The 120,156-nt window shown below is 37.7% G+C and overlaps 1 long non-coding RNA gene across 1 annotated transcript; it reads right to left on the bottom strand.

Moving 5' to 3' along the window:
* Positions 1–11,576: 11,576 nt before the first annotated feature.
* Positions 11,577–90,068, bottom strand: LOC146312134 (uncharacterized). The gene is made up of 4 exons (XR_014772240.1): positions 89,922–90,068; positions 23,479–23,573; positions 14,995–15,200; positions 11,577–11,853 (listed from the first exon to the last, which is right to left on the bottom strand). It is a non-coding gene; the product is annotated as an uncharacterized LOC146312134 (long non-coding RNA).
* Between the last annotated feature and the right edge of the window lie 30,088 nt (positions 90,069–120,156).

Here is a 120,156-nt window from a genome sequence, read left to right as displayed (position 1 = left end):
TGCTTGAAGGTAGACCAAGCACCACTCCAGCTTGTACGTGTTGCTCAGCATTACATCACGTTTCATTGGATGAGTCCTCTTGTGCCCACAGTCGTGTTGTTAAGCAAACAATCTCTGAATGGTCGTTCAGTTTTGGTGAGTCCACCGATTCACGTCTGGGATTTAGTCTGGCGATGCAAGGCTAACCTTTGCCAGTGTAATTGTACCAAAAACAGGAACAGTACATTAGCTAACAGGAACATTTGCACAAGTGGTTCACTATAACTGAAAGAGCATTCATGGGTTATTTGCTCAACAACACTACAAACTGAAGCCAAAAATGACCACAGATGAATCAACACCTCCCTGATAGTCACAAGACTATGAGTCTACAGCCATGCTAGTAGCTCTGTGAGGCTCAGATAGTGGTGCTTCAGCGTATCAGCATGATCACAGTATCAATACTAACGTGATGATGTTTAGCAGGTATGATGTTAACACCATGGTTATTCAGTCAAAAAACAAAGTATTGGATTAAATTAAATTTTGACCTTTGAAAGTGATCAAGTTAGAATTTATCCTGAGGGGAACATGAAATGTGGGCAACAAATTTCATGGCAGTTCATGTGATAAGCTGTCTGCCACAAGGGGCAGCTGTTGCTCAGTGGTAGAGTGGGGTCATCCACTAATCAGAAGGTTGGCGGTTTGATCACTGGCTCCCTCAAGTCTGCATCCCGATGTACTCTTGGGCAAGACACCGAACCCCAAATTGCCCCCGAAGGTGTGCGAGTATGTGTGTCTGAATGGTTAGCCTCTGCCATTAGCGCAGTCGTTCCCAGACTGGGGGCGCCTCCCTGGAGGGACATAGAACCCCAGCATCGACGATGAGGATAAATATATAGTGAAACAAAGTTGAATGAATATGATTTATGTAGTAGAAATAAACAAACAAGACTTTACTGATGCTCTCATGCTGACCTTTACTTCACTAAAATTCAACTTGAATCCTTTTCTATCAGTTGCTTCCCCAACTGTTGTTAATAATTGCTAATAACTGTGGGGTTTGGGGGATGTGAACTTTTTTCAGCTTGTGAAAGGGGGGCTCAACTCAAAAAGTTGGGGAACCACTGTCATAGTGTATGAATGTGTGTGAATAGGTGAACGTGGTGTGCGCTTTGATTGGTTGGAAGACAAGAAACTACATGGTGTGGCTTGACTCAACTCTACTCGCTTTTGATACTCCTACTTTGTAGGACTACTTTGTTGTCTTTACTTTGAGACTGTACCCCCTTAACACAGGCAGAGCTGATCATCATAGCAATGCTATTCCAACAGTTGGGAGACAACACACAAATGGGTGCTTTGGTCTTGACAAGCTGCAGCATTTATTCACTAACAAACTGTGCCCACACTGGACATTTACTGCCAGAATGACAGATTGACTGCTCACCTTTTCCTCTGCTGCTTTCACTCTCGCCGACAACCACACACTCACTACGCACACAAAAAGGAGCCACTCTTGTAAGAGAGGAGGATATAAAAGGACGGAGTTCTTGATACGTCTGCACTTCATCAACTATGTCTTGGTTTTGTGGGCTGTAATTTTTGAGTGAATAAAAAGCTTTGTGGTCACTATTGATGGTAGCTTGGCTATTTAAAAATCCAGAGTTTGTGCAGCATGTCCAGTGCAGCGTGACCAATCAGTGATCTGCAGTGTTTTCATGTCAATTTTTAGTATTGGCTCAGCTCGTTTCGAACCTTTACCGAGGTGATACAAAAAAAGTAAAACTGAGTTGAGCTGTACCATCCAGTAGAAATATGACTATAGCTGTAGATAAAGGGGGATCAGAAATTAATTAAGATTCATTCTTGGGCAATATGGATGTCTGTACCCAACTTGGACCAACACAACAAGATCCCTAAGACCACTCTTGTCTATTGTAAACCCAAATCATCTAGCAGGACTCAAAAAATTGAGGGAATCGTTTGGCTCGATTTTTCTGAGTTCATATGCTTAAAAACAGCTGGAGGTCATCTGAACTTAAATATTTGGAGTACGTGTTACATGTTACTTAAAATTTTTGATTAAGCCAACTCAAATATTTCCAGTAAATGCAACTTTCATTCACACCTTTCATTGCACTGCATTGTTAACAGAACTGAATAATTTTAAGTATATAAAACCATTATTTCATATTCAATAAAGTTCACATTAATAAAAAAAAAGAGTTTAATAAACACAAAAGAAAGACTATTCTACTGGTGCAAAAGAAAGAAGTGTTTTTGGTATGTATTGTTAAATAGTTGCACAATATGACCATGAATGTGATCTAAAAGGAAAAAAATGACATTTTCTCATTACATCTCAATTTTAAGCTATTTCTGTTGCTGGTTCACATTTATTTGTGTTCAAATAAGCATTTGTTGAGCTGTTTTGTGCTTTGTGAAAAAAGAAATCTATAAAAGAAACATTCAAAGTTCATTTCACTGTTCCATTTGTGAAACACAACCACTCAGTGATTTCCAAACCTCTTTACTCTTTGTTTGTGTGGTTAATTGAAGAGTCCCTGCCTTTTTTTGGGTCTTACCTAAACCAAATGTTTAAGCTGTCTGCACACCGAGTAGTTTGTCTCTGAGGAGGCAAGAGGGAAAGATACTGTAGAGGCTGCCTTGACTTTCAGTGTGTTTACCACTGTGGGCCTAGCTATTTAAATCTGCAAACCTAGTAATTACCTCAACTTTACATATAATGTGGTCCAAGTCATTTTGGTCCACCTGACCCCACCCGCTTTCAGAAATGCTGGAAGGCTGTCCTTTATAGTCTTTCTCTCTGCCTCAGTCACTCTCTTTTACACAAAAAGTAACTTTTTTTGCTTAAATATTTATTAATTCACTCATCTGAGTTCCCACACGCTGCTAAGCAAAACCACTTCAGTGCGCTTGAAGTACTTCACTCATATCAACAGATCATTATCTGGTTAGTTTGGGCTGGGTGTTCTATTTTAATCAAAAGTGTTTCCAGGTCTGCAGCGTCTGAGTCTAATGAGGAGAGATTCAGCATTCATAAACTCTTATATTGGAGTGGCTTTATGTGGGACGTGTGGAGGGTGGAGTAACTGTATGGTTGAAGCAAATATAGAATGACCACTTTCCACTGAATTAAAGCCTTCCCACCCCCCCACCCCCCCTGCAGTAAAATGAGGGCATTTAGGTAACCCCACCCTCCCGCTCTGTTATATGGTGCGCCTCCCCATCAACCATGAGGGGTTTGAAATATGCAAAACAGGCTGAGGATCCAAATGCTACCGTGCTGTAAGATCGGTGATAAACAGACACAAAATTGAGTTAATCCAGACGTGTCTCAGAGCTACGCATAAAACTGGTACTGTTGCAAGCGATAATGATGGTTGAGGAGGAGACATAAATCTAAATACACTGTAAATTATATCACGCAGAGGAATGCAATTCATAAAACTCAGGTTGTTGCATGTGATAATGAGTGACTGCGAGGAGTGGGCGCAGAATATCAATGCACAAAGCTCACTGTACGCAACTGATGAGTGATGAGGAGAGAAATTAAGCAGTTTTCATCTGTCATATAAAACCAGTGCATTGGAAACATCACTTTTATCGAGTTTTCTCTCATCTTTGACCATTTCCCAACTATACATAAAATCCATATGGGCTGTTTTCCAGTGTATCAGCAGAAGCTGCATGTAGCTCTGTGACAAACTTTGCATAGGAAGCACTTCTTGCATGGCCAATATCATGCTGCTTCACATAAAATGCTCGCAATAAAACCTGTTTTTCGCAGGCATTTATTGACATAGGATCAAATGTCACGTGAGCTGTCTCGCTGTTATTAAAGCCAGACATTTTTCTAAATTTAAGCTCAAATGGGATATGGTAACCTGGGGATTTATGAGTGCTTTTTTCTTCATATATACAACCATAGACAGACATCAAAGATCTGATGTGGTTGAGTTTCCTCGCCGCAGCTGCGCTGATGTGTTTGCTGTCAACATGGCTAAAAGCACTGTAGAAATTAGTATGAACACGGGTTTTTCTCATGCACAAATGATTATAAAAGCACAAGTGTATTTTGTCTACAGACATCCCTCACTGTCTTTTTAACCTTATCTATGTGTCCATCTTTTAACAGGAAGTCGGCAACATTTTCAACATGCTGTTACAGAAAACATTTGAACTCACAACTCTGTGCTTATGATATTAATGCATTTTTATCATAAGTCACTGAACTAACATTTTTGTATAACATGACACACAACTCAATGATTTGTTTTGTTTTTTTTGAGTACTCCCTTGTGGCTGACCACGCCATAAAAACCTTGGACAGAACGGAAATGGATGACCATTTCCTCTGGATTTAGATTCATCAAAACAAGTGAGAATTTCCCCTGAGACACGGATCAAGTTGTCTGACCAGTGCAGCCACCAAAATGTTTAAAGACACAAAAAGGCAGTAATTGTAATGACTGTGGTAGCTTAAAAATGCAGTAACCCATCTTCATCCTAACAATAAAGTGTTTTCTATAAAGTGTTTGCCAAAAATGTGCTGTTAAAAACTAAAAAAAAGCCTACTTATTTAGAATAATGTCAACTCTTACAAAGATTAAAGTGGAAAGTCAATTTGCATTTATGTTTCAGCAATTTTTAGGCCTTTTCTTTGGTTGAACCATCCCAAGAAAAGACCTTCTATCTTACTCGGGGGCATGTGACATGTGATAAACACCAGGGATTTTCCAACCAAATCCAGTGTAATCTTTGACTTCCCTAGTTGGTTTTCTCTTGGTTGCACTTGTTTTCTCTGGAACACCCTTTATCATTTTTGATTATGAGCTCAGTGTTTATGCACAGCACTGCCAACCCCTCTACCCAGTCCCACAAGAAAACATAAAACATTACTCCCAATCTAAATTTAGATATCCATTCTGGTTTGAAACATCATGGCCTTTTCTTGGTTTACGCCATTCAGCATGACATTCAGTTTAAGTCATCCCCCTGCAGAACAAACAATGACTTTGTGGGTGAGGGGAGAGTTTAAGTAAATACTTGGGGTTAGGTCAGCAGGTGGTGCAAAGAAAACAAGACAACAATGCACCACTCTGATTCTCAGTGAATAGGTGTCATTCCTGCATTTACTTACTGCTTCTTCTTCTTCTTCTTTCTATGTGGAAACACACTCATATTTCAAACCAAGACTCACATTCCTCACTGAGACAATTCAAAGCCACAACATTAATATCTGTCATGACAGAAAAACACAGAAGATTTCAGATTTTCTACCTTTTGCTTTTGTTTCTTCAGATCTCTGCTAATAACTAGTATTTTGAACAGGGTTCGTACAGCTTTTTAAGGTACCTGAACTGACAATTTCCAGACCATCAAAGTTTTATCGTCACATCTAAACTGCTACTGTAAAGGCAATTGTGAAAAATGAAGTTAATAGAATTCCTTTATACCCAAAGCAGTCAGGGTATATTGTACTTTGACTGACAATGGGACTGTTTCAGATTAAATAATAAAGATCCAGTGTGGATTACGTTAAGGATTACAAGGAGAATATGGCAGGGATGGAATATAATATGTTTAGTGTATAATCACCTGAAAATAAGAATTGGCGTTTTTTCCTTATCTTAGAATGAGCCTGTCATATCTACAGAAGGCACAGTTCGGTGAATATGTTTACCGATATTTGATACAGTTTTTACAGAACATACAATGCAGAAAATGATACTTGGAGGTGATTTAGATTAAGCACAGTGGGGAACATTTTTGTGGAGAAGAGGAGCTCCCTGGTAGATGTACGTACTGAGAAACTTCTTGTTTTACAACCAGCCCCTGACTGACTGACAGTATTAAAATGTTTGGCAAATGACTGATATTATTCCCACTGTTCCATATGACAGCTGAATACCTTTGTGCAATCATATTGGTACACAATCACATTGAAAAGGTCTATTTTTATTCCAGCTCAAAAATTCACTATATCGACCACCATATCGTTAAATTTTTCCACTCTGCAATTGTTAACAAAAATCAAGCATTTTTTGAGGAGTATATCTGAATTCAACCATGTTCTTATCCTTGAAAACACAACTGTTAAAATTATACGTTTGCCAAACTTTTTAAAACTGTAAAAACCTGTAAAAAGAAAAACAAGCGAAATTTATATTTTGCATTCTTCAAGTGTTTGCTTATGTCACACACAAAACAGCCTAATTTCATGACATTCCAGGGTGTAACTAAAGTCCTGCATAGTTCAAATACACTAGGCTTACTGTAGGTTTCTTGAGTACAAAATGAGCCACCATTTGCATTTTGAATTAAGGTCTGTGAAAGAACCGTTTCCTCAGCCAGTTCTAGTGGGCATAACACAAAGCTTCAGTCTTCCCTTACATCAATACCTCCTTTTGTGTCAGCACCGAGCCAGAGCGAAGAGGTCTTTAAAAAAAATTTAGAAGTACTGAACGGGTCGCTCCATTTGTCCCACTCTGCTGGCTTCACTCCAAATACAGAGTAAGTGCCTTTCTACTGCCACTATTAGTCACAATAAAACAGGCATTACAGTTTAGGGCTAAAAGCAGCAGAAGGAGCATTTACCAAACTGATGCTGATGCATTTACCAATTATAGATTAATCTCCAGCCTCAGCTGTGTAATAACAGGCCTTCTCCCTTTTTGACGTAACAGATGCCATGAGAGCGGCAACCATGTGATGCTGTTGCGTGGTTGCAACAGATTAAAGGATCCCATAAAGATGCTGAAAATCGTTTGTACAGCAGACCAGCATGACCACCGGAAGTATCCATTTTTACATGCAGGAAATGATGGTGGAGAAGCTGAACCACAACCATTCAAAAAATCAAAATTGTGGGCTTTTATTCCCACCTTTTCCCGCACTTTAAAGCTACAGAAACAAAGAATCATTTATGTTAGTCATGGCATATCATGCACCACTAAACCAAGAGACGGAGACCATTTATTTTGAGTTGAACAATAATTACAGACTGTGGCGCCCTATTGTGGGATTCAGAATTTGGAGTTGTCATAGCAAACATTATTATACTGAGATAATTTTAATATGGGTCAGTGACAAAAATAGAGCTATGTGCTGTATTAATGACATGCCACATTTGACCAAAAACCACAGTGCTAAAAATAATAATGAATGCACTCCTGTCCAGTGCCACGCCACAGCAGAGCAGCATGTAGCTCATAAAAAAGAACAAAATGAGGATCATATGGTCATTTGTCAAGTTTAATATTACCAACATTCACTTAATATGATATTTAAAAGGGACAGTTCACCCCCACAGACCCAGTTGTGAGTAGTTTCATGTAAGTACTATTTTCTTTTTACCAAATGACACCTGCAAACTGTCTCACTGTGCTAGCTAGCTTAGTGTTGCTAATGTTACAGCTCAGCCAAGGACACCATGAATGTTTACATCCCATGCTGTCACGAGTATAAGTTTCTCATTCATGAGTAGATGATCCTTTTAGGGATGTCCCAAGAAATTATAATTCACTCCCAAATTGATCTAAATATTCAAAAAACTCGATGGCACAGTAGGTAGGTATTGTAGCGGGGATGCAATTTTTCCAGACATGACAGGTGCAGCATATAAGCCTACAATTATTCTAATCACGCACTGAAGATGGTGACAAGTGCAGCTCTTCAGCACCGCTGAGCTAACTAGCACACTGATTATGTTGGAGGTTGCAGAAAGTAGTTCCTGCATGAAACTGTTCTCTGTGGATTATCTTGAGTAACCGGGTCATGATTTGTGGACACTACTCCAAAACTCGGCAACTCAATTTTAATTATGGAGGTGAACTTTCCCTTTAAATAGTTATAAAGGACACTGACAAGAACTCAACCCACCTGTACAGCAGCGTCCTAAAATCTGGGCTGGTATTTTCAAGACATCCAATCAAATTCAACCCTACCAGTCAATCTTTAAATAGAGATACACAACAGACAGCCAGTGAAACCATTCATGGTTTCCTCCTCCTTCTGCCTTTTGTCCTGTTCTAACTCTGCCCCCTCTAAATATACACAACCATGGGATGAGTCCACACAGCAGAAAACAAGTCAGCCTTTTCCACAGTGGTCACTCACTCTCTCTGACTCGGGTAGCAGGAAGGGAACATTTTCATACCTTTGCTCCCCGGGCATTTCTCGTACACAAAGCTGCTCTATTTCCACCGCACAAGGCTGTGGTCTTATTTGGATGGAGGGTGCAGATAAAGTACGGGTAAAATTCCCCTCGGAGAAAAACAGGTTATATAAAGAGGCCAATGCGTCTAACAAGCTAACATTTACCTTCTCTTATTGCAAGATTCTTATCAAAAAAATGAGGTCCACTCCCATAAGGGCACCTAGAATTCTGTCTTTGTCTGTGTATAAACCAAGCTGGTTTACAGTAACAATACAATAGAAATGCTCATAGGATCCGTTACATAGCAAGATATAAGGCCAGAGACCTCAAGGCATCGGGGAGCCCCTCTGCGTGAAGTCGCTGTTATTAACTTTTGCATTTTTGACGCATAATCAAAGGACTTACTCAATCATGTGAGTCACAAACATCCGACTGAGAAACTGAAGGAATAGCCAAAACATTCACTTTGAAGATGTCACAAGAAAGAAAGCATCATGGTACATTTTAAATGAGTGTTTATCCCATCATTTTATAGGGTTTTGGAGGGGCTGAGTTCTCCATGCAGTCTGGGCCCTTCAGCTCTCTGGACAGAAATCAGATACGCTGAGTTCATGCCCAGGGGCCTATTGTGTCTTAATCTGCCTATGCTTTCTACTACCAAAGAGCTCTACGAAGACAAAGAATTTAGTTAAGACCCGATTCAGATTTCAGGACAACTATAATGTCTGTGACGCAACCATTTTTTTTAAATTAGCAGTAACTATAAGCTAAAAACAAGCTTAACCAGAGTGACAGCATTCTGGCGATGTAGTTAGCTCAGTCTGTGTCAGTACAGAGTGTGGACTGGTAGCTGGAGAGGCGCCAGTTCACCATATGGGAACTGCTGAGGTGCCCTTGAGCACAGCACTGATACCCTAACTACTCAAGGTGCCTGACAATGTGGCAGCCCCCTCGCTCTGACGTCTCTCCATCATGATGGGTAACAACAGTCCATTTTTATACATGTGTGTATGTCAGGCCTCTGTCTGTAAAATAACAACAAAGCGAAAAAGCTGTTTTCCTCAGAGGGATTACTAAAGTATGCTTTCTTCTTCTTCTTACTGCATTATGGCTTTGTATCGCTGCCTAAGCAGCAGTAAATTACCAGTCACTTTTCTGCTTTGAGTTTTGTTCAAAGTGTTTAAAGAAACTATGCAGTTTGTTCACTTCAATCTGTTGCTGGTTCAAGCTGCTAAATTCACTTTTGTACAAAACTAGCCCGTACAACCACTGTTTATGAGGTTAATAGCTCAGCAGCCACTTATTTATACTTACTACAAATTAGATATTTGCTCATACATGTACTGAACATCTCTACTCCAGAGTTGTGACAGTTTCTCTTGTGACATAACCACAGCTAGCCTTAGCCAAAGCTAAAGCCGAATTTACTGACTGATTTAGAGTCTGATTTTTCCCTGGTTGAAATTTACAGAGCTCCGTAGAGGCCGTATGGAAATATGGCCAAGTCGTGCACACAAGAAACAATTCGTTACCATGTTTTTTTCAGTCAGCCTCATTGGCTGTTTGTTTTTCAATCTAACAGCGAGAAAAACAGACACAACCAGAGCTCTGCATAATGCAACCTCTGACTCAAACTGTTAACTCAAAGGCCTTGAGAATGAACATTTCCCATTACTCAACAGTCTGATAAACAGGGCTGGTCTGTTGGTATATACACTTATCTCATGTGCACAAATTAATCAAAGTGTGGGAACGAACACTATAGCGTTTCAAGCACTCGATGTAAAACGTGCCCGCCATATATATTGTTTTCTCTCAATGGCCACTCTGGAGCTCCGGAGATACTTGATATTGGAATTTGTAAAAAATATCCATTTTGCTGAACTGATATCTTGATATTTCAGTTAATTATTACATGATGTATAAATCTAATTAAATTCCTACCAAGTTCAACTAGCTTAGCAGATCTTGTGTGATTTGGTGATTAAGTTCCTTTTAAATTACATTTTTAAACGTAATCAATTGTAAAGTAATTTATTATATTCAATAAGCAAATTAGATGGACAGAGAGAAGCTGAAAGAAAACTGAAAGAAGGCGTTTTGTTTGTGGTTTCCCCAAGCATTTCAAGTGAATTATACACTTTTAAGGTATTGTGTGGGTTCTATGTTTATGGTGTTTTTGGTTACAATAATCAACCTAAAAAGAAAAATAAAATTCAAGCATTACAAAAGTTTCCCAGACGGCCTGATAACCGTCAACCTTCTCTATCAACTTCACTACTTCCGTATTTCCTGCTTTCTGCCTTTGTAGGGCAGTACGAGAAGCTGTTTTCTGTCACTGTGCACCTGCGTGTCCTGGCAAGGACACATTCAGGTGTGCATACTTCTCAACAAAGAACAGAGAAGACTTATATTATTATTTTTACTCAGGGCAAACTGGACAGGTGCTGCACATACCTGCACAGGACAGCCACCGCTGGCCTCACAGCAGCATCGCCTGCAGCTACACAAACATCTGTGTGGCACTAGGATATGCAGAACAGGTGGCGAGGCCAAGACCCTTCATTAATGCCTGGTGACAGATGAGCAGCTGATTGGACTGAAAGTGCTTCTCGTCTTATGCCTCACAATGTATAGGTTTGTGTTAAAGTAAGTATGAACTTTAAAGGTTTTGGATTTAAGAGGAAGCCAGGTTATTTGTTCACCTGAGAATAATTTAAATTTTGAAATTATATCAGTTAGATTCATACATATGTTTCAACACAGCCTAACCAGAGCAAGTATTTTCCTGAATAATGACTTTGTATCTCAAAATATCAAATAAATATCATTAAGTTTAAGAAAGTTTATCTAGAGGATCTTTTTTTATCCTTACAATGGCAGAAATGGACTTCCATAGTTTTACATTAAACTCATTTGGCTTTTATCTTAGCTTACACTTACAGCTTGCATTTTTCCCTCATGCATACACACTCATGTGGACGTCCATTTCTTGTTGAGGGATAATTCAAACTCTGGACAGAAGGAGCCAGAGATCAAACCACCAACCTGATAAATGACTAACTCACTGTACTGGCAGAGCTGCCGCCACTGCTCCCCTTTACCCTCTGTCAGCAGCCACCTTGCTGCTTTTAGTTTGTGCAGGAAAGAGGCCCCTTTGAGGGGAGAGACACACCTCTCTTTACTTTTCCAGGGGCAGGAGCTGAGCTTTGAAGACGATGGAACACCTAGTTTCTTGTATTCAGCATTTGGGAATTTGGTACAGGTATGAGACACTGAGAGACACTTTTATCTGGGTTTTACGTCATGAGGATTAGTCTGAAATGCACCGCAAAGACTGGGATCACAACACGTCAGATTTGTCAAATAATAATCGTCTAGTTCTTAAAAAAAATAATTAAATTTGCTGTGACATTAATAAATGTAATTAATTCAATAAATAAGGAAATTTGTGGTTAAATGGGATAATACAAAATCAAAGCAAAGCGTCAGTCAGTACCCCACAGGCGACAGGGCCTCTCACATGGCTCGTAAATGACCAGTTGCTCACACAGATGCTGCTAATCAAGTCTCTGGCAGACCGACGTGTAACCCAGTACCCGATAGTCTGGTGGCAGCAGCACAGGGAGCTGTGACTGTGGTTTTTGGACGTCCCTCCAGCTGGGTCACAAACTGGAGCTGATGTTTGGCTAAAAGAAAGATAACATGACATGTGATTGTAGTGACTGAATCAATGCAAACACAGAATCACTTACAGACCTGAAATCTTTGCTGTTATGTAACAGACCACAGATGGTTTATGTGTTCTAATTTACACGGAATTTAAGTGTTAGATAGACTGGATATTATTTTTCATACAATTTTTTCTTAAAATCAGTCTACCTAGGTGTACAGGAAAGTAAATAAATAGGGGAATTAATGCAATGATAAACACACACAGAAGCAAATTAAAAGTGAAATATCAATTTATGTCACATTCAATTAATTAATTCATAACTACATTGAATTTTAATTATAATTTTGGTGCATTTAGGGATATTTATTATTGACTTTGGCAGCCGTGGTCCTCCATTCAGAGCTAATGTGGTTTATCACTACAGGACGCTGACATGTAATTTGTTTTTTCTTAGTTTCATAGTTCTTAAATGCTTATGACACACATTAAAAAAATCAGCAATGCATATGACTAGCCAAAGTATACTCTAACACTTACCAAATAGACATACAATTATAAAACATTTGTATTTTTGATTTTATTGCACAGATGCTGGGATCCATCACAAACATCGAATATTGTTTTCTGACCTAAATATTGTTCATTGTGTTCTAAATCTAGATTATAAATCTAGATTATATACTGTATAATGTAATAGATAAAATATCTAGTAAGTACGGACAAGGAAAAAGACCATTTGTGATGGTTTCTATATGCAAACAAGTTATCAGTAAAACAGCTAATAACACTTATAACTAAACATCTTCTGCTGTATATGCTTTTAATATCCTTTCTCTTGTTTGTTTTGGTTTGTTTTTTGTAGAGTTTTGTCTTGGCTTCATCACTTTCAAAGTTTAAACTTTATTGGGATTAAGTTTTAGCTTTTGGGAGTAACACTGCTGAGAAACCACCAGAAAATACAAAGACTGATGAAATACTAATTGACAATGCAGTTGGTTTGAAATAATCTAAACAATCTTTAAAGTGGCGTGATCAAAAGAAAGATTAAACATATATAACACTAGACAAGCAACTGCCTTTATAGACTCCCTGCTGGGAGAAACCAAAGTGAACTCTGTAAAGGCAGAATTGTACCTCATAAAAGAGATAATTCATATGTTTGTGTTTTGACTTACACGTCAAACTGAACAGAGTAAACACCCACTGAGCCCCACAGTGCAACTGCAGCCCTTAAAACAGCCTCAAAACTCTCAGTTTACGTGCAAACTTTAAATACAAGTGCAATCTCCAACCTTCAATTTAGCTTCGCAAGTAAAAACCAAGTGGCCCCTGGTTTTACAAAGTCAGTGATTTGAGAGCAAAAATACAGAAAGAGTGACAAACCCCCAGAGCTATATACAACACTGTCTGGTTGGCCTGGACGACATGCCAACAGTTTACCAGAGAGACCACCGAAGGAAACCAGAGACGCATGTAAAACCTGCTGCTGCACAGGACACACTAAACATTTCTAAAAGTGTTTTCACTTGGGAGTCACTGTGAAAAATCTTGTAAAATTCAAATACAGAACACAGAAAACTGTCCCAAAAGCCCTGAGGCCAAGTGAGAACTGAAATCTGGTCATCAATGTTCTAAGTCAATTAACTGATAAATATTATTACTATTTTGATAATTGATTAAACATTTTGAGTTTTCTTTTTTTGTTTTCTTGGTTTTTTTAAATCTCTTATTTAAACCTTTTCATATATGATTTTTTTTTCTGGTTTCTTTTGTTCTTCATGCCAGTAAACTAAACAAGATATTTGAGTATATCATCTTAGGCTTTGGGAAACATTGATCAACATTTTTCACCATTTTCTGTGAGTTTATGGACCAAACAACTACTCGAGTGATCAGGAAAATGCTTCTGATCTTACATACATTTGCAACATCTGATTATGTATCGATATTGGAAAAAATCTTTATATTGAGATATTCATTCAAGGATTTTAGAACAGGTGAAAAAAGGTTTTGCCAAAACCACTTAGTTTTATTTATTTATTTCATGTGTGAAAACAGGTGAAAAAATAAAGTTTTTGTGATGTTTCTTTTTGTTACGCTATTTTTTTCTTTTACAGTGTTTATTGTTTTAATGCTCATTTTGGCCACAAGAGGTCAAAGTGCAACACTACCCCATGTTTTTAAAAAGACTAAAAACATTAATGTTTTCTTCCAGGTGAGTTTTAATTTCTCTCTGCCCTCTAAACACAAGGTGCATATATTGTGTATTAGCAAATTATGCAGCACTGCTGTTAAGTCTGTGTTTTGGCAGTGCTAATCTGGAGACTTTGGCCAATCACGGCATGGCGGTAAGAGAGTTGATTGTCGAGTCTCATTCCCAAAACATCCGTATTTAATGATCAACAATCAACCATCTTTCTCTAGAATCACCAACCGCATCTTTAAACCATAATGCTGGGAAAGAAAACAAGTTATATCAGATTTATAAAATGAGTCACTAGATTTTTTTTTTCCATCACTGGCCTCTTCCATACTTTCCTCTGTTTGAAAGTAAATGTCAGCGGAGCCTCGGGCTCCCAGTGGAGATATTTGTCTATCACCTTTTGTCCCTGTAGAGGTCAGTGTGCTCCAACTTACAGCACTAATAACTTTCTTTTATTTCCAGTAGCGGTAGTACAATGATTCATACCCGCTCATCACTCTCACTAACATATATTCTTAAATCTTTTAAGCCTTCCTGCGCGACATCATGTTGATCTCCCCTCCGGCATCTTTTATAGTCTCACAGGCTCACTCGTGCTCAGATATATTGTGCTGACAGATATATGGGAAACTGTGAGGTGACGATGCTGAGTTACAGTGACTCCACAAGCTTGTAAACATTTTTACAATTACAAACAAAAGAGGAAACATTTGATCTCTCTCCCTTTCAGTTTAAAGCATGATTGCGTGACGGGCCAGGGGCATTTCCTGCTAATTCTGATGTCCCGTTGAATTTTCTGATGTGCTAAGTTTTCACAATGGCAGCGGCTCCTCCAAGTCTTAATTGTGACTAAAGGAAAAATGGTCACGGGCTTCCCTGTCCGGACCATCTGCATGGTTTCTCCTATGATTGCTTCCTGATTTTCTATAGCAAGGAAGTGTGAGGAATTACCTCTTCAAAGGGATGTGTGCCCCACCAGCACTAATCCCCAGTTAATGGCCAGTAGAAGCAACAGACCCCAACAACCTCACATCCTGCAGAGGTTTCATGTACATAATTCCTTTGCCAGGTCCCAAATTGTGAAAATACATCAGCAATCATGACTGCAGGAAGACCAGATCTGTATCAGGGTCAAATGAGGAGGGTCACATCATCATCTGAAAAACAAAAAGAAAATTTGAGAGCTGCAAATTTGCTTTTCAGTCCGGATGTTTGGTGAAAATAACCCCTTTTACTGCGCAGTAGTAATTAGTGATAACTTTCCTCATGGCGGGGCTGAGGCTGCTGGAGTGGTTTGTTCCAGTGACTCTGAGAAACAAGCACAGCTCTCCCTGGTGGCCTCGAGCTGAACCATCAGACCGTAATTGGACTCACAGCCCTCCAATTTACAGAATTAGGGAGAGACATCAGCCTGTCTTATTCTGCTGATTTGTGCTCAGGACAAACGGTCTGACTCCAAGGCTGCCGTCTGAATTGTAGGCTTGCTGTTTCAAGTTCAAAATCATTGATATTTAATACACACTTTCTTGGTTACACTTTCTATGATGTCTATATTTACAATGCAATACTGAAATGGCATCATGACATTTTTTTATGTCAGTGTTTTTACACATGATGCTGCTATACCTGAGTCTGGAAGCACAATAAACAAAAACGGTTTTAATAATTGAAACACTAGTACTAATCCTCAGGAATTTTATCATGGTTTTTTATGAAACCAGGGATCATTTCATCCCTAATAAACATTTTTAGACCGTGTTATAATCTGCTTATAGCACTGCATGATTATAGTTATAAGCTGAATATTCATTATAAAAATAATCCTAACACATTATAAGGCATTTTATAATAACAGGTCAACCTCACGATTGCTGGTCACTCGCTGACATTTTTGAAAGGATCATAGTGTATTATACTTCTACCATATTATAAACAATGTATAATGCATTATAATCCCTGACATAATGCATTATAGTGCGTTTACAAGTCACTCTTAGCGGTCAATGGGTGCTTGAAGTGAAGTAATGAAATTCCCTGATGAATTAAGCCAAACCTTGCCCTTGGTGTTTCTCACTGACGGAAAAAGTTATTGTTAAATCAAATAAACTGTATATTTAGAAACTACATAAAATCAACCAGGGCTGCAAGATGTGATAAAAAATTTAAAATAATAATCATATTATGATTATTTTGACAGATATTGTGATTGTCATATAACTCAAATGGTGGGAATGATCATTTTCGCATCACATTTTTCATTTTCAGTTAAAAAAAACAACATAAAACGATTAAAATCATGATGATATGACATGTTGGGGTCTGTTCTAGTCTAGTCTCCGACATCTCTGCAGCACTACAATACTTCATTATAATGCTGTTTTGTCACACATTATTCCTTTATCAATAAATTGCAGCTTCCGTGATTTGGATGTTGCACTTGGCAATACTGTGATTCGATCATATTTTGATAAATTGCGCAGCCCTATAATCAGTTAACATTACCTTTGTAAACATACTCCTGCTATTTATCTTTTCTTTCCATTTAACCATTTTTAAGTGTTAGTGTATTATAATACTTTATAATCCTTTAAAAAAAGCCAGTGAGTGACCAGAAATTATGAAGTATTGTGATACTTGAGTTTCTAAGTCATTATGAAATGTTTTATACTGTGTTGTGTTTATTGTTTTAAAGCATTATGAATATTTATGAGTGCTTTTAACTGTATTTATACAGCGCTATAAGCAGATTATAATGCATATATGTGTGGTTATGATCCATTAAAGACATGGGCATCAAAGAAAGTGTTAGTAAAATGGTCCACAGATGATTTAAGAGGTTTCCGATTAAATAACTCACATTTTGGAATGTGAATATAGACACATAGATTTCTTTGCAGAGAAAGACCCCAATTAACGCTTTAGCGCTTCAAAGTCAAATATTTACTCTAATACAAGCACAATTAATTGGTGAAACATGGATGTTGTTGCTGCACACATGTAGAACAGATGCCACTGAGCCTTGGGGAAGCGCAAACACTTCACTTTCACGTCGCTGATCTCTCTGGCTGCTTTGCAATGATTTAGCATTTGTTCAAATTATTCAGACATCACAGTTTGTGCCATGTGACCTGTCAGCGCTCGTTACACAGCCGGTAAGGCTGAAAGAGTCTGACATGCCGAGGCCAATGTAGGTGTTTGGAAACGCAACTAGTTTTGTGCAAATTCAAGATAATGCAAAGAAAATGCTTGTTAATGTTCCTAATTGTGGTTTGAAAATGTTTATCAAAAGCAGCTTTGAGTTGCATTAAATATTTCCACCATTCCATGAAAAATAATTTAAATTCCTCATGAAGCAATGCTTTCCAATGTGTGATTTATTTATTATTGTATATAGATGAAGATTGTGGTGTTGATTTTTTTTATACTGCACATAGTAATTTCTCTCTGAGGTTACAAACACTTTGATTGGTAATTTCTGGATTATTTGTTCTCCTCCTCCAATATTTATGCCCTCTGTAATGGATATCAAGACAGTTTTCAGCTAATGGTCGAAGATATCCCACCCGAGCTCAACGAGGAGGCTGTCCATTGGTCGAACCGCAGAATGTTGAATCTTTAATCGCCTCACCTTTTGGCTAATTCATAATTTAGTGAAGTGGGAGTGAGGCGTTTAGCTTTTCCTGGCTATGGCCCGCTAAGTGAAATGGTGTGGAAAGTGTGAGGTCATTAACCTGTTACAGGTATGTTCTCTCCTAATATTGGGGATAATGTATTCCAGCCAAGTGTGACAAAGAAGAGGGAGAAGTCGTTCACACAGGTAGGCGCCAGGCAGCCATTCGTTTTTGCAAAACTTCATTTTAGAACATTAGGTTATGAAAAGTTAATATCGTTTTAATCAGGAGAGATATCCCTTCATATCTGGGTGAGATTTCCACTCTGCTGCCTGTGGACCGATGGAGGAAGAATACAAGATAATTTCCCATCATCCTCCTGTGCATATCACACTGTGTTCATTTATAGCACTGAATTCTTAACCCAACCATCACGTCTTTGTCATTCATCACTTAAATATTCAGCTAAATATAAGACTGCATTCAAGCACCTTTGTAAAACTGTTCCTTCAGTACTTACATGTACAAAACATGTTTTTGGGTGCAGGGAGATAATTTTATATTCGCTTGTTGACTTTTTTTGTAAGGAGGGCTGCAGCTAATGATTATTTTTGTGATTGATTACTATGTTGATCATTCTCTATTACTGTTTGCAAAGCCCAAAGTGACGCCCTCAAATGACTTGTTTTGTCCTCAACCCAAAGATATTCAGTTTACTGTCATCGAAACCAGGAAGTATTCACATTTTGTCTTTTAGCTTAAAAAAAACCCCTTCAAAATAATAAACCGAATGTCAAATTAACTGACGATTAATTTAACAGTTGACAACTAATCGATTAATCAACTAATAGTTGCAGCTTCAGTTGTAACTGTTTTGTTCTAAACGTTCAAAGAGATTTGTCAGATGTAGTGAAAAACAGTAGAGCTGCAACAATTAATTGATTAGTTGTCAACTATTAAAACTCACTGGCAACTATTTTGATAACTCATTAAGTTCTGAGTTATTTTTTAAAGAAAAAAAAAAGTCAAAATTCTCTGATTTCAGCATCTAAAATGTGGAGGACTCCTCTATAACAGCGGTTATCAACCTAGAGGTCAGACCTCTCGAGGGGTTTGTGAGATAGTTTCTTAGGGTCACCAGATGGTTTTGGAGAATAAAATAAAACAGCATATTGTTGCAAGCAGGATGGAATGAGAGTCAGGAAGCAGCTCTTAGTGACGTCAACGCCATAAAGACATTCAGCTTGTGGGAAGAGGACAAAATATAGCAACAATGAGAAATGGAACAGCCACCTCGCTAATGGTTAAAACTACAAACCAGCACAAAAATGACAATTACCAACATGAACCAACACGTTCTGAACATGCATTTTGTAAACTAAATTAGAATATTTAACAAACTACTCAGTCCAACAAACATGATGGTAAATGAGAGACATATTTTAGACCAGGCAAAGGTTTGGTCTACATCGCTTTGCCTGATTTTAGAATTTATTGAGTGCGTTTTGAGGTGTGGGTTGAAAACACGATCATCTTCTGCCTGTGGACAAAACGAGACGTTACATTACACTGTACATTTTTCACCACTTTCTGAAATTTTATGGACCAAACAACTAATTAATTAAATAATTAATTAATTAATCAAGAAAATGATCGATAGATAATTGATAATAAAAAATAAAGGTTAGTTGCAGCCCTACAAAAACAGTTTAACAGAAGTTTGATTATTTTATATGTGATTCTGCATATATCTGCCACATCTGATTATATTTTGACATTGGAAAAAATCTTCTTTTTGGGATATTAAACTTAACCTTTTTTAGATCTGTAAGTCATTCATCAATTTTCCGTTTTATTATGCATGAAACAGATCAATACCTGAACACTGATACTGTCTATGTCTTAACCTCTTGCACATGAAAAATTAAAAAAATAAAACTAAATGTCCAAATACAGCAACTCTGAAACATCTTGACATTATCATTGTGTAAAGTACAAATTCAACATGTCTGAATAACGTTTTTTATTTATTCTGTATTATTAGACTCTGTAACTGTATTTTGGTCCTTCTAGGGCTGAACAGCTGATGGAAAATATGATCACAACCGCATTATCGCCACATGCAATATCTGAATCACAGAAGATGCAACTTGTTTTGATAAAGGTAAAGTAAGAAAACAGCATAATAATGAAGCACTGTAGTGATGCAGAGATGCCCTGGCCTACAAATCTTGTTCTTCCGTTTGTTTGGTATAGACGGATTAATGTTTAGTGTTTTTTAGTAAAAAAAATAATTTTTGATGCAAAAATTATCTTTCCCACTAATCATGAATCATATTTCAGTCATGCTATCTGTCAAAATAAATTCAAAATGATATTTTTTTACCATATTGTGCAGCCCTAGTTCTTGCCTGCCCTGATTTGTGTTTGTAATTTATGTGACCTGGCTGCTATAACACCAAATTTCCCTTAATGATTACTGAATTACCCTATTTATCTAGATTAATCATTGTTTTATACGTATCAGATAATGCAGATATTTTTATATTCTATTTTATTTTGCATCTGTTCTTTGACTCGACCCCTGCATACATCTCAATGCACTTAATGTTTCCTGACGCTCTGTTTGACTCGGTACAGACGAGGCCATAACTCCTGATGTTTATCGATCCTTCAGCCTCTGTTGAATTTATTTCTACAAGTCTATACAAATCTGTTTCTGTGCAGCCTATTGTACCAGATGGGTTAATGTATTATACAAAGTGTTCAGATCAGGGATTAGATTTTCCCCCAATTCCATCAGTCAATTCTCGGTGCTCTCCAGGGCATTCATCATTTTGACAGTTGCAGATAAGGCAATTATTTTCCTCGAGCAACTACAAAATGTAGACAAGTGCTTCTGTGACAGTGTGTCTGTTTGAGGGGGGAACACAAATATTATTCCAGCAGTCACTGATGGCACATATTGCTCGCTACAAAGCGATATCCTCTGTAACACAAAGGAAACAGATGTTATGAGCATTTCTGCGTCCTAATGCACTTCAGCGTTTCATCTTTTTACAGTGAATTGAAGCTCCATACTGCGATTCAATAAGACGTCTTTACAAATGGTTTGTTGTTAAGGCCTTGTTTTCTGCAGCTGGAGTAAATATTTGCTCAGTGATAGAGGCCATGATTGTTTTTATGGTATTACACAGATGTGCTAATTGTCATTTAAACACAGATTTGATTTATTTTTCCTCACTCTCTTCTGAAAATCAGCATCAGCGCAGCCGCAAGAGAGCACAATCAGTGTTAGACTAATGTATAATGTGCATTATTTCTCATTGTAACATAACATAAATGGAAATTAAAATATATAGAAATGTAAATATGAAATCTGTGCAGCCTAAACAGCCACAGTCTGATGAAATAATATATACTTTTACAGATACTGAAAGAAAAAAAAAGTACTCGCAGCTAATTTCACACTATTTTGAGCATGCCATTCATATAGACCCACACAATGCCCACCCTACTGTCCTGAAATTTGTTCCCTCAGCATGACCGTACACACATACTTAAGCTGTATCACCTCAAACGAGTCCTGTGTGAAGCACAGGGAGCTGCTGTGGCGTAGGACTGCCTGCGATCTCCACTATAAGCCCCTGGGGGGCAGCAGAAGACCTTCATTTCTGCACTGGCGAGGCTGCTTACGGCTGACTTACACCAACTGTCACCTACAGCTGAGGCTCAAGTCAGGACACGATTCAGGCTGCTGATAAATCCTTCCAGAAGAAACAATAAAGTTTGCTCTTACAAACAAACAAGCAAAGATTTCATAGAAACTTCTGTCTTGCTTATTCTGCCTCCATCTGTCTTTGTCAGATGTCAAACAAGGACTTTAACATTACTCACAAATGCAATTGCAACTAAAGGCACAAGATTGTTTAAGTGAATATTCAGAATTATATGCTTATGATCAAAATCTTATTATAAATCAGTTTTATTTATTTATACAAACCTGATAAATAAGCTAAAAAGAAGATAAGAGGTCACGGTGAGATTGGGAAGAATATCGGTCTGTTGGCGTTCATTGCATAGTCAGACATTAATGAGTGTGATTGTTAGATCTCTAATGCTAAATAAAACCATCTTAATGGATAATGACACTATTAAAATTCAAATAAATAAATAAAAACAATCAAATCTTAATATCTTGCTTTCTACGTTGCTAATCTGTGACCCAAACAATTTTTCTGGGAAGCAAAACAAAGCAGCACAGTTTTTAAGTGCACTCTGGGTGGATTACGCTCCTCATACGTTATAATTCCTCTCATATGAGCATTATAAGTGCGTATTTGCCAGATTTTGAGTGTGCGGCGTTTGTTGTCTGAACCTCGGAGTTAATAAAAGTGAGAGGGCGCGGAGGCAGAGCGGGAGGATGACGTTAGGCTGAGCTCAGGTCTGTCATCGGATCAAAGTGGGAACTTGTTCTCCCATCGCTGTCAGCACGTTTTAATGATCGTTGAGCCGGGCCGAGCTGTTCCTCCCTAAAACTTTCCCATACCGAGTGTCTGATAGATTCATAGCTTAATCATTAACTCGCACTTAATTCGTCTGGAGCAACATTATAAGCTCAAATTACAAGGGGATTTTGGCAAAAGGTTGGTTTCATAAAGTGCTCACTTCTAGACCTTTCTGTTGCTAAGAATAAAGAAATAAACACTGTAAAAAGTTATTAAATAGTTAAATAATTACAAAGAAAATGCAATTTCATAAAATTTCTGTTGCTCTTGACTTTAAACAAGTGAAATGTTTTAACACATATTCACCTTAAATCTGCTAATTTTGACTAATTATTCCAACCAGACAAACATATTTTACGGTAATGAAACATTTAAAAGTACAAAGAGCAGATGTTGAAGACTAAAGGAAGGATGTGTAGGATGTGTTTAAGTACCGCACCCTTGAACATGAGTCACTGACAGTAATTAGATAGTTAAAATAAAAATATTACTGCCCATGTCTTCAAGATTATGGGTTAAATTATATCCAGCTGTATGTGTGACGAATGGTTTCATCCTGTACACTGAACTTAATGACAGTTTCAAAGACATTATTGCTCACTGGAATCAAAAAACAGGAATAATTCTTAAGCAGTTCCTTTAAAGTCAGAGACCGCCTTCAACCAAACTTACTTTGTGATTTTAAATAATTATAAAATATAGAATAAAAGCAAAGATACCATTTATGCACTTATTTTGAATGTACAGCTCTGTCTCTTAAACTAAAAAATATTGTATTTCTGTCTATATAAGTATAAACAGTGACTATTTTGGTGCAGGAATATGGAGCAAAACAGTTTAGGTATGATGACAAGAGACCAAAATGACTGAAATAACAGAAACAGTGTCATTAGTGGACTGACAAAGGTTTCATGAGGCCGTCTGAGCCGAGCTGCTGTGACAATAAATCAAACACAGAAAGAAGGCCGAGGCCTTTATGGGGTGTGCCACCCATATATTGACTGCACATCATAGCAGCCCTCCTGTTGTAGGCTGGATTATAAATCCCATTTCTAAAAGATATATGGGACTTTAGATGTGTCAGACCTGCCTTTTTTTCAGCCTAACCATACGTTTGATTTTTTTTTTTTAGCCTATTTACAATCACATTATTCCCAAGAATTCCAAAGTTGAGTGAAAAGTACTTTAAATGTTCGGTAATTAGACATTTGATCCAATTATTCCACACAAAGCCAATAACGTAGCTACTATTTGGTTAAGTACAGTGTTAGTAAGCTAGTAGAGCTATAAAATCTTTGTACTTTAAATGAGCTTACCCCTTTTTGTGTGAAAGTGTCCAGCCCGCCTGTACGTCTGACAGGACGCACGGTGCATGTAATGAATGAGACGGCTGCTGTAGGCCTCTATAGGGCTGAAAAGTAGTTTCAAAGAGAGAAAGAAAGGGAGAGAGAAAAAGATCAGCCAACAGATGAGAGAAGAGAATCCAAGCTGAACCGCGGATCAGCCCCTTCAAACTGTCCCAAAACAGACCTCTGTCCCAGCAGAAAGTCTCATCTCTCAGCCTGCCAGGGACGTACATCTACCACGTTAAGGGTCTCTGAGTACAGACCAAATGTGTCTATAGCAGAGGTTCTCAATTTTTTTTTCTCAGCTGAGGACCCCTTACAAGATAGAAAATATACTTGGGACCCCCTCATGTATGTCTCTTAGATTAAAGCAGGGGTGTAAAACAGTCCAGGGGCCAAAGGGTCCAATCTGGCTCAGTGGATGACTCTGCAAAGTCATTAATTCTTGACCTGAACACAGTTCTACAAAAAATAATAAATACTTATTGTGGTCTTATTTAAATTGTGCAAAATATTGCCGCTTCAGCACAAACTCATCTGTATCAAGCTTCTATCTTGAAACAATATTGGTGGAACCCTGTTGCTAACTCCATTACTACACAGGAAGTCACTCAAATCATAAAGAAGTAAAATACTACAACTGTATATTATTGTTCAGTTCCAGCATACGAAAATGTTTTGTGGATTTGTAGATCCACTGTGATCTGTATATTGTAATAAGGACAGCAGACTGATCAAATCTGACTGCTGAAACTGGACTTAATTTTCTAAAGACATTTCAGGCTGTTCATGTTTTTTTAATTGTGAAAGTTTTCAGGATGTTTTTGTATTTATTTACACTAAAAAGGGAAAATGAAGGTGCTGTTATTTATAGGTTATTATGCAATGGTTTTACTGGTCGGACCCACTTGAGATCGGATTGGTCCGTACGTCGCCCGTGAACTAAAATGAGTTTGACACTCCTGGATCAGAGAGAGAGACAGTTTTGACCTTTAATAGGTGACATACAGTATTTAAGATTTATAGATTGCTATTTTAGATTTAAATTTCAAAATGTTATCGGTTGAACTCTGAAGCATTTTGTTACAATGAAAATAGGTAACTGCAAACTTTTCACAGACGCCCTGGCAGAGTGCCACAGACCCCTGTTTGAGAACCAGTCAAGTGCTAGAAGTTGGTATCAAACATTTTGTCAGATTCTTAGTTTTATGTGACTTTTATTCTGTTACTCTTACTTAGAGAACATGCCTGTCCAGCTACTACAATACAAAAGTATTGAGTTCTCTGCCAGAAGAAAAATAGAAACTAAGATACTTTGTTTGGCGATGCTACTGAAAATGTGAAACCCGTGAGTCCTGAGGACAGAAGCTCAGGTTTTGTCCTTAGTATTTCTTTCTTAAAAAAAAAAACAAAAAAAAAAAAAAAACTCAAGGACTTAGTAATTCTACAACTGAAAGCTGAAAGTCTACTTTTTGGTTAAGTTTGTGTTTGTCGATACACGTTGGTCATTTTTAACTCTTTTTGTCAAGTAAAATAAAGTCATTTTAATTTTACACAAACCTCACAGTGTGCCTTGGAGTGTTTTTGAAGGAGACTTGTGTTTTTGATTTTTTTACTGACACTGTTTCACCAATGCAACAAGCCCTTCACCTGAAAAATAGTGACTATTTTGAGGCTATGGATGAGAAATTAAATCACCAATTCAGTCAAGTAGTGCTGCAAATTAGTCAATTAGCTGATTAATCGATCAGTTGATCCAAAGAAAACAATTTGCCGACTATTTATATATTTGATTAATTATTGCAGTTATTTTTCAAGCAAAAATATGAAACATTTGCTTGTCCCAGCTTCTCAAATGTCTCATGGCTTTTCCTTGTCATTTATGATAGTGTGACTGTTGACTGGCCCGAAACGTGCAAATTAAAGACATCACTTCTCTGAGATATTGTGATGAGCATTTTTCAGTTTTTCAACATTTTATAGATTTTATTTCTGCCAGTGTTTAGATGACTCTGAAAACACCATTTAGACCATCAGTAGATGTTTGGTGTAGAGATCTGTGATAAAAAGTAAATAATGACTGAATCAATTAAATGTGAAAAAAAAAAATCCAAATTAACATTCTGTTTTTTGGTGTTTTATCAAAACTTCCTACTATTCTTGTGGTGGATGACCTCAGTAAATCCTGCAGCCTGCAATTCTTCCTCTAACTTCTCACCACTAAACTCTTGGGCGGCAGACCACATTCATTCTTTCACACTGTAACACTCTGTGACACTTAACGCCTCTACATTGTCTTTGCACCGGGAAAAATATTTACATTTCCACTGCATGGATTTAGCTGAAACTATTACTGTGTCTGGAGTGACTTATGGTGAGTTTACAGTCAGCGCTTTAGAGCACAAACAGATATGCACACACATACAGTCAGTATAGAGATAAACACAAACATATGCATGCACCCACATGACAACGCACACACACACACACACACACAAACACACACCATCCTTCAGAAGCATTGATTCTGTTTTGAATAGTGTGTTTTCTCCTCAGTCTAGATAGTCTTGCTACTGCCCATGCTGTTAGTGCGCCAGGCATTTTCAAACTCTTTACATCCATTACATTCCACTAGGTAAATACCTAATGCTGGAAACATTTGTCAATGTGTGCGCCTGGCTGAACAGAATAGATTATTGGGGGCTGAGTAAAATACACTGCATTTCCAAACAGCACTATGCCTGTGACATATTAAAAACTTCACACAAGACTCGCTGCAGTTTCCCCCTCTGCACCCAGGATATGTAATATTTCAAGGAAATAAAGCTCGCAAACAATAGTAAACATTCTTGGTAAAGAATAGGAATGTCAGTGTTTCCGATAACACGGGCAGAAAGGCTTTTTCTGTCCTTTTAGCAGCATTATACAGTATATACTATTCTTAAACCCCCTTCATGGTTACTTTAAATGAGAGGGATAATTAGAAATACCCAATTTACTCAGAGGCAACCACTGTTTAGTGTGAGATCAGCTGCAACTGCAGCAATGATTATAGGAGTAGTAGCAGTCATAGCAATCGATTAGTTGTAAACTATTAAATTAATCGCCAGCTATTTTGATAATTGATTAATCAGTTTGAGCAGTTTTTCAAGTAAAAAAGTCTAAATTATGATCATCATTATCAATTAATCTGCTTAATATTTTCATGATTAAGCAATTAATCATTTAGAAAAATGCTCATCACAATTTCCCAGAGCCCAACGTCACGTCTTCAGATGTCCAAAGCCTGAAGACTTTTCATTTATTATCATATATAACAAAGAAAAGCAGCAAATACTTACATTTAAGAAGTTGCAAGCAGCAAATGTTTGAACATTGAACATTTTTGCTTGAAAACTATTTTAATTATCAAAATAGTTGGCAGCTAATTTTCTTTTGACTGACTAATTCATTAATTCTTGCAGCTGTACTGAATATCTTTGGGTTGTGGACAACACAATATATCTGAGGATGTCACCTTGGGCTTTAGTCAACTTTCTTCACCATTGTCTGACATTTTATGGACCAAACAACTAATTGATTAATTGAGAACATAATCAATGATCATATAGGCTAATGCTTAAGACTTTTTGGTTTGCCACTTTGGGACTATTCATGCATATCTTGTCCTGCACTGTGGCTGCATAAATGTTTGTTCTCCTGTTTATTCTGACTTATTCTATTTTAGTCCTATTTATGTGTCTTCTTATATTGTTTTGTGTTCCTTTGATGTTTTAGGTAGGGATGAAATAGTCACCGGTCTCATGATAAACCACGATAAAATTCAGAATGGTTAGTATGACCACTTCAAAGTTTAATTATCATTAAAGCTATGTTTGATTACTGTCCTTCAGTGTTTTTCTAAATAAAAGCTGGTGACATAATTTCAGTGTGTGTGTCAGTACTTTTTATGCATATTTTACCAATACCGCATTAATACTGATAACGACGATAACTGGTCATTTTGGTCACTATCATAGTGATATTAAATTTTCATACTGTTTCATCCCTAGTGGTATCTACTCTTTATACTTTACACTTTGGGAACAGTATGACCAAAAAGTCAGGTGATTTCTTCATTTAAAATTAGGTCGAAGCAGAATTAGACCATTTTGTAGAGAAAAACACTGCACCCCTATCTTCTATTGTAATGGGACTTGCTGCAGAAACATTTGAAGCTTATTTCTTGAATTACCACAACATTCAAACAGGGATAACAGACTCATCTCGGAGCCTGAACACACCTAAATAGTAATGAGGAAAGGACCAGTTTGAGTCTCATTAATTGGATTAGCACCTCTCTGAAATGGCTGGTATGAATATGCATGGAGTTGTGGGAAGTCTTTAAAATGTGAGTTACAGAAAACAATGTTTATTTTATTTTTAACTCCAAGTAGTTATGCTCTCATGCCTAAATATAGAAAAGTGCTGCACATTAAAGCAACAAAGTAAAGAATTGCCTCTTGTCGGGTAGAAACATATCAGTTATAAGGCAAGGTAATGCACCATATAAAAAGAGAAGAAGAAGACTTTCTGACATGATTGCAATGGTGTACAAGCAATTCAATTTGTTTCTGGTGCAGGTCAAGTCAGTGTACAAAATATTTTTAAGATTGCATGATGCCAATATTATGGCTCAGACAAAGGGCAAAAACATCAATCACTGTTTCCCAAACCCCAAACTAAGATGATGTCCTGATTATGTTTTGTTTTATCTACAACCCAAAGAGTTTTCTGTCAAAGAGGAATAAAGAAACCAGAAAATATTCAAATTTAAGAAGCTGGAATCAAAAAAATTGTTCAAACCAATTAATCGATTATCAAAATAAGTGGCGAATACTGTAACAGTTGACAAATAATCAATAGATGGTTAATCTTTGTAGCTCTGACAGAGATACAGACCAAGATGCAGAGTAAAAAAAAACAAACTGGGTCACAGGGTGAGCCCCTACTGTCACAACCTGGCAAAATATAAAGACGACATATGACTCTTTAAAGTAAAATAAATGCATTTAAGAAAACTATCAGGGTTTCTACTGCTATTGTAAAAATAGCAGGTTTGTACAGCCTTTAAAAAAGCACTAAGTGGAACTAGGCAGTTCTTATTTGTGCATGACTAAACATACTTTCATAGAAAAGTAGTCTCAGATGATATAAAAACTCAATAACACATTTCTTTACATGCCTTGTCTCTATGCCTCTTTGATCTTTAGTAATTGATAGAGAATGGGACTCCTGTGGCAGACCCTCTTCAACAAAGATACACAATAAAGAGCGGGGACTGTGAGTGGACAGGGGTGATGTCGGGTCTCTTATTTGGGTGCGTTTCCATTCATTCCTCCAATATTCCATTCCTGGTTCTGCTTCACGAGTTTGTCTATTGTGGAGCGCTGAATAGGGGGGCTCAGGAGCGTCTCTGCTTCCGTTAATTAGAGCTTTTTGCAGCTTCCGCTCCTTGAGGAGTCAAAGTTTAAGCAGTGGAGAAAAAAGAAACCCTCAGTCCTCCATTGTGGCTTCAAAGACATGAAAAGGTATAGTTTACCACTAGTTGTGGTGTAGGTAGCTGCGATGTTGGAGTGTCTAGGGCGAGGATAAACAGTCAAAAGTGAGATTTTTCACCCCAGCAGACATTAAGACACTATTTTAGTAGTTTTAAAAGTATTGCTGGAGATAACTAGTTAGGTGCAGAGGTGGGAATGAATGAAGTACAAGTACAAATAAGTAGAATTTTCAGGAATCTGTACTTTTATTTTTTTTGGCAACTTTTTACTTTTACTCCCTACATTTTAACACAAATATCTGTACTTTCTACTCCTTACATTTTCAAAACAGGCTCAAGACTTTAAATGACTAATTATTTGCATTTTGCATCATTGTGCACCACCTTCCCAAGATCAAGACCAATTTCAACCTAAATGGACGGTGTAAACGGCGTCTAAATGGTGTATTCATCTGTGCATATCATGCACCACAGACATAAGACAAAAACAACATAACAAGACATAAGACAAAAACTATGTAAATGACGTAACAGGACAAAAACAACGCAAAAGACATAATAGATACAATGTAAATGATGTAATCAGATTAAAACATAAGACGAAAATAACGTAAAAGACAAAACAAGACAAAGAATGTAACAAGATGTACTGGGATGAAAACAACATAACAAAACGTAACAAGACTAAATTGATAGAAGAGACAAGTATAACATAACAAGATGAAAACAATGAACCAAGACGTAATAAATGACATAAAAGATGTGACAAGACAAAAATGCTTTGAGTGTATTTCAGAGCCTGTATTTTTTCACTTTTTCTTCAAAGAAGTTGAATCAGTAATTCTACTTTTACCTGAGTCTTTTCTTATAAAAGTATCTGTCCATCTACTTGAGTACAGAATGTGTGTACTTGTGCCGCCTCTGGTTAGGTGTCACATGTTGAGTTCAGAGTATTTCTCAAAGTGCTGTACATCTGATCCTGAAGTTCATATGGAGTTAAAAGCGAAGGGACATTCCAAGGACTATTATATGCATACTGATTGTGCAGGAACCCCGACTTGTCTTTACACATGAAATGACCAATTGTTCGTGCAGGCTTAAGTGATGCACGAGGCAAAAGAGAAAAAAAAAAGTCCTGGGGTCTGTAATGACATGTGGCTATGGGTGTCCTTTTATACCTTGAGATTCCCTTTGCCTCATTAGTTAACACACTTTCTTAGTTTTGAACAATACCTTAGCTTGAGTTCTCCCAGCAGAAATCCCCCCGCTCAGTCGATATTTCCAGGGCCTGCAGCAGAGTTTCAGAGAGAGGGCCCTTTCCCCCCTGTCCTAACAGCTTTAATACTTGTAATTATCTCTTGCTGGGGGAGGCTGGAAATTGGATTAGGGTGGTGAGTCTCAGCTGAATGAATTACCTCCATCTCCCCACTTGGTGGGCCACACACTGATAAAGTGCGGAAAAACGGATTTGGATTCAGCCTTAGCATTCATGGCTTCCTTGTGGAAAAATGAAATTTTCCAACAGAAGGGGCCAGTGTGCCAGCAGTATCTGTCCACAGCATGTTTCATCTGCTCCTGCTCTTCTGGAAATGCAATTACCTGCGTTATCGGGGCCTAAATGGTGACAGTTTGGCAGGGGAGCAGTTCCACCTGCCAAAGGCATCATTCGACAGTGTTTTTGTTGCTTCCAGTATTCTTTCAGTTTGAAATTATTCCCCCTTATTTCCACCTGTCAGGAGTAAAACAATCTGCTGATTTGTTTACAGGTAGAATGATACTGCTGGTGATGGAAAGGAGAAGAAAAATGAGATTTACAACCTTAACTTTAGTATTAGATTATGTTTATATGATCAATTTTGTCACGATTTGGCTTGCCTTCATTTCATTTAAAAGCCACATTTCTTCCACGCTTTCTAGATTGTTTTTCAGCTTGGGATTCGAATGGTGAGCTTTTAATTTCATCAACTCGCTGCACCCTAAAGGGCAAAAATGCATCAGTTATATGGCATAAAAGGTGATTCACCAAAGAAAATGTGTTTCACATTGTTACTGCCTCTTCTCTGTCTTACTGTGATATCTTTCTGACAAATTGCAGTGGTGTGAGGTTGAGCAAGGAACAAGTAATTTTCTTTTAGTGCACATCCAGGCATTGTTTGAAGTATTTCTAAAACTGAGAGATGAAACTTTTTGGCTATTTTCTCAAGTTCAACTACTTAATTGAATGAATAAAAATGAATTCAATTAATAAAATCTTGAAAAATACAGTCTTTTCATCTGTTGATAATTTTCTCGATTAATCAATTTGCTGTTTGCTCCATAAAATGTCGCAGAATGGTGAAAAATGTGAATCAGTGTTTCCAAAAGTCCAAGATGGCTTCCTCAAATGTCTTGTTTTGTCCACAAACCAAGGATATTCAGTTTACTGTCATAGAGGAGTAAAGAAATCAGAAAATATTCACAATTGAAAGGCTGGAATCAGAGAATTGTGACTTTTTTTCTTAAAAAATTACTCAATCAATTGATGATCAAAACTGGTGATTAATTAAATAGTTGACAACTAATCAGTTAAAGATTTATTGCACCACACAACTCTTTAAAGCAAAATAGACTTATTTAAGAAAACTAATAGGGTTTCTACTGCTACTGTAAGAATAAGTGATACATGATACATAAAAAGTAGAGTTGCAGATTTTGTGCATTTGCATTAACCAATTGTGGAAAATGTTAACAATCAATTAATCATTAATAATTAATAAGATACAAAAATCATGTTTTTTTCTTCATTTTTTTAAAGTTTCAAGTTTTCTTATCCAACAAATGGCTCCACCAGACAAAACAATGTAAAATGAGTCACAATTACTGCTACAATCGATTAATACATTTTTAATCTGTTAATTTCTTAATGACGATTAATCGATAACCAAAATAAAAAACACTTACAAGAGACATTTTTCTGCATTACGAGTCCTTTTACTTTTAATACTTTTAAGTACTTTTAGACGATAATGCTTCTGTACTTTTACTTAAGTTTTTGAATGCAGGCAGTGTATTTTTCCGTTGTGGTAGTTCTACTTTTATTTAAGGAAAAGGATCCGAATACTTCTTCCTCTGAAACTCTGGAACGACCAGATGTTTTAGATGGCTGCAATATTTTCTAAAGAGCAGCAATCTAAAGCTGAGAGTAACAGAAGTAAAGAACAATGAACCTGAGAAAAGAAACAAACCGAACAGCCAATAACGATGTTTTATTTCTGTACTGTACCTCAGCCTTCACTTGAATGACTGCACATACAGTATAGGTTGATACTAAATTATTTAACAACGTCAATTCAGCTAATGTTCTACATGTGTTGTTTCTCTCAGAGGAGAGAAGCAAAGCTCTTTCGGAAGGTCTATTAAATCAATATGTGGGAAGGCTTGCCACTGTGGATAACTCACCTCCAATACATCAAACAAAAAATGAAGTAAGTAATTAAACTGCTGGATTTTACACTTCAAACCATCAAACGTTGGCGTGGATTTCATGTTCTGTGCACTGTTTAGAGATATATTTGCAAGATAAATGGTCTGAAATTGGGATTTTATTACAAATCATCAAACACTTCCCTAAATGTTGCGTCTAAATGAAGCGAAAATTACCTCAGACTAAGCCGAACTAAAGAGATAATACTCCGAGGAGAAGTTAAGACTTGCGCTTAATTTGGAACAGAGCCAACTTTGTTTCCCCGTTGTTCATTAAGTAGTGGTTTTAATTCGGTTTCATATTTAATTTCCCGCTGTGTCATTGTAAGGAATCAGATCAAACAGAGGACAAACTAGCCCTACATACCCGGCGCTCGCTATCAGACACCCCCCTCGTCTTTTCCACTTCCCATTCTTTTAACCCCCCACTGAGGACAATCCTTGAAGGTAGATAAAAAGAACAACAAAAGATAATTAAATCTAAAAAAGGAGGGAAAAATCTCTGCTTTCTCACTCAAACAGTTGGGGATAGATTTCAGCACAGTAAGGGTTTGGCTAATTTATACAAAGGCCTGATGGGAGTCCTTCAACATTTACACTCTGCCTGGGACATGGATGGGTAAAGAGAAATTATATTCGCCTCTAATTGTTATATGTTCCTATTTTTACTGTCTCACCTTATCACACTTGCCAGCACAAATAAAACACACTTTATTTGCATTTGTCCGATTGCAAGACCACCAAAAGTCATAATAATTCATGATAAGATTATCAATTTACAGCTGTGCCGTTATCAGAGGGGTAAAGATTGCTCTGACGGGCCTTGTTGTTCCAACTCAAACCTGCATCCCATCGGTGACAAATCTAAAATTATAATACAGTAATGCTTCACATAGACCCAGCTATTTAGGCGTGAATTTAATATTCATTGCTTTTGCAGCTTGGTTGGTTTTAAGGTGCTATCACCCTTATCCACCCTCCTCCCAACCCCACCCACTCCCCAACATCGCTGCCACCTACACTCCTATATCCACCAAACAGGGGCAAATGGCAGTCACTGGGACAGACAGACGCACACACACACACACACGTCTCTTTGTCCCTCCCTCCTTCACTCATTTCCCCCATTCTCTTTCTCCGGCTGCCTCTCTCTGTCCCCCATCACTCTCCCTGTCCTTGTTTTTGATCTTCAAACGCTGGTAGGGATAATGACTACAAATCAGGGATGAAGGTGAGTGATCACAATGTGGCCCACCCATCCCAGCTGGCCTTTTTACTCCCCTCGTATGATGCATCTTCCTGACTCTTTCTGAGAACCCGCTGAACTGCACCGCGAGGGTTTCATATGGAGTTCACAGGGGGCTCAATACAGTCCGATGGACTCGGTGTTAAAGGCTTTCAAGCTGGTTTGAGTCTCCATCAGCAGCTTGGAAACAATTAACTGCAACATGCATGAAAATAAATATTTACGTATGGTTTGTGAATAAATGTTAGAGCATTGTTCTATTCTCTCTCTCTTTTTTTTTTTTAACAAACTGAGTCTTACTGTCACAGTGTCGGCCATTGCTTTATGCTACTTACCAACTTTTTTGCGGAATTTGGAAGCAGTACAGCACCACTACACACTAAACCTGAGGTCAAATGTATTGATATTGCGATACATGTTTAAAACATTACTATCTCCACATGCAAGAGTATCAAAAAAATACCAAAACGGTCACAAAGAAAGGCTCATTCAAGCCTGGAACTTGGCTTGAAACCTAGCAAAACCAGACAGTGTTGAGAGACTTTTTCTGCATCATTGCTGTGTGCAGGTTGTTAATTTTCTTTAAAGAGAAAAACATTATTACATTTTGTGTGCTGAATACTGTTTTTTTTTCTTTTTGCTGCGGTATCGAAAGAAGTATAGAGTATTTATACCAGAAGTTTAAAATTATTGTGACAACTTTACACAACAGTGAATGTAAATGCAAACATCACCGCCCAAACTGTGTGATTTCCACTGACCCGTGGTTTAGTTATCAACTTTGATCTAATGTAGTTAGTTGTGTATGTGCAATTGTTTAAAAAGCAATGGTCAATTACAACATAACAGACATTTCAAAGTCACCTTTGTTTTTAACTCTCAACTCTTTTATGCATGTTTTCAATTTGCCAAATGCAGAAAAGTTGGAGAAAACACTTGAAATATTGCCATTGTAACATTTTTACACATGGCTGAGGTGAAAACGTTGTTGTATCAATGATAGCAAAATGCAACAAAACTTAAAAATTTAAATCACAATCTGCATGAAGCGTGTGACTTAAACTTCTACTGAAGCTTTGGCTCCAATAAAGAGACTAAAAATAGCAGCAGAAGAAATCATCAGATCTGTGTAGAGTGATGTGAAGACTATCGTTTCTTGAAATAATACTAATACTCTACATTACTGAGATTGAGGTTTGTCTCATGCTCCTTCTATTCCACCATCTCATTGCGCCCTCTTCTTCTGCGATAGTTTAACAATGCCCATGTGGAGAAATAGCACCACCTAGTGTTTATCGCGATGAACCTAATGGTAATATTTGCACAACGGTTATGGCAACAGTTTAAATTAGCATTAGCATTTAAAGTAGCATCTTCATTTGCAGTGTTTCCCCTAGATTTTTTCTCAGGCCTGGTAGTGCGCGAAGAAAAAAAGCCTAAACAGATGAGGCATGCAGGGTGGCATAATGACATGGTTGGCTTTGGTCAGATGGCACAGCAAGGAATCTCCAATTGCGTTTGCATTCAAATTTGTCTACGCTCAGTATATTTAAGACTTCAAACAAAGTGAACACAAGGAGAGGATGGCTACATAAGCTGCATTCATTGCATACAAGTAAGCTGTTTAAGCTTATGATCTTTGTAAAACATAAGCACATCATGAACACCAAAGGCAGATCAAATGCAAATCACTGATTTCCGAACGAATGGATATCAAGTTTAGTTTTGGCATTTAAAGTTAAAAAATGTTATTACAGCACATATAAATAATAGTGAAACTTTGTAAATTCAGTCCCAGGAAAGTGCCTATAAATGTACTTAAAAATTCAACAAACACAAAACAAAAAACATGTTGTTTGCCAACATATTTGTCACATACTTGTCTAGTTCTTGCCCAAACAGCTGCAGTGACACTGGCCATCCAACCATCGTAGTCTAATTAAATATGCAGCAACTTCAAGATCGCCTTCCTGTTTGGACGTCAAATTAAAAAGTGTCCTAGCACCAGGAGTCCTATCCTTTCACATCATAAGTTTCTAATGGGCAGTTTAGATGATTCATGCCAATCAAACATCTGTTCTGCATTCCCCTTGTCAAGAGGAGCACCTGTTGACCTCTACCTGACCTCCGCCGGTAAGCAATGTGGTGGGAGAGAGGGACTATGGTTTCCTGTTTCAGGCAGGAGGGCAGAAAAGGACCAGGAAGAGGTAGTTTTATGACCACTGTTTACCTTGGTGGAGGCCTGCCTCTTTTCCTCTTTTTTTTTTTTTTCTCTTAATGTGCCCGGCAAAAAAATGTTTCACTAGGGAGCAGGAGGTGAAATTTTTCTCATCCAAATGGATGGCAATTTCCCACCATTTAGCACCTGAAGGTAATTAGCTTGAAGAGATTGCGGAGTGAGAAACACGTTCATGGAACATTAACTCTCGTACATTCTCCAGTTGCAGGGAATTAATAGGAAAGATTAAAGTTTAAAGAGAGCAAATGCCATTACCACACAAACCACCTCTCTGTGGCACCATCTTGGGCTAACTTTTCCCCCTTTTTATAATAAGTCTGTATTTCACGATGGCATCGAGGTCTGGATTACAATAGCAGGTAATAAGTGGTGGAAATGACACAGTTCTGCGGGTTTGCGATGCGGTTGTATATGAGACAATGAAGAGCCTCAATAGCCTGCAGCTTCATTTTTCTCCATAACAGCTTCCTGCCTGCTTTCTCTACCCTCTGATGCGATATGCTAATAACCAGCTCTGCATCCTTTCTCTCAACAGCATGTTAACCAAATGTAAATGCAAACCTCAATTTAATGAAGGTCTTAATAATAAGTTATTACCTCAAATAAGGCATGTCTTGTTAATTACACTGCTCTTAGACTGTGTTGCACCAACAAAGAATAATTTAATCTAAGATTAGTTCTAATCAGAGTTTAGCAAAACTGGGTTTAAAATGAGTAAACCCAAATCTAACTAGCTAAATTAAATAGAGTTTAATCAATATGGAGATACTTGCTTACCCAAAATTATAAAATAAAATAAAATACATTTTGCTGTTGAGACTGAGTAAATATAAAAGAGGGGAGAACCCATTAACTTTTGGCTGCTCTGTATTCATTGTTTGTTTGGTGGCTAAAAACAAACAAAAAAATGTAATTTTGTCCACTAGCTACCCAAAAAGTTTGTAAAAAGTTTGGTAGCTAGTTAAAAAAATAAAAAAAAATGTTAGATTGTCTGCTAGCTAACTGAAACATTAAAATGTTATATTGTTTGCTAACTTGCTAAGAAGCTGGTTAGCCTAGCAAACCTACATATTTTAAATTTGAGTTTTGGTACACCAGAATTTAAATGAATCCAAGTTTAGAGTAAAAACTCAACTCAGGTTTAAAGAGGGGTTTAAAATTAATCTTTCTTAATTTTAAGTTAGTCTAAAAGTTTGGGGCAACATAATTTAAAGTTAAACCATGATTTAATCAGGTTTAAAAATGAATCTTTGTTGAACCCAGCCTTAATGTAGCACTATAAGGTTGTATGTCTGAAAACAAGCTGTTCTATGTTCTCATTGTATATAGAGTTGTACATGTAAATGCACACTTGTGTTGGAAATAGCAAAGTTGGCCATAGTGTGAAGAGTGTATTTTAAAGATGATCAAAACCACACGATAAATCATACCTTCAGATTTAAGAGCTGAAAGAAATTAAATTGAGACATGGTGGAATTTATTGCCCAGAAAATCCCATTCTACTATCTGATTTGAAAAGTCCAGTCCTCCAAGCTCTCGAAAATCTATTTTCCACATTTTAATACCCTGCATAACAGTCCTCATAATTCATCCGAGTGTGTTAAGCACAGTTTTATTAGATCTGAAACAAATTTTGGTGGGGGATCCTATAGGCCATTAACCATGGAGTAATTTTATCCTTGTTTCCTTAATGATGCCATAATGGCGAGTGAATTTCTTAACTAAAGACCAAAGAACATTTTGAAGGTCAGCTTCATCTGCAGACTCCTTCATGCGCTTCTCTGAGAGATTGGAAAAGTCGGAGATCTTTGAAGAGTCATTAATAACGCTAAAGCTGAAGGCCTATTTGCGTTCTCGCTTTCTACCTTTTAATGTTACAATTTCTCCCTGCTCTTTCTCTCTTTTTCCCTGCCTTCCCTCTGTTTTGCAGCCTCTCTCATGCAGAGAGAATGGAGTGCTGAATGAGAGGGTAAAAATGGCAGCGCAGTGACATACAGATCCCAGATGTGGTGCCTCAATAATTTAAATTTTATGCCTTTGTTATCACTTTAATCATTTTCTTTATTCGTTTTGTTTCAGCGAGAGGAGAAACAGTTGATAGGCCAAAATGCCATGGGAACAATTTTTATTTGGTGTGTGGTGCAAAGTCTAATTAGAATTAGAATTTTGCTGAGCCTTGAAATGGTTGGTACTTTATCCTGATCGCCTTAGATATTGTTCGAAGTCAGTCATTTGTCATAGCAGAGCATGCTGGGAAGGCTGCTGCTAATCAAGGCTCCATCTCCTCCACTCTTTTTCTGCTGCCATTGCACCTCTGTCCAAATAAATGCTGCTGGGTAAGGATGAATGCAGTCTTGGCTCTGACACTGAATCTGATGGGAGCTCCGCGATGCAGCTCTCACGCCATGTTAAACCAGACTACAACTGTCAAAGATAAGAGTCAACTTAAAATTCACTTTGATTAACCGTTTTGAGTAATTTGATTAACTTTTCTGATGAGAAACTCCTGTAGATGATGGATGGGAGGGGAATTAAGTGCTCCAATGCAACTTTTTGGGACTGTTTTGGGAGGTGTCCCTTGATAATCCTTGTTTACGCAATTGCAAGCTAAGACAGATCCTGTGCGCTAATTGAAATGAATCACGCAAAATGTCTCTGCAAGGTCACTGATCCTTCCGGTGGGTCCCCCTGTAAAATGACACACCTCTGAGCATGGCCGCTCCACCCCCTGAAGATTAGCCACATAAATAAATTAGACCCAGGGACAAAGGAGCACTCGCTCCCATGTGAAACCTCAGCGCTAGTGGCGGAGGCCACAAGCGGTGGCGTTTTTTGTCATTGTCTGTCAGGGACGGAGGAGTTTTTCCCCCAGAGCAGCACGGGCGTTTTATCCCCCTGGTGAGCAGAGGGTCTTTAAAGAAAGTGAAGCTGACAAGCGTTAACATTTAGAAATGTACCAATAAATGGCTTTTATGCAGACATATCCCAGCGCCTTGGTGGCGCACAGTGTCGGGGCCGAAGCCACTGTTCAGGAGTGTCAGGTTGAGTGAAGCTGTCAGAGCGGGGAAGCCCTCTCCAAAATAAGCCCCTCTTGAGACCTAAAGCATCCATCAGTCCTTTGGTGAAACCACGCTGCTGCCTCACTGTGTGTAGCAGAGCTGAAACAACGGGTCGATCCAAAGAAAATTCGGCAACTATTTTGATTGGTCAATCATTTCAGTAATTTTTCAAGCAAAAATGTAATATGTTTGCTGGTTTCAGCTTCTCAAGTGTAAGGATTTACTGCTTTTCTTTGTCATTTATGACAGTAAATGAAGGGTCCTTGGGTTTTGGACTGTTGGTTGGTCAATTGTCACTTTGGGCTCTGGGAAATTGTGATGAGCATTTTTCACAATTTTGACATTTTATACACAAAACCAGTACCAATTTGGGAAATATTAGGCTGTCCATGTATCACCACGACAACCAATGTTAAAATCCAGTAGGCCTACCCTATTCAGCTACAGACAGTTCACGTAAGATGCAGGTTTATTCCTAATAAGTTGTAAGCCACAGCCCCACTGCCTTCATGGTGAGACAGTGGCTTACTGCCATCACAGTTTAGCTTGTAAAAGAGACTGTTACTTTGCTCATAACTAATCATGGATGATGTATGTATACACGTACTACATGCATGAACATGACTATGTAGAAGGCTGATATCGAAACAAAAGCGTTACGGGACAGAAAGAAAATATTTTAAAAATTAAATTATATTATTTCAATTTAATTTTTTTTTTATTTTAGCAGGTTCTTCAGTGTACCACTAGAGGGAGCTCAAGTACCACCAGTGTAAGTAGTACCATAGCTTGAGAATCTAAACAGTAAACAATTATTCAATTAATGGTGAAAATAAGTGGTGGATTAATTGATAATTAAAATAGTCATTAGTCGCAGCCCTAGTGTGTAGACAAGTAAAATGGAGTCATATTAAAAAAAAACTTGCAGACGCTTCCTGATGAACAAAGTTACATTTGTTGGATGCTAATAACTAATAATAATGACTGAAATGCTGTTTATTGTTTTCACTATCTGAAAACAGAGAAACTGAAACTACTTCATGGGGATCTATTTTAAGATCTTATATGTTGCATGTAACTACAAACGTAACAACTATGACCATGACATTGTCCAAGTGTTGTAGTTTAGTCCTCAGCCTCCTACAGAAATTACGTTTGTAAACTAATTTGCAAAAGCAAACACGCTTTTAGGGAAATACAATACAGTGAAATACTATTAACATAACGAAGAAATGTTAATTAACATACCTCGCAAATCGCAAATATGTTGATACTGAGTGTATGAGGAAAATGTTCACTGACAATGTATTTCATTTGTTTTGCATCAAAATAGGCAACCTTGCACTACACTATCCTGTCATAGTAACTATTATCATTCAAAATTTAATATTGACTTGAGAGGAGAGATTTTTTTTTTATTAAAATAAAGCGAAATGACTAACCTTGGGTTTTTTATTGGCTAAACCTAGCCAAAATATTTTCTTACCCAAACGGAAGCGGTTTTGTTGCAGCACACCAACCCCTCACTCAGTCCTGTACTTTGTACATCCGAAACCCACAGAAATGACCTTCTTGCGAATTCAGCATGATGTATAAATGTATCCTTACAAAGACACATTGTCTGTGAACATAATCCTGGCAGGAATTACACTGTCATCATGACATAATCATGAAAACAATTTTGTAATGTAACGTAATTTCTAGGAGACCAGGTTCTAATAAACCAATGCTAGCATTTTTCTGCTGTTCAAATGTCAGTTTAGAATATCTAAACACATTATTTAATAATGATAATACTATGCACATACATTAAACAGACGTCCAATGCCAACCTCAAAAGGTCTGCTTTGTTCAGATCAGCTCTACATGAAGAATTGCCTGGAAGCCACAGACTCCCTTGGGCTCCTTTCTTCCAAATGTTCAGAAATTACCTTTGGTGGAAAAAGACCTAACATGGCAAAATGTGCCTTTAATAGCCAGAGACATTTTCTTTTTCAGCAACAAGTTTAATTGGAAAGAAGTAGAATTCACTTTGAACGGGCAGAAAAAAATAAATCGGTGTGACAAGATGATCGATTACCTGTAACTCTACCTGACACAGAAATTAGGGTTTTTTAATGATGGGCTGCCTCTTCTTGGACATGAAATTCAAATGCTCTCCCAAAGTCTACCTTCAGCCATCACTTGTCTCTTGCGCTTGTACGCTCCAAACGCAGGCACTTTGTCTTTGTCACTGGAGAAAGGACATTGTTATTACGGACATGCCTTTGTATTAACCAATTTCATTCCTCCTACAAGTAACATCTCATTGGTTTTACCCATGCTGCCGGCTCACATTTATTCCCAGCACACATGTGGAGGATTACATTTTTTATGAATTTTGCTAAAAAAATTATTTTTACATCCATGTTTTTTATTCCTTGGCTGGTGATCCTGAAATATTCTGTAGAAGAAATGCATCTGATATGATTTTGCAAAGTAAATGAAACTATAACAAGATAAACAGCTAACTACAGTGCAGTGCTGACTGTATGGAATCAGTGATCAGGTACTGCCTTTCCTTCCTATGTATTTAATATATTTTGACACTAAAATAACCATCCATGAAGGGGCACTCATTTACAGATCATAAAATCCACATATTTCTCATTTATGACCGTAAGATCTGCTTAATGTGACACTTTTCTTGATCAAATTATAAGATGAAGTGTGTCAGAGGAGTTGTGAAGCTCACAGTCTCAGTAGCGGTGGGGGGGAGGAGGGGGGGGGTTGGTAGTGGAGGGGGTGGGTGAGGTGTTTGCAACTCGGTCGCCTGTGAGGGTAGTGATGCAGCTCCCAGCCGTCTGTCCACATGGCTGGAGGTATTGATCCAGTTATCATTGCTAGATCATCACTATATAGACTCAGCAGCAGCACAGAGAGACAGGACACTGACTGGCTGAACTGATGGCATCCAGGCCAGGGCCGCTCCCAGATTTTTTAGGGGCCCTAAACAGGATAGAACCGCACCACCACCCCTGTCCTTAATTATAATCCCTGATTTTGTTTCATTATTCCCAAATCACAAGATTTAATAGATCATCTGAAAAATATGTTAGTTGTTATAATCACAAAATTCAGTATATTACCCCACAAACTTGGTACTTCTTATAATCTTTTTTTTTTTTTTTTTTTGCAGGCTATAGAGCCCCACAATATTCATTTGCTTTAGTTGCAAAACTAGTTATAGGACCCTGGAAATCTGCAAAATCTGTATGTTGTTATAATCTATTCGTTTGTTGAGGTACAAAAGTCAGTATGACTTCTCTGAAATGTGTTGTCATATTTTTTTTAAACATGTTTTAGCTAATTTTAGCATCTGCAAAATGTAAAATTTTGTTACACTCCATAAATTTGTTAGAATGCCTCCAAATCTCTATATTTAGCATTGCACCCATCAACATGAACATACATGTATCATGTGTAATATTATGTTTAATATTGTGCAATATTACATTCATGATCATGTGCAACATTCATTATTATTATCAGGTTCAATATTAAGTCTGATATCATGTGCAACATGTCAGTAATTATCAGGTGCAACATTACTTTTTATTACTTAATCACTGTCAATATTACATTCAATGTCATTGCCAATAACATTTTTCTATTTTAGTTTATTTTAACTTAACTTGTGTTACATCTGTTGTTTTTCTATTAGGCACAGTTTGCATTTATTCCTCATGCACTTCATATTTTATATTTCACTTTATATTTAATACTCTGTTGTTTTCTATTGTTTTACTCTATGTAACTGTAATGTTGGAGCAATCTCTGGCACAAGAGTTTACTTTGGGAATAATAAAGTTCTATTTTATCTTAATAAGAGCTGCAACAATCAGTCAAATAATCGATTAGTCAGTCAAAAGAAAATTAGTTGCCAACTATTTTGATAAGCAATTAATAATTTCAGTCATTTGCTGGTTCCAGCCTCTTAAATGTAAGGATTTGCAGCTTTTCTTTGTCATTAATGATAGTAAATGAAGGGTCTTTGGGTTTTGGATTATTTGTTGGACAAAAGAGGGAATCTGAAGACGTTACTTTGGGCTGTGGGAGCAATTTTTTGACAGAATCGATAATGAAAATGATCATTAGTTGTCCCAGTAATAATTCCCAAAGCGTGTTGTAGAAATCCAAAAGCTAGACCTACAATTATTAATCTATTAGCTGTCAAGTATTAACTTAATCACCGACAAGTAATTTTATTTTTCTAAGACAAAAACATTAAAAAATTTCTGATTTGAACTTATTAATTGTGAATATTTTCTGGTTTCTTTAGCCCTCTGTGACAGTAAACTGAACATTTTTGTGTTGTGGACAAAACAAGATATTTGAGGACGTCACCATGGGCTTTGGGAAACACTGATCGATATCTTTACACCTATTTCTGACATTTTACGAACCAAACAAGTAACAAATGCTAATCGAGAAAATAATTAACAAATTAATCAACAATGAAAATAATCCTAAAATGCAGCCCTAGCAGAGTCCTACTTAGGAGCTATACTCTACATGACAATACAGCAAATTCAGGAGGTAAATCTTTAAAATACTTATATTACAATACAAAAAATACATAAAGGAACACAATTTTCATTCCCTAATCAGCTGATTATTGCTCAACCAGCTAAAAAACTTTATATTCCAGCTCTCCAGTTCAGGTGAAAAAATGTTTTCAAAGTTTTAGAATATGTGTGACTTTTTACACTATAGGAGGTAAGATTGCATCCAGCTCCATAAACCTATAAACAAATTAATCCCATCTTTATTCCTATCGTCTTCAAGTACCCAAACAACAACGTTAGCAAGCTCTCAAACATGCAACGCTCACGTTGCCAAACCCTCTTAGAGTAAAGACAGAACATGCAATAAGAGAAGCAAATTGCCCAGGACATGCAAGGTATGGCTCCCCTAGAGCAAGGGCTATAAAGCTCACCTCACCTCACTGAGTTATATGCTAAAGCCCAGATATTTCATTTGCTTGATCACTTTGCCTCATCATAATCACTTTCATACAGATTTATTGCAGCGTGGGTCACAGTGCAGTGGAGGTGCAGCATTCTCCAGCTGTTTATGCCTCCTAAGAGCTTTCTGCTCACATGGTCTTTGTCTTATTTAGAACGAAGAAAATGTGAAATATGACAGGCGATAGTGCCCTCATTTGTTCTGTAGATTGCCTCACACACACCTCCCCACATGTCGGTGCCAGTCTCGGTCTACCAGTAACTCCTATTTCTCCCCCCCACCCCCCCTTCCACCCCCACGCACCACTACCCCCACAGCTCCCTTACTCTCCCCAGTGTTGTGTGTTGTCCCTGGCCTCCACGGCGAGGAGGAGGTGGGCACGGGGCTGTGGAGCACAGCCGCCACCACCAGCATCGCCTCTGAAGGATAATGCTGTTTATTGCATTTGTCAGGCGAGCGCCGCAATACTTTGTAAGTCTATTGCCCACTTACTGCCATGTACTTTAAGCCGGTACTGATGTGCCTCCTTTGTGTGGTTCTGCTTGTGTTATTTGGCAAATTGACTCATGGCTGAAGGTTGGGAACAGTCCTCAAAGAATTATAACGTGTTACATTCTCCAGCTCTTTGTCCCTCTCTGCTTCTGTTTCACCCTTTTTCTTTCTTTAATCCCAACAAATGTTTTCCCTCTTTCCATTTATACACCACTTTCTCCCTTTTTCACCCGAATAGCTAAAGACCGACTAGGACTGATGATTCAAAATAAGTAATTCCATTAAATGTTTTTTTTTTAAGCCACAGGAGCCCTGGTATATGAGCCCCTGTGTACCATTATTGATGATATCATTATTATGTATAGGATCCCTCAGTGAATAATAACCCATTATCTTTCATTTTTCCTGTTTTTGTCACTGGATGTTGGAAAGGTTAGGCAATTTATTTTAATGTTAAAACTGTCAGGCACTTACACAGCCATGTCTTGGTTCCCAATACATTCGGCACTTGGGGCCATGATTGGTTTTAAACTAGGCTACATCTTTGAACAAGCTATTCCCACAAATCTCAATGCAATTCCTTTTTGCCTAGTTTTTTTTTCACTGAATTGACTTCACGTCACATTGAGTATTCCAGCCCTAATGGTTAAGCTAATTTTAAATAATTTGAATACGACCTGTGCTAAATACAACAAGAACATTATGCCGTTGAAGTCTTCATATTTAATTCTGTAGTGTTAGAAAAAATAAGGCAGCTTGATAGTGATACACATGTACTCCCACCCATAGACAAAGGAAGAGGAGGAAAAAAAAATGCTCTGAACGCTTCAGTGCATTTAAATTTATACAAACTCTGTCCTTGACAGTGATGAATGTTACACTGTATTCTACAATATGTTTAATGCATAGGTCTGTTAAGTTAAGTTTTCTATTCCAGTGCTGTGCAGTGGAGTCACCTCCATAGTGTACAATATTACCAGTGCCACAACAAGAATACATCAGTCAATATCTGCACGGCTGTTTTCATCTTGTAGATTATGTATTTTTTTTATGTTTTAAATGTCCACCAAATGACAGAGATTACTGAGCCGAAGACGCACTGTTAACATGAACTATGAGAATAATTATGATGCAGTTGTTATGATATGTAGGATTACAATGTAAAGTAACATCATCCTAGATGTACTTCATTTTTCTTTACTAGTTACTTATATAAGCATGCCTGTTGTCTGCTATCAGCTTCACTGCGTTCTAATGAAAATATATTTTGTTGAAACCATGTTCCAAACCTTCACTGTTAGTCATGACCTGGACTGCAGCCTACATTTTAACTACACTAAATCTGCAACAATCAGGTGATTAATTGACAGATCCATCACCAGAAAAATAATCAGCAGCAACTTTAAAAATTGATTGTAATTTTTTAAAAATGGCAACAAAAACTGAGCAATTTGAAGACATCACCTTGAGTTCTGGAAACCTGTGATGGATATTTTTCACTATATTCTGACATTTTGTTCACAATTTGATTAATCCATTCATTGACAGAGTACTTGTCAGATAAGTAAATAATGGAAATATTTGTTAGTTCCATGTTTTTGGTACTGATATTTGGATAGTTACCATGAGTTGACATCAGTTGTTACCTTTGCAACAACTACAGTATTCTTCATATTGATATGCCAATTAGATTAATTGATTATCTGACATTCTGAGATCATCTGCACTGGCTAAAGTGTAAATATAAACAATTTCTGCAGACACAGCGGTGGGAAGCCGCCCAGCCGCCCTGCTCTCTAAATATCGTCATCAGCCAATGAAAGACTCATATTGGTTCACCTCTAATTCTTTATGGGGTGCAGACAACTATATAATGTTTTTTTTTTTTTCTTATACAAATCCTAACAGATTAACTATATATTTTTACTGTGCTTGGATATGTTCATTTTATGTGACTTTACCATTCAGCTCCACCACATTTCAGAAGCAAATATTGTATACTACGTTTATTTAACAGGTACAGTCTCTACATATTTTGTTTTTACATGGAAAAACATATGATCAGCTTATAACAGTTGCTGCATTACTTCACTGGAGATTTAACAACCCAATACTACAGAAAGCTTTTAAACTCATAACTACCCTGGGAACCTTAAAATGTTGCTTACTCAGTAGTATTCATGGTCCAATAACAAATCTGATAATTATGACACTGTGTATGCTCCCTTTTGTACAATGAGCACATTTACTTCTGATATTTTAAGTAACCTCTCTGCAGATAACACTGAGTAAATAGTAAAATTGTGAATTAGTTGTGATAGAATAATTCCCTACTGTTGTGTTTCTACTTTTACACATATAAAATACAAAATATTGGCCGGTAAAATGTAAATCAAAGAACATTTACCTTGTCTATTTTGCAAAAATAACCTTTTCAGTGGCATTTTAAAGCCTCTTTTACTGGCTTCTTGAGATATAAAGGCAGGTTAGGGTCAGGCAGACTATTCCAACAAGATATGACTCTAATTACTGCTACTATGACTCTAACTACAGTTAGCGTAATGTGACCTCTCCTCACCAGCCTTGTTTGCTACAAAATCCACCATGGCTTTATTATCTTTGTATATGTGCTGTATTTCTTTACGTTAAAGCAAAAAGTGAGAACAGAAATCACTGGCAGTTTAACACAAATGGCTCTGTGGGTTTAGATGAATGATAACGCAATTCTTTAATGCAAGAGAACAAATTGTGAGAGATTTTGACAGTTCATCTGCATCACAGCGGCAATGTGGCAAAACTGAAATGTAGTTGTTGTAACACGTTGTTGGTGTGTTTGCTCAGGTACCATGCATGCACCATCAGCAATGAATGTTTGTATAGAGGAGAGGGATAGAGTGAGGGAGTTATCTGTTCACACAATACATAGTCACTCAGGCAAGGCTTATAGATTCAGGGAAATGGATTCCATGTCAGGATATCACACTTACCAAACCTTTAGAGTGTGGCACCTTGTATCCAGGCCTGACTTGATGTTGACACAAATACTCTGTGGCCCATATAAAATCACCTCCAAAGACAGTGTTTTACAGACGACCCACCCGTGACAACAAAAGAGCATAAGAGAGGTCAATTAATTAGATCCTGCGTAATAAAATCAGCTGGATGAGAGATCGTGAGCAACATGTCTGGAAGTCCAAGTTAACAACCAAGTTTTATGACCTTGATAGTGATCCAATATAACTCCACATTGGTAGTGTAAATACAATTAAGTATGGATGTGCAATTAAGTAAAACCTTTAAAAGTGTTTTGATTTGGATGTTGTGAATACACTGCAAAGTTTTTGTGAAGGTGACAGCAATAAGTCACGCTTTACAAGATCACACAGATGTGATTTATTGCGTTTTGAAATGAGCAGGCTATCGTAAATACAAGAGGCCAGGTGTGCTGTGAGCTCTTGATGAGTGGATGGAGGGGTAACAGTAACAAACAAAGCCTGATTTGTATTTTTTCTGCAGTGTCTTATCACAGCTGAGTGTGGTAATTTGCCAAGGCACTGCTTTAAATTGCACCCCAGTAACAGCCTTTAAATGGTTACCCATTGAGATACAGTAGTGCTCCGTGCTATAATGTAATTCAGACACAGTGATCTGAGTGCAAAGGTAGGATGTACCGCTGCTCTCTGCCCATGAGTTTACCTGCTTGGTTTAATGCAGGTGACTGTGAGAAGTAATTCTTGTAGAATCTTTTTTAATGAGTGTGTCTGTGTACAACAGCACACACCAGAGTTCAATAAAAAAAGGAATCCTGTATATTAACCTCTCGAGATAAAATGTGAAGTGGTGGATATTTTTTTTTTTCTTCTTCAGGTTACGCAGGTGTTCTTAAAGAGGAGCAACAACTTTCTATTGAACACTACAGATCACATTTCAGTCTGTTTGTAGCAGCACTAGGACTGGGTCTCGTTGAAAAAATTACAATACCAGTACCAATACCAGCGCCCTTAAAGTGAGTCCACAACAATATAGTGCTTTATTTGGTACCTTTTTTGTACCTTATTTGATACCCAAGCATTTACAGAATTAAACCTTATGGATTTTATGCATTTATTTTTATCAGAAGCTAGGGTTGGGTGAAATAGATCAGCCATAGGTGAGTCCAGAGGTGAGCGAGTTGTGTCTTTTTAAGACTAAAGCCTAACCCAGACAGTTTTGGTGAGTTTTACATCTGTTGAACTTACATGAAGTGTGTTTTATGGAATTAAAAAGGCAATTAAATCTCATCTTAGTTCATCAAAAGAGATTATGTAGAGTTTGGAAGTGAGCCAGTCACACATCGCAGTGAATTGTAGAACTCTTGCGTTGACTGACTGCAAGAAAAAACATACAAATAGTATTTTTTTTCCAAATTTGGGTACAAAAGATCAATTCTTGGTATCATTTGAGTGGAGAAGTTTCAATATGACTGGTTGCACAGGCTGCAACTAATTACTATTTTCAATTATTTATTCATCTGCAGATTATTTTCATGATTATTCGATCAATTGTTTAGTCTATAATGTCAAAACATTGCAAATAATACTCATCAGAATTTCCTAAAGCCCAAACTGACATCTTCAATTTGCTTCTTTTGTCCAACTAACAGTCCAAAACCCTGTGACTCTTCATTTACTGCTGATTAGTCACACATTTTTCTTTCCTTTCCTTTCCTTTTCCATATTGCGATTTTGATAATATTTCAATAAACTGTGCAGCCCAACTTAAAGGTGTTGGACACCAATATCTAGCCCCAAGCAGTACGATCTCCTAAATCTGTTCTGAAACTTCTTTGTTTCTTTGCTTTGATGTGATATATAATCCAACATATCTTTTGATGTTTCCACATGTGCTGCTCTGACACTGACAATGATGCCACAACACACCGTTGAAGGAGCTAAACCGCACCAGCGTTATATTCCTTCTTTAGTTTTATGAGCCATACACAGAGGCCGGGTGATATAAGGGCTGCTGAACCCTTCAGACTAGAGTAAAGAGTGTAATATGTAAACAAAGCTGCTCATAGGCACACTGATTTACAGTGCTCCCTCCCTACCTAAGAGCACAAGTCGTGCTCCCTGCTGAATTGGTTGCGCCGCTTTAGTGACAGTATGAGCTCCGATGCATTTTACCCCTCACCAGTTTTTATGGCAACTTCACAACTTCTGACTCGCTGCAAAATATGCCAAAAAATTCTTGCCACACACATACACACAAACACAGAACCTGCTCCCCCCCTCCCCAACAGGAAAAAAACACTTCTGTTGTCAGAGATCAAGCATATCCTCAGACTCTTGATATGCCATCTGTATCTTCACCCCTTCTTGAGATTAAGTAAGGTGGGGTAACCAAGCCGCGAAAGGTTTTTAACATCTGTGCTGGGCTGCTGTAAGTGATACTGAGGAGTTATAATTAAAGGTTCCGACTGAGGGAACAGTGTTTAATGTGGAGCACCCCTCTGCTATCCATCTGAAGTAATGGGGTGCAATGCAAGCACCCGACTGCCACTCCCCAGGCCCTGTCTCACTCTCTCATCTTTACCCCACCTCTGATGGATGGGGAGGACCGGGGGCCAACTCGACAACGACTTCGACTGATAGCGTACCCTCTCCTTCTCTCTTGCTTTTGGCTTTCTTCTCATTTATGCATTGTGCGGAGTGCACTGCTATGTGAACGATAGCTGGAGGAATGACTGATTCCAGATTGCAGTTGTGACTTAATTGAGAGCACGTGCAGGCGACGAGGACGATCTTAAAAAGCGCACGAATGACAAATATCGCAGGAGCCGTCTTTCAGCAGCTTGACCTTTTCCGATGATAGCGGGAGAAAAATAAACGTCATAATGCTGGATAAATCAAGCGCAGATCATTTGCGTTAACATAAAGACGTGCTCTTGGGTTTGATGGAGCCTGGAGATGAAGCCTGTGATAAACATGAGCTCCTTATATGAACATAATGCACTCCAATGATGCACATACTAACCTGCGTGCTATGGTAATAAGGCTGATGTGTGATTACAATGAAGCATTCACTGGCGTTACAACACATGCAGCGTTCAGGCTTTGTTTAAAAAGCCTGTACAGCCTGACACATCAAATAACTGACAGAAAATTCAACTTTTTTGAAACTTAAGTGTTTATTAGACACTTTCAAAAAAGTAAAAAAAAAAATCTATATCATTTATGATGATATTTGTTTGTATCATATTTGATAAGCCAGGCATTTATAAAAAGTAATTGATCCTAATAATTTTTATTTTAAAAACAAAAATAAATATTGTTCATAGCTTTTGAAAAATTTAGCACATTTCAACTTTTTTTTTTTTTTTTTCCCCACACAGGACAACTCGGTCAGCATAATCAGCATTGGTGAAAAGAACATACAGGTTATGTTAGCCAATGACTTGTTTAGTGATAATCAATTAAAAAGACAATTATTAGCAACTGATCACCGCTAAAAATTGTTGTCAACATCCAAGTGATAATAATGAAAGCGTATACAAAAAGTGGAAATTTAAATGTAAATTTATCTAATATGACATTTCAATTTTTAAATAATTTAATTGCCAGTTTGTGTTTGTGGTAAGCATCATGCAGACTGCATTATGAAATTCAATGACTGATGGATATTTTCTAAACTTGCTGTATTATATTTGAAACATATTTTCGAGATGATTTTACTATGAAATAGGGTACAAAATATTATACATAAACATTAGGGCTGGGACGATACCTTTACTTCTCAATTCGATACCATCAAGATACTTTGATGTGTATTGTGATTCTACATGCAGTCCTGTTTCCAAAAACAGTGCACATCACCTGTCAGTCTTTCTGGGTTTTATTTCAGCAGCATCATTGCTATATTTCTTATAAAAGTAGTAAATAAAATACTTTTTGTTGTAAACTTCATCTGCTCCTGCTCATCAAGCTAGTGCTGTAAGACCATAATAAATAAAGCAAGATGTTTCACCAAAATGAGTATGAAATTAAACTTTGAAACTGTGAGTTTTGACCCTTTGAGGTTGCCATAGTTGGTCAGTGTGGAGGGTTGAAGCCAGAGCAAGAGACTGAGTTAGCTGCATCAAGTCAGCAGCTGTTAGTTTCTCTCACAGACCAGAGGAGATATATACCTGAAAGTATGAACACAGATGTCGTTTTATGTTATGTTATGTTTATGTTAATATTACTATGGTTTCCACGTCAATGGGAATTCCTAAATGATTCATCATATTGATGTTATTGTAGAGATCTTAGAAACTCATATAACAACTATTTTTTTTAAACCAAACAACTATTAAAATAAAGCTGAAGACATTTTACATCTTTCATCTGTTTCTGCTCTTAATCTCTGGCTGTGAACAGGGTGAGTTCCTTCAATAGCTTCAAACATTGTCCCTCATTTTTCATGTCTGTGCCAGAAAATCAGTTGTGACAGGTAAATTCTGACAGTACAGAAAATCTAGCCTCAGTCATTAGAGTTAATATTATGTTTCTTTGGCAATCCCTCATCATTTTTGGGCCTCATTGACTATTTTTCTTTATAAGATATTAAGTATTCAAACCTCATTTACATCCTTATTTTTCAATTTGCTGCCGCAGTAGTTTAATTTATTCCATATAATTTCTTTTTCTGAGAGGGACATTAATCATTGCCTGTTCCTTTTAGTGCCTCTGGGATTTTTTTTTTAAATCAATAAAATAAAGGCTCTTCCTTTGCTGAATATGATAAAACATTTTGCCAAGGGATATCAGTGTCCTAGCCAGGCTGCTTCCTCCTTCTTGTTTTATTCATTTTATATTCCGGGCTTGTTTATTTATCTCTCGGTCCTAATGCATGTGCTTGTCATACACACATACAGTACACAGAGGGAGAGGTCGGTCCATTCAGCAAAAAAAAAAGGGGTGAAAGTGCAGCCAGTCGTTTTATCATTCCCAGCAAGTGGCCTTCCCCTTGATCATCTTCATAAGACGCCACGTGATTTTTTTTTTTTTCTTTTCATTTTTAATAGCTGATGTGGGATAGTCAAGTGTGAAGAAGGGGGAGGTTGTTATAGAAATTTAACTATCCTTTACAAATTGATTCACACTTCACCAGCGCACAAGGTCCAGTAGGTAAATTACCAGGAGGACACAATCTTAATTCTCTGCCTCCATGGCATTACGGCTCTGTCCAGAGATGATCACGGCATTAGTGGATGTAGATAGTTGTAGGAATATACTTGCCGGGGATATTCAGAAAATGTGTGTGACTCTAACTCTGAGAAGGAAACTGCATGTGTGTTAGTGTCCTCTTTGAAAACCTGAATCGGTGTTACATCAGACCCCGTTATGTTTTGTTTACTCTCAGATCAGACTGACATTTCACCGTCACTCAACAAAAAAAACTTTAACGAGTGAGAACTTGAGTGATGGATCATAAAAACCAAAGTTTTCAAAGTGTACAGCCAAATGAATGGTGGGGTCTTACTTTAAATGGTTGCCCCCCTCATAGCCAAAACTGCTCATTACTATGGGGCGTTAATCTATATTAAATCATTATAAAAATGGTCGTCCAAAAGAGTTCAAGTCAGCGTTTTCCAAACATCCACTCCTAATGACATCATTCTTCTGCTGTCATTAAGGATATTAAAAATTCATTAAGAAGAAAAGTACTGCTGAGTGGTAACAAATCAGTGAGCATTCCCCCTTCAAGACTAAAGACTAAAGAGTGTGGCAAAGTTTGAAGTATATTTTTAAATTACATCATGTGCCTGAGTTTTTAAGTGCCGCCGAGGTTGTCAAACATGGTTGTCAAACGGACCATAATTCCACTTGTTAAAGCAAAAACATAAGTCACATGTTGCTAATAGTCATCATATATGCCTGACTGTCACACTGTATAGCACAAAAAGATGTGTCAAGCAGAGGCTTTGAAGCAAAGCATAGATTCATTTTACATGATAAAAGAAAATCACAAAGACCAGTAGCATGATGAATGTTAAAGTCTGTTTAAATTGATCATCATTTCATTCAAAGATTGGAAAAATCCTGACTTCCTATTAGAGAAGGAATTCCCAAAAGCATGGCGGCGTCCTATCAGACCTTGTATCCTATCTTAACTTAAGAAATCCTAACCAGAACTGTAAACTCACCAGGAGTGCTGACAGGGAGCAAAGTCGTTGTTCTGCCAGAATTGGAGTGGACAAAAGTAGCTGGATAAGAGTAAATGTTGGACTGGCTTTTACTTGTTGGTGAAAGCTTCGTTAAATAAGACAGTAAGAGCTGGGCTTCCTGCTGCTGGACCAGAAAGTAATATTTGCTGCATGCTACGTCTTGTGTTGTTGCACTTGCTTGATGTTTGGCTGTGTTCGCCACCATCCCAAGGGCCCACCCCCCCATTTAGGGAACCACTGTCCTAAACTGAGATAACATAGGATTTCTACTAAAACTATGCTATTAAAATATGTTTGCATCATATGTAATTTGCTGAATATGTTTCCGTATGAGATGAAAATGTAGAAAATATTACTTTAGAGGTCTGAAATATGTTAACATTTACAGGATAAATAAAAAAAGAAAAGAAATGGGGCTGCTCTACAATGCATGAAGCAGAACCCTATGCTTACTCTTTTATGTCATGACATGATATCGGATTTTTTTTTTTTACTTTTTTCTTTTTTTTTAAACAGAGTGAGCTCCAACAGTGCAGGGACTGCTCACATTCTTCTCTGCTTTGCAGTGTTTTATAAGCTAATACCTGCCCATAATGTGTTTGTACTTTACATCTCGCAGTACTTAACATTTGCACTCCATTTTGTCGGTCAGGGCCCAGTGAGTATGTACAACAATTTCATTTATGCTATAGGGTTCTCTCAGCATTTTAATGGTTTCAACTGAATACACATCTCGTTGGATATATACTGTATACACAGTACGCTGCATTTTATCGATGTAAGCCTATGTTCAGTGCCACCACGGCCCATTGCTCTATCAAGTTTGCTATCAAGATGCTGAAGCCTCTACGCTTCTAGTAGCCTGTCCAATTCGTCTGAGTAAAACAAGTGAAGTCTTCGACCCCCTCAGTCTCTCAGCCAATACCAAACACATTACACCAAACCACAGTCCTTATGGTTTCTACAGTGAAATCTCCACACAGGGTTTCCACTGAAAAACACAGTTGCTCTGCATGACACTGAACTATTAATTGGAAAAAGCTTCAACAAGATTGTTGTTTTATTTAGCATGCACATTTCACACGTGTACGAACAACTGATTTCAGTGGCCAGTGTTCTAGACTGCATGTCATTACTGCCCTAGATAGGACTAAAAATGTTACGACTGAGAAGAGAAAACACTCTTATATCACATCAACGCATGTTTGACACCACCATGGACTGTATAGCATTACATTTAACCTCACAGTGATATTCTGCAGACCTCCACTTTTCCTAAAATTATGTTTTATTAGCAAATGGGCTGCAACTTACAATTATTCTATTGTTTTCTCAATTAAAGGCCTAACTATTTTTGAAGATAACAGTTTAAAATTCCCTGAATATTTTCCCAAACTCCAAGGAGAAATCTTCAAATGTCTTGCAAACATTGTTCACTAATCAAAGATATTCAGTATAGCATGATGAAAAGAAGTAAATACTCACGTTTGAGGAACCTGGAACCAGCAAATGTTTGGGAGTTTTGCTTGAAAAATGACTCAGAAGATTTATCAATTATTATTATAATTTGTTGTTTCAGCATTTATCTCAACGTCCAGCTCTGATCAACTGTGTCAAATTTGATGATACTGCGCCTATAGGTGGCACTACATCAACATTACTCACTTGAGACGAGCTTTTGTTGTTCAAAGGAGGATTATGGGAGTTGTTTTCTTAAAAAAAAACATATCTGATGAAAATCTATCCGACAAGACTCAGGCAGCAATCATCTTCATGGGTGAGGTAATATTAAAGATGCACTCAGGTTACGTTTAGTCACATGCATCAACTTCCTTCCGCACTGTCTGATGTCAGCTAACATGAAATACCCCGTTACATTGAATAAATTGAGGATTTCTCTGCATTTGAACATTGCTGGAAACATTTGGGAACATATGCCTGATGTTTTCAGACATTTTAATGTAGAAATGTTATATATTATAACTTTAAAACAAATCTATATACATCATTTGCTAGTTTATTTAGTACACCTAGCTAAAACTAATGCAGTCCACTACAAGACCTCTAAACCCCACCTGAAAGGCATTTTAGAGAGATGTTAATTCAGCTGCGTGGTTGTTTTGAAGGCTGCAGTTTGCGTTAGATTAGGTTTGTTTTAGCTAGCTGTACATAATAAACTGGCATCTGAGTGTATATCTTCTACCTCCTTCTGTGGGTTTTTCTGGTCATGAAGTTCTATATTCTATATAATTCTATGAAAGTGGCACTCTTTTATTTGCCTGCCATGGTGGGTATTTATTTTCAAACACGCCACTGGAAACATAAAACTGATCACTTCCTGGTGTAAACCAAGATGCCAGCTGTTTTAAAATTTAATAAAATAGGGAGGACAATACCATGAAACAGATTTAGGTTCCATCTGCGTAAGAATTACAAAAAGTACAAAGGGTTTGTGAAACTGATCAACATTAGTTTAGGCCGTATAAAATGAAACAGGGAGTGGTAATGACAGAGTGTGATGGCAGAGGCCTGCCTTGCTCTGTAGGACACACACGGACAGTGAAGAAGGAAGTGGCCGGGCACCGGGGTAATAACGCTGATGAGATCTTAGCAGGACGATCTGATTCCAGTGTGAATTAGAGTTAAAGAGAGCTCCCTGCCGGGCTCATACTTAGGACAATCTCCCTCTCTACCAGACATTCATTGTTAATATGACATTCCCCGGGATCCTGGCTAATAACAATCTCAGAGGGTGGGGTCTTTTATGACTGTAAGAAAAAAAAACACTGCCATTCTGCCTTTTGCTTAATGTTTATCTCTCGGGAATTGCACAGTGGCATGGCACACAGCGACACAATCTCTTTTAATTCTCTTTCTGGTCTGTTTACACTCAGAGGAAGAGCTAAGAAATCAGGAGGGCGGGGGGGCTCTTCAGCAGACACACTCAGCCACATCTACCCTACAGCAGCTAATGCGGCTTCAAGGCCATTATATTCTGATTGGAAATCTAATAAACAAATCATCGATCTTAATGTGAGTCTACACCAAACATTAGGGGGCTGAGAGCCACTTGTGTTTCAAATCTGACACAACTACACATACAGTAGATAGACAATAACCAGCCCTGACTTACTGGAGTCTATGCTGTGATCTTGTGGCATCCTTTCTAGTCCTAATTAAGGCCTTAGCCTCAGAGATTTTCCCATTTCTTTCTCTTCACAAATTCAGTAAATATATTATTGAATCACATTATCTGTTTTTGCTTCGCTCCCATTACTCACAGAGAACAATCTGTAATGATAGTCTATCATCAACGTGGTGGGTCGTGTTGCACCATTGATTATAATCCTCCAAACAGCTTTTATGTTTATGAGAAATCGCCCTAAGAGCGGTCTGCATCGTATTTCCCCTATCTGCTCCATGCAATTATACATTCTGGTCCGATTGCAGATAAAAATTTACTATTGATCAAAGGTGTGCTGCCCACACAGACAGACAGACAGACAGACCCTGCATGCCTGTCTCCTTAGCTTTCTATTGTCTGTAGTGGGACAAACAATACGGCAGAGTTGAAAATCCATCAGAGTTGACAGGTCCATTACACACCGACATCAAACTGCTTTTGGTGGTCTGAACCCTTTTGTCCACTATGTCCCACTTGAGGTATTACAAGCAACTTGAAATATTACAGGGAACAATTTGTCTGTAGCAAACAGAGCAGTGTGAATTCCTGATCTCAATTTTGTTTGTGTTGATGAGAGTGTTGATTTCAGGAATTAAGACTTAAATTATTTGGTTTTAGTCATTTGTTTTAGGTTTAGATTTAGTCTACTAAAACCTAATTTAGGTTTAGTTTAATTATTCAAACATTTCACTAGAATTTACAAACTCATTATACATCTATTAACCTGTTATTAACAATACCATTAAGTAACTACATTTCTGCTCCTTTATCCCATCATATATCTCACATTAAGGGGATAGTTCAGATTTTTTTTTGTCTTTGAAGTAGGGTTATATTAGGGACTTATGCATAAACATTTTCACTGTTTTATCTTGCCATCAGACAGCCTTTACCAACAGGAAGCTGAAGTTACATCGCTCATTAAAGCACTCTCTTCCTGCAATCAAACTCCTTTTAGAAAAACAGTAAATTTATCTTACAAAACACAGGAGTTGTTGGTCTACTGCTGCCTCACCGGGTTAGTCTGTTTGTGTTATTCTGTGACTTCAGTGTTTTAAAGTGTTAGTTCAGATTCAAAGACACACGATAATATAAACTAACTGACTGGCTGAGGCAGTGGTAGACCAGGATCTACCGTGTTCTGCAAAGTAAAATTAGTGTTTTTGCCAAATGAGTCCAGTTGAGCGAGAGAGAGAAACACTGCTTCTACAAACTGGGAACATGTCAACTGCTATCTACTGTAGGTAATACACCAAATATGGATAAGTACCTTATATATCCACACTTCAAAAAATCTTAACTATCCCCTTAGGGAAACTACATTTCTTCAAACCAACATTATTCCCTTTGTTACATATTTGTTTCAATTTGGCGACACTGAAACTTTAAATTTATTATCTTACATAACGTGTCAATCAATCTTTTAATTAATGATCTGGGATCAGCTGCTCTGGGTCTCTCACTTCTGTAATCAGGACAGGGAAGTGGTGGTTTCTTTTTAACTTGTACTGTATTGCAAGTTTAGCATAAACACACCACCTCAGGTAAGCTGATTAAATAGTGTTGGCTTGAAAAACAAAAACATTCAAGCCTGTGCATCTATGCATGGATTTGGGGAGGGCTCGCCTGCAAATGTTACCTCAAGTTTGTTTGTGTTTTTACCAGTGTTTCTTCCAAATGTTGATATTTCTTTACAGTTTATGAGACATGCAGAAACAGGATGCTAGTTCTAGTTTAGTTCTTCCAAACTTGTTCCTTCCTAACATTTTCATCTCATTTTTATTTATTTATATACAATTTTTTGTCATCAGAAATTAGTTTTTAATTTATTTATTGTCTCATTTTTATCACTGAAAAAACCCAGAAATGATTCATTAATGAAACTGACACTAGTGTTGGTGTGAAATTATTAGTAGCAACAAGAAATAACAGCAACTGCAATGGATTAAAAGTTTTTAAAATGATGTATTCAGTTATTAATGAATGGTATTAAGTGCCCTTCATTACAAATACTGTAAAGTTAAAGTGCTGAATTTGAATTTACAATGAGGAATACCCAGGGCATTCATTATGAGAGACTGTTTGTTATTGTTGCATAAGGGAGAGAGCCACTAAATCAGCTCCCACAGGACCACTGCTTCACCAGGTTGCACACTGCTCTGCTTACCCTTTGATATGTCTGGCTATAAATTCTGAGTGCCGCTCATCTGCTCGTGGTGAGACAGTCTGCTTAAATACAGGATTGGACATTTAAATGATTTCACTTGTGACAGGCCTGCTGTGACAGAATAACAGATTCTGCTGAACAAATAGGCCGTGGAGGCTGCCGGGGTCCCAGGAGTCAGCCCCGTGCCCTCGGGCTCTGTTTTGTAAAAGGACTTGTTTCAGTATGGCAGCACTTCTGGAAACATATTGGGCCTTGTTACATTGAATGAAATGCTAATTCTCACAGACTGTCTGGATTGTGGGTCTTTGTGTGTGTGTGTGTGTGTGTGTGTGTGGTCACACACGTTGCACATGTGCATAGGGATAGACTGTTCTCCTTAAAAATCACAACCACAAATGAAAGAAAAGAAAAAATACTTTAAATACAGGGACGACCTGCCTCTCTAGGAACGTTTAATGTGATAAATAATTAAGATTTCTTTGTCTGAACTCTATTTTTATTCATTCATGTCATGCTGGCCTTGGATTAAAATTACTCACGCCTTAGTTTAAGAGTGTGAGTGGTGCTGCTTGTCCTTTGACAGCCTGCATAGGTGGGAGTCCCTGAAGGCATTATAAGTTTATGATGGCATGATGAGGAGAAGGCCAGCCAGCATCTGCTTAAAAAAGCCAACCCAAGCTCTTTCTGAACTTACCTTTCTTTGTGTGGGGAATTGGACAAAAGCCATAGTTCCCTCTGGTCTGTCAAAGCTATTCTATAATCAACCAACCGTGGCCCTCCCCTTAAAGAATAGGAAGACATTATTCAGCTTCCTCCTTCTGATCTTGGGGCCACAACAAACCATGTAAGCCATGGCTGACTGGTTAAAGCGAAAAAAAGAGAGGAACACAATGTCCTCCTGTCAGCGACTGCAGATACAGAGGCCTATGAGCCAGGCACCACGTGACCCTTCGACCACCGCCTCAACCATGGTGGCCGCGCCACTGAGCGCCGCCACACAGAGAGAGGCCTTGAACCTAAACGCTCTCAGTCCTCCATGAGGTCAGATGTCAAAAAAGAAGGAGTCTGGTTATTTCAAACTGCGGCTACAAGTGAAAGATGCTTCTTAATCAAAGCTGTTACCCCATATTCAAGAGTCAAATGAATGAACTGAACACATCAGCGCTATCAACATGCTGAGTAATGAGAAGTTGAGCTATTATTGGTCCAGTATCGGTCTATCACCACTATATCAGTCCATATTAGCTTATATGTTATCCAGTATGTGCCAATTGAATATATACAGTGTTTTGTTTATTGTTGTTTGTTTTTTTAGTTTAGTTTTTTTTAATTACTTGTTGTTTAGAATTGTTAAACTTACAGGTGAAAATTTACTGTTTCAGTGTCAAGCCCAAGATGATGTCTTCAAATGACTTGTTTTGGCCACAACCCAAACATATTCAGGCTACTTTCATAAAGTAGTAAGGAAAGCAGAAAATATTCACATTCAATAAGCCGGAATCTTGGAGAGTTTTGACTTTTTTTTTCTTAAAAAATTACTCAAACTGATTAATCGTTTATCAAAATAGTTGGCGATGAATCGATGCAGCTAGTTGCTGGTTCCATCTTCTTGTATGAAGGAATTTGCTGCTTTTCTTAATAATTTATGAGTCTTTGGGTTTTGGACTGTGGGATGGACAAAAAAAGCAATCTTGAGGTATTTCTCACATTTTGTGTTTCAAATCCACAATTGAGAGAACACTGTAAAAAATGTGTGTTTATGTATATTTTCTAGATTATATTCTCTAAGAATATCAGCTGATTTATCAACATTAAAATTTTAAATGGTACATCAGCATCAGCCAGAAAAATCCAGCACTGGCCAGACTCTAATGAAGTACTCAGCTATTCTACCTACCAGTCGTCATTTAAGGAAGAATTTTCACTGCGAGAAGCCTGAAAAGGTAAAATGAAGGGCTTATTTTTTTTGTGTGAAGCTACCACAACACCAGGAGCTGTGCTTGAGCTCATTTCCACGACTGACTGAAATGTAGAGACTTAACACTCACCCAGAACATTTACTGGCTGGATGGTCTCAGTTTGCCAAACTGCATAAGGGGATTTAAAATTAAAGAGGAGGCAAAGTCTCAACGCTGCTATTCTCATGGGGGACTGTCATATCGAGAGAGGAAAAAAGGAGCAAATGGATGTGAATTTTATAATATTTTCACTTAGCAGTAGATAATCCAGCACAGGCACATTATAAAGACCTCACTTGAAAAACATGGGAGAAAGAAGTATTTCTCTTGAATAAGACAAGTGTTTTTTTATGCAGAAAAGTCAAATGACAAGGTATGATAAGAATAGAGCTGCGATCGTTTAGTTGTCAACTATTAAATTAATCGCCAACTAATTTTGCTAATAAATTAATCAGTTTGAGCAAATAAGAAAAAACAGTCAAAGTTCTCTGATTCCAGTCTTTTAAAAGTGAATATTTCCTGGTTTCTGTACTGAGAGTAAACTGAATATCTTCGGGTTGTAGACAAAACAAAAGGATGTTACTAATCAATTAATTGAGAAAATAATCAACAATGCAAATAACTGTTAGTTGCCGCCCTAATTTTTATAAAATATGCGACAGATTATTTTTGACTGTATGATCCGCAAAAATTCCCATTGCAGTTTCCAAATGCTTGTTTTATCCAACCAATAATCCAAAACAACAAAGACGGTCAGTTTCTTGTCATTGTTTCCTAAACAAAACAGAAAATATTCACATTTGGTAGCTAGAACCATAGAATTTGTCACGTTTTTGCATCAAAAATTAGTTAAATTGATAATTGGAGAATATAATTGACAACTTAATCAACAAGGAAAGTAATCATAAGTTGTAGCCCTACTGCAATGTGTGCTATACAACTGATATACACATTTTCTCTAAAATAACATACAATAAATTCTCAACATTAGAGCTGGGCGAGATCAAATATCACAATATTTTTGGAAAATACGTTGAAACAATGAGACTACTGATAAAAAACAATCAGTTACATAGAAAAATCTGGTAATCTGGTAAACTCCGAAAATTACATCAGTTCTCTGTAATGGAGCCTTTAAAGCCAGAGAAAGACGACACTCATCCCACCACAGCGCAATGTCAATATAATATCATATCGTTTTTCAATTCTACCAAACAAAATCACAATTTCTGTCGTATCTACTAGCTTAACTGAAGCCACTTCAAAAACCGTTATTATTCCACTGAGCAACGTTGATTTTATAAGTGTACTGCCAATGATCATGGAGAGAGGCGCTGAATGTTAAATAGGTAAAGAGCCCTGTGGCAGAGGCATTGGCCCCCTGTTACCACTTAGCCCTATTTGGCTGGCCTCACTCACACTCATAATTAAGACCCCCTACTGTGAATATAAATGGCCCCTCAATCAATAGTGATAGAGAGAAATAAAGAGACAGAGACGTGAAGACCATGGGCATATCTCAGGGGCAAACATGATAGCATTATGAAAGGAGCAGCTTGAAAGCGGCTTTTACTCTGACAAGGGAGCTAACGTTGTAATTGTCCCTCGGGGGACCAGAAGCTCTTGTTATTAGAAAACAATTTCTCCCTCCAGGCCTCTTCTTCTTCAGCCTGAGGGCACCACTGACTGCACGTTTCACTCCTCCGTCCTGTTATCCAGCCACAATCTCGTGTGCGATGAATAAATGATGCTAAAAAGTTGGAAAGTTGTGGTTCTCTGCTCTCTCTCAGATTTCAAAGTGGTAATCAGTAGATCAGGTTCCACAAAAATGTTTCTTTATACTGTGTTTGAATCCTAGTTACAGTATGTCTAAAACTGTGACTGTATAGTAGTATTTAAGGAGAAGTATTGCAGTAAACAGCCTGGTTGAGAAATGAGTGAAACTGTACTGCTGTCTTTTGTCAGTGTCTTTCTGTCTTCCTTTGTTCTGGTTGCACCTTTATGTAATTTACACTGTCCTGCGCTAAACATATATCATTTCAAATATTTACCTCATTCCCTGGCTAATTTCAAAGGTTTATTTCCTAAAATGAATCCCCTTTGTCAAATCCATTGATCCCTGCAAATCTAGAGCAACATTACTGTTTGTATAATAAATTGACCTGTAATGTAGATTAAGTTAAGGGGGGGAGAAAAGAACGAAGAGGAGGGAAAAAAAAAAGTGAAAAATGCCCATTAACATTTTGCCTTGTGAGTTTGTGTGGTTAATTTAAAACATTTAAGGCTGGAAATGAGCTTCTCCATCAAATGTCCCACTTCCATTTACATTTCTTGCATACAAGTCAATTTGTGGCTGCCCCACACCATAAATCATTGCCACCGGAATGCTGTGTCGGTACCTCTAGACATTACCCTGGCGCATGGTACTTAAAAAAAGCAATTTAGAACTCCATTTGCTCAAAAAACAGTGTGCTTTCAGCAGACTCACACTTCTCCCAGCAAAATGAAGATTAAACAGCATTGCCTAAAAGAGTTTTATTGTGTATGAATGTCTTGCAATTGTTCTAGTTGTGTCTTTTCTTCTTTTGTGTGATGTATGTGTGTAGAAATCAGTTGAATAAACATATATTAGCGTGTTATTTCTGCAACTCGAGTCATTTTCTTACATAAATCAAGATATTTTAGCATTTTATTAAGGGATACAATTAATTAATATTTTAATTATCCATTTTCTGCTGATTTTTCTTTCTCAATTGATAATTAATTTGTCATTTTGTCAATAAAATATGAGAAAATAGTGAGAGATGCCTATACTGTAGCAAATTTTGTCTGACCACCAGAGCCAAACCCAAAGACATTTTAAAAATGTCTGTGATTTCAGCTTCTCGAATGTGAATATTTTATTTTTTTCACATTTGAGAATGTCACCTGGAGCTTTGGAGAACACTGATCAACATTTTTCACCATTTTCTGACATTTTACAGACCAAACAACTAAGCTTTTCTCACTAATTGAGAAAATAATAGTCAAATTACAGGATAATGAAAACAATCGTTAGCTGCATCCCTAGTTTACTGTCAGCTTACTGTGAACAGCTGCAAATTCCTTTAATTTGAAAAGCTGGAACAAGGGATTGACCGATATATTTTTTTTTCAGGGCTGATACCAATACTGATTATTAGTTATCAAGGAGACTGATAACCAATAGTTGGAAAATTGGAACCTGACCAATATAATCATCCCAATACTGGCCTATCACAGCTATATCATTCTATGTCAGTGTTGTCAGATGTTGTCAGATATATGCCGATACAAAAACTTGAACATAATGCAGATTTTCATTTTTTTGATTTTTGTAAACAGCATTTATGTCTATCTGACCCATTTTTTAATAGTGTTTTTTATGTATAGTTCTTTAAAAAAGAGAGAGTTTACTGTTTCAGTTCCCTGATGTCATTTTAGACAATAAAGTTCATTGTTAAATTAGAAAATATCCTGCCTCCATTAATATATCTTTGTAACAAGTGTCTGATAAATACATTTGTGGGATCACTGTGTGTTTATGTAAATAAATATTCTATATTCTGAATAAAGAATATCATCCGATATATATTGATATCACCATTTTTTTACTCCCTAATATCAGTATTACCATTGGCCCCAAAATTCCAGTATCAGTATGACTAGTAAAAATTAAATCTTAACTATTTTCTTCTACTTTATACTTCAACGCAGCTACAAAGACAAATATTGTACTTTTGACTCCACAAGGCTAAATTTATTTTATAACACTATTTAATTACAGTTTCAAATTACTGACATAAAATATAGAGCTGTGGGTAGGACACTGAGCGAGACCACAGAGAGGGAGCTGCATCAGAGCCAAAGAAGAGTTTTTTTTAATTGAATTTATTTTATCGAGAAACTTTTTTTTTAAAATAATGATTCGGTGGATAATCATTCGACCACTAGCTGGAATTAGTGAAGTTTTGCTTGAAAAATGCCTGAAACAACTGATTTTTGTCAATAATCAACTAATCGTCTCAATTCTGAAAGTATTTGTGAAATAGGACAAATAAATTATTACATTTATACGAGATGACAACATTGCTTTTGTGATTTTGGTATCTTTTTCATCCTCTGTGTTACTGACCTGCCTCCTCACCCTGCAGCACTGAGGCACCCTGGCAGAGAGAAAGTAGAAATAAACCCACAGGTCTGTTTACTGTGCTTCCATTCACCATCAATAATGGCCTGATAAAAGAGATGCTATCTGACCAACCAGAAAGCAGTGGTCAGTAAAATAGGTACAATATTGTGTCACGTATCAGGAAATAATTGATGACCCCCTTCACAGGGATCTCAAACAGGGCATTGGGAAATCATTTTCAATCTATGGCTTAGCAGATGAAACAAATGCTCCCGGCTTGCTTTGTCAATTCTCACTCCTTAGGGTCAAACAAACAGCTTTTCCAGGGCCAGCTCAAAGGCTAGTGTACGGGCAGCCAAGCTTAAAATGTCCCTTGTCCTCCACAAAATGATACAACGGAGCATTTCATATACCAACAGTTTGTTATTTGTCATTGACAAAGTTATAATAAGAGGGGCCTTCATATTCATTGACCAGGTGACCCTTACACTCCCAAAGCCTCCAGCTTCAGACGCACAGACTCCCTGGTCCATGTCTCCTCTGTGATCTCATTAATGTCCCGGCCAACTGTTTATTAAGACACGAAGGAGGAAGGACGGAAAAAAGAAAAACAAGAGGACAAATATAAAAAGGAGAAGGCTTGTGGTCAACATGATATCATTAGCTTTGCATGTATTGTATTATGCACATATTACATGGGGCATATGCACAAATAACTTTTATATAACCTGCAAACATACATTCATACAATGGTGGAATGTAACTAAATACATGTACTCAAGTACTGTACTTAATTTTGCAGTGCCTTTACTTTAGTAAACACATTTTATGCTCATTTAAGCTTCTATTACCGTACAAATTAGGGTTTTGTGCATTTTCCTTATCTGATAGTTGAGAACATCAGCAATCAATTAATCATTAATAATCAAAGATACAAAAGACACTTTTTCTCATTTTTTTCCCAACTTTTTTTTCTTGTTTTTTCTTATTTTTTCCTCATTTTAAGTTCAGGTTGCCTTGTTCAACAAATGGTTCCATCAGACAAACCAATGTCAAATGAGGTGCAATTTCTTCAGTCTCTAGACTATCGATTAATTAACAATTATTACATTTTTAAGCAATCATAATGGCAATTAATGATTAATCATTAACATCCTTGGAGCAAATACTTTTATTTGCCAAGTAACTAGCTACTTGTACTTAGTCAGAGTATGAATAAAAACAAATATATCAACTAATAAATTGATACCTGTGAGTATATAAACCAATTAAAATTAGCTTCATCTTTAGCAGGTGCAACATTAGTGATGCTTACACATTAATGCACCAATAATAATATTTAAATTATAAATGTTACTCAGAAATGGACCATTCTGCATAATGAGTACTTCTCCTTTTGGTACTTTATATTTTTGATGCTAAAACATATGTACTTTTGCTGTAGTAAGTAGTTTTACTTTCACCACTGCATGTACATACAACTGAATGATTAAGCGATTAATTAGTATTTGGTCAACAGAAAATTGATCTGCAATTATTCTGATAACTGATAAAACCATGAAATGCCACGCTTACTGTCTGGTGCTTCAGTTTTTATTACAAATATGAGTGTACAAGTATGAGTCTTTTATAATAATAAACTGAATATCTGAGTTTTGTACTGGTTGGACTAAAGAAGACATCTGAAAATGAAAGCTGTGAGAAACTCGACACTGCTCTTTTTCATATTTTCTTTCTTATTATTATCATTGTCAAATAGTATATATGTTTATTGCAGTTCTGCATGTGGCCCGCCAAGCATATGTTGAAAAAAGCAGCTAAAATGTGACAGCACTCTGGTAAGGCCAGTTAGTGTTTTAATGGTCTGTTTTTGTTTTTAGCACGACTGTGCTTGTTGTCTACTCAGCAACTCCTTGACTGATTAGTTTAGCTTCAGTGCTACCAGGGGCCAGACAATGGAAGCTATGGAGGGAATATTCACACAGCCAACACAAAGCGTGCAGCTACAGTACTGCTCTGCTGCTGTGCCAATAGCTAATGAATCAATAAATTAAAATATTTACAATTATTTGTTGATGGAGGTTGCTGTAATTATTTGTTGATGGAGTGTGTCTAAAAGCACAAATCAAAAATGATGTTTTAAATTAATCTAAATAGATACAGAGCTGACACGTTGCTCTGCTTTATTTTTACATCGTTATCGATGTGAAAATCACAACCGCCTTAATTGATTGACACTGAATTTTAAAATTGGATCTGAAATTTGTGTGACAGGGAGTGAGTCATTAGTTGGTACTTCAAAAACAAGTGATAATATAAAGGAAGACAAATATAATCCATCCAAAACAGCACCAACAGGCAGTTAACTACATTCAGTCCCTGTTTCTAATCACAAGCTGAGAAAATACCTCTGACAAACTTTTCAAACACATCTCCTGCTGTGGTGCAGAATTCCTCCTCCACTGCTCAGAGAACGCTCCCCATTTCTCCAGCTGGCTTGTCACTGGCCGTGGGGTGGAATTGACCGGCCACGCGCATGGGAGCCCCACATCTTACACACTTCTGTGTCCACGGGCCTCCTGCTCGCCTCTGTGAAACCAACAGTTTATTCTCTACCAGCAGGGCTAGGAGCACGCTCTGGAGGGGGCGCATTGTACGGCATTACCAAGACAATGGGGCCATATGGGGAACAGAAGGATCTCCCGCTCGCCTTTTCAGCACACAACAAACGGTGCAGCATATTATGCGTGGCAGCGGTCACTTTAGGGTTACAGTTTTTAGCATAACAACTGATGAAAAAGGGAAAGTCATTTTATTCCCATTTAAGGCTATTATTGGCACGACGTAAGGGGGTGAGATTTATGGGTTTTGAACAAAGCCCCTCTCGGTCAACATACTGACGAAGGCTCGGGGAGAGATAATGGTACCACATCATGTTCATCAAATCAACATCATGTCAAAGGCGGCTGCTCTGTTGATTTGTGTATGTTGACTCCTGGGCCACGTGACGCCTGATTTTTTCTTTCTTTCTACTTCTTTAAATGTACATTTGGTATACAATAAACGCCTAAAATACAGTGGCAACCTCGTGTGTCCAGGTTAAATTTATCACTATAAGTGGATAATTATCATAGCTGATTTCTTTTTTCCTTTCTATGTATTTCTCATGCAGTAGCTAATTGACATTTGTGTATTCATTTCATGAATATAAAGTAAAAAACAGACAGCTTCACTATGCATGGAATTTTTTATTTAAAGTTGGCTGTTTCAAATGCTTTTTCAAATTACTCTACAAATTACTTTGCTGAACTCTGTAGAATTCAAATACATGATAACACAGTACAGTTATAGTACCGTAGATAAAAGACTACAACTACCCATGTTTCACTGCTGCATCTCATTGGCTTACTTTTGTAAGTTTTATAAGTGGACAGTTTATATCGATTTTAAAGGGGGGGAATCACAGATTACAGATATGGTGGCTGATATAGTGGTTTTTAGAGCTGGAATGAAAATAAACCTTTACTCAGTGGATTGTACACTGATTCTGCACAGATATGCAAAGGTACTTAAAGGGACAGGTCACTCCAAGATCAAAAATACATATTTTTCCTCTTACCTTGACTGCTATCTATCTAGATCATTTTGGTGAGAGAGGCTGAGTTTTAGAGATATCGGCTGTGGAAATGTTGCATAAAATGGAACTAAATGGCACTCAGCTTGTGGTGCAAAAAAATACATTTGAAAAAAACTCAACAGCAGTGTTAAGTAGAAATGAAATAATTCTGGCAGATTTTACCATAGAAATAAAATAGTTCTTACATGAGACTGCTCACAACAAGATCTGTGCATTATACTGAGGAATTTTTAAAATGCATTTTATAGCCCCTCTGAGCATCACAATCGAGTGCTATTTAGGCCTGTTATATTCGAGAGAAGGCCCTGAATTTTGGGGTGAACTGTCTCTTTAAAAGGCTGCTTTCTTAGACAAATAACTTTATTGAACTATTACAGGATATTTAAGCAAAAAATGGCCGACCATTTAAATAACACAAAAACAGAAATTAAATAAATTGCAAAATTAACGTCAGTATTGTTCAATATCTGTCAATTGCTTATTATTTTAATACTGTCAGTCAATTGGGAGCAGGTAGTAAAACAAGAACCATAGCTTGTCAGCGTAAACTCGTTTTCAGCATTATATGTTCATGTGCATAACAGAAGACATTTATACCGATACCAATATATCTGTGACAGGTTCAATTCAGGCCCATATCGGCCGATAATACTGGCCAATTGATACATCGGCCAGGCGCTATTGATTATTATAAACAAATGATTTAAACAGCATTTTTAGCGGAATTATTCTGTCCCAAACTTTATGCTCCATATAAGTGGTTGATCGCTGTTTCCACTATAACCCGAGCAACAAAACACACGTTTGTGTCAATTTATCTCTTCGACAAATCCAAGAGACACAAAATGTGAGCAAACACAAACGAGGCGGCCGTGACGTCACGTGCAGGGTGCTGCAAAAATGATGCAATTGTAAAATGTCTGAACATCTTGTGTGTTGATTGGAGCATCGCAGATCTTGTGATGGTAGACTGCAGATCCAATCCATTCCCGGTGTATGGCATCTTCACACACAGTCAGCAAAGCAGGAAAAATCATATGGTGAAGTGTTGCTTGATCTACGACAAGTGCATCAATGCCAAGAGACTCTTTTTTTTTCTCTCTCTCTCTCTTCTGAGAGGATGCTTTAAATATCCTCTTCAGTGAGCGGCTGGATTCTCCTGAGATTGTGTGAAAACTTTAATGAATTCAACTGAAGATGTTAAGTCATTTTCATTTATTCCAAACAGTAACCTGTGCTTGTCTTTTGGTTTTTAAAGAAAATTTAAATTTTGCAAAAGGTATGCACTTGAAATTATTACTGGTACCTATGGTATCAATAATTATTGGCCTATCTGCATGTAATGAATTGACTATCCTCATAATCTGCCTCATAATGGATTTAGGACACCAAAGGGTCCTCTAAAGAAGATGAGAGCCTATTGATCCACAAGATAAATGCTCTTTAGGATGTTAATAGTCTAATTTGCTTTAATGATTTCTCCTAGCACTTCCCCAGTCAAGGACAGGATAATATACACTTAAAAAGGCATTCCAAGCAGAAGCACAGCAACTAGACGCTTCCTGCATAAAAATGTAGGGCATTTGAGTCGAATGTTTGAAATTGATGATCAACCCCGCCATTAGTTTGTCTTTATTTGCTTCCTTCCGAGGTAATTATCATGGATTAATGCTTTTCTGGAGTGTCATGCGAAATAACATTAGCGGTATCCATTCCCAGAATAACCTGCCCAGGTCTAATAAGCAGAATAATAATGCTTTGAGGTTTTTCTTTCATGTGGCACTAAAGCGCACATTGAACACATGGTCTGCGGGACGGCTGGTTGATGCATTATTTAATTAATTAGCTGTCAATTATCAAACACAAATTATACTAAAGATGTTAGTGACATGTTTTGTAATTGTTAATTATTTGTGTGAGGGGATAACACCTTTAACAGCTCTTTAGTTAAGCTAATTTTAAATATTTAACCAAGTTCATTTGAATGTTTCTTTTTTTATTTCAACATATTCTGGTTACATCTGTTTGGAAATCTTTGCTCCATGCTATAAGTGACATTTTAGGATTTTTGTCCATGGTGCCGGAGCAAATTTTAATCTCAGACAAAGGCAGTGTAGTATGACACACCAGAGACAAGATGAGCTATTGCTTTAGCAGTTTCAGGCATAAATGACATTGACTTCTGGGAGATGGAACTCTTTAACATGCTCTGCACCAACTGAGTCACATCTGCCGTTGACAAACAGCTAAGGAGTAACCTGAGTCTATGTTCTCTTTACTGGCAATTTTTACATTTTATCATTGAAGTCAATGAGCCAATCTGCAATTTACGCCGTGGAGAGCGGGATGAGTGTATTCAGAACCCGGTCACACACCCAATCTCCTACTAAAGAGCAGCGATAATGTAATAATGCCTCACTGATGTGCCAGGCAGTAATGGTGCTGAACATCTCCCATTCATCCAACACTACCTGATCATTGCTTTAACGGAATAATACATTACGGCTGGAAATAGCTGTAAACCTCCAACTTTATCTTGGGAATGTGCACTCTTTTTTACCTCAGGAAACGTTCCTGTCCCTCGGTAATAAAAGGCAGAGCTATCAGGATGAAATGAAAAAGAGATTGAAACCCCTCTGTCTCTGACAGGCAATGTAGAGATACACAGAGTATGGCCTTCTTCTTATTTTGTAGCCTACAGGCTGTTTGTATTATTATGAAAATAGGTATTATGATCTTACGCTTCCTCCCAGAAGAAAATGAAACGCTGGAGATGTCCGCTTTTTTTTCCCCCCTTATGACTGTAAAGTAGGTCTGATTGACCGTTACTTCACTCTGTTTCTTAGCCCTGTCAATTCTTCCTGCCTTGACAAATGACACTTAGCCGTCTGTCAATAATGGCCCACGTAAATGTGCTTAAATGGGCCAGGGCACACCAATGTTATGGCTGTTCATCCTATTTAAATTACTTTCTGCCTTACATAATTACAGAAACCTGGTATAAGAGGGTGGTTCAAGCACAGAGGCAGAGTAATGTATAGAGGTGAAGGCAGAGATGCATACAGTGGAAGGCCACATTACTTAAGCATATAGAAACACAAATGACACACTGAACAAAGCTTAGAGTGATAATTGAGAAAAGACAGAGGCGCAAGAAGGTGACATCAGCCATTAACCTTATATCAGGCCATTTTGTAAATCAATGTCACTCACATTTAATAACAAGTGTAATCAAAGGAATTATGCAAATTTAATTTGATGCCTCTTGCATTATGCAAATCTCAGCCAAATATAATGAATCCTGACACCTGACCAGTGCAGTATACAGCATGGGTGGCTTTCATTGTTAAGGACTGACTGCTGACAGTATTTGGGGGAAAAGACTGAGGTGAAATGCACTGCAGATCATCAATTATATTATTGCTGCTGACTATAATGAGTCACCGATGTGTGTTTCTGTTTTGTGTTCGGCATTTGGTTGCTGTAATAAAGACATTTAGATTGCTATGATTCCATATCCAAGCTACACTGGATGTTATTAAAAGGTCTTTGTGTAAATTTGTCTAGCGATTCAGATTATGTTTCTGTAATGGATTGAACACAGTGAAATGCGAGAATGAAAACAAATGTCTGCCGCAGAAGCAATTTTCTGTGTATTGTATTAGTGACCAACATGTCTGCATGACCCACCGACTCTGACAACAACCCCACAGACACACACCGTTACAAGTGGTTCATAATAACAAGGGGACTCCTCGCCATCGGATGCAGTCAGCTGGTTCACTACAACCAAATGTTACGGAGTAAAACAGCATGTCATGCTGCCATTTGACATGGTGAAATAAGATTAGATGAGATCCATTTCAAAGTGCAGAGGCTGGCCTATTCCAGCATACAGCACAATCTGCAATATACAAATACCAAGCAAGAGGAGGCGTACTGAGGCATGAACGTTGACACACTTTCAGAATAATCCTGCTGTCTGCTTGTGAAGGATGCTGCAGCGTTTTTGATATTTATCCTCCTGTCAACTGGGAGTCAGCATTGCATATTAAAATATTTATACATTTAGTTACTGCACTGCTTTAATTTATTCATCCTGTTAAGACAGCTGCTGATAATCAGTCAGATATTCAGTGATAAAATAATGGTCTACATTTATTAAATAAATATGCCTGAATGTTGAATGAATAGATTAAGATTCATTGGTATATTCTGGATCAATGAATTGATCGAGAGTAAGACCAATAATAGAAATGAAATTATTAATTGATTAATATATGAGTTGATCAGCATAAAAAAGTAAGTGGTGATACTCTGCACCTATTTAACAATATATGCCTTCAAAAAACATTAAAAAATCCAATGTTTTCTTTCTTTAAAACAAAATATAATGTGTGCTTATGTAGGCTTGAACCAACCACTGTCACTCAAAAATATCATGACATCCAATCATCAATCAATCTTCAACTTTTAGTGGCACAGAGCTACAATTTATTAGTCAGCTAGCAAGTAACTGAATGGTACATTAAGCCACAGCCACTTTTTAACAATCAAATAAAATTCCTCTAAATGTTATGTCCTACCTGCCTATACTGTTTCACTCGCAAAATTACATCACAATACAGAAGCTAGATACTCTTGAAATGCTGTTTAATTTGAGCTTTACTCACCAACATTTCTGATAATCATTCAGTCATGTTGAATGCACGAATGTCAAAAATGATCTGGTTCCAGCTACTCAAATGTGACTATTTTATGTTTTTCTTAGTAAACAGTGACAAAAAACTACATATCCTTGGTGCTTTAGATTGTAGTTTGGCTACAACACGCAATTTAAATCAGTCAACTTGGGCTTTGAGGAACTGCTAATGGTAATTTTTTTTTTTACAAATTTTGGACATTTTACAAATCATGTTATCAACCACAACAATAGCTGACTATGTACAGTATTCTATAGTACACAGACAAATTAGAGATCAAGCGGTGTGGCTTAATCTGCACCAAAAGGACATTTTACCAACTACAGGTACTGGTCAAATATGGCTCCAATAGTGGCCAATGGCTGTGCAGCCTCTACTAGTCATGCGTGGATGTACATCACTGTTTTGCGTGTAGGGAAAATATTGGCTAAAAACAATAAAAATGGCTCCCACCTTGAATTTTTATGTATAGTTTGATATTCAGCTCCAGATTCGGTTAAACAGTTTCTGATAAAATCAAAGATTGTTCCAACAGTATCAACATTTTTCAGTCAATTAATCAGCTACCAGCTTTTTCCTGCTCCAAAATTTTGTTATTGCACTGACGTCATTAGTGGCAGCACTAATTAATAAATAAAAAAGAAACAGTTTCAACTTAAGTAATTATCATTTTAGATAAAAGCACTAATCATGGCTTATTTTACTCAAGAGCATTTTTACACTGTCAGTTGTTTCTCTCAGAGGCTCTACAGCAGGATTTGTGTGCCTCAGATGGTGTGTGTTACTAAGTCCTTTAGTGTGCACCACTCTAGGAGTAAAATGAGCTTCGATCTGTCCCAGAGGTAGCCCATCAAGAGGTGGGGAGGTTAGTTGGTCGTCACGGCCATCTAGACCCTGGCCTGTGAAAGCCTGCCAGAATCAATGCTAATTATGCTGCCATCTGCGAGGTGCCTGTGCTAGGTTGACACCTGTTCACTTCCAAGTGACGCACAGAAACTTCAATCAAGCCGGGAAACAAGACGCTAACACTGCTGAGAAGGGAAATGATTGGTAAAAGTATTGACAGTGATGATAACAACTGGAGGAGATATAGTTGTCATGCCTGAAGCTGGCTGGACAACATGTGAAACCGGAGGTGGCAAAACTACACACAATCTTTACTCAAACAGAAGTACAGATACTTTTGTAAAAAAAAAAAATACTCTGGTAAAAGTAGAAGAACTGATTCAACTTCTTTACTCAAGTAAAAGTGACAAAGTACAGGCTCTAAAATGTTTTAAAGTAGCCCTCAGAGGGACACTTCTACCAGCCGTTTCTGTGCAAATCTAAGAGAACGTCAACTTTTCTCCAGGTCGAGTCTCCCTCTCATCTGTTTCATCTTATTACATCTTTACATTGTTTTCGTTTTACATTGTTTTTGTTGTGTTATATCTTGTATGTTGTTTTTTCGTCTTGTTGTGTATGTTTTTTCTTCTTGTTACATCTTGTGTATCATTTGTCATGTCTTTTAGGTTGTTTTTGTTTTTTTACGTCTTCTGTGTCTTTTATATCAGTTTTGTCTTTTGACATTGTTTGTCGTTCTCATTTTGTTACTTCTTGTTATGTTTTCGTCTTTTTACATCTTTTATGTCATTTTCATCTTGTTATGTCTTGTGCAATGTTTTTGTTTTGTTATGTCTTTTGTCTTTTGTGATACACACTGACGGAAACACCAAGGAATCGTCCTTTCTATGTGTTATTGCCCCTTCCATTTTGGTTGTAATTGGTCTTGATGGGGGAGACACAGTGAGTGATGAATAAAAACAATCAGTAATTCAAATCAACTCAAATGCATTAAAACTAAAATAATCTTGTTTTGAAAATTCAAGGGGTGGAAACATATTTTATATATTAAAATGTAGGGAGTAAAAGTAGATATTGCAGAGAAAAATAACACTCAAGTGAAGTACAGATAATTAAAAAATCTACTAAAGAATTTATACTGCGTTACTTCCCATCTCTGCGTGAAATCTTGGTGTTAAAGATTCTAGCTCAAATAAAATGTAGTCTAAAACATCTTTCCAGCGTTTCTGAGATGCTATATACAGTACATCCCTGCTGAAAATGTCTAATTGACCCTTCCACTCTGTCAGCACAGTCGTTTCTCTCCTGGAATCCCAACTCAGCCTATGTGTGTGATAAATGTCCCTGGGCTATAGCAACACTGTCCCTTTCCAGATAATTTATCATGCAAAGACAATCAGTCAGAGGGCTTGATTAATATTTTCTGGGGGATCTTTTCAACTTTGGAGGCTGATCTAGCCAGCCACATTAGGCAGAGTGTTTGCAAGAGGAAACCAATAAACTAGGTTTGGCTGTTTGCTCACTGAGACCGGGGGCCTGTCAATTCTTTGCCCCTTGAAAGAGATCTGCCATTAAGGTGACATGAGAAACAAATGAGGCCAATTTCTCCTCCAATGTCCCATCTGATATGTCAATAAAGGCCCAGCAGCCGCAGGATGCTCCGAGATGGATTTTTCCTTGCAGCTAGACAATCAGTGGAATACATCTAACTTTCCTCCGATAGGTGAATCACTCAGACAAAACCAATGGACTAGCGTTAAGTAGCAACTGCAGATCTGGTTTCAGACAAATGTATGAATGAGATTTACTTCTGAGGGTTTTGTTTTCCATCTTACAAGATAAGATAAGCCAGGCAATGCATTTGAATTATGTTTGTCTTTTGCTGGGTGTAAAACTGGAGCTTGACCAGACATCAACATCTCCCTCACAGCGAGGTGATTTCATCTGTGCAGGTATTTTTGTTCAGTCATAGCTCGTATCAGGCTCAAGCTGTATATATAGGAGGTTGATAAAAAAAAAAAATGCATTCCTATCTGGCAGAGGCAGCTTCTCTTCATGGCACGTGGCAGGTGTCACAGCTGACTGATATTAGAAGCTACATTTCATGTCATTGAAACAAAAATTAGTTAAGTAATGTGATAAACAAGTACTTGTTTCAGTCATTTTCAAAGCAAAAATGTCAAAAAATTTGCTGCTTCTCTTTGTCATTTATGAGAGTAAATAAAGAAAAAGAGAAGATTACTCACTAATTAATATTTCCAGATTTCCTCTGTTTATACAAGAAATTTAAAGAGCACACTAGTTTCTGAAAAAGGAGGATGGACTTTTTTTTCATTATTTCCTATGTTTTATGAACATTGCAGCCCTAGCCACTAAGAAATAAAACAATTTGTACAGGGGCAAGGAAATTTGACTTTGGGCAAGTAGATTTCTGACCCACTCAACTGGGCAAGGGAAAAAAAACATTAACACTGAATGCTGAATAATAATTAGCTGCAGTCTTCCTTTTATTGTACAAGAAAAAAATCGGATTAGGACAGAAAAAGAAAATGTTAACCTCAAGAGGGAACAAAATGACTGTACAGCCAATATATCTTGCTAAAATAGCTGGCAAATTAACAATGTAAATGGTGGTCTTTTACCCAGCCTCAGTCCAGGACTGACAAACTAGAAATTAGAATAGATCACAATTAGAAACAACATTACAGACCCACGTGTGATTGCGATACTTATATGTAGAATTATAGCCTCATCTGCCGAGCTGCAGCATCGATAGGCATTCATTAAGTATGCAGCTCATAAAGTCAAATGTTTTTCAATAAATATCATGGGAACGAGGCTCGAGATACTCCACATTCAGAGACTTACAATGGCAGCATATGTTGAGGTGGATTGAGTCCTCAGGCTCCAATCTGGCTCTCTCTCCCTCGGACTTAGAAGATAAATTATGTGGGCTATTTTTCCATTATGTTAATCAAAACACTCGCCATATGCATTACTATTATTAGATTGGTAACAGAAGACATCCTGTTTTCAATGTGAAATTGTGAGACTGAGCCTTAATTGATCACAACACACAGTTTTAGGATAGTCAAAGATAATTCAACAGCTGGCCTTGTTTATATCTCTTGTTAACACGTTATATATGTTTTATGGGGTGTCAATTGATGTTGTTTCATATTACAGCAGCAGCCTATTTACAAGGATGCCTCAGTGTGTAATGAGAAGCATAAATGACAAATAAGGTAATCTAACTTGATTTTTGAAACAACAACACAATATCCATTCCACGTGCTTTTCCAGAGACGTTTATGTGCTATTGTTGCGAGTGGAGGATGTGGTTTATGTGACTTTAAGTAAAACAAACAAAACAAGCGCCGCGGTTCTGGCACTTAAAAGGGTCTGAGAATGCGTGCTGGCCCACCTGAGCTGGGCTAATTGTTTTCGAGATACACATAAGGTCTCCGGCACCATCTTTAAATTCCAAGGTTGCACTTACAGGCTGCTGGACGTCCTTGACTGGAGCCAGACGCCGGTCTAGAGAGGGCCGTTTGGCCAACAATGTCATTGTTATGGCCTTTGTCATCTCAATTAGCAGGCGGGTGCTAAAACACAGAGCTCTAAATGGTGGCATCAGTGTTAACCTGGGACACAACACACTGCCCATAAACCCCAGCACTTATGCCTACTGCTGACCGTGCTGTTTGTCTCTCATTACCTTCCGGCTGCAAAACGGGGCCCAGAGGTTACACTAATGACCCACTCTTTCACAAAGTTACTGCAACTACTCTTGTTGTCAGATGGAAGTATGAAATGAAACAAATAAGTTACACAAGCCCGACTCAGCTAGATCTGTCAGCAGAGGTTGGGGAATAACAAAGCACAAATACTTCTGTTAAACCTACTACAAGGAGTTTTTAACTGCTTATGAAACCATCTCGATTTGATACTGATACCTCTGTATGACCTACGTAAAACAAACAAGACCATAAGCAAGATGTGGTTGATGTTAATGCCTGCCACCAGGTCTGATTCTCTGTGAAATGAGATGAAACAAGCCTGTGTTTACATTTTCACAGCCAAAGTTACAGTGAGTAGTACATTAGCCAGCTAAAAGCAGCAGGAGGAGAGTTTTCTTTAGATAATTTTATTTTTGATGTTATATTTTGTGGTTACGGCAAAGGAAACACCACTGCCTTTGTCCACAGGGGCATCCAAAATAAAAAAAAAATATATGAAAGTTCCTTATAGTGGCTTTAAGTAGATTTTTCAGGCCTGCCTGTCAGGGGATTTTCAGACCTAAAAAGAACGGCTTGATTCAAAGAACCCTGACATCCAGCTTCTGCTGTGGCTGTATAAAAGATTTTGGGAGTCTTGTGGAGATGCCAGAATTTGGAAAAAGAAAAAAATATATAAAACCTTAAAAATGATGTGCTTTCTCATGTTGATCATGATTTTCAAGTTCTGTTGCTGACACTGAAAACTGATTTGCACATCAAGCTCATTGTTTATGCTTTCTTTTTTAATTTTGAAGTTAGACTCTGTTCATAGTCCTCCAGTTATATTAATATGACGTGAGGTTCACTCACCTTTGCACAGAACAAGATGGTACAAATGTCCTTTTAATGTTAAACTTTTTCATTTTCACTTGAGTAAATAGGTTTAATCAGTACTTCTACTTCTACTTCAGTCTTTTTTTTACACAAGTATCCATACTTCCACTTGAGTGAAGAATGGGTGCTCTTTTGCCATCTCTGCAGCATGAACGCTCTTTGAGTTAGGTGGTACAGTGAGCCTCTGAGAAGAAGGAAAGTCAGTTTATCATTAAGAGTGTGTTTCCGCCGTCAGAAACAGTAGCTGATTAAATTAGGCCCATTTTAAGGTCAATGTATTTCTTTAATCAGTTGTCCCTTTTGATCATCCCCAGGAACAGTGCTCCTCAAACTCAGTCCTTGGTAATTGGTCCTCCTTACTGGCTCACTGTCTGCACTCATATGCTCATGGTTTAATGTTTCCAACATTTTCGGCACAGGCAGAGCACATAATGCTGTGCATGTTTAACAGTCATTTCCATAAGTAAGTGCAATTTCTGTACAGTTTGTTCCTGTGTAATGAAGTGAAATCTTGTTTGTATTCCCCCTATTTCACAAGGAAACCCACTCAAGCAGCTACACGGGAATTAAAGCGGCTAAAAATTAAAAACCGGCACTATCTTTAACTGAATGTCACATTATTAGGAAATAAAATCAACGACTTGCATACTAAGTAGTTCTGTTTTTGTTATTTCTGATTTTATATTCGGCGAGAGCTTTTTTCCCCCTCATTGTTATTGTCTGAGTCTATAAGTGACCTTAACAAGAAAAAATGCAAATGATGTGCGAGAGAAAATGGCTAACATTTATTTATCCTCGCTGTTCTCTTGTCTTGTTGGTGTCATTAGAACAGTTCGCTGCGTCCCATTCTCTCCCATTATCTCTGCTATCAACGCAGCACAGCAAGATTCCAGCAGGGCTATAAATACTTCCCCTGGACCACATACGGCTAGCACATCATCTCCCAGACACAGCTTAATGATGGAAAAAAAAATCTAATGTCTTTTTGCCCCCTTTCTTCCTCACATTCTCACAAAACCATGAAAAAAAGTCAGCCAGCTTGCAGAAGTTACACATACATTTGGCTGAAAAAATACATTTGCACCTAAGTATCGCCGACGTCTTAGAAGGTGTGAGAGGAAATGATAGATGTCTGTCTGATCATCCACTGGCGCAGGTTTTTGTTGATTGCACCAGGGTCACTGACGCTGGCTCCACAGATCCATTAGAGCGAGAATGCAAAAAGGACACTTTATCTGAATTCATTATAAATGGATCTATATCTTATGTTTAGGGCCAAGGACACGATTTGTATCACAATGCAAATATCTATCATTAAATGTTGACAGTTCATTTTTCCTGGCAAAGAAAGAAAAATGTTTTCTGTGCTGCACTCTTTCTGTGCTGTTCTTTTCCTGATAAGGCGCCACCAAAGTAGTTGAAGCCGATTTGTTGTCCAAATTGAATGGTTTGTCATAATTTCATAAGGGGGAAGTATCCGGTTTCATGATTTGCATGTATTGTAACATTACAGGTAGATAGTATGATAAATATCCTAAAATATAACTTAAACATATAGCACACCATACTGCCTGTATGCATGTTATAATATTGGAAAAAACAATATCAAGAATCTGTCCGGATTTTACTCAGATATAACCAACAGTTGTTAAATTAATAAATTGCAAATATAATACATAACCAAGACAGAGTGGTGTAAAAATGCAGGCCTCAACAATAAGGACTGCCCACTTGCCAGGGCCATGTAAAATGGTGAAAGGTGGTAAAAAAGTGATAAAAAAAAAAAATTAAACTATTAAACTATCTTGATTATCAATTATTCATTTAAGTAATTTAATGCAAAAATCGCAGAAAATGCTGTTTTCAGCCTCTGAAATGTGGCGATTTCCTGTTTTTGTCAGTTAATTATCATATTAAACTGAATATCTTTACTTTTGGACGGACAAAACAAGATATTTATAGATTTACAGAACTGATTTCAGGCAAGTAGGTTACTGACCTACTTACCTGGGCAAGTGGTGAAAAAAATGAAACTAGTCACCTATTTTCATTATCAATTAATCATTCAAGTAATTTTTCATGCAAGAATAGTAAAAAAAAAATACCGTATTCATTCTTAGAAATACAGAGATTTCTCACTTTTCTATCCTTGGATTTTGGACTGAAAAAAATAAGACATTTAAAGACATCACTGTGGACTTTTTTTCTGATATTTTATACATGTTGCAGCCCTATATTAAACATGACAAGTTTAGTCTTTGTTGTTATTTGATAACTGCTAATAAATGAGCCAATCTGTACAGGGGTAAGTAAAAATTGACTTTGGGCAATTAGATATCTGACTCACTTGCACAACCAGGAATGAACATTTATGCACTTAAGAAACTTTGCCTTCTAAATTAAACTAACATAGCACAATCCCTGCCTGCTACTTGCATATTCCCATCTAATCAACAGTGTCCAATCTCTCCTTCATACAAACTGACACATCATCATTTTCGTGCGCTCTCAAACTTGTAGGCACTTTGTCCGATGCAGTGGAGTTGAATTGCTGAGCACATGGCTGGGCATGTCAGTCAAAGAGCAAAAGGAGCATCCCGTTGTGTCGCTATCTAAATAATGGCTATAAAGCGTAGCTAACGGTGTCCTCTGAAACGTGCTCAGGTGGAAAGAACTAGACAAACAGAGACAGCCACCGCAGTGCTCCCTGACACAGAGGACAAAGTGAGGGCCTCATTTCCTCCCTCTAATCAGTGTTTACATCCACCCCAGTGCCAATGGCTGGTGACTGAGCAAGACGTGTATCAATCACCAAAGGCAACATGGCTGGGGAGGACATACTGATACACAAACTCACACTCAAACAGACACACACCAGCAGCCTGGCACCAGGGGAAAGCAACACGCTCTCATCTTAACCTCTTCCTCTTCTATTGTGTCCTCTCCCTCTCTCTCTAATGGGTGCAGAGAAATTACAGCTAATTAAGGATGTAAATGGTGGCGGAGAGTGACTTCTAATTCTGCATTAAATTGTCTCTTACCTCAGCAGAAAAATTTATCAGAGGAGGCAATGTCAACTTTTACTGGGCTGGGTTATTTGCATTTCTGCATGCATTAATTCTGAGATGTGCAGTGCCTACAGAGCCGAACAGAGGGCATGAACTGCAACCGGTAGGCTTCACAGTGGTTGTTATTGCCCTTTTTTCTAGCTAGGGAAGCTCTTTTCACAAAATAATTGCTGTACAAGGCGCACTAGGACAGCATGCAGAGAAATGCATGTGCCAAGTCTGTAAACTGCTGTCACTTACTTCACTTCACAGATGTTTACAAGGTCAAAGCACGGCCATAAAGACTGAATATATGCAGGAAACACAGCTCGATGCGAGGAGCAGGACCGCGGGTTAGGTGTTGTAGCTCAGCGCATTAATTATCTTTGCGGCCATTCTTGAGGTGATAGCAGCAGATTTGAGGCGCGGCCAACAGAAGCGGTCTACACGGACCGCAAAGTCAGAGGGCACGCCAGCAAACATGTGGTAGGTGCCAAGCTGCAGGGTCTGAGAGCTGGGCACCAGGGACCAGAATGATTAGAGATTTATTACAGCTTTTCTGCAAAGTCATGCAGTCGGCCATATGTATCAATGACACAGAGCATCTACACTACTGTTCAAAAGCCAAAAAAGCAGAAAAGAGGTCTACGCTATATTAAATGGTCTTCCATGCTTTTTGGCTGTAGAAAGACCTCTTTACAAATAGAAAAAGACAAAGATACCTCTGAGACAGTTAAATAGAATATAAGAAATAACTATTCATCATGAAGGAATGTTCTGTTCTGTTATGTTTGTTTTTGCAAATTACTTAAAAGTGTAGTCTGTGGATGTCAACTTTGTGCTCAGCGGACAGCTTAATGGTCTGAGCAAGCTAGCTGCTGAGTGCTAATCATAGTTATACAACGTTTCCATGCAAATTAACTCCTGAAGTTTGATTTCTTCTTCATAAATACAGCATGTCTATCCAACAAATTTACATACAGTAGCAACACACACATATATCGATTTCTAGCAGAGCGGGGTTCTGTACAACAACAAAGCTAATGCTAGCTGAGCAAGCTCTGCAGTATAAACTTAAAAAAAAAGCTACATGAAAAAAGTTTGTGGCATCTGACCTTACAACTCTCCTTAATTAGTTGGCTTCAAATGAGGTTTAGTGTTCACGCAGTTTGACTGTCCCTCAGTATGTCAACATTAGTCCAACATCAGCCTGCAAGCCAGACAATAGGTTATCTAACAAGAATCTGTAAAACAGCGTAAAACACGGCAAAACTTACAGCTTCCCAATTTGGGTCTCGATCCGTCCATGAGCATGTTACTCTCTTTTACTGGCCCTCGTAGCTTGTCAAAATGATAAAAAGGATATGAACATAGCAGTTATTTTAGCTGGAATTAACAGGTGTGTTGTGTTTTCTTAAAACTGGAAAACTGGAACAAGATCACAGAATATCAGATTAACATACCATGGACTGAAAAATCACAGTTTAAATCTCTAATCTAACCACTGAGTAGACTGCAGAGGGCCCAAAGAAAAATGGTTCCCAAAATATTTAGAGCCCAGCTGCACGGCTGTGGTTCAATAATGATCTCGGATCAGAAAACAAATTCAAAGTCAAAGGGTACCTGGAGAAAAAAGGGTGCAACAGTATTCTCCCTTGTCAGGCAACACTATGATGGCATCAACTGAATGAAAGTTTTCATCATTTAATTACCCTTTGGGGCCAAAACTATTTCAAATGTAAACACGTTTGGTGTCTAAATTATACTGTTTTCATCCATGTTAAAATAGCCATTTTTAAAGGAATGAACATCGTACATGTATAACAGGTGAGTCTGAACTTTTGAATGGCAGCTTATATTTAACACCCAAGCACAAATATAGCCGTACTGCAAACCGGCAACAATACCTGAATTCTAACAGATAAAACACTCCTTGGCTATGACCTCACAGAGGCCCATAGATTGTGTTTGCTTGGCCATTGATTGACCCCAGAGTGAAGGACCTCATCATTCTCTCAGCTGTTCCTACGTTTCATCCAGCTCAATCCATTTACATTTAAGCACAGCTCTGCTCGGCCTAATTAGTTCCATGGCTCCATTAGTCTACATTGTGGTCAATCCATTCATCACTTTGCATGTTAGTTAAAAGCCCATTTCTCTGATCCTGTCACTGTTCTCTGCCTATTACTGTTCTTTTTTTCTAGAGAGGAGAGTGAAGGGGATTATGGGTAACTAATTACCAAGAAGATGACATCACAAAAGGCCCAAGATTACTAGCGACTTGTGGATACTAAAATTCAAGCCTGATAAACGGTATATTTTATTTAATTTCCACATGACTGGACCGAAAGGGATATGCATTTTGTCCGATAAAGAAATTGAAGGTGTTTAAATAATACAAGTAAAAAAACGAGGCTTCATATATATTTAACAGGGGACAAAAATAAATAAAACAGCAGAATAGAAAGCTAGGTGGAGAGAATAAGAACGACAGAGAGAAAGAGAGGCGGTAATGATCCCTGCATTGAGAGACTTGGCTCACCCACTGGCATACTGGCTCGTATGGTCCACTGGCTCCAAACTTGCTGAGGTCTAAAACTCGCATTACGCCTCAAAAAAAGAGGCAGGCAACCAGGACCTCAACACACTGAAGCTAATTAATTCTCAGACATAATGAGACATTATCATGTTTGATGTACAGTTCACATACTCTCAGGGTGCTCTCTGCTATCAGGACACAAACAGTTTGCGAAAACTTGCTCTGACAAAATGGAAACAATCAGGCGGCGATGACAAGACTCATTTAGCAGATGAAGTTGTCATGTCAAACAATGTGAAAGTGACCTCAGCTTAGACTTGAGGATTTATTTTTTGTTAATTTGCTGTTGTTTTATAAACGGGGGAACCCACGTCAAGACAATTATGAGATGGGACCCATCAGATCCAATATAAATCCATGACTGATACAGATTCTGTTGTCTGATGCTTTTAGAAATATGTAATTATTGGGTCTGCACAATTCATCAAAATATTATCAAAATCTCAAGTAAATATCCAAATCGCAGAAGCTGCATTCTTTTGATAAAGGAGCGCTGCAGAGACTCCCTTGACTACATATACCATATCATACAATATGTTTTTTTTTTTACCATATCATGCAGCCCTAGTAATAATGCAATTTTAAGCTCATAACCAAAATTCTGCAGCACAAATTAATTAATAAGTAATCAGGGATATCATTTCATTTCATTAAAAAATAAAGACATAACATGCGATTATGTGACAAAATTCAAATCTTTTTTTTATCTGGTGTAACTGGGGTTAAGGGGTGTGGTCATCTACTGAGAAAAGGAGGAGCAGCTTCACACTGAAATGGGAATAGCTGGTCCACTTTAAATGTCGATCCACCTTACGTAAGCCTTGATCAAAGTTGAAGCTTATTTCAGACCTCCTTCAGCAGCATTCAAGACGGAAGCTCGGCTTGGATCGTACATCTCTACAGACAGACTGTAGGATGTACTCATCAACAAATAGCCTAATAAATGAAAATTAGCTGACTGCATGCTCACTAACAGGTACGTTAGAGCAAACTTTATCAATATAATCAATATTTTGGTACTGACCAATCATGAACCATTGCTAATTTAGTACCAGTTACTGACAAACATTCCTTTTAGTAATTAAACATTTCTAAAAAGAGATGAGCCAACTGAGGGAGCTAGTAACTGCTGATTAACTCAACATGTCCTTAGTCTGGAGATATTTTAGTCTCAAAACACAGAAAAAAATAAAATACACTAAAGAAATTACAGCAAGACAGCAACTTGTAATGTATCAATTGAGATATGAGCCAATATATGAGAGAGTAGCAATAACGGCAGATATCCAAATTCAGGTATGAGAATCAGATTGTAACTGAAAAGAAGTGGAACGTGCATCTCTACAGACAGGCAGAGAATCCTGCAGTTCTACATTTACATCCCTTGTGTGTCTGCAGCTCTGCTGTTTCCTTGGTTGATTATATCCCATTGAGTATTCACTTTACCACTGCCAGGTCACCACCACTTTACATCCACTATCTGCTGAAGACAAGTGCAGCGAGGATGATTCTCAGGATGATTCAATGTCTGGTACAGTCCCTGAAAGCGGAACTCATTTCCAGGCCGAGCTACCTCAGAGTCCCAGCAGGGAGACATGAAGCAATCTCAGGCCCGTGATGCCCTCCCACAGTACCCGCTGCCCTTTCACTCCCACATCCTTCGCTTTTATCGGGAATCTATTTTCCCTCTCCCCCCCGTAAGGTAACTCCATCTGAAATTTTACATCTCCCCTCTCTGTCTCTCCCTCTCTGGTTTCCTCTTCCCATGATGGATGAGCCCCACACTCTGGGGTGTCTCAGCCTGTCCATCATGCCCCGCGATTAGGAATTAAAAATTGCAAACGTTTCACAATAGCCACCCCCATTTTTCTCCAACTCCCCCCTCCCTATGCTCCGCCACAACCCCGCCTCTCACCCAACCACACCTGCCACACCACCATAACCAAAAGCCTCCTCGCCACCATCGACGCCACATCGCCATGCAGCCTAACACACTAGTATCCCCAACTCAGATGCACCAAACACCTACATTCATCTAAGTGGGAAAAAAAAACATAATTTATTTTGTACTTCCCAGATAATTTACTTTTTTTCTTTCCTTTCTACAGGAATTCTCCATTTCCCTATAAAATGAAAATTCATCTAGAATTACATCTTATGTCATCATTATGTTTATTAAGCGTGGATGATGTATATGAACAGCGCTGGCTTGCCGCTGAGTGCTTAATGATGCATAAGATTAAGCCGAGGCTCTCAGCTGCGCTGTGACTCCCCTCTGGTACCCATACTGCCGAGGCATGCTGGGAGTACAAGCTCCAAACGGCCATCAGGTGAAAGGAACTAACATCTCTCTTTTTGTCTGTGTGTGAGTGAGACTGAATGTGTGTGTGTGTGTACCGCTGAAATGGAGTGTGTTTCTTCCAGCACACATGTAAAAGCTGTAGAGGAATGGCGCGCTATCACCGTGCTTTATCGTATCTGTCCACCTATATTAGAAATAACTTGCTTTTCGCCTTGCTCACTGTGCTCCGATCATGCTGTTTTCTCCTTCTTCTGCTCCTCTATCCATCCCTGGACCCCCTTCTCTCTGTGTCCTTCCTCCCTTCATTTCTCTTCTCCCCTTCTCTCTGCCACACCGCTGTTTTGCCGCAGCAGTCTATGACAAAAACATTATCCTTCTGCTGCTAAACAATCCAATAAACCTCTCCACAGGGAGGAAGTTAACCTCTTGTCTGTTCGACTGATGCCTTCCAGACCACGTGACGGCTGCCACAGTAAATTCAAATCATTAGTCTCCTTGCCCCCCATCAGAGAAAAAAACTTCTATTAGTAATGGAGACCTCGTAAGAGACCTTCCGCGGAGAGCACTGCCTTCCCAATTCCCAGTGGAGAAATCCCGCGCAAAAAACTAATTCTACTTTTAATAATCTGTCATCAAGACCAGAGGCAGTCATAAATTATGTGGGGAGCATGTGCGAGAGCGAGCCACAAGAGGGAAATCAGGGTAGAAAATCAAAGCCCAAGTTTGACAAACTTTCCCGAAGATAAATAATAACTTACAAACCGGATTAGTTGTTAAGTCACAGCTGAGCGCACAGTCAAGCCATTCCAATCAGCCAATGCAGATGAAGAATTTATAGGTAGAGCTCATCATTTGTTTTCCCGCTCTCCTCCCTCTTTTTATATGCATCCCACCTTTTCTCATTCCTGTCTCCTTCAAGCTTATTATATTCACGGCCTGTTGTCACACCCTGGGCTGGTTTTATCATTAACTCCTTGTGTGCCGAACCAAGGACTACGTGTAAACTAAAGGCTCTTTTAAAGGCGACAGATTTTTTGTTTTGGGGGAAGGACTAAAGCCAAAAGATGATGGGAGTCCCTAAAAACTATTCCTGCGTCACACAGGGCATCGTGTGCCCGATGTTAATTTTCATTGGCTCTTATTAGGCCGTCATTTCACTTTCTGGGTAAACTAGAAAAATCGTAACATAAAAAGTTGTTTATTAACCTAATCTTTGCTTTAACGCCAAACTTAATTGTTACGTCAACCAGAGATGATTTTTTGTTTTTTGTTATCATCAATTTACATAGATACACTACTGCAGAGCTGCAATCGCAACTAGACTTCCCTGCAGATTATAAGATTACTTTTATCTCACTGTAGATGAATTCTCAAATTGACCATTCATTATTATACTCAAAAATATAACCAAATAGTGGTAAAATAGGGCTGCAACTAATGATTATTTTCATTATTGATTCATCTGTTGACTATTTTCTCAATCAATCTATTAGTTGTTCGGTCTATAAAATATCAGAATAATAATAAAATTAATAAATAAATGTCGAGCAGTGTTTTCCAAGGCCCAAGATGACGTCCTTTAATGTCTTGTTTTGTCCACAACACAAATACATTCAGTTTACTGTCATAAAGGATAAAAAACAGGAAATATTCACATTCAAGATGCTGGAAACATAAAATTTTGACTTTATTTTCTTAAAAGATGACTCAAACCAATTAATCGATTATCAAAATAGTTGGTGATTACTTTAATAATTGTTAATAATCAATAAATCATGCAGCGCTAGTAAAATATATTGACAAGAGGGACTAAATGAGTCTATATTCTGGTATGAGTGCAGTACTTTGACCTAGCTCATAAGACATCAAACATCAAACAAACTTAACTCAATATACATGTATTATTCAGTATTGTTTGCGTAATTTTCCAAGCCTTAGAAATAAAACTTGCCTATATTTTGCCACTCAGTCCAGCTTTTTTCATGTACGCAGAGCAAGAGCCGGTCATGGAGCTCGCAGAAGCATCCACTGCTACGTCCTTCAAAACCACATCCATCCTGATGAAATACCAAGTTTTTACTGAGTCCCAAAAGATGACAGAGGAAGGAATGCATGGCTTGTGTCAAAAAGTAAATACAAGGGAACACTGGAGTTCCCTCACCAACTGCACCATTAAGGGGCCTCCAGACCTTAATTGACCTCTAAAACAAAGGAAATCATCATGGGAGAGGTAAGGTGAGGGAGAAAGACACGTTTGAAACATGACCGGAGCGCTTTGAGGGAGTGCGAGGGAGAAGGCTATCAGCCGCAAGGGTCTGCTCTTTGTTCCTGTGTCAATATCTCTGTAAACTATCGACATGCATCATAATCGTTCCCTTCTATCAAGTGCAGACTAAAGAACAATCTCCATTAGGTGACAGCGCCCCGGCAGGTTGATAAATGCTCCCTGACGAAAGGGAAGGAATTGCGTAAAATAAAGAGGCATGTTCCAACAAGTCTTGTCAAAATGGTATTGATTTAATCATCTGCAGAAATACACATTCTTGGTTAGTGTAGCGTGCAGCGGAGATGGCAGCAGCAGCAGAAGCTGGGATACGCTTTACAGTTGTTGACGCGGAGACGCTCTCCCTCATTGGCTTTGCAGGTGATGAAACACACGCTGAGCCGCGCTCTAATTTTTTTCCCTCTCTCCCTCTTTCCCTCTTCAATCAGATGTTATTCTAAGAAAGTGTCTGCAAATCTCCTTTTCTATTTTTATTTAGGAGCAACAAATATAACTTAATGCGAGTGGGCGAGTCTATATGTAACGCGCCGCTATGGCCAGCCTTCTCATTGGCCTCTCAGCAGAGTGCAGAGGCGATAGATAACAATAGCCCTCCATCATCTAGACACGCCAATGGTATTCCAGTGGCTGGAGTGAGCTGGCCAGAGGTCTGGGAGTGTTTATTTAACATCAGGGTGTTGGAGAGTGTGTCTCACCTTGGGACAAATGGATCCCCTCTCCTTCCTCCTCTGGCAGCCTCAGAGTAAACACCATGGCAGAAAACTGGAGGTCTCATTGCTCTGAAGTACAAGTTCATCAGGCAGGTGGGAAGGTTCATCACTGTAGTCTCACTGCAGGACAGACCCCCTATAAAACATGAATCCTGTCTGTAAAAACACTAGATATTGTAACGATTAATCAATTATTAATCTGTTAAATCAATCACCCACTATTTTGATAATAGAATAGTCTTTTTTTTATATAAAAAATGTCTGACTTCTATGATTCCAGCTTCTCAAATATGAATATCTTCTGCTTTCTTTACTCCTTTACGACAGTTAACTGAATATCTTTGAGTTGTGGACAAAACAAGAAATTTGAGGACCTCACTCAATCAAATAATTGGACAGGTTAATCGATAATGAAAAAGAATAGTCTGCTGCCACCGTAAACCCAAATCGAATCCTCTACAGTTTCTCATAAAAATTAACGGTTATAGTAACAGATAAAATGACCAACATATGAATCCGTGAAAATATTCTGATCAAATCATCTTTCAGGTAATGAAAATGTCCTGTTTGTTTTGAGGAATTTGTGATGAAAATTGAGGTGGGGAAAATAATCTATCCATACATGCACCTGTAACAATTTTGTAACACGGGCTGTAATTTCCTTGCTGACTGAACCAACTGGATAGTGAAACGTAATAGACGTAAAAATGGTGCGTCACGTTTACACTCTGAACTAGGCTACTTTTTGAGTTTTAGCAAGGATGGCTGAGTGTGAGCAGCCACAGATGTAAATAATCTGACTGGCTTTTAATCTTAAAATTTTGATGCATCAATATCCATCGATAATCACGTTATAATCACATCATAGTCTCCTGAATCACAATCAAATCAAATCTTGAGGTGCCAAAAGACCACCCCTGAAAGCTCCTCTACAAGTTGCTCACATTTGAAAATGTCATTAATTCTCTTTTATCGAATTAAGTAAATCAAATAATAATTAAATAAATACATTTTATTTGTAAAGTTTATGAGCTCCTACAGCTTAACGACATGAAAGATGCACTAAAAATGAGTGAAACACAGCTGTCACCTGTGCATAATGGTTTGTGCATCTTGTAAACACAGCCAGAACGCTGTGCTTCATATCATTCCCCAAATCTGCTGATTTTTTTTTTTAGAATATTAATAACAAAGGATCAGAATTACAGCCTGTTGTTTCTCTAAATTATTCTATACATTTGAATCCTTCTGACGTGACGCTCTCCTGTCCCGCATTTCACCCATTCTCATCTGGTCACCCTCTCTCTCTCTATATATATATATATATATGTGTGTGTGTGTGATGTAAACATTATAGCAAACTGCTAACTGGAAGTAAAATGAAAATCCAGCCTGAAATCAAAATCAAAGCAGCAACAGTGGCGGCAAAAGCAGTTGTTTTCTTACAATTGTAATCATTTAGAAGGTTAAAGGGGGTGTTATTATCTCTGCACAGCCCATCTGAGCAGTGATGAGGTGAACACAAATAATGTGCGTCCCCTACAGAGGGAAGATGTGTGGCTGCGGCCGCTGGGGGTTGGAGACAATCCCACAGTGACCTGACCTTGACATGTCTGAGTGAAATGGTGGCGGAGGCTAATACCTCATCATATTGAGTTTGACTTTGAGCTCGCTGTGGTTGCTACCATAAAACAAAGGATAACAGTGTGGACAAACAGTCGTAAACTACAGACAATTAAAATACACTGCTAGCATGTAAAGCATGTGTTTTGCCAAATAATTTTTTAGGAAATACAGAAACTGACTGCTGCAACATGATTTCACTCATCAACTGATAAGTGAACATACAGTAAAATACATACAGTATGCTAGCAAAATAGTCTTGAACTCTTTAATTTATGAATAATATGAGACAAAATACAGGTTATAAACCTAATTTTCAGATGTCTAAGCTAATAATGTGAATAGGAGACTAAAAACAAAACCTGAAACCCAATGGGATGGAATCATACATGACTGCATCATGAAATGTCTACATTACAAAAATAAAGAATGAAATGTCCACTTGTCTGAAATCAGGATATAACTCATCATATCAACCCAAGTCTGAACCTTCAGACATTATTCAGTCCAGGAGGACAAGTGGAGAGGTGAGGGAGACACCTCATGTGAGCAGCACAGACCTTTATATATTACCTCCTGCTCCAAAGTAAGGACAAAGGGAATGAAGATGACTACCCTGTCACAGGAAAAAACAGATGAACCAGACAGACCTGACTGAACTGTTCACTTACCGCAACCTGGGCCTCATACAACACACAAGGCAACCTAACAAACAATTTCTTGATATATTTTTGATCAATAGTGGTGGAGTATGCTCACCCATGCCTTATCTCTGCTTACAAAGTGTGTCAAAAAATATATTGAGCTATTTTGTTTTGTTTTTGTACGTTATTGATATTGTGTTGTGAAAATGATTTTGACAGACCGTTAAAGGAGCAATATGTAGGACCCTAAAATTCAAAAATGATAGCTACAGTCCAAATACCAATTTGGAGCTATAGATAGTATATTTAATAGGTTGAATCCATTTTTAATATACAATCTATTGCTAAAGTGAGTTGTTTTCCCCCTCCTGCCCAGACTGGAAGCTCAGGCGGGTTCAGAGAGACTGAACCAACGAGAGCAAGATGAGCGCAACATTATAGTTGACAAAGAGTCCTACGCTGTAAGTTGATCAGCTGATTATAACTGTCAGTTGTCTGTTGATGTACTGTAAAGCTAAGCCTGTTATACTTAAAACAAAAGCCGGCTTCTCTGAAAATACACGCTCTGGAGTTGGAGTTCAGTGACTGCCTGCCAGACTTGTGTTCCTCAGTTTAACTGTTATAAACGTCTACTCCTTCTTCAAGGTTACTAGTGATTTCTTAACGCATAAACAGACAGAAACTCATTCAACGAACATTCGGCATTTATTTTAACTTTAATAATTGTGAAACGGGCAAATAAAAAACAGTTATTCCAGACTAGAATGGAAATGTCATGGGTGAACAGGCTTGCTGTCATGTTGTTGTCAGAGCAGCCGCTATTCCAATTTAGCATGTTTCGTTAACCTCTAATGACATATCATGGTCATTTTATGATTTAGTATAATAAATATATTACTTATTTCTCCTTTAAAATACACGTTATTTACGCATTCTACATCCTCTCTATGATAATTTAGCAATCCTAAGAATCATAAGTATACTTAAGCCATTATTTTGCTTGCGGCTACCATGTTATTATCTAACTCTAACTCGTTGTTATCTAAAAGCACATCATTGTGATTTTATTTCAATAACCTGCTAACAATCTGAGATTATGAGTGTTTTGGTTGTTTATTAGAAGATGACCATTTTAGCAGCAGGCTAATTAGCCCATTCATTGGTTATATCCGAGAGACAATTACTTATTGAAAAGATTTAACTCAGGCTGTTTAAGATGAAGTCAAATTAAATGCAAAAAGTATTGCGTTTTAAAACAAGATACTTTTAATCTAGGATTACAAACATTATGACATTGATTTTTCCTGCACTGTTTTACATAACGTTTCTTTTTCAATCGTGAAAACTAATAAAGTGGAGAGAAAAAATAAAAGCATGCAATTGTTTAACAGATTTAAAATAGAGATCACACAGAAAATGTAAATGTACGACCCCTTGGCATGTCACTTTTTTCAAATCTGGCTCTTTTAAAAAAGAAACAGAACAGGCCTGACCTAATCCTAGTTAGAGTAACCTGAGAGCTAAAGGTTATCTTTTGGTAACTGCTTTCAGCGTATAAACAGTTGACTCAGTATACTTTATCATAAATCCAATCCAAGACTGCTAAAATGAAATGAGAAAGGCATGGGTTTCTTGGCATGCATTTTCTCCTCAGTTCAGTTAGCATGACAGTGAACTGTATTGTGAATGCACTACTACTGCGATACTGACAAAATGTGTAGATTTTCAATGGTAGAAGATCCAAATAACTTGCTCAGCGTGATCGTTTGCACGACATGCTGCGGTGTGAAGTGAACAAACTGCATCATCAGACATATTTGCTGGTTGGTTAGCCAAACAGAGGCCTGTTTTGTCCACAATATTCCCTGTCAAGCTTGTCATTGTTTGTGCCATTTCTCAGGTCACAGAGCAAGAAACGCAAATAAAAAAAGAACAAGAGAACACAGATATGACAGGTAAGGTACATCATTTACGATTCAAAATGAGCTAATATTCATATTGAATGGATATTAGATAAATGCATCACTTAGTGTTCCTCCAGTCCTCTAACAGTTAAGGCAATCTTAATCTTTATGTCGATAATGAAGATGTGTGTGATATCAACTAGTCAGGGTAATTAATAGGAATGTCAGTGACATTGTATTAATAGCATCATGCATAGCATCAATTTAGCGTAAATTGTCGTTTTGACAAGCCATTTTAATTAAAACTATCACACAAGAATTAAAGGACCGTGGTCGTCATTTTGGGAGACTATCAAATAATGTTACCATCTGGTATTTTTTGCATGTCTTCTCCCCGCTAATTATAAGTGATACTCAAAAGGTTAGAGGCACTTTGGCAGATGCAGTGATCACCACCATACTGTCCCTGCAATAACCCACAGGTCATTACGCTATACATAGTGAAGATATGATGGCCTGCTGTTCTATTATGATAGGCAATAATTATGAATGACCAGAACTTTGAGTGCCCTAAGAAGGCCACTGACATTTTTCTATCATATTATTTTTAATATAATAGTTCTAGTTTTGTTTCCTTATCAAACCTGCAAGGTCATGTGACACACAAGCTCAAACCAGACTGCACTTCAGTCTTCAGTGAGCGGTGATCTGGCCCTGGAATCAATCTTCCTGACCACTCTCAGAGCCCAGGAGTGAGCTCAATATGGGCTCAATTCCTGTGGGCTGCTCCAGGGATGAATTGAAATAGCACTCCTGTACAGTAGTCTGTCGCACAGACAGTCTTTACAGGAAATGTTGCTTTTTATTCATCCAAATGCAGCAACTGCGTTTCTCCAGAGAGACAGAGAGAGCACAAGAGCTCTCTGTCTGTCACTGGCTTCCACGATGCAGCAGAGGTCACCTTCATCACTGAGGAGGAGAACGCTGCTCATCAATAGGAGACGTTGGAAGAAAAGGTGTAATATTTTAATTGTAGTAATGGAACATCACCTGACTGATTCTATTTTGTGCAACAGTCCTAATGAGGACTTATGGCACTATTTTCACTCCTATAATGACACAGTAGCATGGAGTAAGGGACAAATTGTATGGTTTGTGCAGAGCTGACTGATTTTTAGTAATCAAGCAGTACAATTACTGATTAACATTTGCATTAAAAGAAAATCTTTGTGTCAAAATTTAGAATAACCAGTGGTGGGATGTAACTAAGAGCATTTACTCAAGTACTGTGCTCAAGTACTTGTGACTTAGGGACTAGCTACTCTGCAGATTCAGTTTAGTACTGTAATATAAAACATATATCGACAAAGAAATTACGGTATATTATTAAAGATGCCAATGTGTTCCTCTTGGTCCATCTGTGACACAGCAGCCTTCAATGTTTAAGGCTTTTTATTAGTGACATGTAACCATTTAAATAGTGAGTGGGACACTGAGCAAAACTACAGACTACAGACAGAGAGAAGCAGCTGCATCAGAGTAGAAGTAGTGCTTTTTTCATTTAATTTATTGGTGATTGGATTTTTCTTTTAACAAAACCATTCTGATAATTGGAAAAATGCTGAATATTGGAGCCAATGATCAGCCAGACCAATTATCGGTCCACACCAATTTATATGGCAGTGACCAAATTACTGTGCCATTTTTAACTGTATTACTATGATATTTTTCTTTCTTGGGTTGAATAAATTCTCATGTTTACATACAGAATAGTACTGATAATGTTGGAAAAGCAAAATGCATGTCTAGTAAGCACAAAACAGCTCAGTGAAGTTGGCATAATCGCAGTTACAAAAAATATTGGTCAATTCAAAAGAGGTTAGTGGATGTAAACACCAAAGCTGTATTATTTTAACTGATTTACTGACTTTTTAGTCGTAGTACATGCAGTAAGAAATATGTTGGTATGGTGTATGTGGCCATAATCTGGTCCATCTGATGCTGATTTGTGCTACGATGAGGTCTGATGATCACAGCACTTCTCATTTGTAGCTCAAAGCTGGCCTCCTTCTGCTAAGTGAAAGGACTGTAGCCCATAATGCAATGCAAATTAACATATCATGTCATCTGGAAACTCTTTAAATAGTCAGTAGTTTCTGTTCCTTGGTTGGCAACAGTTGTTTTGATATGATTATGTTTTGTGGAGACTGAAAGGAAAGCATAGTTTGTAAAAGGCCATAAAGTTTTGAAAAATGTTCGACAAAATATTGAGCTGTATGTAAAAAAGATACTTGGCATTGCTTTGTTTTCTTTATTAATCATCAAATTCATTTCTAATGTTACCAATGATCGATTAAGGAAAGCGCTTTGCAATCCTCTTTGAAAGACATTATATTGTACTGGTAGTATGCAACTACATAATGAAGATATATGGCAAATGGTGTTAAGATTTGCCATTTAATGTCATAAAGAGACCAAGTTTGAGCACACCAAGACAAAAATATTCAGGTACACGACAAAAATACTACTGCAGCGTACAAAGGCGAAAAGTCTGCACACTATTAGGAACCAATAGATAATCTACTTCTCTTCAAGGCATTAAATGATCTATTTGGTCGCTACATGTAACAGATTTTACCAATCGTGTGAAAATTTCATTAACCATATATTCCAAAAGTTCTAAAGTACTTGACTGTTTTATTGTATTTTATGGATTTGTCAATTTGTCTTTTGGAAAGCTAAATGAGTGAGTGAGTAAATGAGTGAGTGAGCAATAGATGAGTCAGGTGAGAGTGTGATGGAATGAGTAAATGAACGAGTGCAGCGAGTAATTGCAGCAAATGAGAGAGTGAACAGCCTGACCTCTTTGCTGACTTGTGTTTTCAGTCACTATTCCTGGTTACTATGCGTCATGCTTTGTTTCATCTGACGTGCAATTATTTTTCCCATTAAATACACAACATGTATTTCACTTAGTTCTTCTGAATGAAATTTCAATCAGAGGCCATTACACTCTTCAGACAGAGAAAGTTTAGAAAAATAACAAGACGCAATGGAAAAGAAAATAATGCTCTGTCAACGGAGATGGAAAACACAAAAATAATCATTTGCGGGAAGCAGGTGATGCATATGTTAAAGTGTCAAGAAGCAGAGGAGAAATTAATAGCTTTCTGCCATAAGCATTCTCTGATAAATATGATTACATTTGCATACTTCATTTTACTCTTGATCTGCTGTCTCGCTGATTCTTGTGATTCTTGCGCGCATGTTCCAAAAGGAAAAGTAATTTCCATTACTGCTCAAACATGAAACAAGTATTTCGGGTCTCATTAGGGATTTCCCTGCTGCTCGTCCGTTGACACAAAACAGCAAACATATGTCAGCGAGACCATGTTGGATAATTGTGGATCAAGGGTAAAGGAAATGGTTAAGTTACTCGTTCACGTGGACGGAGGGGACGTTTAATTACCTAGACTATTTCTGCAATGTAAACACTGCAATGTGAATAATGTGTAAATCAATGATTTGAGGAGATGGTTGCGGGGTGGGTGGTGGATGGGTCCTCTACGAAGTGTTTTGTGCCTCATTAACTTATCAATAAGGCCATCTGACATTGTCTTTTCTTTGCCCTGATGAGGAAAGCTGTCCATTCCAGTGTAATGGCCCTATGCTTGTCCTACATCTTGGCAGGCAGCTACAGCATCAAGAATATAACATGGTTCACATTAACTACATTTAATATAAGTGTGTTCATGTTTAAACTAATTTTGGTGAAAGTTACAAGCTATGTTTAAGGTGCCAACTGCAGTTCTCATAGTGGTTTTCCATCATGTTAAGCTACTTTATCAAGGTGTTGCTCTTGTTGTGTTTATGTGATAGGTCACTGAACATATGGGTGCCCTCTGGTCTGAGTATATGCCTTTCATGTGGCCACGGACATGCAGTGATTGAGTTACCTTTTTCCAATCCAGTAATGGACCTGAACAGTACACTGCATCATGGAGAGTGAGCTCCACAGCATCCCCAAGTACACTGCTAAATGTTGCTTTCATATTAAATGAGACCTTTCAATGAAAATCTCTGGGAGCTCAATGATCGTTGGTTTCAAAGGTCTTCTTATTAGCTACTGTCAATTAACATCTAATAAAATAAACACTCAAGATGCATTATATATAAAAGAGAAATTTATATTATTATGTATTATTCTGATAATCTGAGGTGGCAAAGGTACACACACTCTGTACTCATTTAGTACAGATGCTAGTAGAAGTATTGATTCAAAGTAGCCCTCTGAAGTACATTTCTACTGCCTGTTTCTGTGCAACGCTAACTGAACATCACCTTTTCTAAACAATCTCCCTCTTTTGTCGACTTGTTATGTCTGTCGTGCACAATATGTACAGATGATACACCAAAGAATCATCTTTTCTATCTATTACTGTGCCAGCTATTTAGGCTGAAATTGATCTTGATGTTGGGAAGGTGGTGCCTGATGCAAAATAAAAATAATCAATAATTCCCCTCAAACGCATTAAAACTAAAATAACAAGCCTGTTTTTAAAAATGTAAGGAGTGGAAAGTACAGATAGTTGTGTTAAAAATGTACAGATACCTGAAAAATTATACTTAAGTAATGCAACCAAGTATTTGTACTTAGTTACTCCCCATCACTGCTGATCAAATTACAGCCAATGGATAGAGAGGATAATACGAAGCCTAAGTGCTTGCTGCTTAACAAGCAATGCATCTACACACTCTGATACGGTAGGTAACTGTATGCACAACTAAAGGTGATTTGCGATCCACCAACAGAAAAAGAAGAACACGCAACATGCTGCTGAGGCGCTCATGACATCAAACCACTGCACCTGGGTAGAGCCACATAGTGTAAAGAGCCAAACTTGTTGTCGCTGGAGATATTTTTACAGTTTCAGAGGAAAACAAAGCGACATGTCTGATTTGACTTCTTAGGCAAAATGCCCTATGACAGCCAAAGTGAAGTTTTTTGATGCACTTTACAAGAAAAAAATAAATGAACATTTAAAGAGTCAGAACTGTTCTTTGTTTTAGTTGTAAAAGTGAAGTCGTTTAGATTTGGTCTGTTCAGAGCTGTGGAATACTAAATCATTCATGTTTGCTCACTACATTTTAGCCTTTCTTACCCTCAGGTGTGCATAAATTACAGGTTATAAAAGCTTATCTTTTAAAATACAAAAATGTAGGTAACTCTGCAATCGATTTTTGCATCAGCTGAAATCCATATTGTGTATCCCTGGTAAAAGTATTAAGAACTTGCTCCTGATATATAAAATATTTGGGCTGTAAGGAATCATTGTCACCATCTGTACAAACTGTACTTCCACATTGTTAACATTTCATGTCTTTGCCATGGATTGGAATCGACACACATACTGTATTCATGGTCTTCGTATGGTGATTCTCTGGGCGACGATATTTGCACTTTTCCCCTGCTGTTTTCCAGTTCAGGATTCCAATTAACCTGTGCAAAGCGTGACGCCAATCACAGGACGCTGTATCGACAACGGGCATGAAAAGAATAATGCTGTTAGGATGATGTAGCTTACTGTGGGGGACTCCTCCCTCACTGGTGACAGAGAAGTTTGCTCCAGTCATTTATCAAGTCCTCTCTGGCCACCGAGGGGCTGGCGAGTCCCAGGGCCGCCTGCTGCTTGGGGGGCCAGCATGCAATATGTGCATTTTAGGCCTCTGGTGGGCTGGCAAAAACTGCTGATGTGCTCACTGCTGCTAAGTTTGATGGATTTGTTGTTGTCATTTGCTTTGGTTCTGTTCCCCGCAACAAAACAAAGGGAATCATTAACTCTTTTGTGCTGCATGGGACTTTTATGGGTTAGGGATAATGCAAAACGAGATGGGGTACAGATGGGGTCAGCTGGAGCGTTCTGTTGCTGGAGCCTTCCAGAATGGGGCGTTGAACATGCATGGATGATCCTGCATAGAGAGCTGATTACAGAATGATTTAGTGACCACTGATATCCCCTTTCTTTCTCAAGCTCCCATCATCGGGCTCATTTCAGCCGCAAGAGTGCAACTGGCAGTGCTCACCACTTATATTTATAGCCAGTTGCTGTTTAGCACCTCATGCGATGTTCTGGCCAGGCTCAAGACTGAGCCATTACAGTGCATCACCGTTAGAGGCTCGCAGTGTTTACTGATGCAGGCTTGGCAAAGGACGGCTCTACCATTTAGGGCAGCTGCTACGATTTTGGTACGCTGTAAAGCTAAGTGCAGTCAAGTCAAGCAATGGGTTTGTTGATCAATGGAAAATTATTCTCCAAATATTTTTATTATCATTTCAGTCATTTTTCATGTAGTCCACATTTACTTTCAGTGCTGTGCCAGTGTTAGAGAAAATATAGGAGAAAAAAACGGTTTGGCTCGTTTGTATTTCTTTAAACCAGTCACAGTCATCTTGGGGGGCGCTAAGCACAGGATGCAGGGACAGTGACCTTGCAAAACAGTTTCTGAGGGGAGTAGCGGAAGGGGAGGAGAATGCAGACTGAAATAGTCAGCCAATGAAAACCTTATAACAACAGCCTACTTCCCATGAGTCAGACTACATTAAGTTATATATCATGATTACTGTTTGTTTTCAGTTAAATCATTTTAAACTGAACATCTTTGAATTTTGGACCCTTGGTTAGACAAAACAAGCAAACTGAAGACATCACCTCAGGCTACTGTAGGGTTGAGCGAGATGATGGTATCGCCCCTGCAATGTTAAAAATGTGTCCACTGGTAGATATTTGGTAATACTTGCGTGATCTCGCTAATCCAGCTGCCTCACAGAAAAAGTGACTGACAAGTAAAACTTTTAACCTGAAGACTTGAAATCGCTGTAGCTGTTTCGAACCTTAAAGCTTTCATTTTTAAAATTAGTTTTACTATTTTGAGTCTTTTGTTGTAAGCTCACGTTTCATTTCATGTAAGGCGAAATAAAGGATAAAAATAATCAAATGGGATAAAGCACTTAATTGAATTTGAGGAACCAAGTTACCATAATAAAGAATTACATATCTTGCAATAGAAGATTATGGCCATATGGCCCACCACCAGGCCATAGGTAATTGCCATGGACATTTTTCTATTATTTTCTGACATGTCAAAGACAAAAAAAATATTAGAAAACAATCAGCAGATTCACTAAAGATGAAAATAATCATGAGTTGGTAATTTAAATCATTATTTCTTCTGTGATGCATATTTGTGTTTTTACATGTAAGTACAAATTTTGGACTACACAGACATCCATTTTTAAGTTTCTGGCAAAACTGTACAACTTTAAAGTTGAACAGATGTCAGACTGTTGTGCAGATATGTAGAGTGTCAACTGCAGCTAGGAAAACTACTAATAGAAAGATATATTTCTAAAAAATGTAAAAATGAAGAAAATAAAAAATAAAAAAACAGCCCACTGAGCAAATAATTCATATCATCTTAACCAAACTTAAAAAATGTACTCCAGTCCAGAGCTGCAACGATTAGTCAATTAATCAATTCAATTCTGAAAAAGAAAAAAAAAAAGTTGTTAACTATTTTAATTATCAACTGTCATTTATCAGGCAAAAATATCAAACATTTGCTGGTTCCACCTTCTTAAATGTGAGAATTTGCTGCTTTTCTCTGTCATTTCTGATAGTAAATGAAGATTATTTGGCTTCTGGGCTGTTGGTTGTGCAAAAGAAGCAATCTGAAGTCATCACTTCGCACTCTGCAAAATTGTGATGAGTGTTTTTCACATTCTTTGACATGTGATCAACTTGAACGATTAACTGATGTCATGAATTCATGAAAAGAATCTTTACGTGCAGCCCTGAGTCGACTGTACAGTGTGAACAATACACCTAAACACACTGAACACCTGACATTTCACCTTTACAGAAAACAAAACTGATTCCATATAATGCAAATGATTGTAGATAATTGTGCTCATCCAGTGCACATGCATTCTGTTTGTAAAATAACAAATTGTAACGGATGAAGGGCCATGTCTGGCCGAGAGCAGGCGGCCATGCAGTTACTAAACTTCAAGGTGAAGACTTACTTCCTCAAGGGAGAGTTGGAGATCAAGACAAATCCTCTTATTTTTCTCTGTCAAGTCATCACAGTCTGAGACGAAATACAAATTGAGATTGTAGCAAACGGCCTGCGACAGTGTGCTGTTGACTGCAAGGGTTACAGGGGTGATTGAGTGTGTGTTTGACTGCTCGAGGCCGAGGGCTAACAGTACTGTTACACAGACAAGGTCGTCTCAGAGAGAGAGAGTAGCCTCAGCACATAATCCCAGTGTTCCCGACTACTATGAACACAGGCCTGCCACAAAATTGATTAAAGGGGAAGAACATTACTTGGGGAATAAGATCATCAAGACAGATGGAAGTGTGCGGTTTTGGTCACCTCTTGCGTTCAAATGGGCACGGGTTCTCACTTTAGGTAATCTCGCCTCCCAAAAAGAGCTGACTGTCATTGAAACTCAGCGTTATACTTTGACCGGTGTTGACTCAGGTTGCCTATTGAGGGGTCAGCAGTCATGATAATAATTCGATTTACCTTAATGTCACACGAGCATCCAAGAAAAATGGCTACACTATACAGTAGCAATATTTTATCAATACTGACCAGAGGCTCAAGCCAACCTTGATATGTTCCCCTTAGTCTCATCAATAACGCAAAAGAGGAAAGTTATTTCCCCATATAAAACTAATCTTTCCTTTTTATTGTATTTTAATGAAACAGACTTGGTTCTAAGGCAGTAATTCATTCCATTTGTTATGTTTGGACAACTCATTAACATTATCATCTATTATCATTAGACTGAAATTTTAAGCTTCTTCTCCCTTGAGATGCAGTGCGTTTCTTCTCTTCAGTTTGCATTAAAACAAATGTGGACCTGCTGATGCATTAGATTAATGTGCTCACTCACTGCCTGCTACAGTCCAGCTTGGAAACGAGACCAGATTTCTGTATTTTGAGCCTGATCCACAGAGAAAATGTGTTTTTGCATGAAAACGTCCTGGAAGAGTATTAGGATCTCTTGTCAACAAGTTTAAAATTTGTAAAGATCTTAGGGATTTAACTTATTCACAACTTTATGATGCATGTCTCTCCTCCATATTAAATTATCCTTCAGGGATATAAGGCTTTAAAGGATGTAAAACAGCAGACTCCACACAGAATACAGCTGCACACTGTTTTTTATGCATTTATAAGTTTGCTCCTATTTTGGCTGTGATATTGGTTTGACTTCTGGTTCAATAAGGCAAAGATGTAAAATGATAAGACTGTGGAATCGTTTGCTCTATATATCAATAACAGGGTCAATAACAAGGTTTTTCTTTGGAGTAAATTACAAAATTCCCCAACAGCAAAGAGATTCATGATATTTTTGAGGATGCTAAATCAGAATATATGTACAGTAATTACTTATTATCATGCAACATAAACACGATTAGAAGGAAAGTACTTGCTAGATTTGAGGGTAAATGGATAAATGATATTTTGTTAAAACCACAATGATGAACATATGTTTAAATCATGCACAATCTTATGTTACATGTTACTTCTCTGTTGTCCTTCTATGATGAGTTAAGAATACTATTATTAAATTAAAAGTCTGTTCAAAATCTGAAAATGTTATTCTGCTGCACTGACGATGAACAAATGCTTAGAAAAAAAACATCTGGATGGTTTATTTGTTTAGTAATTTATTTTTCTGTGTCTTGTAAGTCTGTCATTATTTGTGCATGGCACAGTAACAGAAAATCAAATCAAATATATTACTGTATTTGTGCCTTATGAAAAGCTGACTGATTGTTTTATCCAGTCAAACAGAACGTAACAAGTGAGTATCCGTGCAAGTTCATGGTTGCATTAAACATAATGTCACTAAAACATACAACAAAGCTATCTAGTGTCAGACAGTGAGTCTGTTCTATCGCTAATTATTGAATGTAAACATTACTAGAGAGGCTTGTGTTTATACATGCCACATTATGGAATTATTTGCCCAGAGATTAATTTGTCTGTTAATTTACTGACTAATATAATCATCTGCACGTCAAGCATTAGCAGCACTGTTTTTGCCTGACTTCATGTAACATTTACTAAATCATAATGCTAATGAGTTATTTAGACTTCCAGATCAAATTCAAAGTTCCTAATTCTTGCTGAGTCTGCTGCAACAGATCAAGTCATTTGCTAATTACAAAGTTTGCTTTTTTTCCTGAATAAATAATGTTGATTAATTAGCAAGTCAGAATAAGTGAAGATGATCTATGTAGTATATATCACTGTCATGAAAACTTACTGAAACGTTTCATTTACATTGCCTGACTTCTTAATTACATGCACCCAAACTTTACAAATCTGATGGAAAATTAATAACGTGTAAGGTGAAAGGTTTCACGGAAAACCTGCCGACTAAAGGCAATCAAGATGTTGAGAGTAATGAAAGCTTCTAAACAATACATCTATTGGCTCCTTAATTAGTTAAGACATTATTTATGATAAAGGTTTAGTTCATCTCTCAGGTGGATGTACAGCTTCCAATATGAACATATTTGCATTCTGTGGCTAAACAAATAATGTTTAGACATGTTTATAACATGTCTAAACATCTGTGAAACTGGTTCACCTCATGCAGTAACACAACCATGAGTGTAAATAGGCTGTATTCACAACATAACACCATCACAAACTGGGGCCTCCAAAACTGCTGCAAAGTTGAATTAACACCTTTCTGACAACCTCCATAAGAATAGATATTTTAAGCTTCAGAGAGGCAGCAGGGCAGGTCTGAATTGCAAATGTACAGGATTTCTGATGCTCTTGCAAATGTGGAAATAAATATGAATTTGTTCTTATTAGGGCAACAAGTTAACATATCATCCTAACCAAAAACCTAACCAAAATGACAATTTCTAGTGCATTACTGCCTTTTCTGTGCTGTAATTATAAAATCAGATGCACAGAATACATAATATAAATACCTGAAGTTTGTTTGGACAGGGTGGCAGGTCCTCCATGAGCAGTTTGCAGAGCAGCTCAAACCTTCCTTTGGCCATGTGTGTTGTATTTCTGCTCCGGGTTTGACCTCACTGGACAGAATTCTGTAGTGTGAATGTGGTTGCTTTCACCTTTCACCTTAAACGAAAATACACTTCAGCTTCATATTACTAAACCTACAGCCTTATACTGCTCATAAGTGACAGTTTTAAGCATTTATAATGTCCCTATACATGTCTAACTAACACTGTTAGCATCAAAATCATGTTACACTTGCTGGACATGTTAGCTAAGTTATCCCCACAGTGATGAACGTTAGCATAATAGTAGCTACAGCACTTTTTTAGCAGGCTAATGCCAGAGCTAACGCTTCGGAGCTGAGTAGCTGTGTTTGTTTATAGCTAGGTAATGTTTTTAGCGGTGAGCTAATGTACAGCTCTGTTTTAGCTACCTGAGTCTCGATGACAATAACACTGTCAACAGTTTACACTGACATTTTAACAAGTACAGTGAACGCACCATAAGTTAATTACCCCATTCGTCGTACGCACTTGACGTCCGTTGCGTGCATGCGTGCGTGCGTGCGTGCTGGTGCTGAGGCCGTTCAGCAGCTCATTCCTCCACACTGCTCCACACCTGTTATTAGGTCAATCTCAACCATGCAAACAGGAGTTTCACTGGAAGATTTAGCTACTTTTACACATTTTCCTATTGCCATAGTGTCGTCTGGTTCTCAAAGTTTTTAGATTCATTCATTAAATTATCATGATATATAAAAAAATATATTTATTTATTTATTTATTTCACAAAAGGCTTCATAGTTCAACAAATACTTTATTTTTAAAAATCTAAAATAGTCCATACATTATTATCTAATCTAACAAACTATAACTTTTAAATATATATATATATATATATATATATATATATATATATATATATATATATATATATATATATATATATATATATATATATGTATAAATCTTGTTCTTGCCAGTCAAGCATGTGTCACCTGCTAATGGTGTAAACTATCTCTCTCTACCGTGGATGTTGACATGGAACAAATGTTTTTAATACATGTCTCATACATTTCTCTTGTGTTATTCTACCACATAAGTAGAAGTGTTAAAAAAAAAAAAAAACAGGCTAAATCAAATTATTCCACATCAGGGGGTCCCTGGTATATTTTCTATCTTGTCAGAGGTCCTTGGCTGAGAAAACCTCTGGTCTATACCACCTTCTGAGTCACATGTTCTTTTTATACTCTGGTGATATTCACACTTTTAGTATGATGTGTTTGTTTGTGGATTGTTTCTTATTGTAGTCCACTCATTCATTATGTCTGTTTTACAATAGATCATGATCATCAAAATCAATTCTGGTAGTTGCTTTGACAGTTGTTTTTTTTCTCCAACTCTGAATGATTGTTTTAACAGTCTAATGCACTAGATTTCTACTCTATTTATGTTTAGTTTAAGATTAAATTTCAGACAAATTAATTAATGCTTCATAGTCCTTGATGATCCAAATCTTTTTGTAATTAATCTCTTAATAAAAGCAGACTGAGATATGTCCAAGATTATTAGTACAAGATCCCACACTGCAACATTGTCACAGTGGCTGTATAAAATTGTTTGTACACACATATTTTATATTATATAGTAGAAATATACTCCGAATACCATGATATTTATAAAACATGCCACGGTCCTCTGTCTTTCAGTCACTACGGTCAGTGACACTTCCTCCAAGACACCTTCTTCCTATTCACTGAGATTTCACCGAAATTGATATTTAGATAATTGATAATCCCTGTGTGAGTAATGTTGTCAATTTGGCACCTAAATCCTATTTTGGTGGCCATCTGGGCTCGCTGAATTGCTCCCTCGAGAGCAGAGGTTATAGGTAGTAATTATTCAGAAGTCATTTACTTTTAGAGGTGTTTAGTGCTTATATGCTTTGCAGTTAAAATTCTGACATGATGCCCACAGATTTTTTTTCCCCAAAAAATATTATTTGGCTTGACACACACAGATTATGAACACACACTGATTTCTATGAGAACTTTTATTGGGATCATTTTTACATAGTGGGTTCTGGAGCAAAATAGTTAATAGTCAAAGCAAAATTGCATGAATAAAAATCTTTATGCTAGAAATCAGACCTGGAAAAAAGATTAGTATGAAGACAATTCAAAACTTCCCAGGCTCTTTCTTCATGCAGATTACACGTGTGATCTGTGTGACAAATGTTAGACTTACGCAGGCTTATCCGACATGCACTGTCTGTGCATTTCACTCACTTATTGCTGAGGCACTCCGTCAAATTGATTATCCAGTCAACTAATTCCCAGTCTATGTTTAGCTAAAGTATGATAGAATCATTGTGTCCCATGGGTGCAATTCTCATTTGTGTGTCTGTCTGTGTGAGTGAGTATTTATGTGAAAGAGGCTAACTAATCAACAAACTGGGCCAGAAGCTGACTATTGAGCAATCTGGGACAGTTTCTGGGTTTGCTGCAGGGCTCATCACAGCCAAATGTAGTGTTTGATAATAGACAATAGCTATAAAGCACAATAATCATAGAGAGGTTGTTATATACAGCTGGACGTACATGAACACTGCTGAATAGAGAATATCCAGACAGAATCATAATCATGTTGATGATGGTGTAAATTGAGTGTTTTGATATACAGTTGAAGCACAATAAATAGCATTTTATGCTTGCTTATCATGCAAAATGAGGACTGTTAATTATTTCGTCTTGTGATATCAGATTATTTGTTGCCTGCTTCAAGAAAGTTTTCATACCATTTATTTTGTTTGTTTGTCAATTAAGTTGTATGGATATCTTAAAAAACAGTTTCATACACGGTGTGGTTATCGGCAAAGGAATGAGCAAATTTTCTTTTTTGGTTGATAATGTTAAAATCAGGAAATCATAAGGAGTAAAGCGAGGTTTCACTGGAGGCCTCGGTTTGCACAGATTTTGGGGTTTTATTTCGTTCATAAAAATTTTCAAGCATACTGTGTATCTAAATTACCTTGAAACTGGATCGTAGCTACGATTTTACAAGGACATGATCCATGTCGTCCCACCCGTGGATTTTTCATATTTTATTGATTTAAATTTTATTTCTCAACATGAACATCTAAAACTGTCAATGCCTTCTTCACAGTGCCAGAAATAAAATTATTTATTCAGGTCTTAAAGTGGTCATATCAGATATAATTCAGGAAAATCAGTATATAAAAGCCTCGCCATGTGTTAGTCTTGTAAAATATGGAATTTTAAGTCTCCCTATGTTGCTGAAACCCACAAAATAGGGATTTCTGGCAGAACTTCATCTAGTTCAAAGGTGCAGGGAGACAGGGACTCCATGCCAAATTCTTGTTGGTGTGACCTTTTTTTGACATTAAATGACTCTTGATAACTCTTGCATAACACTCAATGAATGAAACCAAATGCCAAACACAATTCTATTGAGAATATTTTTGGTAAAATCTATAGGTGCTGTCATATATTTGCACAACTTATCCTTGTATCCTAAATATTCCCAGACATGCTTCACTGATAAAAAAAAAAATAAATAAATAAAAATGGCTGCTGTCAGCCAGGTAGTGATGATTGGATCCAACATCAAGATGTTAATTAAAATTTCTAATCTATCTAAAAAATGTTTTAACTTAAAAAAAAAGTGTCCAAAATGCCTTAAAATTTTTAGTTGTCTTGATTTGAAAAGATATATTGAGATAATTTTGTAATGACTCAAATAAACTTTTCTGGTGAAATAAACTTGATATAAATCCAGCTGAACTTCTTTCAGAATGAAATTACTTAAGTTTGTTTGAGGCATACAGCCACAAAATTTCTTCTTCAAAATATTAAAAAGAAGGGACTCATGACAGTTTTAAGTCCCAAACAATGCAGCTGGGAAGTGTGCTAATAATCAATAATTAATTAATGAATTCAGTGAGTTGATTGACTTCTGTACAGTACATTCATTCAACTCATCATCTTCAAGTTAAAAGACTTCAAGTTTGAACAACTCTTCTTCGTAAGTTCTGAAAATAATTACTAGAAACTTTAAGTTGAATAAATAAAACTTGTAGAGGGAACACATGTACAGTACATCAGACAACTGTCTGTTTTTCTGTACTCGTCCCCTAAAAATAAACTAATAAACTAAACCTAAACTAAGTTAAGTTAATGATAAAAGATCAGTTGATTCCACTAAATTCCCCCTTTTTTTTTTTTTTTTTTTACAGTGTTAACACATTTGTTCACATTTATGCAGTCTTAGTGGAGATACACATTCTCCAAGTGCTCCCTACAGTTTACAACTGGCCTCCTTTATTTCACTATAAGTACATCACACTGTACTTCACTATCTTGTTGTACTGTACATTGAACCACAACCTTACAGACTTTTGCTCAGCAGGTGAGCTGCAGGTCCATAGAAAAGCACAGTCCAATACCAGCGTGGTCACACAAGAACACCATCTTTATTTCCTATTGGAGCAGAAATATCTTTATTACATTATCTGGTGTGTCTGGCCGAGCAGAGTCCGTGGAGAGGAGAGCAGAGGGTGAGAGAGGTCATGTAGAACCAGACAGAGACACTGGCATGACACTGTGACATGTTAAGATCCCCTCCACTGAGCTGTGCCTTGCACAACAACATGAAACAAGGAAATGAGCCACAAACGTTTCTCCTGACCCCCCTAGCTACTCAAACGTGCACACGCACACACACATACACATGCACAAACATGCAAACACAATGACGGGAACATAAAACAGCTATAAATACAAACTGATCTTTTCACAATAAAAGCCCGAGCAAGATTTTGATCTTTTACAGGCTAATTTGAATATTTTAAAAAGATCTCAGGTGGAAATATGAATTTCTCATCTTGTGCAGCGGTAGGATTGTTCAACTCGACAGCAGCACTATGGCCATGTGTTCATCTTGTTTAGTGCAGTGAGCTGACAAGACTCCACTGAAAGGGAATTATATGTCCTCCGCTGGGTCTTCTCTCTAAATGAGAACCATTGCCCCTATTAGATAAAGGTTAATAGTCATTTGGTGAAGAAAACAGCTGATTTTATGTCCGATCCTGAACACAAACACAACCAAGCAATGGTTACATTTGTCGTCCACCTCACGAGACCCTTTCTATTCTTGAAAACCCCTAAATATTTTAATTTTGGCTCGTGTGAAAAGATTTTATGTTCATTTTGTCTGTGCCCTGCGGGCAGGAATCAATGACATTTGAAATAATTGTTGTTACAGGGGTAATCTCTGGAGGGAGAATGGGGCAAAACTGTAGAGAAGATTTGAGTAAATTACTGTGTCAGCTTCTATTTATTTGCGACCAGATTGCCAGAGGCAGCACTTCAAGATAGCCATTAGGAGTCGGGGCAATAAAGACAGAGCGTGTAGCCATTGTCGAAAAGTTAGCGTGTAATGCAGCAAGTTATCATCAAAGTGCTCCCTGTGGAGAGAGCAGGGCGCACACTGGGGAGAATACATGTGAGGAGAACCAATTATAGCTCCTCAAATCTCTCTCTGCTCAGAGGGAGAGGTCATAAATAGGTTGCTGTAGTTGTGTACACTTGCTGTATATCTTGCCATATGGAGATGCTTGTCGGTCTGTATCATTAAAGGTAACAGCCATCAGCAAAGTAGAAGCTGTACGTTTGGAGAGTACAGTAAAAAGCTACAAGCATGAAAAAAAAAGTTCTAAACTAAAGTGTTGCAATGGAAAACTTCATTTATTTGCAATTAAAATTAGACTAATGACTGCAAAGTATACTGTAGGTGTACCATTGCAGAGTGATATTGAAACCTACTGAGTTATGAGAAATATAATAAACCTCATTTAGGTGTTAAACACGTATTATAGAAGGAATTCTAGAAGGAAAGAAATGTAATGGAATAATTTTGTCTATATGTTGAGAATCAAGTGTAATGTGTCTTTTTATATTGAGCCTGACAGTTTTGAGAGTGGAAACAGTCAACAGACAAAAATAAATAGATAATTAGTCTTGTCACCCTCTAGTTTGGATTTTTAGTTTAGTTAAGAATGTGATTTTACCATTTCTGCCCCGATGAAAACCTTGTGATGTTTGACACTGGTCAGATGATTATACACTAATGAAAACCTACTTATCCATATCATATTCAACTTCTGCCATGTTATGCTAATAAATCCCTGTAAATCTTAAATACTGGACCATGTTAGTATTATTCCGTCTATACTTTTTAAGGGATGTAGTATAGAGCCAAAATGTACAGAAACTGTAATGGTTAAATTAGCATATAAATGTGAAAAGAAAATGAAATATTAAGAAGATTTTAAAAGCTGGTCATAAGCCTCTTCTGGGGCATATTTTCAAATCCATACCCACCCTTTAATGAACATTTTTCATTTTAACATGGCTGTTTTTGTGGCTTGTTGTCTTGGTAATCGCTCTGAATATATCATTATGTAACAGATATCTACTCTGTTTCAGGCATATAGCTTCAGAATATAACTATGTCTCCTGGGATATCCTAATTAAAATGCTAATTTCATGAACAATGTAAAAGTACACAATTAGCTGCAAATTAAATCACACGAAGCTGCTTCAAATAAAAGGCGAGCATGAACTGGTTAATCCTTTTTTGCTCTGTTTAAAATGAATCCTGACCTCCTTAACTAAATTTCTAAGGATATTAACGGCAGTAATGGTAAAACAATGAATATGTAAGAAAGTCATAATCCACAGAAAAGACACCTTTTTAATCCCCCGGCCACTCAAATATGGTATGATAACCAGCGGAGGCAGTGACTTTTAAATCTGGGACTTAAGAGAGGAGGGGGGAGCGGATCAGACAATGAACAGGAAGTGGAGATGAAAAGGGAGGCTGCATTAATTAGATGACGGCGATGGGCTACAGCTTCGAAGACAAGGCCGGGAGAAAAGGGATTGAAACTGTTTGTAGGGTCTGCCAAACAAATGGTGCAGGTCCCTGCGGGAAAGAGATTATTATGGGCTCTGTGTCTGTCAAACATGCGAACACAATACAAAAAAGGAAGGGAGGTGGGGGAGGCAGGGGTGGGGGGGCCCGAGGCGGTGCTGCTGCAGCCTCTGAGGGCCCACGAGGACCCGAGCTCTCCGCAGCAACACTGGCCCTGCCAAAGAATGTCTGTAATCCGCAGGCTGACTGAGGTGATCCCGTGGCTCTCCCCGGCAATGCAGCAGGCTTCCCTATTGTCAGTGACGCTCAAAGAGGACAGGGAGGAAGCCAGGGAGAGGAGGAGAGGAGGGGGGAGGCGGCGGCGGCAGGGGGGGCACAGGGGAGGTGGTGTCCCTTTTTCAGCCAGGCCTTATGAGAGCTCCCCCGCCATTGTCCGAAAATTACAATTGCACTTTTCTGATCTTTTGTGCACTCCTGTTGACAGTGGTTATTGACTAAGCGGTTGGACATGGAAAGGATATGACCCCCAGCCTTTACCCTCCATCCCTCCCTCCTCTCTCTCCTTTTTTTTTTTTTTGTCGTCTTTGGGGGGCCTCCATGAACAAGAGAGGAAGCAGGTCTGAGGTTTACATGTAGCATTAGACTTAAAAAGGGGTTTGAGGAGGCTTATGCGTAAAAGGAAGACAGAGAGGGGCGGAGGCTTCGCCGCCGACAAAGACGGCGGAAGACACAATGAGCAACAGAGAAAGTCAGACACCCTAAACTGTTGGATGCAACTGAAACAACTGTTGGGAAAACTGTTTTTTCATGGTAAACTAAGAAAAAACAAGGCAATTCGCTAACTTTCTCAACACGACATCCAAAGTACACCACCCTGCCTTTTTTGACTGGGGTGGCCCCTGACTTATGCAGGGGTGGTGTGAAATACTTATTTAAAAATCTTGATATTTTTAGGCTAATCTGCTATTTGATTTGTATCTCAATATACACATTTTCTCTAAAATGACATACTGTCAATTCTAAAATATTGCAAACATGATCATTTTATAGAATTTGATGCAATGCTGTAGATTAAACTACCCAACAGTACATAAAGTAGCTAAAATGAGCTCAGGCTTAATCATCTACAGCAGTAAAATGCAACGCAGTAGTAACATTAATCCAAAAACATCAGCTAGAACAGTAAAGCACTGACAGGGACCTTTTTACTGTGCAATGATACTTTTGAGACTAGTCAAAAGAAGTAAATGTTGCTATAATGTTGACATACTTTTACCTTCATTAAGTTTAGAATGTAGAACTTTTACTTGTAGTGAAGTATTGTCACCATGGGGTATCTGTATTTTTTGATCAGGGTTGGATAGCAACAGATTCTGATTACACAACTGGGATTAAGTAATCAGTTACAGATGATAGGTGACTATAATGAATCAGATTACTTTTAGACAACATGTAGTTTGTGATCAGATAGAATTAAACTGTCAAGGAATACTCGATTAATTTTTGGATTACGTCTTTACAGTATAATTATGTAACTTTCTCTGGTGATACCCTGTGCTCTATTACCTCATAAAAAGTGCATCTGACTGGGAACTGTGTAAAAATACATTTCATTTGCAGTGAAAATGTTTTGAGATGTTCAAAAAGGAGAACAAATGAACGAAAGAATATTTGTGGAATTTTTTGTGTCTGTGTCCAGTTTAAAGTAATCCAAGTGTTCAGAGTAGGTGGCTTTTTTGTAATCCAATGGATAACGTTACTAATTACAAAAGTTGTGATGTAATTTATAATCAGTAACTACTACATTTCAAAGTATCCTGACCCAGCCCTGTTTTCAATACATCCTTTGGTCCCCAGGCATGTTTATGATTGTTTATCGCTGCAGACTCAAGACGTTTGTACGTGTCGTATCGCTATTTGTTTTAATAATGTTCAAAAAAACAGAGAAAGTTTAAAGAAGAAGAAGAAAAAGAAGCAGAGAGAACAGACTATTTCCTCAACGAGAAGAAGATTTTTTCCCCCTCCTGTTTCTCCCTTCAAACAGATGCTAAGGCAGATGGTGGTGAATTAGCAGAAAATGGGCGAAGAAGAAATGAGACAGTATATTAGAGGTCGGGGAGGACGGACATGACGAAATAAAGATTAAAGTGCCACTGCAGAGGGGAGGAAATCTCACCCAGGGGTTGTGGGAGGTCTGAGGTGTCATCGCGGAAACATAATGTACAACGGCTCCGGTGATGAGCGATATGCTCTGGGCCTCGTGTAGCAAAAGACCCATCACACAGCAGCAGCAGCAGGGCACCGTGTTTCTCAGTGTGGGGCTCACAGGGTGAAAAACATCTTATTAATGTAATAATGGGCTCCAATTAGATCAGGTTAACAATGGAGACAGACTCAGCAAACGGATGTTAATACAAGTCATACTCTTAAGTGAGAAAATGATCATTTTTATGTTAACTGTGTTATCAAAGGAAATATGTCCTATTGTAGAACCTGAAAAAAAGAGCAGAGCATGTTGTCTGTAAACGAATCAGTGCAAATTTGGAATTTGGAATGGATGCAAAATGTTAGATATTTGCCGATTTCCAGTATGCCTGTATTTTCTAACTCGTTTTGGCCGATTGGTGATATATGCATGATATATGCTACATACGGATGAAGTATAAAGAGCAACAAAGACTGGAAGAGAAGCAGAAAGTTGAGGTGGATTAGTGGGTAAAACATGGGACCTTCATCCAGGCAACAGAGGTTTTAGTCCCATGTAAGTTTTTTTTTTTTTCTATTTTTCAACTGAGAAATTTGAATGTAGTTTCTTAGTGACGTTCGCAAGAGATGATGAGCTAATATTTACACATACAGCATGAAAAATGTCACTGTTGCAAACCTCAGTGAAATATGGTCTAAATGTGAACGTTCACGCAACGTCTTTAGATAGATGGTGCAAATATTTGTACTTTTGAACCTATATTCTGAATGCTACTGGGATGTAATTACACCAAAAACTCAAGTTGCAGTAATACCACGACAAACAGTCCATGATATAATATGTATTACAGAATTTAAAAAAGAAAACAATAAAAATAAAAACCCTGTTTGATATTCAATATATTGTTACATAACAATGCACTTTTTTTTTTTTTTTTGCTAGTTCCTGTTTCTCCTTGTTCTTCACTAATTTGTCATAATGATTGGGTTGATGACGATTAAGATGGACAATTAAACTGGTAATGTTGAAGGAATGTGACCCTTCCTTGCATGACCGACGCTGAGCAATCACTGCAAACAGCAACTTCTTATCTGTTTCGGACCCTTTGAAAAACTTAAACTCTGCACACAATGAAATCATCACCATATTGGCGGAATTCTTTATTTGGGGACGATAGAATATTTCATTTTAAAGCCTTTATCAGTTTATGCTTCTCTTATGGTGCATTTCAACTTTAGAACTGACTGCTATCTCTCTACTAAATAGATTTTTCAGGCATCTCTACTTTATTTGACTATTTATTGACTATTTATTTTTCTGGCTCTTTACTTTTACTCCCTACATTTTAACGCCACTTCATACTTCTCACATTTTAAAAACAGGCTCATTACTTTAGTTTTAATACTGAGATAATGGGACAGTAACACAAGACATTTCCATCAGTGCATATAACACGATGCACTGCAAAACAGACACAACAACAGTACAACAACGACTTAGAAGATGTGGACGCGGAGAAATGTCCTGCAGAACACAAATTGCTTATGCAACTCTTACACTTTGAGTATATGTCAGACCTTTCTATACTTTTTCCACTTTTACTTAAGTAAATAAGTTGGATCACTACTTCTACCTTTTACACAAGTATCTGTACTTCTACTTGAGTAAAGAATGTTTGCACTTATGCCACCTCTGCTATAGGCCTACTCACAGTCATAATGTAAGTAATGTCACATGAAAACGTCTAACCTCTTTTTAGCCTTGTACTACATTCTCTAAATCTATAAATAGAAAACATTCCCCAGCTATTTCTGCAGAGTATCCATTAGTTTGAGAGATTGACAGAAATAAAAATAGTGAAGGAGCAGACTAGGTTAAGACTACACAACATTACAACCAGTAATTCTGGCTGCCTATTAGATTTATCTGTTGCAGGCTGAGGGAAAGCATGCACTTTGTCTTCAGACATGAAAACAGCATCTCAAGTGTTACAATTCCAGAGGGGCTAAAGTGGAATTGCTGTTTTTACATTTCTGTATCATTTTTTGCCCATAAGGAATATGGATAACAAATGAAATATTCAGCCCCATTGTCTGATTTATTTCTTTTATTATCTGCAAATATCACCCCGGCAATTTAAAGGATAGCTCGCTTCATCCTGGGCCTTTTCGCTGGGGGCTTGACAGCCTATCAACTTTATACCGCATAAACAGGTCAGGATTGTATGAGCATTCCTATATGTTATTCTTTAAGGTTTCTGAGCTCGCAGAATTCCTAAATAGAAATTGAAAAAAGGGAAAAAAGAAAAGGATCCTTAAGGGGATGCTGCAGAGCCCCTTGCCCAAGAAATGATAAATTTGCGCTGTGTCCGTTTTTGAAACGGGGGAACAAAATGTTATTAATTTCAAACCAACTGGAGACCTCCGTATCACAATTTCTCAGACTGTAAGTAATATGACTCTGCTGGAGAGGATGATTGACTGACAGGCGCTCCAGCTCGCCTTTTTGTGTGGGCTGAGTGTTGTGGAGCATCCCTGCGCTCCAGTTTGTCTTGAAGCAGTCAAACGATATAATAACCCCCAGTTCTTGTCTTCTGCCAGTGCTCTGACTTCACAAAAACTATTAGTGTTTCATAACTGACCAGAGATGCGCAATTAAGAGCCTGCATCCAGGTTGGAGAAATAAACAACTTCATACAAAGACTTGGGCAAACCAAGGCCATTTGTACTGGAATTATACTGGAAAAGATTGATTTTTTTTGCTTTAACTTTAACACAGGCATAAATGTCTTAAAAGGCAGTCTGTGAGTTTCAGCATACTCTCAGTGTCCACACAGTTCATAGCAGGGAGGAATAATGAGTTTTGTCCAAAATCCCAAAGAAAAAGAAGAAAAAAAGTATATTAGAAGAAAAGAAACCATCATGACTTATTACACTGTCACTTAGTTCACATCAGTTACAAAAGTATGAAGTAATTGCAGAACTTTTTAACAAAAAGAGATCTATTTTGAATTGTAACCATGTAGTTATGTTTATAGTAAACATCCTTCCCCCTCCAGTGGGTTACTGGGGGGGCTGTGGCCTCATCCAGGACACTAACAATTAGAAGAACAACTTTCAGTAGTAATGTCTGACTGTTATCCTCTATAACAGTCTAGATATCCTCTATCTAGACTTGATGCCAAAACATGTCAGAGGTTGTTTTAAGGTCTGACATGACGATGCAATGACAATAAAGACCTTTTAATTGTTAAAAAAGCGAGTGTCGGAGTGTTCACAAGTATCCTTGTTCAAAGAGCACCTCAAACAAACTCAATCTGAGGATGTGCTAGCATTTTTTTGCATTTGAATTGTGTTTGATTGTGTCAGATACTTGTCGTCTTATTCATGATACAGGCAGAGGTTATGGCATGCTGGTTAGCTGTTATGTACAGTATTAATAAGTGACATCTACATCTGTTTGTCAAAAATATATGTGGAAATGTTTAATTTCAATTTAAAATGTTTCTGTCCTGTTCCATATAAAACTCAGTAATGCTGTGCATAACATTATTTAACCCTAATATTTAATGGCTTTTCCTAACATCCTGAGTTACAATCATCATTTAATACTGATATACTAAAATTTTAATATGGAACTTTTACTTTTTTCCATAAAAACATATCACCATTCCAAGCAGAATATATCTATATTCTATAATACAAGTCTTGGATCTTAAAATAAAAATAAAAAGGTTGATTTTGTTGTTGTTATTTAGATATACAACAGTGCTGAGGTCAACCAAACACAAGGGTTCATCCGCAAAATTTGTCTGTAATGAAACAAAAGACATAAAAGTTTGCCTCTGTAAGCCAAATAAAAGAAGTTTCATTAGACAAATTTATTGGACTTTGTCCTGCCTCATAATAAACAGGATGCATTCAGTAAAAAAAAGTATCATAAACTTGTCTTAGAGGAAAAGATTTGCCCTATGACCTTGAGAGAGACACTGAGCTGCAGGTTGCGTTGCCTCTCTGCTCCTTGCAGGTACTCTGTCCCTCCTCTCTGCATTTCCAAACACGCTGCATGGCTAAAGATAGTTATTCCACCTTGAACCGATCTACATCGCCTCCCCAGAGAGCAGCGGTCCCTCTTGTGAAACCTTACACAGTGTAGCATTTCTCACTTCCTAAAAGAGGAATCGAATGGCAGGAGGGGGGTGGGAGAATATTCAGCAAGCCTCACTTTAAATCAAGATAAAAGACTGAAATGGAAAATAATAGAGGGAACAAACCCCTGGACGGCCCAGGGCCCCTAATGGAAACACATGGCTGAAGGCTGAGGTGTTGTCAGCAGCCAACACTGTGACATTCCTTTTTGATAATCTGGCCTGCCATAAAATTAGAATAGCAAATACCTCCTGACAAAGATGCATGTTCCTCCTCTATTGTGCCATCATAAAAAAAAAAGCTCCACTGGTGACTCCGAACGCCACAAACTTCAATTTAAATTTACAGCGCTGCGAAAAGAGAAGTGATATGCACTCAAAAATTTTAATAACCTATTAAGTTACGACTTCAATTTCATTTTATGAATATTTTCCTTGGGGAGCGCAGCCATCACCAGAGAAAGATAGAAATTTAAAAAAGATAAATAGTGCCATTAATCTACAACATTTCTCTTCCATTATCCCTGAAAATGAGGAGTTATTTTTGCTCAGATCCTCACGTAATTAGCTCCTTACACTTGATTCACTAGCCAGAAAATGACCATGTTCAGAAAATTAAAAATTTGTCATTAAGTGGAATTTAACATAATATCATTTATCTTTATATATTCCTCGGCTGACAAGCGGCAGCCTTGGATGTTGATCAGGCTTTTGTGTTAGACAGAGGCAGCAGCGTGCGAGGAGCTGGACTGTTAATGTGTGCTGCTGGGTAACCACCAGGTGAATATTGGTGGTTTTAGCTGCTTCAGTTCAGAATATTTATCCTACTAATGGTGCTGTCATTTGAAACAGGGACTTGCCATTTGTGTTGAAATGAGAATAGAAATAAAACACCATGTTATACTCTTATATTCTATTATGAAGACAGATGTAAACATCCAGTTATGAGTCCATTTGGGTCTAAGAAGGCAAATAATAAGGTAGTGAGGACGCTTAATAGAGTACACTCAATTTATTTATACGTTCTCTGGGAAGAATCTTTTGTAAAATAGACATAGACATAAAGTATTTTTTGTTAAGAAATCTGTTATTATATCCTTGGTGTTTGTTTTGACATGTAATTTGTCCAACATTGATATTACTAAAAAGAAAAGATTTAAATGGTATTTATTTTTCTGCAGTGAATGAGATTACTGGGATTTGATTGGTTCATATATGAGTGGCCAGGCAATAAAATAGTTTGTAATCTTATTTCAGTTCCAATGGACATGCAGTTTAGCTGATGTTGATAGCTGCTGAAGCCTAGTTTATATTTCGGAGTTGAATCTACGCCGTAGGTACGCCATAACCGTGCATCCTTCACCTTAGCCAATGCTATATCTGGCTGCTCCCCGATGTTGAGCTGAATGGACATGGACCAAATCAAGGAGAGGTTCACTGACTCTTCTCTGTCATCTTCTCTCTTTTCTGCGCTGCACCAATTTCAGCGAAAGCAACAGTTGTTCAACATTCATTAGCTCCAATGCCAATTTGATCCGCTCAGTTTCAGTTGCCGTATTTTGAAGAGCACAAAGAAGCTCAACAGAGTAGGATAGAAATCGAAACATCAGCTAGTGTTTTGGTGGTGTAGCTGCAGAACAACACAGACACACCAGTGCACATGTATAAAGGCTCATAACACT

Source organism: Lutjanus erythropterus, chromosome 17, assembly GCF_056507025.1.
Source record: "Lutjanus erythropterus isolate fLutEry1 chromosome 17, fLutEry1.hap2, whole genome shotgun sequence".
NCBI lineage: Eukaryota > Metazoa > Chordata > Actinopteri > Lutjaniformes > Lutjanidae > Lutjanus > Lutjanus erythropterus.
The sequence above is the reverse complement of the archived record's forward strand: the minus strand, read 5'-3'. Positions and strand labels throughout refer to the sequence as shown.